The 144,179-nt window shown below is 26.9% G+C and overlaps 6 protein-coding genes and 2 long non-coding RNA genes across 20 annotated transcripts; 5 read left to right on the top strand and 3 right to left on the bottom strand.

The window, feature by feature from the left end:
* Positions 1-7,670: 7,670 nt before the first annotated feature.
* Positions 7,671-19,217, top strand: LOC135929172 (uncharacterized). 9 transcript variants are annotated; one of them, XR_010572501.1, is made up of 11 exons: positions 7,679-7,801; positions 7,939-8,033; positions 8,592-8,738; positions 8,888-8,982; positions 9,035-9,255; positions 9,369-10,376; positions 10,418-10,574; positions 10,639-10,830; positions 10,871-10,971; positions 14,807-14,890; positions 18,742-18,862. XR_010572501.1 is itself a non-coding variant. In XM_065465697.1 (11 exons), the coding sequence occupies exons 4-11, from the start codon at positions 8,916-8,918 to the stop codon at positions 19,056-19,058; spliced, it is 2,004 nt and encodes a 667-aa protein (XP_065321769.1). In that variant the 5' UTR covers positions 7,689-7,801; positions 7,939-8,033; positions 8,592-8,738; positions 8,888-8,915; the 3' UTR covers positions 19,059-19,217. The 9 variants fall into 9 exon arrangements, 8 of the variants coding, with proteins under 8 accessions (XP_065321771.1, XP_065321773.1, XP_065321769.1 ...); XM_065465697.1 differs by lacking the exon at positions 14,807-14,890 and adding an exon at positions 18,922-19,217 and having other exon boundaries at positions 7,689-7,801; XM_065465700.1 differs by lacking the exon at positions 14,807-14,890 and adding an exon at positions 18,922-19,217 and having other exon boundaries at positions 7,689-7,801; positions 8,592-8,708.
* An 18,205-nt stretch (positions 19,218-37,422) lies between these two features.
* Positions 37,423-63,580, bottom strand: LOC135928443 (homeobox protein 2-like). 3 transcript variants are annotated; one of them, XM_065464905.1, is made up of 16 exons: positions 63,504-63,580; positions 62,366-62,496; positions 62,030-62,133; positions 61,358-61,508; positions 60,665-60,765; positions 47,269-47,374; positions 47,025-47,155; positions 42,990-43,889; positions 42,297-42,506; positions 41,298-41,678; positions 40,684-40,783; positions 39,505-39,731; positions 38,721-39,217; positions 38,515-38,592; positions 38,268-38,413; positions 37,423-38,132 (listed from the first exon to the last, which is right to left on the bottom strand). In XM_065464905.1, exons 2-16 carry the CDS (start codon positions 62,457-62,459, stop codon positions 37,789-37,791), a joined length of 3,570 nt encoding a protein of 1,189 aa, XP_065320977.1. In that variant the 5' UTR covers positions 62,460-62,496; positions 63,504-63,580; the 3' UTR covers positions 37,423-37,788. The 3 variants fall into 3 exon arrangements, with proteins under 3 accessions (XP_065320977.1, XP_065320979.1, XP_065320978.1); XM_065464907.1 differs by lacking the exons at positions 60,665-60,765; positions 61,358-61,508; positions 62,030-62,133; positions 62,366-62,496; positions 63,504-63,580 and adding an exon at positions 48,196-48,309 and having other exon boundaries at positions 37,426-38,132; XM_065464906.1 differs by lacking the exons at positions 60,665-60,765; positions 61,358-61,508; positions 62,030-62,133; positions 62,366-62,496; positions 63,504-63,580 and adding an exon at positions 47,977-48,120 and having other exon boundaries at positions 37,426-38,132.
* LOC135928445 (uncharacterized) lies at positions 49,372-80,116 on the top strand. 3 transcript variants are annotated; one of them, XR_010572331.1, is made up of 3 exons: positions 49,372-49,620; positions 66,341-66,614; positions 71,515-72,002. It is a non-coding gene; the product is annotated as an uncharacterized LOC135928445 (long non-coding RNA). The 3 variants fall into 3 exon arrangements; XR_010572329.1 differs by lacking the exon at positions 71,515-72,002 and adding an exon at positions 77,313-77,670 and having other exon boundaries at positions 49,373-49,620; XR_010572330.1 differs by lacking the exon at positions 71,515-72,002 and adding an exon at positions 79,846-80,116 and having other exon boundaries at positions 49,374-49,620.
* Positions 80,117-86,820: 6,704 nt separating this feature from the next.
* On the top strand, positions 86,821-109,853 carry LOC135928444 (glycerate kinase-like). Its single transcript, XM_065464908.1, has 5 exons — positions 86,821-86,852; positions 87,262-87,530; positions 107,730-108,066; positions 108,375-108,534; positions 108,580-109,853. Exons 2-5 carry the CDS (start codon positions 87,466-87,468, stop codon positions 109,644-109,646), a joined length of 1,629 nt encoding a protein of 542 aa, XP_065320980.1. The 5' UTR covers positions 86,821-86,852; positions 87,262-87,465; the 3' UTR covers positions 109,647-109,853.
* Positions 91,772-93,086, top strand: LOC135928492 (uncharacterized). The gene is made up of 4 exons (XR_010572353.1): positions 91,772-91,912; positions 92,144-92,320; positions 92,436-92,953; positions 93,005-93,086. It is a non-coding gene; the product is annotated as an uncharacterized LOC135928492 (long non-coding RNA).
* Positions 109,854-110,130: 277 nt separating the features above from the next.
* LOC135928720 (uncharacterized) lies at positions 110,131-111,616 on the bottom strand. The gene is made up of 2 exons (XM_065465176.1): positions 110,573-111,616; positions 110,131-110,353 (listed from the first exon to the last, which is right to left on the bottom strand). Exons 1-2 carry the CDS (start codon positions 111,526-111,528, stop codon positions 110,131-110,133), a joined length of 1,179 nt encoding a protein of 392 aa, XP_065321248.1. The 5' UTR covers positions 111,529-111,616.
* Positions 111,617-112,756: 1,140 nt separating this feature from the next.
* LOC135928721 (uncharacterized) lies at positions 112,757-113,308 on the bottom strand. The gene has a single exon (XM_065465177.1). It carries the CDS (start codon positions 113,306-113,308, stop codon positions 112,757-112,759), a length of 552 nt encoding a protein of 183 aa, XP_065321249.1.
* Positions 113,309-120,893: 7,585 nt separating this feature from the next.
* LOC135928354 (probable serine/threonine-protein kinase ifkA) lies at positions 120,894-128,032 on the top strand. Its single transcript, XM_065464801.1, has 8 exons — positions 120,894-120,939; positions 120,984-121,080; positions 121,132-121,230; positions 121,319-121,559; positions 121,982-122,063; positions 122,267-122,349; positions 122,776-122,860; positions 127,759-128,032. Exons 1-8 carry the CDS (start codon positions 120,898-120,900, stop codon positions 127,870-127,872), a joined length of 843 nt encoding a protein of 280 aa, XP_065320873.1. The 5' UTR covers positions 120,894-120,897; the 3' UTR covers positions 127,873-128,032.
* Positions 128,033-144,179: the final 16,147 nt, after the last annotated feature.

Consider the following 144,179-nt stretch of genomic DNA (forward strand, 5'->3'; position numbering starts at 1 on the left):
TTTTGTGAGCCTTGGGGTTTTCTTCTAGAGTACTCAACTCTAATGGTTAATTTTTTAACCAAATATGTATAACTACATCTCGCATAAGCGGCTATAATTTTTTTAAATATCTGATCACATATAAAATTTTTATAAAAGTAATTTTTTTAAATGCTGCAATTTATCAAAAATAATAAAGGTTTTAATTATCAAATTAATCACTTATATTAACCTACTATATAAAATTATTCTTTTATTTGCTAAAAATATGTTTAAACTACTATAAAATTAAATATCAAAGATATTGAGGTTTGGCGCTACTTTTCAGAAGTTCTTATGAGCTTTCTGAGTGTTATTTTTAAAATTTATTTTTGCTTATTAAAATTTGAGTATTATGAAATTATATTAGAACAAGGGAACATCTAACAAATGATGAAATCATTAATATACTTGAAAATCCGTCCTTGCTAGCCGTTATGGAGAAAACAAACGTAGGTTATGCAGTAAAAGATATAAATCAAGATTAATGAAACAACAAGATTTTAAATTCTCTACATCAAGGCATTTATTCAAAAAGGAGCAAGAAACTATATCATAAATGTATCTAAAATGTTTTTTAGGATTTTGTCCCATGCAAATGCTATTTTTGGGCACATGGATCTTGTTGCTATTATAATTCTTCTTTATTTGTTTAAATTTTAAATAAATTTCACTAATTTATTATAATTATTTTCCATTATGGTTATCTATAAGGTAGTCACAATAATATATATAATTTTTATATCTAAAAATAATTAATATTTTGCAGCTCAAAAGCGCCCCATGGGAAAGTTCATGCTCCCCAGGCGTAGCAATCCTTTCCCAAAAATTTTTTCTGAAAAGTTTATACATTTTTATGTATAGCATAAAGTAAATAGGTGGAATTATTTATTCAATATTATGATGTAGTTTTAATTTTATTAGGGCTCGTATGCTCCCCGGTCTCCCCTATATATATTTGTCATTTTATCAATTATTCATTTACTAGGAAATTCAGGTATTTGAATAAATTCAGATAAACTTGAGATCGTAATTTCGCTGCATACTTGCTTTTCTTACCTGTAAAATAGAGTTCTTTTATCCGCAGCTGTTTTAAAAGAAACAATTTTCTAAAGAATATATATATATTTGTAATCTTATCTCTTTATTTGTAAATTTTCAAAAAATCTCAGTAATTTAAAATCGCTTTAAAAATTTGAGCAGTAATTTTGTTGTGTTGACACGCTTTCCCTTCTGTAAGATAGAATTTTTTTTATCCTCAGATGGTTTAAAAGAACCTATTTTCTTCAGAACACTTATATTTGATATTTTATTAAAGTAATTACAACTATTCAGAATAATCAATGATTAAAATCTACAAACTTGGACATTAATTTCGTGTTACTGCTTTACTTTACCAGGGCTGCCGTCGTTAGATTTTTTAAAAAGTAGGTTCTAAAAAGATGCTAATTTATTTTTTAAGAAATTTTTATCATTTTTTAACTCTATATATAATTTAGGAAAAGAAAAAAAAAATAAAAAAAAAATAATAATAATTTAGGGGGATTATGCCTACTTCCTTTAACGGGCATCCTGCTCGCTTTTGTCCTGCCTTCAGCCAGTTAACTAAAGATTTAAATAATATGGTATAGTTAATTATATCAGAGACCTGCACTTGAATACTTTATCTTCATAAATAAAAAATCCTTAAATAACCTCAGTCTAGCTGCATTTTAAATTTATACCAAATTCGTCCTTTAATTTTACAAGTTTGTCGGATTTTAAAATGGTACTGATTCAAAAGTGAACATTGAAAAATAAGCTAAACTTTTTGTACACTCCAAAATCAGAGCAAAAATGAATGTATATTAAATTTAAACAACTTTATATTCTGTTAATTAGGTTTGGTTTTGTTTTGGTGTAAGAATAAAATAAAAATTTTTGAAATAATAATAGATAGATTTTACATCATTTTTTTCATATAATATAATGTTTTTAGATTTTTCATTTTGTTTTTTCTTAAAACTAAGGAAGTAAATTATAATAAATGCTTTAACGCCACAAGGAAAATAATATTTATAATAAGCCATTCATAAGAAAGCTATTTAAAAAAAATATTAATGTGTTTGTTTAAATGGGGTGCTAATTTAAAAGAAATTGGGTGCTAATCCATTTTCAAAATTGATGCTAATTTTTAAAAAGGGGAAGGGGGCTATGACACTAAATGCACTTAGCCAAGCCAAAGAAGCCCCTGACTTTAACACGGAATCACGATAGGCCATGAATCATTTAAAACTCTGGGAATTAAGGGGGTGACATTATAGTAAACATACATTGTCAATGTCCATTTTATAATTGAAAATATTTTGTTACCAGGCAGTGGGGTAGCCATGATTCATCCATAGGGGGGGGGGTTCAAATTTTTTTGGGGGGCTTCGACCCCAAACCCTATTTTTAAATTTTGGCAATATTATGTATTTTATTAGTGTCGAACCATTATAGTAGCCAGCATAAATGAAAAAAATATTAGTAACAGAATTTTGGCTAAATTTATGATTAATAAGCGGCTAGAAGCATTATTCAAAAAAATTTAATAATGTTTAGTCAATTGTAAATTAATCTATCCAGTGTAGAAAGAAAGAAAAATTGCCCCCCAAACCTTCCATTTTTTATGATCACTCACTATATCTTATTGAGTGTTAAAAATAACTATTTTAATATTTTAGAAAATATGTAGATTTTATTTATTATTAAAATACTTTAGTATAAATAACATCCCTTTATTTAACTATGCATTTATTTTAATGATTGATAATATACAATAAAATAAATTTCAAAATGTGGAAATTTTATACAAATTATTATTATATTAAAAATTTATTGTAATTAACTATATTTAAAAAAATATAATTCAATTAAATATAAGTAATTCTTGTACTGTATTTAAAAAAATATAATTTAGCAATTATAATTAATACAAATGAATCAAAATATAAATAATTCTTATTGTAAATGAATGCAATACTTTTATTAAAAATAAGCAGGGAATCTAAAGAGCAATTACACATGGAAAGAGCCTGCAAATCATTTTTTGGTCTCAAAGAGTATTCTATTCTATCAAGATTTTTATACCATCGATATCACAAAATAACTTATCATACGATCCTGATAAATCATCAGAAAACTCTGAGATTTTCTTAATATCTTCTCGCGTTTCAAGTGTAATCAACAATTAAGACTCAACCGGCCGAAGAAAATAAAAGCTTTTTAAAATAAAATTGTGACTAATTTATCTTTCCTTTAATTGAAATAAAAGTGTATCAATAAGGGGAGTAAAAATATTTATTTTATAAAAATCCTCAATCGTAGATGCATCAATATTTAAGCGATTGGACTGTCTAGAAACTACTCTAGGTTTAAAAATTTCAATCACAAACATATTAGGGATCTCCTTTACTTTCTCGTATATTTCATGAAATTTTTATCCACATTATCTCTGATATTTGTTAATATTTCAACAATATCCTCTGCCTTATTCATAACCTCCCTTAAATCCAAATCAATTTTTTGTAGCATTTTGCTAAAATCATATGTATAATTAAATAAAAAAATGTACACATTGAATTGATATTAAAAATTGTGGCTTCGTAATAGCTAGCAAAAGATTTTCAGCATCTACGGAATTTTTTTCTTTGCTTAGCGCTACAAAAATAATTTCATATAATTTGATGAAATGTCTTACTGATTGTTGTCTTTCAATAATCTAGTTGGACAAAATCTTTTTAGTTTTTTTTTGATTATTTGAATCAATATCATCAAATGTTCGGATAAAAAGCTGCTTCTTAATAATACATAATAAAATCTAATAAATTCCAATTGAATTAAAATATTTTTACGTAAACTGTTCCGGATGTTTCGAATTTTGCATGCCTCATATATCATCAAATTTAGGCAATGTGAACAGTGAACATATAGAGCTGTGCTATAAAGCTCTCTAATTCTTGACTGCACCCCTTTAACGTGACCACTCATCGAGGAAGCTTCATCATATCCTTGGCCTCTCATTAGATTTAAATTTATATCTAGGTCTTGAAGGGATGCTAAACTTTCTTTGGCTATCGTCTTTGATTTAGTGTTATGTATGTTAGTTAATAAATTGAACAAAGAGTTCTTTCATTTTGAAATCACTTGATTCCATATCAATAAACCTTACTGCTATGGATAATTGCTCTATGTTACCAACATCCGAAGTCTCATCCGCCAAAACACAAAATATGGTGATGTTTTCACTGTAGAAATTTCTTTCAATATGAACCTATTGCATATGGCTATTATTTCATTTTGATTGGACTAAGGTAGGTGGCATTTTTAGAAGAGCTTTCAGTCTTATATTGTTATCATTATTATTGCATAAAAGTTTCAACAATTCCTTGAAATTCCCTTCATTATGAGAAGAGTATGTAAGTGTTAAGAAGCCAGCAGATATTCTATGAGCTCTTAATGATAAGCCCTGCCTCCCTAACCAAATGATTGCATCAATTATTATAATTTCTTGCTCTGTTGGTTGTAACAATATCAAAATTTTTTTTAATACATTAGATATTGATGTCTTTTGATTCATAGATGGCTTTTAAAGCATCCGATATCTCACAAAAATTGAGATGGTAAATATTTTAGTTCATATAATTTTTAATATATATTTTTAAATCATGTTATCATTTAAAATTAAAAATTCTTATTTGTCTTTTTAAAATATATTTCATTGATATCGTATATATTATTTTATTTCTAAATTAAAACCGTTTTTTAAATGAAATTATTCACAATACAAAAAAAAATTTAAAAAATAAAAATTAAAAAATAAAAATTTTAAATCAAAAAAAAAATTTTTTTCCCAGAGTTATGATTCCCCCCCCCCCCTTGTCTAGGCACTGTCACCAGGGAAGCGTCAACATCATTGGCATAAAGGTATAGGGGGATCTAGATAGTTATAAGCCTTTCACTTGAAAATTAAACGACTTCATTAAGTGTACTATTGGCATGATGATTAAAATCTAAATGTAAAAATAAATGCACATATACAATTGATTCAAACCCCCATCGTAATTCGTATCTTATTTTGGAAATAATTTTTAATTCTGTTTAATAAAATCTTTAAACCGACATATCTTGTTTTAAACAGGTTTTCATTTATCATTCTTGTTGTTATTTGCAACACCAATTTAATTAATTTGACTAATTTTATCAAATCTATTAAGAACTAAATAAAGTTAGGCAGATCCTCAAATAAAGATTTAGATATTGATTCTTTGTAAAAAAACGGATCTTAGTACAGATACTAGTATCTTATTGCAAATATAAAAACATACAAGATCTAAGATATTTGTATTTTTTGCTAAATAATAGTAGATACTTTTTATATAATGAAAAATCTATAAATAGGTTTTGTAAAAAAAAAGGGAAATTTTTTTTTTTGGGGGGGGGGGATCTTCGCTTCCAAATTTAGCCGGGTTTCTCTTGTAAAAAATATTATTATTATTTACTTTTCATGGTTATCTATATATCAACTCCGTTAAAATTGGCTGAACAATTAGAAATACTAATTCTAAAATATGCCAACGTTTTGTGCTTTATTAGTGTCTAACCAGTATAGTCCCCAGCATAAATGGAAAAATTTTTAGTAGCAAAGTTTTGGCTAACCTTACGATAAAAAAGCGGCTGAAAGCATTATTCTGGAAATTTGATCAATGTTTAGTTCTCAATTGTAAATTAATTTAATCCGTTTGGTAGACAGTAGAAAGAAAAAAAATGGCATTATGCTAGAATTGAAAATATTTCAAAAAAACTATATATCTGACCTGCGCTAATATTTAGTGTATGACTAGTATTTTTAATTACTCAATCAAATTGAAGAACCATAGAAAGAAACTGTTATAAACAAAATAAAAACTAGGGCTTCACTCTTTAAGAGTGAAGTTAGGCAAGTTTTTGGAAAAATCCTAAACTTATATAAACTATTAAGTAGAGCATTTTATTGTTTTATTCTTTTCGGTAGATGGTTCAAAAAGAAAAAGAATTATTGGTAAAATAGAAAAATTGACAAAATTAGTTTCATGCCAGAACGGATAATATAGAAGTTATAACTATCTGGTTTGTGTTAATATTTAATGTCGCACTTATTAATTCTTTAATCAATTTCCCCAGTCACAAAAAAAGTAACCGAATTACGAACTAAATACAAACTATGATATCATGCCTTAAGAGTAAAATCATCCAAAGATATGGAAGCATTATTGTCCGGCTGATTATACTTTTTACTATTCTCAGATCGGCATATTAAAATTTTAAAAAAATTAGGCGCGGCCCGAACCGTTTTTTCGGCTAACACTTTTAATATCTATATATCTATATAATTTTTCCCAATATCATTTGAAGCTTTTATTTCTCTATTCTATGGCTATATATTTCTAAAAGAACCATTTTATAAATCTTGTGTTTTGATATCTTTACATAATTAACTTGTTTAATTCTTTGTGAATTTACTATTTTATTTATAGATTAGTATTTTAGGTATCAGCTCTTAAGCTATATAGAAAAAATATAGTATTTAAAATAGTAATAATCAATTTATTAGCTCAAAATTCAAAAAAAATATTAAAATTAATGCCTGGTTGGCCCATTAAAATTTTATGAAAAATCAGAAGTTTGCATGGCCTGGCCCGATTTTGTATAAACTGTTTATCTTGGTCCATTTATATATTTATGTACGAATTGCCCGGCATGACCCGATCCGTCAAATTATTTGATTGGCTCAGCTCAGTCGGACTTTCAGACGATCTGACCTTTGAAGATCTCTAATGTCTCTAAACAAGCCTCGATCGAGAGTACATTTTCAGGATTGAAATGTAGTCGTCTATCACCCTAGAGAACAAGATTGAGATATATTGGATGATATTTTAACTATACGCTGTAATCATCATTTTATATACAAATAAAAAATGACAATAAAATTTTGAGTTAGCTTTAAACTGTGTTTTATTTTTATTCCTATATATTTATCTTAAAATAGGATATTATTTATAGAGATATATGTTTATTCCTTAACCTGAACCTTTATACTTTTTCCTCTTTAACATGAAGTATATCAAAAGGTTCGTAACTCTGATAAATATTTGAAATATGAATAATAAAATTTTATTTTTCTTATGTTAACCCTTTTGTTCGAATGCTACATCTCGAGGACATTAAGGAAACTAAGTACAATACAGGTGTTATTTATTTCTAATGGAACCCTAAGTAACATAGAAGAATAGAATATAATGGAGCCAATGTACAAATGGAAGAAAATAAATATAACAGTGATTAAATTTTATTTAAATCAATGAATTATGGCTATATCAGTCATTTATAAAATAATATTTAGCAAGGATTTATATTTCTTTCTGTAATTATTTTATAATAATTTTATGTTTACCTAGAATATTCATCAAAAATCATATCCTATAGTATATAATAAAAGAAACTAAAATAATTGGTAACATGATTAGATAAGCTTGTTTATTATAATCGCGAGTAAGCGCGAAATTAAATAAAGCATTCTATTGCCAATTTTATGTCAGGATAGAAAAAAGTTTTGTTAATTTTTATTTAATATTAAAAAACAATAGGACATTGTTTATGAGTCTTGACAAAGAATCCGTTTGTTAATTGTTTTTTTAAATTTCGAGATTCATAGTTGTTAGGACAAATTTTCGATAATGTGGAAGAAATAAATTTTGCAAAACGTAAATTCTGTTAAAAACATGTAAGTTCTTTATATTTTGATATCTCTTATTTTATATTAAAAACTATTTTATTGTTGTAAGCTTCTTGATGAATTGCCTTATTTTAGAACACTACTAGAATTTTCGCATTTTTTATTGTTTATAATGCTTGATAAAGAAGGTCACAGTTCGGTTTGGAGGCGATTTTCTAAGTTCTGACCCTCGATATAACTAAACAAAACTGCCTTTTTTTTATAGTTTTGGATATTACAGGTATAAAATTTGCAAATATAAAAATAGTTAAATATGATAACAATCACACAACATTAACTATAAATATATTCATATTATTGAATAATAAGATCAGTTTTCCTTTTAAGATTAGATTTAAAATCTTCTTTATTAGACATTCCATTTTTAAGCCATGACCCAATACAAATGAGATAGTTTATTTTTCTTTATTGTTATTAAGTCACCTGCTTTGGAAAATAGGAACTGAATTTGTTTGAATAACTATATAATCTTTACGTCAGTAGAGATAAACAATAGAATCTATTATACCTAAAGATAAACATAGATTTTATTTTTTTAAATGTTTAACATTGAGGTGGATTTCCTCTAGATTATAAACTTAGAATTTAAACATTTTCTCATAATATAAACTTACATTTGTAGATTTAATGTCATTGATAAGCATATTTTAAGAGTAAATATGTCAACAAAAAGTGAGATTGGAAAGTCTAAATGAAAGTGAGCATAGATTTGTGTATGAATAGAATTAGAATAGAAAACTTCTTAATTTTTTTTATTTAATTTAATAATTAATAAAAGAAAATCTATAATTTTCTACCGGCCTGGACTGAGCCAAGCCGATTACAATGAAAAAACTCCCAGAACTAATTCCAGAAGTTGAATGGCCACTCCAAACCCAGAAAACTTGACAGTTCGGTTTCTTTAATAGAAACATATTTAAATAATGTATATCTTTAATTTTTATGTTAGGGTCTGTTTCTAAATGATTTGTAGATATAATAAATTTCAAGATTCTAATTTACATTATTTATTATATAAATAAATAAATATTATATTGTATAATAAATAATTTAACTATTTTTTATGAAATATAGATACAAAGGGGGTCCTAAATAAATTTAAATGTTTTCGATTATAATTACATTGATCTTAACGATCCTGGGATCTGAATTCTTTACATCTTTATCAAGTAATATAAATTAAAATGATGGATTAATAAATTAAATTGGACAAATTATAAGGTGTTATTTCAAAACATTCATGTGATCGATTTTGCGATGGTAAGATAAAAGTGTGTGATTTTGAATTTCGAATAACTTTTTCAAGGACCATGGCAGAAAATGTGTGCGGAAAGTGTCCTTTTATCATCAAAGATTGTTATAAAGAGTTTTGCATAGTTGCCGATGGAACTGAAAGACCTATTTTTTTAGTCAATGAAAAATTTCCTGGTCCAGAAATTAAAGTAGTTATACCAATGTTTAAAACACTCTAATTTTTCTTTCTAAATTTAATTTTTAATTAAATTATTAAAAACAATATTTTACAATAAATAATCAAGTATTGTTTTTAAATTAGGTATGCGAAAATGATATAGTCAAGGTTAACGTTAAGAACATGTTGATCAACGGAGAAGCCATAACCATTCATTGGCATGGGGTATATCAAATAAAGACTCCTTATATGGATGGGACACCTATGGTAACCCAATGTCCTATAATAGGTGGATCGACATTCCAATATGTATGGAAAGCACAACCTGCTGGCACCAAATTTTGGCATGCCCACACAGCCCTACACAGAGTAGACGGGATTGTTGGAAGCTTGATTGTTAATCCTATTCCTACTCATGCTTATAAAACTTACAAGGGTTCTACAGGTTTTAATAATATAAACGAGATAATCGTAATAATTCAGGAATGGAAAAATTCACTCTCCCCTTTTCACTTTATAAAAGATGATGAGTCTGCTCCGTCGCTACTAATAAATGGAAGGCAGGGTGTATTTCCTCTTTCACCCCCAAGTTATTTCTTAGTTAAACAATACGATACAGACCCGAATGATTTGTTTTTTGATACCTTACCTTATGTCAGATTTATAAGTAACGGTTTCTTGTATTGTCCAATAGAAATAGTTATTCAAGATCATTTTATGATTATAGTTGACATAGATGGATACCCAATAGATAAACCATATCATGCCATCGATATTCTTACCATATTTCCTGGGGAGAGATACGATGTCAAAATTTTGCTTAAAGAAGATTATTTAAAATATGAAAAAGAACTAGACACCTTAATTCTCTTAAATAACACTTATAAAGAACCGTTGAGGTCAAATACTTTTTTTAGTTATAATAACTTTAGAAAAACATTCTACGAAATGAGGATTTGGAGTTCCGGAGATTGTGATCATGGAAATATGGTGGCAAACGCTTCAGCATATATAATTTATGCACCAAATAAACATTTTTCTGAATCTGATACACTAAAAGTTATAAAAAACGAAATATTTAAATCAGATCGGATGTTACAACAAATTCATAAAGAATTTAAAACTGGAGATTATCATTACCATAACAAAATAGTAAGCATGCTAAAATATATAGGATATTTTTATTTTATAAGATAGCGAATCCTGTCCATTTTAAAAATTTTGGACACTCAATTAATCAACTTCCAATAACAAATTTTAAGAGCATGAAGGAAGTATCTTTAAAACCAATTTATGGGACACCAGATGTCAAACTATACTTGTTTACCGACAGTTATTTATTAGGAGAAGGTAAATAAAATTTTAAATACGATCATCGATCATTATTGGATTATAAATCATTTGTCTGTAATAGATATTCCAATGTTCGACAATATATCTTTCAAGCCACCCTCTGCTCCTCTATTATCCCAACCGTTGGATGTACCGAAAAATGAAATTTGTAATATTGATTCTCGGCCAGAGTGTAACCATATAATGTGTTCTTGTACCCATTTATACAACATAAAATTAAATTCACTGGTGGAATTAATTATCGTTGACGAAGGTTTTTATGAAATAGATATAAATTTCCAATTATTATTTAGGCTTAAACGGGGATTACGATATCCATTCTATACATTTGCATGGTTATTCTTTTAGATTATTAGCCCAAGAAAAGTTGGCAACCAACATCTCGGTTCACGAGGTAAAATATATAAGACTTTATATTAAACTACCCTACCTCATTGATACCTGACCACCTATCATTTTTAACTTAGATTAATTTTCGAATTTGAAAATAATTATTAATCTATTAAAAATAAATTAAAAACGTAGATATATTATGATATTAAGCTAGTAATGTAAAAATTTATTTATAAATTAATTTTTATTCAAATTTTATTTTCTTTATATGGGTATAAGACCATAAATATCCACATTTTGAGCTGGCACGTGATAGGAAGTTTCAGTTGGGGAGATTTATGTTATTTTTTTATAATCCACTAAAAAAATAATTGGATGCTAAGTTTAGCCGAAACTGCCAAGGGACTGTCTGTGAGAACACTATTAACTCATATAACTGCCGAGGAAATTCTGAAAGACAGTTAGCACATCCATTAGCCATACTTCGATCTAGATGTACTACAGAAATGTAATATCAGGGGTTTTGAGCCTACTCAGAATAGAGGACTTTTAAAATAAATAATTCAAAAGATGAAAGGATTCTAGGGAAAAATTATTTTAAAAAATTTACATATCTTCTTTTTTAAACATATGATTTGATGAGATTTCTGCAATTGTGCCTTATATAAAGGTGGGTATATGAGGCAATATTTTATTAAGAGATTACATGAATCAATGGCATCATAAATTTGAAGCATCCCCTATCCCTTATTTTTTTAAATATACATTTATATACTACCCCCCCCCCCCCCACTGATTATATTATATTTATAATAAATGTTAAAGTCATTAAAAAACATTCAAGCAGGGTTGTCAGGCATCCCCTCATCAGCGAGAGACTCCTATATTTAGTCAACAAGCAGAGACCCCACCTTCAAAACTCTGGCAGAATCTCCCGCTATTTTAAAATTTCTTCCGCATTGAATTTTTTAGAATTTTAAATTTATGACTTATAAATAATAATTTTGAGAATCAGTTGGAAAATAATTGTTTTTGTTTAAAATTAATATATTTTTATAAAATTTTGGGAATAACTAGAAATTAAAATTTAAAATTAAGAATAAAATATTAACTATTGGGGAAAATATTATAAAATGATACCAACTTTGTTAAGTACGATAAAGTAAAAATTAAAGGAATAAATGGGGGAGCGAAAAGAGCATTTTTATATCAGGCCGCTGCTAAAAAAATTTCCAGAATTTTAAATTTCTCCTTCAAAAAAGATTTTGACCTGGTAAACCTGTATTCAATCCTAAATCTCGAAGATATTAAGTAAACATATGAAGTTATAGCTGTAAAAAATACAAAGTCGAGCCAAAATATTTTTGATTTATAAATTATTTCTATATATATCAGAGACCTGCAGGCTGAGCCGGCCAATATTTTAATTTACTCAGGATAAATTTTCTTCGGGCCGGGCCTAAAAATGTTTTTAAAAAAATACCCGTGCCGGGCCATTTATTTTAAGACCAAATATTTTTAATTCCCATTTATTAACTATAAAAATTAAAAATAAATATAATATTTTTAAAAAAATCTCGAGAGGGATTGAAATTTTTTTTTACAGGCCGGGCAAAACCCGGGTAGGGCCGAAAAAAATTCCTGAAAAAAAATTCCGGGCCGTGCAAATGGTACCTCTGTAGGTCACTTCTAAATATATTATAAAATATATTTTAAAAATGCCCATTTCGAGAATAAGCAGTTATAGTGAAAAATATGTAATATATTATTAAAAACAAAAAACATTTAAACAAATATATTTATTATCGATTAAAGGATATAATGAAAAGAAGAAGGGACAAGTAATATTTAAATTTTAAACAAAAATCTATTGTTTATTTATAAAATATATTTTCCCTAAAAAAATTAATTAAATTTTTTTTTAAATTTATTAACTTTTTTTAAAACTCTAAATACTCTTTGTAAACTCTTCTGGGATTTTTTATGAATAAAATATCTTTCATGAAATTTTAAATATTAATATTTTTTAGGATTTCTTTTCTATTTAAATCAATTTATTTCGATAAAAATATGATATATATTTCTATTTTATAATAATATATAGACAAAATAATAATAGGTATATAAAAAAATTATGTATAAAATCATTCCATATGTTTATCGACTTCGAAGATAATACCTTTTTAGAATATAAAACAGTATAAATTTAAATTATTAATATAAATTCATTATTAGAGATTACCTAATTAACCGGCTGTCCGTGATGACCCAACTCCAGATATTGTTGCATATGATAAAAGTTCGTAAAATCATATGGAATGAATCCACGAAAGAGTTCGATAATATTGGTAATAATTTCATCTTGTGAATTAGGTCGAGGAGTGATTGCCCGAAATTTATTTTTTAATATACCAAAAAAATTTATATGTGATTAAGCTAGGGTGAATATGGTGGTGGGTATTCAATTCTATTTTTGTAGGCATCGATTAAATGGGATTTATAAATTAGATGCAAAATCCATTAGAATGATTGCATCAGGTGGCAAAATATCAATAAATCTCGGAATAATACCATTATAAGCTTCCTCTATAATTTTGTAATGAATTACTCCTCCGATTCCAATTGTGCAAAGAATACTAACATTTTTTCCCTTCGTCTCCATTTATTTCTGGAAATGTATCTTGTCTACATTTATGAACTGACACAATAGACATTCTAATATAATTAGCGATGTCTTTAACTTTCATTTGTTGTTTTCCGGTAGAGACAACATTTTACTATGTCGATTTTTTCTTTATTCCTATTTTTGCACATTTTTGGATCTTTAAATAGTAGACGAGGATTGGGAGTTTGCATTCAAGTTAGGATTGATAGAATTTGATAATATATTATAATTTGTAAACGTTATATTAATTAAAAATATTTCTTTAAATTTTTTTAAAGAAATTTAAATTTATTTTACCTAAAATATATTTTATAAATAAACAATAGATTTTCATTTAAACATTACCTACCCCTTCTATTTTTCATTATATTCTTTAATCGATAATAAATATGCTTTGTTTAAATTTTTTTATTTTTAATTAATATATTAAATATTTTTCATTGTATTAGCTAGTTTTTACTAGAGTTTGTTAAAATATTCATAAAAAATTGGAAGTAACACACCCAGATTTGCCGTCCCCTCTATTTTATTAATTTTTTACTCCCTATCCCCAATCCCCTCTATTTTATTAATTTTTTACTCCCTATCCCCAAAAACATTAATACCTATCCCCTGAAAGATATATGGAGATAAATGGCGCCTACCCCTCCCTCCTCAAGGTAAACAATGTAATTTGTATAAGAATTAAGAAATGCAATAAGGATTATTGATAAAGGACATGTATATGATGTTAAGAAACTACAATACCAGAGAGAAATATTATTAAAATCTTAACGATTTCTGCGAAACATTTAGTACAATACGGTAATATTTATCATATTTTAAAGGTGAAAGTTTTTTTATGTTGCATTAGATTAGTGGCTATACAACTTGTAGAGTATTTAGCTTTATGACTCAAACAGATTCCTAATTTTACTTCAAAGGAAAGAAGTTATATGGAAAGACGTGTATAAAAAATGGCATTGCAAAGCTTTGTTCCTTTTATAAATCAAACTATTGTGCAAAAGAATTACAAGAACAATTTATAATATTACGAAGTCCAATAATGTCATTTGCTTGTAAATGTATTATAACGATATTTATCCATTATTTAGCATAGAGTGTTTGACGATGAAGGCGATACCGCAAATTGAATTAAATTTATTATACCTCACCATTTACTATATAAATTATCTGACTTTGAAATTTAATAATTTTATATATAGTTTAAATATTTGAAATTTTTATGAAGGGAAGGGTGACTGCGCTATAGGATATCTCACTATGGAGCCCCTACCATCAGTAGCTCATGGGGAATAGAGGGCATCACTGATAGGTAAACAAGTTTCCATAACTAATATTACATTCAATAGAATATTCTTTCTATAAGAGAAAAATATTATTTGAAATTTTGTTTACATAATACTATTTTCTATAGCCTAAGAAAAAACCATTTAACTATGTTAAGAAAGAAAAATATAGGGTTTTAAAATACGTAAACGATCAAAAGGGCAATGAGAAAACACAATATTCATGGACGAATCAAAATTTGTTATAAGTTTTGGGTCTGTACAAAATAGTGTTATAAAAACAAAGCAGAAAAATTTCACTCTGATTTCTGTAAAACTTAAGTACAGATAGTTAAATGGCATGAGGTCGCATGAAGACACAAGGCCAGGATATTTTTTTAGCAAATAATATATTAAATGTTGTTCGATATTAATATGCTCAAAGAAGTACTGATCCGATCAATTTAATCATTATCATTAGGACATGTAGCAACAATTCGCAGCAAAATGGAGCTCCCTGTCATACCGTTAAATCTATAAAAACCTTGCAAGGATCATAATATCAGTCTGTCATTTTAGATATTGAAAATATAGTGGGTTTACTCAAACCAGAGCTTAAAAAACAACGTTTATAACAAAAGAGTTTATATAGAAATTAATATCTCAAAATATGTGACAGTTTAATGCCACAGAGAATAGCTGCAGTTATGGCCAGGGTAGATATAATATTTAATATAGCTGGACAAATATAATAATATTTTAGCATAGTAGGGCGATAAATCTGAATAAAGTTACATATTTTAAATCATTTAATCATTAATATTAAATTTTGTTCATTTTATATTGGTATTTTATAATAATAAAGGTTGTGAAGAAAAAAAATAATTAAGTGTTCATGATTATTTTTTAATTTTAAAAATTTCAATAATCTATCAAAAAAAATAAGAGTGGACAGATATCAATATAGTAGGGTTGTATATATTATTCACATTACAACAATATAGCTAAAGGCCTTTCCTCAAATACATTACTGCGAATATAGATTTCTGCCAAATAATAATTTCGAAAATAAATTATCGCAAATGCATCTGCGAAAAGATTAAAATAGATAATCCCGACATTAAGTCGAATGACAATTTCGCCTTCTAAACTAAATATAGGCTTTCTTGGATCTAAATGAGAATCCTTAAGAAATGTAAATAAAAATAACTTTTATATATTTTATATTTATCGGCCTCCTTTTTCTTCTTTTTTTTGATCTGCCTCAAAAATTCTTGTGGCTTCGTTGGCAAAATGCCCACTTGGTCTTATAGCAAGTCCACCTCTGTGTGCAATAATATTTGGGAATGTACATTTTCAACGATCATTACAAGTTACAACTAATTTATAAATATAATTTAGATCTGAAATTTTTTTTTAAGAATGATACTCATTTAGATTTAAATTATTTAAAAATATATAGTAGAGATCTGCAAACCACTGGTCGGGCCGGGTCTATATTTTAAAATTTAATTTTGGTTCGGGTTGAGCCTAATATTTTTTTAAAAATCGGGCAAGGTCGGTCTTAAATTTTTAAATATGATATTATATTTTGTCAAATAAATTGATATAATTTAATATCCTAAACAAGGCGCTAATATTTTTTATGTTTAACGAATAATTTATTTCGGATCGGACTTTTCGGGACAAATAAAAAAATTTGTTCAAGATGCCGAGGGGAACAAATTTTTTAAACAAAATTTCAGGACGGGCCGGCCTTTAATAATTAGGCCTGCAGAGCACTAATATATAGTGTATTTTTATTTATAAATATGAATTAAAAAAATTGAGTTATTCGTTTTTGATCATTTTATAAAAGAAAAATTAGCTTAATAATATAAACATTATTTACTTATTAAAATAATTAATAATTCACTTTGTTGCCTCAATTCAAATTGTAATTAAACGTGCCCATCAAACTTGGTGGTGGAAAGATGATTGGATAAGTGATCCATAACCAACCCTCATTTAAAACTAGAACCCTTTTACATATTTATAAAGCTATGAATCTTTTAAAATAATGTATGTTTATTTTTAGTAAATCTAAATGAGTGCCAGTCTTAGAGTAAAAAAATATTTTCAGGCCAAAATTTTATTTTCTAAATTAAGTGTAACTTGTAACGATCGTGAGACATATGCATTTCCAAATTGCCACCTATTGGGTTGATTTAATGAATTTTCGTGGTAAAAAATCAGGATATTAAATTAAATTCTTTTATATTATTATTAAAATATATATATTAAATCTATTGTTAATATGAGAATACACAATAAGTAAATGAAACTTAAATTTAATAACCCGAATGGCCTGAGTCGAATTGATGCCACCCCTAGTTATCACAACGCTGAATTTATCGCACTTTGAAGTGATACCTTATAGTATGCTGCTTAAGTTGTAACAATAGTAGTAAGGAAGGTTGGGTAACAATGCACTAGGAATGATTGAATGATCCATTTTATGTGTTTCCTTATTGTAAAGATTTTAAAAAATATTTATAATTATTAGTATTAATTATGTAATAATTATAACCAGGGGGTATTTGCCCGTTAAATATTGCCCCTATCGAACTAACCTCTATTGAAAAATAGATTGAACTTGGAAGGGTTGATATGACATTTGTCTGCAAAGTGCACAAAGTCTCTTCCATCAACTTAATACTGATATCTGATTATTTAATTTATAGATTACACGGCATTTCACGTATTATTTATCAAAGATACTTTTACGATGAAAAAATTATTATACCAACTAAATGGCTTAATCATCACCTTGTGGATATCACAAATTTCGGCGATTTTTAGCTAGATGTAGAATTTGCCATTGGTGATATAAAAAATGGGTAACAATGGCTAATGTATTGTGATTTTTCTTATAAGCACTTTTTAATATTTTCTTCTGCTGCTATTGAAGATATGGGATCATTACTATTAAATATTATACTGTGATAAAGATGGTTATTTATTGCGAGGGTCAAAGTACATTTTTCCACGATTCATAACAATGACACAGTAACGATTGAAGTATATTTTTAAAAACTTTCGATTTTTCTTATCCAAAATTTATCATCCAATATATTATCTCCTATTTCTCTAAAGTATATGGCACACAAAAAGTCGATTGAACCATAACTTTCAAGGCTCTTTTGAAAATTTGTAGTTGCTGCAATATTTTATAAAAAGAAGTACGCCTTGAATAGTAATTAATGCAAATGATATAGTGTGCTGATTTTCATAGCGAATTCGCTTGGAATGTGTTTATCTTTAAAAAAAATAAGATTAATGAATTAAATATAGGACTACCTGTTCAAAATTTCTATAATATATCCAAAAGCTTTATCTCAGAGAGATCTTGCCAATTGTTTTTTATTGGGTAATTTATAAATAGGGTGCTTTCTTTTAAAAACTCTTTATTAATATAATGATTTTTATTGATGTGAAACGAAGTCTTTGCACAGGCCGCCTTTGCATGAATTGTATTTTAAGTTTTATTGGTACTAGCTTATTGGAAAAACATTATACTAGATTGTTTCCTTCCTAATTTTATATTTGCTAAAGTTTCCTGATAGAATAAAACCCGAAATGTTAGGTGTGGTATTAGGTAATGCTGTTCCCTAAGTTGAGTAGATGTAGAATTGTTAAAGTAGTACGCCAGCGGTAGCTACTAGCGTGATTTTAAAAAAATAGTCAACATGGTAGAGAGTTGTTTAAAAGTTTATATATGTTCCGTATCACAGATGGAAGTAATATTCTACAGGTATGTCTTCGCGGAAATGCATTTGCGATAATATTTTCACAGTAATATGTCCGAAAAAATTTTGAGGTATAATTACATTTAAAATGTAACCATAATTATTTAAAGGTAAAGAAATTGGATCAGCATGGAAAACTTAAAAGAGATCTAAAATCACCTGTTATAAAAGACACCGTGGCAGTTCCTAATGGAGGCTATGTCATAATTCGTTTTGTAGCTGATAATCCTGGTATAATTTCATTCATAAAATATGCAAAATATAAATTATACCTATTATACATAATGTAGGTTATTGGATGCTGCATTGTCATTTGGATTTTCATTTCATGAAAGGGATGGCTCTTTTATTCAAAGTCGGCGAGCAAAGAGATATGGGTCGGGTACCTTTAAAATTCCCAAAATGTGGTAATTGGGCACCTACCTAAGAAAAATCAATTTATTGAAATTTAAAAAATATTTATTCAAACTATAACTCAATTTACTATAAATAATTTATACTTTGCTTATTCTAGTTACATTTTGGTAATTAAATGCAATAGTTATTATTTCATTTCAATAATAAATTAAATGGCTAATTACATTAATCTTAGATATTTTATCATATTTGCATATTCTTTTTAAATAATGTAGGAGTTTAGCAAATTTGGTAATTTTTAGAAAATCTTTATACCGAATTTATATCTCACATTTATTAATTTTGCCGGAATCATATTCCAGTATTTAAAAACAAAAGCTGAGAACAGTGAAACATAACCCTAAATTTTTTAAACGTTATTACTCATATTCAATTATATGATGCTGTCATGTTGTAACTGAAAATATAAAAATAATATTGGTTAATTTATAATTTTTCTATTTGTTATGCCGATGACTTTTTATTCCTTTTCTACAATTTTGTAAAATTTTTCGATCAGTTCAGAATTTCGATAAACCTTATTTTAGATGTCAGATTACGAAAAATATCTTCTTGAGTGCATTGATGATGATAGTCATTGTTATTGTTCATCAGGCGCGTAACCAATGGGGGGGGTCCCCCCCATCACAAATTTGACTGTTTTCATAAATATCATTTTAAGCTAATAAAAATTTTACCCCCCCCCCCCCTTCATAATCTAAATTTTACAAATATTTGAATATCAATTTTCCAACATAAAACTTATTTTTTATAAATAAATTTTTTTTAAATTTCCTTTCCTTGTGAGTACATTAACATTATTCAAAAATATTAATAAAAAATGGAGAAATTTTTAGTCAAAGACAAAGATATTGAAATCGAACGGTATATAATTTATTAATAAATATATTTATTATATGAAATTCAAAATTATTAGTTAGTGAGTTAGAATTAATAAGTATTTTTTAATAATATTTTAATTATTAATAAATATCTAATTTTATATTTTTCATTTTTCTTTAGAACAGAAGATATACAAAATTTAAATATGATAATATTGTATTTGATAGTAGTTATAAAAACTTGCTTTTTAAATTATTTTCTAGTCAATATTTTATACACTGTGCAATTAGTATTTTCAATAAAAAAAATTTATTCTACTTATATTGTATGAGAATTTAAGCTGAGGCTAGTTTTTAAAGCAAATTTTAAAATAAAATAACATTAAACTTTATTTCAACTTTACATTTAAAAAAACTTTATTAAATATAACATACCTAACTTAAAATAATAAAAAATAGGCTTGTAATATCGGTATGCACAAATTAGTAAATAAAAGTTAAAAAAAGATATATAATTATTATTAAATTATTCATAATTTAATAGAAAAGCTAAAACATAAGACCCGGCCGAAGGCCGGCAAAAGCTGGCCAAAGGCCAGCTAAGGGGGTTTGGGGGCGAAACCCCCCCAAAAATTCCCCCCCCCCCCATAAGAAAATCCTGGATACGCCACTGTTGTTCATCTATTAAATGCGACCTTCAGCTTTTTGGAGAAGAGGTTTGCATTCCTACTATATCTTATAAATGGGGTAGGGTCCTAGTCAAACATTACTCCCTTTTATTAATGAACTTGTAGCATCAATGGCAAGTGCGAACTCGATCAATAAACTTTGAAGATAAAAATAATGAGGTTTTACATTCAAGAAGTATTAATAAGCAAAATTTGTAAGCTCTGAGTTATATAACTAAGGACTTAACTAATGTGCATTTTTGATAAAATTTTAACTGTAATTTAACGCAGAAACCCGGAGTGAACTGGAATATTCCCATAAACCCTTACATCTTTGTAAATATCTGAACTGTAGCTGCAGTAGCGTCATGAGAGGAGGGCAGGGGCTCGAGCCCCCTGAAAAATTTGAAGTGCCCTTTTTTTATACAACTAATAAAAAAAAAAGTATAGCTAATGTTTTCATATTTCCACTATGACATAAATTTATCCACAATCCTTTAAATGATTAAATAATCAATTTTATAGATATTTGATTTAGTTGCATTTATTTAATTAATCTAATTCAGAGACCTGCAGGACGAGCTCGGGCACACGGGACAGGCCGTATTTTATTTTTTTAAAATGTACCCAAAAATCTGGGACGGGCCTGAAAATATATTTTTTTTTAAATTATATTTTAGAACCAAAATTTTAAATCGTCATTATTAGCTATAAAAATTAAAAAAATATATAATATATTTTTTAAAAATCAGGGCCGGGCCTGAAAATTTCTTTTTTAAAAAAAAAGTCAGGCCGGGTTTCAAAATATAAAACCCTGGCCGGGCCGAAATTTTTTTTTAAATATCCGGCCCGGACCTGTGCCGTGCATGGTACCTCTGCAGGTCTCTGATTTAAGGATAATATCACCACCTGCCCAAGAGAGAAAGGCTATTAGTCCCATATAAATTTCAAAATGACCAAATTTATAAGATTTTATTTTTATATATTATTTATTGAATTTTGGAATTTGAGATATTTTAAAGCATTAGTATTGATAGCCTTAATAATGAAAAATAGTTTTTGTATTGTCTTAATATGCAAATTTTTGTGAAGTTGTTCAAATTAGAGGTCTGCATTGGCGGGTTTTGGACCAAAAGCCCGCCCATCCAATCTTTTAAAAAAATTTAACCCGCCCGCCTAGCCCACCCATAGTTTTCAAAAAAATATATACCCGCCCGCCCCGCCCATTTGTCTAAATTCCTTACCTGCCCGCCCGTCCGCCCATTAGTCTAAAATTTTTTACCCGCCCGCCCATTATTTATAAAAAAATTTTAACCCAAGCCCGCTTATAAAATTTAATTATGGTCATTCTTTCATTTTTTTAAACATCTAATAAAAATATTTCAGCATTACACCTCTATAAAAAGTTTATAATTTAGGAAATTAATATAAGTATAAAAATAATCAATGTAAATTATGGACAATTTATTTGATCATGAAAAAATATAAATGTAAAATTAATATTATATGTAATTATAATGCAAAAATAATAATGAATCAACATTTTCTGGATTCAAACACGTTCTTCTTTGTTTTAAAAATCTTCCAGCAATGCTAATCCCGTGTTCGGAAGAAGCACTGGAAAAGTTTTATTACATTCTCATAAAAGGAAATTTTTAATAGACAAAAATGTTTATTTATTCTAAGATTGTTGTGTTTATTACATAATATAGTTAAGTAAATGTTCTTCACTTAAAAAAAACGATTGGTATACAATAAAAAAAGAAATATTGTTATAGATCATTTAAACCCGCCCGCCCACCTGCCCATTCTCAAAAAATTCTTTACCCGCCCATACGCCCGCCCACTTAGATGGGCATGCGTGGGCGGGCGAGCCGAAACCCCGCCCAATGCAGACTTCTAGTTCAAATCTGTCTTTCATAATATTTCCCAGATGTGAGGAATTAAATCTTTAATCAAATAATATCCAAATTGTCTTTACTAATTGATGGTTAATGCTAATTAGTTTATAATATCAGAATCTCAGAAATTTGTTTGCTTTTAATGATAATATATATAAAAAAAAGTTTATTTTCCTTTAAAAAAATTTGAATGGTCGACACCAAAGTTAACCCAGTCCGTTCATTTTTAACTTATAATATTCCCTTAAATGAATCACTTTGTAATAAAGGTAAGTGCAAAATCCTATTTACAGGTGACCATGGAGCTCACGTGGAAAGGCATCATTCTAAAAGACATGAATCCCTATATAAAATAATTAAAGCTTCCCTAATTTATTTTGCCATGAATATCGAAATCTAGCCATAATATTTGAGCAGTCATTAAATTCTATGATCAGGGCTAAAATGGATAAAAGCAGATTAATAAATTCTTGTATAGAGTTATTAATATATTTTTTATATATTATTCATAGATACTAATAATAAAAATAAATTAATTTCATTTTTATAAATAAACAGTATATTAACTTAAGTTATAGAAAATAATATTCATAATTAAATTATTAATTAAAATCATATACGATGGTGTTGCTTCAATTTCAATAAAAATTATTTTAATTCTTTTTTTTAATTACAATGAACCTTTATAAAACCTTCAATTAGCAGAACCGGATCTTTATAAATTTTTCTTAAGAACCGAACCATTTTTTTTATTCCTTATCACTTTATTATTATATAGAATAGGATGTTACTTTAAATCGAAAATATGTTATGCTAAAACACTCATCTAGCACAAGTATATATTTTTTTAATATAAATTACAAATATAAATGAATAAAAATTTGTTGAAAAGATTTTTTATTGTGCACATAAATTAAAGTTACTAAATATAAACTTCATTAACCTATTTTATAAAAATAATGGACAGGATAACCCTTATCAATTAATTTCAGAATCACAAGGCATAAGATAAAAAATTTCTGATTCATCCATCAATAAAGGGGAAATTTCTGATTCATCCATTAACAGATAAATGAGAAAATTATGATTCTGCGTCATTCTTGACTGGCCATTAAGCTAGTAGATAATAATTAAATTAAATACACAACCTTTCTTGAGAGAGTAATTGTAGGCAATTAAATAATTAAACTATTTTCTTTGGGTAAAATTATAGATGCAAATAGAGATTTTATATTATTCAACTTGATTTTCTCAGTGTAAACATATATAAAATAAGGTTACCTCCTTTTTTGAAAGGATAGGATTCTTAGGTAAATGAGAATTTATATTTTTCATTATTATTTAATTGTTATATAGATAACATATAGTAAAATATTATGTCATAAAAAATAGGGTAAAGTTTTTATATAAAGATTAAAAATCTAAATGGTCAGATAAAAAGAAAATCTTTTGATTATATGCCTATAAATTCATTTAGTAAATTTATTACCCAAAAATGTAATGTGTTACTTTTTTTCACCTTAAAATCATTTTTTGAAGGGGTTTATTTAAACCTAAAAACCTAATTTTAGCGGAAATGAATTCCAGCATGTTTAGAATACCTATCTTATGAATTGTAGACAATTTTGCCATTAACCTTATTCATTTATAATTTATTTAAAAGATCTATGGAAAACTAATATATATTATATTAAGTACAAAAGTTCATAGCATGTGGCTGAAATTCATAGGGTAGGTATTCCAAACATGATGTATATTTCCGGTAAAAATAGATTTTCAAATTTAAAAAAACGCTTTCAAAAAAGGATTTAAAGTTGAAAAAAAAACACATGGAAATAATACATTGGCCCTAACATAAACACTATATCTCTATAAAATATAATTTGAAAGAAAAATATAAAAGTTAAAAAGATATATAAATAAAATTTATACATTTTTATAATAAAAAAGATGAAAAACCAAAATTCATTTTATAAAAATATAACAGCCAAAGGATTATAATAAATGAACATAAAAACCTCCAAAATTTATGGGAAAAAACGTGCTGTAAGTAAAGTAAGTAAGGTCAAAAAAGTAACGTCGTTACTAACTTCGTTGCCTTTTTGAAGAAAAGGAACACCATTTTTTACCTTCTTCTAGAGGTAACGAGTAAAGGTTACGTGTTTCTTTTTTTTAAGTAACGGTAACGAAAAACGTTACTCGTTACTTAAAATTTTTTCTTAAAAAATATTTCAAAAAGAATAACATATTTTATTGTACTATAATATTACTTTTATTTATTTTTTATTATAAATAATTTAAGCCTGGTTTTTATCATATCAACCACCATTTCTTCATTTTTATTTTAAATTCTCGTTGTTAAATTTTCAGTTGAACGTTAATCTAATTAATATTCAATCAAAATTCAAAGTAAATGATAATAATAATATTATTATTCTATTTATAATTTATTTTAAGAATATTATGTCCATAGTACTTACTTCTTCAGATGAAGATTATTTAACCCTTCCCTGGTCCCAATTTGAAACATATTTTACACCAATATTAAGGGTACAAAGTTTACACTTTGTAAATATAAATTATGTCCCAAGCAAATATTTCAATTAGAGGACTGCATTGGGCAGGTTTTTGAACCATAAGCCCGCCCACCTAATGTTTTAAAAAAATTTAACCCGCCCGAATAGCCCACCAATAGTTTTCAAAAAAATATACCGGCCCGTCCATTTGTCTAAATTACCCGCCCGTTCATTTGTCGAGAATTTTTTACCCATCCACCCATTATTTAAAAATTTTAACCCAAGCCCACTATTGTAAAATTTAATTATGGCCTCTAATAAAAAAAAAATTTCAGCATTATACACCTCTACAAAACGTTTTTAGGAAATTACCATATTAAGCATAAATATTCAATTTAAATTATGGATAATTTATTTAATCAAATAAAATATTTATGAAAATAATATAAATATAAAATTGATATTATATATATGTAATTATGTAATGCAAAAATAATAATGAATCGACATTTTCTGGATTCAAACACGTTCTTCTTTGTTCTAAAAATCTTCCAGCCATACTAAATCCTCGTTCAGAAGAAGCACTAGTTGCAGGAATTACCAATATTTTTCTTGCTAATCTTGATAGCTTTGGGAAATCTCTTTCTCGTTTCCACCAATGTAGTTTTAAATATGCAAAAAGTTTATTTATTTTAAGAAAAAAGTTTTTATGATACCAAAAAAGGACATTTTAATTTTTAATATCCAAAAAAGTTCATAGGAACAATTTTTTATTAATATTTACTTAAATGATTTTAAATTTTTTTAGCCTGCCCACCCATTGTTTAAATTTCTTAACCCGCTCACCCACCCGCACAGATTTTAAAATTATCTTTAACCAGCCCGCCTGCCTGCTCTTAAAAAAATTTTTGCCCGATCACTCGCCCGCCCAATTTAGACTTCTAATTTCAACCTCAATGTCCATCAGCTCAAACTTAAAAAAGCATATGAAGGCAAAAAGATAAATTAATATATTATTTTTTAAAAATTACTTTAATAATCGAATATTAAATCATGGGTATTATAAAATAACCCATGGCGTAGCCAGGATGGATCCATGGGAGGGGGGGTTAAATGGGAAGGGGGGGCTTCACCCCCAAACTGCATTTATAAAATTGCCAATATTAGTAACAAAATTTTGGCCACATTCATGATTAATACGCGACTGAAAGCATTATTCTGAAAATTTTATAAATGTTTGGTCAATTGTAAATTAATTCAATCCATTCGGTGTAGAAAGAAGAAAAAAGTCCTCCCAAACCTCCCATTTTTTATGATCACTCAATATATCTTATTCTATGTTAAAAATAATTATTTTAATTAAATTTTTGCATATAACAAAATTTTGCCTTTATTTAACTATGTATTTATTTTAATGGTAATATACAATAAAATAAATTTCAAAATGTAGAAATTTTATACAGATTATATTAAAAATTTATTCTAAATAACTAAATTTAAAAAATATATAATTACAATAAAACGGTATTTAAAAAAATTTAATTTAACAATTATAATTAATACAAATGAGTATATTAATAAAACATAAATAATTCTTATTATAGATCTGCAAAAGTATGAAAATCGGGTTCGGGCTGAGTCGGGCCTAATTGTTTTTTTAAAAAATTTTGGCCGGGTTGGGTCGGGCCTTGGAATTTTTTTTTATAAAAACTAAACGCCATATCTTTTATTTTGAGTAATTATAAAAATGAATTTCTTTATTTAAATGCCCTTTTGTAAAATAATTTCGGGCCGGGTAGGCTTGAAAAATTAGGCCCTATGCAGATCACTAATTCTTATTGCAAATGCAATATTTTCATTAAAAATAGTATAATATATAAATATTATGACTAAGAATTCAGGTAACAGATTAAATCATGGGGAAATTTTCATATATTATTATTTTTTTATTATTTTTTTTTAATATTTTTTTTTATTTATTTTTTTAAAAATTTTTTATTTATTTTTTTTAGATTGTCTGGATTTTGGTAGAAATTTTTGAATGTTACCTTTTTCTTTCAATTGGCGTATTTTTAGATTTTTTTTTAATAAATAAATATCGTGTGGAGTATTAAACGTTTATGGAGGGATCTTAAGGCAAGCATCCCAAGAAATGGAAAAAAATCTTCGAATATTCTTATTTCCGTAATATTAAAAATATGTCTAATATAAATAAATTAATTAAATTTTTAAATGATATAAATTCATATAGAACTATTTTTGTTTTTCCTTAAAAATATATATATCTATATTATCATTGTATATATGTTATGTTTATTCAAATAAATTGATTAATTATTTAGTATACCTATTTTTATTAAATTCTTAAATATACTCTGTTTTTCTAAATTCTTAAATATACTTTTTTTTTCTAAATTCTTAAATATACTCTTTTTTTCTAAATTCTTAAATATACTCTTTTTTCTAAATTCTTAAATATACTCTTTTTTTCTAAATTCTTAAATATACTCTTTTTTTCTAAATTCTTAAATATACTCTTTTTTTCTAAATCTAAATTCTTGAATATACTCTTTTTTTCTAAATTCTTAAATATACTTAAGATTTTTTTTAAATTTAAAAAAAATAATAAATAAAAAAATATATTTTAAAAAAAATAAATAAAAAAAATATATTAAAAAAAAATAAATAAAAAAAAATAATATATGAAAATTTCCCCAAAAATTTCCCCATGATTTAATCTGTTACCATAATTCATTATGATTACGTTTTGAATATAAAAATTTTATGACTAATAACATATTATAATAATATAGAAATTTTATGATTTGAATTTATAAAGAGAGGTCTACTTTTTTTTGAGATTCGACTAATTTATCTGGATTCAAATTTTTATCTAGAATAATCTTATAAATATTTAATATTGCGAATCCATTTAAACGGCTTGCTATTTCTTAAATAGGTTTTTAACCTTTTCAAACTTGAAAAAGACCTTTCATTAGTGCAGGTGCTAATCGGTAAGGTAGCTAAAATAAAAAGCAATGTTTTGATATTAGGCAGAGAATCTAAAGTGCAATTACACATGTAAAGGGCCTGCAAAGCATTTTTAGGTCTCAAAGAGTACTCTATTCTGTCAAAATTTTATACCAAAATTCGACTTCATAGAGTAACTTATCATACGATCCTGATAATTCATCAGAATAAAACTTTGAGATATTCTTAATATCCTCTCGCGTTTCAAGTGTATTCAGACTCAACCAGCAAAAGAAAATAAAAGCTGTTTAAAATAAAATTTTGACTAATAAATCTTTCCTTTAATTGAAATATAAATGTACCAATAAGGGGAGTAAAAATATTTAATTTATAAAAATCCTCAATCGTATGCATCAATATATAAGCGATTGGACTATCTAGAAACTACTCTAGGTTTTCAATAATAAATTACATCTAAGTGATATAAGAGATTTCTCCAATTTAAAATATTTTGAATCTTATGATTTTACGATCTTTACAGATATTTTTACATCTTTTCTTTAAAATATTAGTTCAAAATTTAATAGGAATCTGAATCTAATATTGAGACGCAGCCTTAAGCATGAAGTTTGCCAAACTTCTACATCAATTCTGTAGTTTAAGTCAATATGTAAGTGGTACAGCATATATAATATTTTTTCCCTTAATTACTCAGAATCAAAACTACTTAAAAGTAATTTTTACTGAATTCCCAATAGATGATTTTACTAAATAAAAGTTTTAATTTTCTCAGAATTGAATTTCTTATAAAATATAATATATTGCTCAAAAATATTTACTATTTATTTTATTTAAGTGCATAAGCATAATTTTTTGAGTTTTGAAATTAATCATTATTCTGTGTCTTAATAATTAGGAAAATTGAATAAAATAATTCTGAGGGGATTTTAAAAAAATAGCAAAATTTTCTATGATTTTTAATAGGGGTGTACCGATACCACTTTCTGGAGGCCGATCCGATCCGATATTTCAGATATTAAATTGATATCGGCCAATAACCGATCCGATATCATATCTAATTTTGTATTCTGCAAAGATACCGGTTTTAATTTTTAATATACTTTTTATTAGTACAACATCTATAATTTTACTATACCATAACATATGTCATTTAAATATATTATAATGGTCAGTTATAGTTTATATTCAATTCAATTGCTATTATTTATATAATAAGTAATAACATTAATCTATTTACATAATTAGTAATAAAAAAATATATTATGAAATTTGAAATTAATATTTAAAATTAATATATCGAAGATTTCTTTTTATATCAGAGATATGTCGGCGGTGATGGGGACTGTTAATATCACTAGCATCACTAAAAACAGATACTGAAGAGATTAATGAACACTTTTTTAAACAGAATGCGAAAAAAAATAACTATATTGCAGAATGTTTATTAACTAATTATTTCTATTAAAAAAATTAAACATAAAAATGTATTTCGATTTTATTAAAATAAATGGTTTTTTAGATATAACTTTTTTTAAATTTTGTTAAAAGCGCCATTTTATATCGGATCGGAAAATTTTATAATATTTGCCGATAACCGATATTTTAAAATGAGCGAAATATCGGCCCGATCCGATCCGATATAAAATATCGGTACATCCCTAATTTTTAATAATAATCTGAGGAATCTGCAAAAATTCTTAGATTTTAGTATTTTATCTTGATTGGAAAAATTTATAAGCATTTAAAGTTATTTAATCAAATTTACTCATAATGGCATAAAGCACATTTAAAAAATTTATTTTGGAAGTGGGAGGGGGGTGGGAAGGGTAAATTTATTGGGATAAAAACCTGAACCAAATATCCACTCCGTACTTACAAACATGCGTGAGAAGAGCCCAGAAAGATATTGGTTAATTTATTTTTTATCATATCAGATAAAGGTTACATTTTTACTTAATAGATAATGGGTAATAAAAGATCCATAAAACATTTCTCGTTTATGATTTAAGGAACTTTTGTGAGTAAATTAATATTCAATATGTTGTTTTCCTTTAAATAAATGCATTCGCAATATAATTATAGTTTCGCTGTAATCTGCTCTCGGTAATGACTTCGGGCAAACATATTCGCGGTAAAAAATTCGTTGTAAAGGGTTCGCGATAAAAGTTTCACTATAACAGGTTCGCGATAAAAGTTTCTATAACGGGTTCTCAATAAAAGTTTCGTTAAAATGTAATCACTCTAATGAATTCGCGGTTAAGGTTTCAAAGAAATAAATTCGCGATATTGATTTCGCTATAAAAGTTTCGTTGAATTGACCCGATATGCTAGGTTTGACCTTGGCCTTTGGGACAGAACTTTTTAAAATTTAGTTAGGAACAATTTTAGGGAGGAAAATTCTTTATAAATTTAGAAAAAAACCTATAAAATATGTACAATATCTTAAAAGCATATAAAATTAAAATGCATGCTACATTTTTTTCTTGCCCCTCTTTCCGAAAGCATGTGGCTAGTGTTGTTAAAAAGCCCTATTCGAGTCGATTTTAAAAAACGGCCCGATTAAGATAATAACCTAAATAGCATTATGCAAGCCTATAGATTTTGCTCGTAGCTGGCTAACTGCTTGGACATCTATTTGCCAAATTTCGATGCTTGCATAATATTATTTTAGTTAAATCTTAATGGGTTATTTTGAAAAATCGACATAGGGCTTTTTAACAACACTACATGTGGTTATGTCCTCCTTGCATAAAAAAATTAATTGTTCACATGTTTAAATTTCTAATTTTTGTTACGGAGCACCATGTCGATAAATAGCTCTATACTAAAATGATTTTTAAAATTGGTTATATGAAGGTAATCTACGTGTAAAATAGGGATTGGAATATATTAGATATAGGCGAAAGCCTAATTTTGGCTACTGTTTTTCTTAGGTATAATACTATATTTCATAATTTTTCAAATTCTTTTTGACATAATCTGCTTGATCTTTATAAATATATATATGGAATATGGTTAGCTTCAAAATAAAAAAAAATAGTGCTGCGCAATATGGAACTATTTACCCACACCTGCTTTCCGTAACATTAGCCTTTAAATCTATGTGGTGTGTATATTCAAATTAGAGGTCTGCAATGGGCGGGTTTTTAGCCCAGCCGTCCAATATTTTTGAAAAAATTTAACCTGCCCGCTCAACCCATCCATTTTTTCAAATAAATATACCTAACCAGCCTCTGGTCCATAACTCTTCACCGACAGCCTGCCCATTAGTCCAAAACTTTTAACCAGCCCACCCATTATTTATAAAAAAAAAATTTAACCCACACTGCCTATACAAAATTTAAATAAGCATTCTTTCAATTTTTTCAAGTATCTAATAAAAATAATGATTTAGTTACAGCGCTATATCCCTATAAAAAGTTTTATAATTTAGGAAATTACTGTATTAAGTATAAAAAAAATATTCAAGTTGAATTACGGATAAGAAATTTGACAATATAATATTTAAAAAAATGATAAAACACTAAAATATTAAAAGTATAAAAATATTTAAAATTACTAAATAAAAATAAATATATATATTATAAGTATCGGAGGCTCTAAAAAGAGCTTAATTTAATAATGAATATGTACCTAAAAAACAAGTATAATTGTGTTTAAAAATTTCTAGTTGAAGTTTTCATTTAAATGGATTCGCAATTTTCGTTTGTTATGTTAAAAATTTTTCGCGATAAAGTTTTTTAAAAAATATGTAGACTGTAAAAAATTGCCTTTAATTGATATGACTATTGGCTAAAATATAAAGTTATTTAATTTTGAATATTTATTAATTTTTTTATTTTCCCCGCAAGTAAGAGGGTTTGTAATTGATGAAGGAAAGGAGGAGACGTAGGTTGCGTCCCAAATAAGGGATTTTCCGTTGGACCAGGTGGTACAGGTTAAACCGTCGGGTCTGAGGCCGTCCTGTAATGAAAGGTTGGTTCAAGGATGTTTGGTATTTTAGTCTTATTAAAAGAATTATGGATGATTTTATTAATTGCTTTATGCCGGAAATGGCGACCTTGGCTGCTGGTGCAGTTTAGGCCGTGTCCGGCGTTAGGTTGAACGGGTAAGTTGCATTGGTAGCGGGTGTTTGGCTGTGTAAGCGAGTATCCAATAGTAACTCTCAGTTAGCCATTGGTTAAGAGTTTATCTAAGGTTTGGCTTGGAAGTGCTTCGAGCCATTCATGCCCGCCATATTTATCATTGGATTGTAATAGTTTTATATCGTTAATATCGGTAGGATTAAGGCTATTTTGTAATTTCTTTATTAGGGGTTCGATGATTGATTTGTTGGAAATTTAGGTTGGTAAGTAGATTACAACGTTCGATTGCTGCTGTTAGAAGATTATCATTGAGAGTTATGAATGATGAGATCGCAGAATTGATGGATAGGCGATTTGAGCTAAATAGAGATAGGTAAAGTAGTTCTAAGGGGCTCAAGTCGATACCACCTAGTTTGGCGGGTTATTGGTAGGTGTCAAATAAAGTCTGTGAATGTGGTTGAGGACCCTTTCTATAAATGTTTAAGTGAATATTGTGCTGAATGAAAAATTTTGAAGCGGTGAATGAGAGAATGAGTGGAAGAGATGCGAGATTTTAGGATATAAACACTTTTTAGTAAGTAAAAAAGATGATGCGATGGAATATGGTTGATGAACTTTTCTAAGTTTAGCATCTCAGAAAAAGTTTTACCGATAATTTTTTCGGAACATTATTATTAAGTAATGGGGAGCCCAAGAGTTAAATTTTTTCTTTTTCGAAAATAGTGTAATCTTTAAATAAATCAAAGGGAATATCGGGGTTGAGGGAGCATATTTCTGTTTTTGTTTTGTTTAATTCTAAACCTATTTTAGTGCATTCTGCTTCGAGGTGGCTAAGGGCTTTGCTTATTTGATGTGTACTACAGCAAAGGGTGCCATCATCTAGGTACCATAGGTTAAGGTCGAAGTTAAAATCAAATATAAAATTTCATCATATTGTGGATAGCTAAGCAGAAAAGAATAGGGCCGAGGAGGTCGCCCTGTTGTACTCCCTCTTCAGAATATATAACGCTACCATTAAAAATGAGGGGAGCGCTATTGTTATAGCATTTGTCTACGAAGCGCGAATATTGGGGGAAATTATCGTAAAAAGATTCGAGTGCCGAGGAACGTGAAATTGTAATGAAGGCATTCTTAAAATCGATTTTGCATAAAACGGAGTTTATTGGTGGATGTTTAAATAGGATTTATATTTTTTGCAATAATTTTAGCTATCAGGTGTCTGAAAAGTGAACCGATTGCGATTGGGCGGATGCCTCCATTAGGTTTTTCGAAAGCAATCAAGTTAGCACCAAATATAATTTGATGAGCTAATGTGGGAATATCTTTAGTAGTTATATTATTAAGGAAGGTGGTAAGTGAGTTAAAAAAATTATTGGAATTATGAGATTTTAGAAATGTTTGGAAGTAAGATGGTCTATAGCCATCTGGGACTGAAATTTATTAAATTCACTTATAGTTTCGCAAGTATCTTGGTTGTAATTATGAAAGGGGGGATATTGAGCGGTGGGTTTGGTAAGAGTGTAAGAGGCACGTGGATCAAGGGATTTTAGGTTGTCAAGGGTCTTGTCGTTAAATGGGGCGAGTTTTGTTTGTTAAGAGATTGATTTTTGTGCACCGCATATGTCGCCTTCATTTATTTTTTTGGATATTTTGTTGCAGGTATTACTGAAACTTTCATTAGAATTATTGGGATTTTTAATGTATTCTAATTGTATTAAATTTCCCAAATTTATGAGTCTGTTTTTATTAGGTTAGGTAGTGAGATAGATTTGATATCTTTAGGGATTGAGAGGCATTTGAAAGGGAATGTGAAGAGCTTATTCCAATGATTTAAATTTGACAAATCTTTGTTAATATTATCAAATAATTTAGTAAGGTGGTCAGTGATTTGGTAATTAACACTAGATGGGATGTTTTATTGTTGGTATTTTTTTTATAAAGTTAAATTCTTCTAGCATTATTTACATGTAAGTGTTTGGTATTAATTGGGGGTTCTATTGGTTTTGTGAAAAGTGTTAGAACCTGAGCAAGGGAGGGCTTGGGGGTTCATCTTTTTTTATATTGATAAGTTTGTGATAGGATGGGCAGATTCTTTCATGCTTATGATGAGAAGATGGTTTGATACCTGAAAAGTTTGTTAATTCGAGTCTAAGACAAAAACATTGTAGGGTTATTTGCTGGTATGTTGGAATATAAGGGTTTTGTTGTAGATGGGATCAGAATAATTATGTATAGTGCTTGTAAATGTTGTATCTTTTTTCCTAAGAAAATGTGTTGTTAGTAGTTTCATCAATTGAGAGTGAGCTTGTTATAAACTCTGAAGTTATAGGTGCAGTCCTTGGATATTGATGTTAAGATGTTAGTGTTAATTGTATAAATCACCTTTATATAAATATTGTCTAAATAGTCTGGATTATAGATTAATTTAGGATAGACTTTGTTCTGAATTGAGATTTAGCATATTTTGGTAATTGGTTGAACTCTATTTTTATTAAAATCTCTTATTGCTAAAGAATTATTATTTGATTAAAAAATGGGGAAATTAATAGGTTGAATTAAATTTATAAAGGTCATTATTGTGCGATAGGTAAAATATATATTGAACTTGAGGATTTTGGGTGTGAATTAACTTATATAAAATAAGAATAGTATGCTTTAATCGATTAGAATTAATTATATGAGGTGCGCCTTGAACTTAGAGAAGCAGCGTTCAGGTAATACAAATGTTAATTGGGATAGTTATTGGTATTATTACTAAAAATACTGAATAAAATTAAAATAGAAAAAACTTAAGTATTTTGATCTCAAATATTGGCTGAGCACAGCATCTCTGAGACAATTTTTAATAATGAGATTATTATCTTTAGTTTGTATTGATCGATTACAGAATCTTGAAATATTGTATCGTCCACATATTACGTGATAAAATCGTTTTCGCCCTTTGGTTGTGGGTACAACAGAGCTATGCTAGGTTTTCCTCAAATCCATCAAACTGAATAGTAAATTAGGGGGAGAAAAATGAGGAGCCCTTCACATGTTTGTGGGCAAGGCGCACGTACTTGTAGGCGCAAAATTTCGAAAAATGTTGCTTAAACCTCTATAGGTTTATTAAAAAGAAGTGGGGCAAAAAAAAGAGCCTATACCCGAGAACTACACAGCGTCTACATGAGCGGGAGGGGTAGGAACAGTTCGCATCCATTTTTTAAGGGGGGGGGAGGTAGGCTACTTTAATGGGGGTAAGGGGTAGGCTGCTTTAATGGTGGTAAAATAAATTTTTTTGGTTATCTATTAAATTTCCAAATAAAATTTTCTGCTATCATTTCATCAAGCTCATAATGCCATAATAATAAATTCATTGTAAATAATGGAGGTTTTAATTGAATTTATTAACTAAAATAAATTCTTTATAAAAATATCGATAGTTGGTAGTAGAGATAGATTAATTTAAATTATCCTTTATAGATTCTCTGAAAAGAGTATCAATAAATTTAAAAGGTAAAAATAATAATAAGGTGCCAAATTTTTTTAGGGGGTAGGCAAAGGTTTTCAAAGGGGGTTTGCACCCAGTGAAAATATTGTCATTTAGACGCTGGGACTACAGTATAATTTAATTACTTTAAAGGTGGGTGATGGCTGATTTTAAGTTTAAATTCTTTAGTGTAAGTTTTAATGATTATTAAAATCTTGAAATAACGAGTTTTTATATAATTTAGCAAGATTTTAGATTACTTAGTTTAGTTTACATTTTATAAACAATCAATTCTAATTACTTTTTTTAAATTTATTATTAATGGTGACACTTTTTATTTAAATATCTCACTTGAGTAGAGGTTATACTTCAAACGGATATCCTACTAACTTTGATGGAAATGACAAGAAAAAGATTTATCAAAGCTATCAAGATTAGCTATAAAATAATGCTAATTCCAGAAACCAGTGCTTTTTATGAACGAGGAATTAGCATTGCTAGAAGGGTTTTAGCAGAGTTGTTAAAAGATAATTTATAAATGGATAAAGATACAGATACATCGTCTAAAAACGTAATACAATTTATCATACTTATACACAGGGTACGTCGTTGTTCTCGAACAGAAATACTTATTAAGAGCACAAAATACATAAACAACATTTTAATATTTTGTTCACACTCAATTCGAACACCATAAAAATAATAAAATGTAAATACTCTAATTTTTATCGTTCTTTCAAACAAATTATCATTTTATAGAGCATTTATTTTAAAAATTTTTTTAGCTAACTTATAATGTATTCATTAAAAGTTAGCGGAAATTATTTTAAAAAATTCTAAATAAATTTATTTGCCAATAATTTTATGCATCAATGATATTGTTTTAAATAATTAATGGGCGTCATGGCTAAGCAATGATTTAATAATTCCTTTACGTGATAAAATATCCTTCACAATCTTGAACAGATATCTATATATTTAAATGGGAAAATAATAATATTTAATGAATATTTTTATATTTTTTATACATAAATAAGTTTTAATATTATATATATATTTTTATTATTTTCTTAATATTTTTTTATATAAATAAGTTTTAATAATATATATATATTTTTATTATTTTAGTCTTAATATTTTTTAATATATATTTATTTAAATTATATCATATGAGATAAAATAATCTCAATATTGATAGTATGCCATTAGGTAATTCACTCCTCTGTAACAGACATATCTTCCCATCTGTAGTTATTTTGACGTGGATGCTATCTATTTCGAACATTTTTATAATTTAATAATTATTAATTAAATTCTCTTTGGTTTTGGGAAAACGGATAAAATCAGATTTTCATCCATGTTGATGTTATATTCATACATGCATCAAATCCAACATATTTTCGATATATTTTTTACCTAATTAATTTCTTCAGACGAAAACATCCTCAGTTATCGGTACTTTGGTATTAAAAATGTTGAAATTTCAGGGGGCATATATTTTTTAATGTGTACTTAAATGATTTTAAATAACAAATAAAAGTTGTAAATTTTTTAACCCGGCCGCCCGCCCATAGTTTAAATATTTTTCTTAACCCGTCCACCCACCCGCTTAGATGGGCGTATGGGGGAGGACTAAAAACCAGTTCAATGAGACCTCAATTCAAATCATAGAAGAAAGCCAATCAAACTTTTTTACTCGTCATCTTTGTTTATTTGAAACAATTTTTTTTTAATATAAATATTTAAAAATTAACTCGTTATACAACTAAAATACCAAAAATTAGTAATAACTAAAAATATTTTAAATAACATTATAATTTTCATCATTTGTAAAGTCAATAATAATTTAATAATGATATATAAAAAAAATTTAAAAATCCAATTTAATTATATATCAAAAAATTTTCACACGATTTGTTGTTGTAACATAGACAAATAAAAATATGGATGGGATAAAATATAATTTTGGCAAAATTTAATCTTTGGTTTTAGAAATTAGAACTTTTCTTAAAAAATTTATTAATTTGGCAAATAAAAATGTCAAATGGAAGAGAATACCTTAAAAACTGGTAAAAAGAGAAAATAAATTTTATTTTTAAAATATCTTTAAAAAAAATAAATAAAATAATTATTTTGTGTCAAAATCAATGATCATGTACTTAAATATAATAATAAAAGAAGTATATGTACAAAATGTATGTTTAAATAATATGTTATATATAATTGGCACGAGCTTGAAGGTTAAATTTAAGGTATATAATAAAATGTGGGTAGTGGGGCGTTATTAAATTACAACGATTCTTTCATTATTTCATTTAAAGCCTGTTTTACAGCATTTATATTAGATGTTGGTCCTCCCCCACCTAAAACCTCGTGGAAAGTCAGGTTAGAATTTGATGAATTCGCTTTATTAGAAGTTAAATGCCCACTTATATTATTTATATTGTTGAGGTTATTAGAGGGCGATATATATTTAGTGGCTTCAAATATGGAATTTAGGGCTTGGTTAAGATTTGAAACGGCATTGCTTGTTTCGTGATGATAATTTTTATCCCTATGAAGAGTAGAAGAAGAACGTGAATGATCGTCATCTCTTCGTTTGAGGCAAGCCGTTTTAGGGTTCAGATTGCGTTCTAAAATAACCAAAACAAGTGAGAATATATGAATTGTTCAGTTATGTTTTATATTTTTCTTTCTCGTTGATAAGAAAAATATAAATTTTTCAAATTACACAATATAAATACAAATTAAAAAAAAGTGTTCTTGACCTCGAACTTGTTGTTCAAGTTGAGTGATAACGTTAACAGCCAAGTGCAGTATTCCCAATTTGGTTTGAGCTTTATCACTCTGAGTGTGAATCATACACATTCTACCAAGCTCTTTAAAAGCCTCATTTATATCCCGCACGCGAACTCTTAAAATGGTAGATGAAATTGTATAAAATATTATGGTTCGACATAGAAAATACTTTTATTTAATGTATTATGCAATATATATATGTACAAATAAACTCACCTTTCTCTGGCATTATTAGCATGCCGACGTTCTTTGTCTTTTTCAATTTTCACTACCGGATCTAAATCTTCCTGGGGGCTAAAATTTAATATAAATCATATTTTATTTAAAGATAAAAATGAGCAAGCAATTATATGGTTATATATATATCTATATATATTATTTATTTTTTTTAAAAAAAGAAGATAATTACTAGAAATCATTACTTATTTCGATTTCTGCGTTTCAAATTACCAGTCCCGTTAATGCTGTTTTGCAAACTCGAGTTAGAACCGGGTGAAATGAATGAGTCATTGAAAACGGAATTATCTTCGTTCGTATCGTGATTCGAGGTGTTTACATTCAAATCAAGATTGCTTTGGCTTGTTTCGTTATCTAATAAAAAATAATCAGGTCCATGACCAGGGCCGTTTTCCAACTTATTCATGTGATGGCTATTGGTATGTTGATAGCCAGGAAGGAAAGCGAATTCTTTAGGAGAAGAGTGATGATAATTGGAATGATTTGGCGATGATGGATTATCGGTGCTTATATAATTTTGATCTATATTTTGGGCGGAAGGAAGGCTTGTAATTACGGTAGATGGCAAGACATTCATGTGATGTTTTATGATTATTGAGGAGGAGGATGTGTCTATGGTATGTTTAGAGGAAGATTTTTTGGATGGAAGAGAGAGGGATGGTAAGTTAGGTGCACCTCCAGACTAAATAATTATTTTCAAGTGAAAAAAAAATTAATAAAATTAAGTTTGGTCACAATTGTTGATGAATTACAGAAACGAAATTAGTCAATACTAAAATAGGCCATTACATTATTTGTAAAAAAAGGTAAATTGTAAAAACTTTATCCAAAAAAAATTAACAATTAATTTTATGTTAATGGCGTCGTTAGGGAGAGGATAAAAGTGTGATTTTTTTATTTTTTTAGCAATCCTAAATAATGGGAACAAGCGGACGCCAATATTCTATGATGCACTATTATGTCATAAACCTGAACGTTATTATTATTGTTGATAGTTATGATTTTGTGTTGAGAATTTAATAAGTCTATATCGTAATGAGTGGCATTATTGTTATGGCTGCTATTGTTATCGTTAATGGAATTGAGATTCATTGCGTCAAGGACGTTTTGTTGTTGGGTCCGAGTATCTAAAGATAAGAGGTGTTCATTTGATTTGTTAAGAGGAGTATCGTTGTATGGGTACATGCTACCAGAAGCTATAATAGTACCAGTTGATAAAACATATTATAAAAATAACGTAAATTAATTACAAAATGCTTTTAATAATCTATATGTAAAATGCATGCAAGTTATATGTATATAACTTATCAAGCTGTTATAATATTTTATATTTATATTATGGCTTAAAAATTTTTTACTGATCCGATAATACAACCGATCCGATTTTTATATTAAATTTTTATTTACCATCTCAAAACCCTACCTATATCATCAAAAATCAATATTTTCTATTCAAAAAAAAAACCAACTAACATTCAAGAATGATTTAAGTGTGTTTTGTTTTCTTTATTCTCTAAAAGTTAATCATCTCATTTAAAATATGGGCAATGTATATGGGTGTAATATTGCTAAACGCCTCAATTTCGCTGATTTAAAAAAAATATTCCACCATCTGTGGAAAAGATCTCTAAATTGGGTTTAAAAAAATAAGCTAAAATCTTGAATTAGCCATTTTTAAAATTCGGTTAAATAGAACACTAGCTGCTGAATGCGACTCTTTAGATATTTTTAAATCCGTTTCTTGTTGCATATAATATAAATCACTATCGTTTATAACTTTTAAAATAATTCGATTTTTTTTAGCATTACAAAAAATTTTGGTTCCTTTTTTAATTTTATTATTAAATTATGTAAAATATAAAATATTACCTAAATATATATACAATCATAAAATAATAAAAATTATCGGATCAATTATTTAGAAAACATCGGTTTAATTCTATATTTATTTAAATATCGGCCTCTATCCGTTATTTAATATCGGCAAAGTCCTAATTTACATAAATATAAAATTAAATATAAATAACCTCTCAAATTAATAAAATTTAATTCTGAAACAGGCTAAAAAATATCAAATTCCACCTTATAACTATAATATCGCAATACTCATTTTTTAACAGCATAGAAAATAAACAATAAATTTTTTACTTCCGATTAAACCAGATATTGAAGGTAGCGACCCGTATTCATTTGGATACTGAATTTCAGTGTAGCCAGATGCCAAATTATTGTTGAGAGTTGGCATAGACTAAAAAAAATAAAAATCAAGATTGTATAATGACTCTGAATTCGTGCTAACTATGAATTCAGGGCGAGAAAAAAGTAGGATCTGTATTGGTCCAGGCCCGGAAAAAGAAAAATATTTATCATAAAATTATCTATGAATAAAATAACTGACGATTAGTTATAATATTTATTATACTTGTTGAAGATATACTAATATAATTTTTTTTATTATTGAATTAAGATTTTAGTTATAAGAAAGTTAATAAATGTTTTTTTTAGAAAGAGGTATCTCGGCTGGGTAATTAAAAAAAATTAGGATCCGATACCAAAATCGGAGAAAAAATGGATTCTATACAAAATTCAAGATTTTATTAAAATATATGATAGGGTTATATCACATATATTTATTTGATACTAAAGGCTTAGCCAAGACTTTCGCCTAAAGTATGACTTATTGGGACATTTTCAGGATAAAAGTTGGCCTAAGCCGTTTTCAAATTGGTAAAAGTAAGTTTAGTGATTAACAACACTAGTACCGTATTCAATGGCTTAGCAGATCCCTTAATGACGCTCCCTTCGGTGTTTTGGTCAATTCCTTTATTCAAAACTTCGTTAACGGTGCTTGTCTTATTCGTTTTCTTTTCTTTGATTTTAGCCCCAGGAGCATTTGAACCCAATACCTTTTTGGAAGAATTAGGTGGCCTGCCCTTTTTGGAAGGGACAGCTGCTGGCATAAGTTCCTTTTTGTTTCTTCTGTTTATCCCATGGTCACCACCATCTTGTATTAATGAGTCGCGTGATGGCAGGGGAGAATACCCTGAAGCCTGATGGTGATTAATAAACGCATGATGCCTTAGCACGTGAATCGCGTCGTCTAAGTTTTCTTCCATCCCGTTGCTGTTATTGGTGGTAGTCGTCTAGATAAAATAAAGGGTAAATAAAAGTAATTCAATAAATAAAATTCCCTTTTCAGCGTTATTTTAAAGGTTCTAATAGAAATGTCATATGACTTCCAGTAATATTATTTTTTAAGGTGGTTTTTTCAGATCCAAAAAAACAAGTGTAAAAAATATTGGTTAGAAGCAAATTAAGACAGCATATATAATATCGATAAAAAATAAATTCATACTATATAGTAGGCCCTATACGAAAACAAATCGAATATAAGAATCCAAACATGAAATTAAACAATAGAAAGAACAAATATAATTTTAAAAAAATCCTATCCTACAACTAACAGCAGCTAAGTCAAATTGGATGTTAAAACATAATTCGACAAGCTTCTAAGATATATTTGGTAACAACTGGTTATGCAAACAAAGGGTATAACTTATTAAGATATCACTAGAAGTTTATGGCTCAAATTAAGTCAAATTACCATATATTTATTTATAAAAAAATTTAAATAATAAAGAACGAGAAATTTATTTTATATAGTATTTAAACATTTGTTTTTTAAAAATTATACTTTTTTGTAATAATTTATAAATAATCAAATATTTTATAATTAATAATAAAATGTTGGTCGGTTTTACCCCCGGCATATTCATATGTGCGTATTTTCCCAATTGCATAAGTGTCGCTTGTGACGGGATTTGGAGTTCGTTGGTAGATTTATGATTCAATTTTAAGTTGCCATTGGGGTACCAATTGTTCCGCCCTCCTGATTTGAGTGGCGAGAGACTATCGTAATTGTTGGGAATGTGAGGTGGTAAATATGGAATTTGTTGATCAGAAGAATATATCTATGTAAAATCATTATTATTTATATTGTTTATTTTATTTTGATTTGCTTGCTTGAATTGTAATTTTGGATTAAATAACAATTGGGAGTTATATTATAAAATAGGGTTGACTTCAATATCTAATTATTTTGTATAGTTTTGGCCAGTTTCATACCATAAAAATTCTAAATGTGTAATTTAATACCCATCACTCATCCAATTGTGAATATCGGTTAACTGGGTAAACCTGAAAATCGCAATTAAACGGAGAAGAAGAAAAAATAGGAATAACAAAGTGATTTTATGAAAACATTCGCAATAAGTCTCTTGCGAAACCTTTTTTTTAAACTTTATTTCCACTCTTTTAAAAAATCCATTATTTTTTTCCCTTTGAAATTATTTAAGATTCTAAAAATTAGGATTGGAATACGAGAATAATGTAATTAATCGTTATTTTTATAGACTGAAAAATGAAAACTTTTTATTAAAAATATAATTAATTACCGATGCCAATGCGCTGCCCAGGGCATCCCCGGTCTCAGTGGTAGGCGGATTCATGAGTCTTAGTCTATTCTGGTAATGCATTAGTTGTCCTCTATCACCTTGATGATTATTAACATCGTTGTCAGCGTCTTGACATTCATTATTTTCACCATAATTTGTCATTCTTTCGTTGTTCCTGATACTTGCGTAAGCGCGATTTATATCATTCGAACCTTGTTCTATGATAGTAAAATTACGACGTCCGTTCATATTCAGATGATTCTTATTATTACTGCCACAGTTTCCTTCATCTTGCCGAAAAGACATGAGGCTGATTCTATTTCCCTCGTCGGTATTATTGCCACAATCTACATTATTATCGTCCTTTCCCTCTTCGCCATTGCTATTGATAGCTGTCGATTCTTCAAAAGAAGGGAGCAGCGGTAAATGGACGTAATTATTGTTATTATGAAGATTGGGCTCGTGGGAGTTTATATGTTGGTGATGGTATAACATTATTTCTTCGTAATTTTGTTGTTGATGCCTTAATAATCTATCTTCTTCTCTGAGGTTATTTAGACGGCTCAAGTGGCCATCTTGAATAATTTGGTTATTCAGATTGTTGTTTTGCAACGTATCATTAGATGGGTCACCCACTTCTTCTTGGTCATTATCAGAGGACATACCTCTGTTACTAAAACTAGACATGGACGGAAGACCGGAGAAAAGGTGATGTGGAGGCAACATTTGTCTTAAATTAGGTGACGGATGTAAGGCGGGAGGGGGAGATGTAGATAAATCAGTTTGTGATGGCGGAATTTCTCTGTTGAAATTGTTATGTGTTGCCTGGTGATTAATATTATACGCATCATTGGGATGCAGGAACAGGGCGCCTTGGGTTCTTTGATTAACCAAGTGTGACTGTCAAATAATATATTGTGTTTAATTTTAAATAAAATGGGGAAAAAGTCATTAATATACATGCACAAAAAACTGATATTGATTGACAATTTTTTTATATATGTATATAATGCTTTGTTTTATAAATGACTATATTTTCATAATTTTCATACATTACAATTATTATATATTAAATTTTTGAAAATTTTCTCAGCGCACTTAAATATTTAAGAAAAATGGAAACTAAATTATAAAGAAAATTTGGTGGGGCAAAAATCATGATTTTTTATAATAAATCACGGATTTGACTAAATCAAGTTTTATAATATAATAAAAATATTTTATAATTATGTTTCGCTAAAAAAAAATATAGAGAAAGCATACATTCATTTTATTATATTAAGTATCTGTTTTCCAGCGAAATTTATGAATATGTGAAAGCTATATTGGATTGATTAAAAATTACCCTTTCAATTATAATTTTCAATATTTGATATTTAACTTGCCCAATTTATTCTAACTTTAATATTTTATCATTTAAAACTATGACTGATGAATTTAACATCAGTAAGGGATAGAATGTCATGGGTAAATTCTCAGACAAATTGAGATCGAGTTAAGTAGGGATCATGATAAACATACAAATTTAGATTAATTTTTTTATTAATAAAATAAATTAGCGTCATTAATGTTAAGTTATAGCATAGTTGCCATACTTGAAATGTAACAAGTTACAGTTACTCAAATATAGCAACATAAGAATAACGCTATATTAATTCTTTCAAACGATTAAATTATATGAAAAAAAGCAACTAACTTTAAGCAAAAAAGAATTATATTATACTCCTTAAGAGTTTAGCAAATTCATGGTTAGGTTTTATAAACAAAGATTTTAATTGATTTTAAAAACTTAAATCATTTTATAACAAGTTTATTAATTTTGAAAGATCCTATTTGTCGGAATCCTATATCAGCCATGCATAGAGTACCTACTTGTATTTCAGACAATTTATCCATAATTTTTTGTTTATTACAAGAAAAATTAATATAAAGTCTAATTGAAAAATTCACTGCAAAAATATCTAACAATATACAGGGTAGGTAATGTAAGTTGTCATATAAATCCAGCATAATCAGTTTTAAAAAATTGAAAAACGCAGGTGGAAAAGGATTATAAACTAGATTTATGTTATTAGATAAATTGGGTTTCGTTTTTCCAGTGCGAATATTGCATCTTCAAAGTTGTGGGTATTTTTATTAATTAATTTAATCTTAGTATTTTGATGTTTTATACTAGTTTCTCACAAAATGCTAAATAAGAATAAAATTAACACACCCAACAAAATACTTTCACAATCAAAATTTTTGTTTAATCGAGCATGTGCTTTTTTTTAAAACATATTTTCTTATTTCCATGGGTGTTTAAGTGGACCCCTGCAGGCAGGGTTATTTGCTGCTTGCTCAAAAAACGTCGATGGTCTCTTAATTATTTCGTGCCATCTTTTTTATCCTAGTTTAATGGGCTTTTCAAAGAGAAATAAGCGTTGCTCTGTTGCATATATATAACTTTGTTATATAATGCATAGGGCTAGGCGCTTAATATCACGTATATGATTATAAAATCAACCAATATAAAAAAATGTACCTAGTAACATTGACAATGAAAAATTTCCTAATAATTATATGTATATATATATATCAGAAACCTGCAGAGCAAGGCCCTTAAAAAATATTTTACGTCCTGGTCCGGATTTAAATATTATGTTTATTTTTAATTTTTTTAGTAAATAATGAGGATTTAAAATATTTGGTTTTAAGATATGCGGCTCAGTCCGGGTATTTTTTAAAAAAAATTTTTTAGGCGCGTCTCAGGTATATTTAAAAAAAATAAAATACCGCTGTACCCGGGCCGGGCTTAAGGCCGGGCCTGCAGGTCTCTTATGTATATATATTACGATAAGTTGATATTATATAAATCTCTAAAAAAATTAGAAAGAATAAACATAAAAATTATGTACCTTCTGTAAAAAAATAAAATAAAAAGGCGCAAGCAAGTAATTAAATTAATGTGGCAGGTATTTTGCCCTTTTGTGACCTTAAACTGCAAAATTAAATACTGGGGCTTTCTACCTTTTTACATAGGGGTATCCAGGATTTTCCTATGGGGGGGGGCACTATTAGATGGGGTTTTCACCATAAATTTTATTGGAAATAATTATGGTGGCTTATTGTAGGCTTTTGGCTATATTATATTTTATAAAAATAATTTTGGTGGGTGTTCACTGTTCACTTACTTTTTTATAAAATGTTTTTTTTTCTGAAAATTAACTTTAAAATTAAGAGAACAGGCAAATTTGCGATGAAGGGGGGTTTTCCTCTGGCGACGCACCTGACCCTTAAAACTGTTGACGTTACTTAAGAACAAATAAAAGTAGTGGTTTTTACAATTTACCAACGACCCTGAGTAAGATGGCAAACCCTTCGGGGTAAGATAGTATTGGCAGATATCAATAAATATAGATATAAAATAGATAATTCCTGACATAAATAGGATACCAGCTCAATAGCACGGTCACCCTAGACTGGGTTTTTACTTAATTTTTCCAACAAAACCAACCATTATATATTTTTTAAATTACAAGAAAAAAAATTGATTATTTAAACCGTAATTTTAACTTTAAAAAATCATGATTTCAATCACCATTTAAATAAATTTGACTAAATCATGCCAAACCCTAATCTTAAAAGGTAAATATTGTAAAGGTTAATTGTGGAGATGGTTAATTTAAAATATGAGATTTCAAGTTTTTACAATATTATTATTATTTAAATGTTTTTATATGTGTTAAATATAAATAAAACAGTAAATTAAATTGTTTTATTTTTACTAGATATAATTTATAGGGTTTTAATTTAATCATGTGATTATCATTGAAAAAATGAAGAGAAAACAAAAGATAATGAAAGTTAATAAACAAGGCACAAAGCTCTATAAAAAATGATTGACATTTATTTTAAAAAAAATGTTATTTTAATAATTTAATATAACATGTCTTTTTCCGATAAATTAACATCTCTGGAGTCAGAAAATCTTAATAAACATAATAATTTTTAGTTAAATTTTTTTTAAAAAAATAAGAAGATAAATATACTTACGTGAGAATCATTATCAATACTATTAATTTGGAATGGAACGAACGATTGTGGCATGTAAGATGAATGACCGGAATTAAGCTGAGAGGACGGCCAAAAGTCGCCCCCGTTGGAATTCGGTTGTTGATTTAAATCTTTTTTAAAAAATTTAAATATGTATCAAATAGAAGATAATTAGTAAGAAGTAACTGATTATACGAATACTTTTTAAGAAAAATGATTAAATAACCATTAATTAATGTATTACCTTGGAGATTATAATAAGGATTATCGGCAACAAAACTAACATGCGGTTTAGAAGCCTGCATCATAGTCCTAGGATAAGAATCTTTCCTTTGCGATACAACGAATTTCTGGATTTAAAATAATTATAAGTTTTTGACTTAAATTTTCACAAAAATATTTTATTTACATCGAGTAATTTTTGATTGAAAAATAAAAGGATTTTTTTACAAGAAAGATGATATATAAATTTAAATACGAGATTATTATTATATTTACTATTTTTTGAATTTTTTATTACAGATAAAACAAAATATAGTATTGATATCAAAAAAAAAATTTAAATAGAATAAGATTGACATTTCGCAATTTTTTTTTTATCAAATCGAATTGATTTTAAATTAGTAAAATATTAGTCTATTTTTATAAAATATAATCTCTTCTTTTTATTAAAAATTAAATTATAAATAACGTGAAAGTAAAAAAATAAGAGGATGAAATGGAGTAAGGGAAAATAAACAATGTTACGTGGCAGAACAGCAACAGTTATTCTTTCATTTTTCATGCATAGTTTTATAAATATTTTGATAATTCTTGCAAAAATTTTAGACTGAATTTTTTTTTCCTGTTATATTCTTCATTTATATCAAAAATTATGAAATGTTAATTAAAACAAAAAGCTTTAAAAAATTTTATTTTACATATTTAGAAAAAAAAGAGAAGATAAGTATACTTATATTTATAGATTTCGTAATATAAGATTATAGAAGAGAAAGGTTGAGAACATGATGAGGAATAAGGTTTTAGCAATTAATTGAATAAATTGATAGTTAATAGCGAATCTTTATCGCATGTAAAGAATTTTCCTCTGAATTTATTATTTATAAATGACTTGTCAAAAAAATTTATATGATCCAACCAATGTTTCATATATTGATGTCCTGTATCATACATTATTTATGTCCTTTAGGAAGAATTATTAGTATTAATCATATCACATTAATGATATCCTGAAGCAGGAATTTTTCCCCTAAATACAGGTCTTATTTTTTCAATGTTTGATAGAATATACCAAATTGAGAATATGATTTGAAGAGAATATATCTCAGTCATCCATTATCTAGAATGAAATCCCATGTCTGAAGAAATATCAGTAAAGGCTTTTGGTAAATCACGCAACATAATATTTCATAAAATTTGGTTAAGAAATCCAGCATCAGATTTTTCGTTGATAAAGAAAGGATATTCTTTATAAAAGGCATGTTTGTTCAGATTTATTGCAGAACGACGCCGAATTAAAATTGTACAATGATTAATTTAATGAAAATTTCATCACACTTAATTTTTTTTAAGAGTCAAAAAAGAGGTTTGAAGGCAAATGAAACCAAAAAAATATATTTAAAAATTAACGATAAAATTTTATAATTTTCCTAAACAAAAAAAAATAAGAAAAGTTATCAGATGCTGGAAATGTTCAAAGTAAATGAGGCAAAGTTTTTTTTAAAAAAATATTATATATACACAAGCATAATATACTTTATATTTAAAATACATGTGTTTCAATAATTTTTTTAACGAAAATATATATATACAATTTTCGCATATCCCTTCTGACTTATACAACATATGATTTAGATCTTGGAGAAGAAATATCATCCAAGATAGCGCCTTATGTGCAAAACAGCACTTTTAAAATTAAAAAAAAACTTTACTAACGAGTTGTTTTTTGTATTTTTTAAATACAAAAATAATAAACAAAACTCAATCTTTTTTTTAATTCATGCCATCAGGCAGGCAAGAAGAAACATAATTTTTAATTTTAAAACACCACTGAAAAAGTTTGGCAATCAACAAAAATTAAAATAAAGCATAATAAGTATATTGCATAAAATTTTGAATTTCAACTTACCAGCAGTTGTTATATATACTTAGCAAAGTAAGTATACATTATGACTCAAAAATTAGAATGGAATACATTAGAAACATATTTTGTTATTTTTATTTGTTGAAATTAAATCAGCTGTATAGAGTCAACTGGGTAAAAAAATTAAATAAGTTTTTTTTAAACATCTTTTTAAATAATTATAATATGTTTTATCTAAAACCAAAACTTTTATAGGCTTAAAAAATGTATCTACAAACATGTGTTATATTATAACTATAATCTTTTTTAAAAAAAAAATTTTCTGGTTAAATTTTATTAATATTGTGTAATAATTCGAATGTTTAGTTTTCAAGAATCTTTCGTTAATTCTTAATTTTAATGATAAAAAATTAGCAATATAGTTATAGAAAACTTTATTATGCTGCGACAGAATAGATACCTATCATTTTCTTTATATTCACTTAGTTGTATTGTTGGGAAATTCTAAATCAAGTAAAATTATTTTATAATGACAAAATTCGGTTTACGATAAAAATCTTTTCGTGAGTCTGTCTAACTTTAATTAGAAATTGACAAATTTATTAACCTTGATTTCAAACTTAACGCTTTTAATAACCTTATAATTAATTCTCAATTATTAGGAATTTAATTAGTTCCATTTTATTCTCTTCAATATATTATATATTTTATATAAAATATTTATAAAAATCTTGAAAAGTAAAAGGTTAAATTCAAAGACATTAAAAATAATATAGAATGAATGTATCTTTAAAAAAATTGGTTAAAAAATATTTTTTTATTTTTCCATTTTTCCCATCTTATATGCTTTCTTCATAATAGTATTTTATCTTTTTTTTACCAAAATTTTTATTTTGCCTTTGATAATGAAGAAGAATTAAAAGGGAAGAAAAACTAACAAAAATATTAAAAAAATATATAAAAGTCGCTGAAAAAAGAAACATCTGGTTTTCCCATCAATAATTAATTCAAGAATCAGGAAGATAAATAATAAAATTATAATAAATAACCAAAAGAAAAAATAAGAATTGATGAAGTAAATATTATTTTATAAAAATTACAAGAAGGAATCATCCTTCTAAAATAAAAGAGTCAAGGTACTTTTTTAGCTTTCTTATCTAAAAGTGGGAAAAAATGATAGAAGAATAAGCTATAACAATCCATGATTTTATTTATAAATGAATATATCTAAATTAATGATATAATAGTTACTATCCCAAACATTCCCCCTCTGCCTATTCACGTTTAAATTTTAGAAGCATATTCAATGTTGTGTTTTTATTTGATAAATTCTAGGCAGGGCTGGGTAATGATGTATAGCGTTGAACATTATTGAGTATATTTATTAATATTAGATAGAATCGTAATTTATCCTGATATACAAAAAAAATTGTTTTGTGTTTTCATATATCACCTATTATATAAATCTGAGTTTGAATTCGGTAAGAATCTGCGTTTTTTCCTGAAGTTTACTAGTAGGTGGTATATCACGGGCTATGTTATATAAAACAAAGATCTGCGATATGGGGAGGGTCGAGTGACGTTTGGAAATTTTTTGGGTTAGGCCAGGCAAGTGTTAACATAATAGGTTTAAGCCTTGTATTTAAAATATTAGCCGGGCAACCCTAGCAAAAAAAATTGAAACAGGGGCCGGGCATTAACTAATTCTCAGCGGGTCTGGCTTAAAAATCATCTGCAGAACTATGATATAGAATATCCGAAGCGACTGCATGATTTCGTAAAAATGCGTCTTAATAAATTTGTTCATTGTTTAGCAAATTGCTATATATCATTACCCTGCTGCAGGATAAGTGGGTAAGTTGCTAAGTAATTGTTCACAGGGTAAAAAAATTTATGTTTGCATATAAATATATTATGTAAAATTAATGTTTAAATAAATCAAAATTTCTGGTCATAATATAATAACTGTGTATGCCTCATACGAACATATCAACAAAGCTATTCCCCGATTCATCTAAATTTAATTTTAGAGCAGTTTGTGTTTCGTTTAGTGTTGTTAAACGGCTCATTTTGAGCCGATTTTTTAAAACGGCTAACTCAATATTTTAAATAGTGCATAAGTCTAGAGATTTCTATAATATATGTCTAGACCTTTGTACCTCTATGAGCAAAATCATCAGGCGTGCGTAATAATTTTTAGATGAAATATCGAGTTAGCCGTTTTTAAAAATCGGCTCAAAACGAGCCATTTAACAACACTAGTTTCGTTACGCAAAACAGAAACAATTCATTTCAAAATGGTATCGTGCAAATTGATCAGCACTATAATATAAAAGCGCAAACTGGTTTCCTTTTTTTTCTAAAAAGCACAATTAGGTCTCACTATTATAATTTTATATAGAATACGGTGTAATTTTTTTTATAATAGGGCAGGTTATTTATTAGACAATTAAAAACCTCTGTTGTTTTAATTATATATTTTTCAAAAATTACGGCATTGCTTAAATCCATATAATTCTGACATAAAAATTTTATGCGATCCAAAAAATTTATAACCGCATTTGCAAGATAAAAATTAACCATTAGAGTATTACACTTAAAGAAAATCCTAGCGCTCACAAGAGAACCTGGCAAGATTTCCCTTTCTCCCTTATAAAAGTTCTTACTTTTTTGTTTTAGTATAATAGATATTATTTTTTCAAAATTTATTTACCGATCAATTTTTAATATAAAACAAAAATCAATCAATAATTATTAATTATTATATACCTATTTAATAAGAAATATATATTTTATTTACATAGGTGCTAATTTTTTCAAACAAAACTATATTAGTTAAGAAGTATTTTTTTTTTCAAATAAAAAAAAATTATGAGTTTAAATTTTTTAATATTTTTTAAAATTGGGAGTTTATTGATATTTAGGTCAGGAAAAAAAGTTTATTATATTTTTGCTTCTTGATTATTTTTTGGAAAATCGATTAATAATTTGTATAACAGTAACAAGCAGCCTTATGAATTATGATGTTCTTGTTTTTGAAGAATGTTATAGTTATTTCATGATTTTTTTTAATGAAATTTTCTATAAATTATTCCATAATCATAACTATTTTTTTTATGGGAGGTGCTTAAAAGCTTACTTTTAAAATGGGGTATTCATAAAAATAATTTTAAAAAAGGCTGAATGGCATTTTTTTCGTTTGTTTTATATAATAAGAGGGTTATTAAATATTTTGGCAACTTTAGTTTCATCTAAAAAAAATTCAATAACGTTAGAAAATGCAAAAATATATTAAATTAGGGACTCTAAGTAAAAACCTACAAAAGACCAATTTTCCCGACCTAACCCGAAAATCAAAATATTTTAAAAAATCGGAAAATTTATTAATTATATAGTAAAATAAACAAAGTTGTATAATATTATATGCAATCAAACCATGAATTGATATCAAATTTTTAAAAAAATATTTGCAAATTTGACCCAACCGAAAAAAAATATTTTCCGGTTACAATTTTCCGATTCGGGGTTGGGTAGGATTTTACAGACCTTTCATGCTAAGAAGCACTAGGCTCAAATCAATAATTTGATTTAAAAAAATTGAATAATTTTATTGTTAAATTATTTTCAATTTTTTCTGAAATAGTGGAATATTTGTTTATTTTTCTAATTTTCTACACCATTTTTATAACAAATTTTATTGGTAAATTAATGTTTCAAACCCTGATTATAATAAATATAAATGATTGCCTAAAAATCTAGCATAAATAACCATTAAATAATTGACCTTTATGCTAAGTTAAAATTTAAAAAAAGGTCCTCACAAAATATGAATTTAGTAAAGATAGTGAAAAGACTACTTACAGTAGCGACAGGGGGCCCAGGGGCCCAAGTCACCTGAAAAATTTGAATAGCCCCCTGAACATTTGAATTTTTTTTATTTTGAATTTTAAATTATTTTTTTTAGATTTAATTGATTTAATACTTTTTTAGAAATTTTATTTTATTATATCAATCCTAATTAGGAGGCGAGTCATTAACAAAAACACCAATAACGATAAATAACAATTCTATAAATGCTATTTGTGTTGCTCAAGCCTATGATGGTGATTTTTGAAAGCTCTTAACCTATATTATTTAATTTATGGACACTTCTATTTTATATCTGAATATAATTTAAGTTAAATGTTTTTACTTTAATTATCAGAATATACTATTTAATCAACCAACTTAATTCTTCATATATATCAGAGACCTGCAGGCCCGGCCCTAATTTTTTTAAATATGCCCGGGTCGTGAATTTTAAATCACCATTATTAATTATCAAAATTTAAAAAATGTAATATATTTTTAAAAAATCCGGGCCTTGACTGCAAGTCTGATATATATACATATATCACTTAATGATAACTATATCAATAATATTACAATAATTGTCCATTCAATTTAAAAAATATGTAAAAAAATCCCTGAAGTTAATAATAATGGCGATTAAAAATATTAAGATATATATATCCCGTGTTGCCACAATATTTATTTTTCATAAAGTAAATAAATATATGGCCAACGTCAAGTTTATTTATTTTCTTATGATTATGTGTTTTTTAAAACACCAACCCAGCCTCCTATTCTAGTATTCCTCGAATTTGTCCAACCTGTAGAACAATTTGTCCTCCTTTTCCTCCCTCGTCATGGACAACAATTCGGCCTCCTTCCTACTGTTGATTCGGGTAGGTAGAGATATATTCTTTACTTCTGAATATTGGCCTTGTTTTTACATTTTGACTGTTTTTAATTGTATAAATTTCTTATAATGGATAAATTTTAAAAGAAAGCATGAATGCCAAAACCTTTAATAGATTCAGGTACTGATTTGCAGAAGGAAACTAAGATAATTGAGTGTATCATAGCAGTGTTTAATATTCTGCCCTACATCATGCCTTCTAAAAGGAAGTTTAAACAAACACATAGTATTATAATTTAGATTAGTGGTTTCATATGTTCCCTTCTTTATGAATTTTTGATTTGGTTAAGACTACAGATTTTTCCTTATTAGTTTCTTCTTTCAAATATTGTTTAAAATGGTTCCAGAGGGTTATATTTATTGTCTTATCCATGTGTGTTGTTAATTCTCTTGCGAAATTTTTAGAAACCATTATCAGTTACGGCTGTGTAGGGAAAAAGTAACATATTTTATTACTTTTTAATGCTCTTCAAATATTTTTTTAAACCAGTATTACAAATATCTAACACTCTTTGCTATTATAATTATATTCTGTAATTCAGACTCTATTCCAGGCCTATTTGGACGTATTTTCAAAATGCCCCCCTCCAAAAAAAATATTTATATTTTTTTTAAAAAATTTTTGGTTCATAGAAAGTATTTTTTATATTTTTTTAAAATAAGAATGTAATCGGAGAGAAATAATTAGTGTTCAAACCACTATTGGTTTTAAAAAAAACTATTCATTCATGTCTGCTGAAATAGCTAATAGCGCCAAACCGCACCCTATATTGTAATGAGGAACAATGAGAAAATGTAAATGTAGTTAATTTGGTCGATGAAGGTGAAAATGTTCATGGTGCTAGGATTCAGAATAAGGAAAATGAGCCTGAGTTTCCAAAAACAAAATGAAGAGGACTTAGTTATTCTTATTGCAAATATTTTACTAAACATCTTGTATACAAAGCCCGATTCTTGTCGATTTTAAAAAACGGTATTAAAATGATAACCAAAATAATATTATGCAAGGCTGGAGATTTTGCTGATAGATGGCAGAAAGGCGCGACGAAGCCATTATTATTTTGGTTAAAATCTTAATGGGGTCGTTTTTAAAAATCTACACAGCTCTTTAACAATACTACACATCACTAAAAAAGATTGTTACTAATATGTAAGAAGATTTTTTTTTAAGTTTTATAAATACGAATAGGTTGAATAATTAATTGAAGCTGATGCAGTTTTTTGCCTTCCTTGTAATATCTATAACTTAAACAATGGTGAATCAAACTATACCAAAACGGGTTTTGCCAACTGGACGAAAGTTTTTGAATAAAAGAGCCTTGAAAACATCATAATTGCAGAATACATAGAAGAAGAGGATCCTAAGACTAAAAGATTTTTCCAATTTTTAATATAAATTAATAACAAATTTTAAAAAAATTTAAATCAAGATGACCTTTTTATTTTCTAGACATAAAAAAATTAAAACCTTTATTGGAAAACAATATTACTGAAAAGGGATTAGTAAATGAAATTGAAATTGTTAAAAAATTATTTGCTAAAAATTTGAGAAATTATAAAGATTGAGTTGCATCAAATTTATATACCCATACAAAAATACATTTCTAAATGTTTTTCATATTCTACCATTTAAATGGTAGTTAAATAAAATAAAATGATATTTTAAAAAACCCTATTCCGTTAACGCCAAAAAATTTTCGATTTAAATTGGCTCAATTCTCCTTATTTCAATTGGATCCCCTATTTCCTGGTGTGGATAAGAGCCTACATTAGTTTTTTAAATAATTTGGTAGTAAAATATAACATTTTTTTCGTGCGTGCTTGACAAACAACCTGATAAAAGTTAGCGACACCACTGGTTTAAGGCCGCGTCAGTGAACGAGTTAAAATTTCCAAATATTTGATTACTTGATTATATGAAATTATTAATTTCTGAGTGTAAAGAATTACCGATGTATGTATGAACCAGAAGTTAGGGTATAATTTTTTTGAAATTTTAGGGACCGCCAAATTTTGCATCAGTTAAGGTCGCAAAACAATTCTTTTTTTTCCAAATAAACTCATCCCAAACAATTTATATTATTGTTATAATTTAGTAATTATATTAATAATAAATGCAAATAACAGTTTAATTTTAAATATTTTAAAAACATTTTTGCATCCTCTTCAATATATAATACCTTGTTAAACGCATTTGAAGCGTTTTATTAATTTATTGCGATGTTTTACTTGCCTACCAAGATCAATATAAAGTACCTAATAAATTGATTTAAAAATTGAACTAAATACCCTAACAAATATAATCTACACCACACAAACACTTACATGCTAAAAGGTTAGCTGAAGCCCTTATAAATAGTCCTAAGCAATTCCGATCAGATCACCACGGCAGTAGATGAACCTAGAGCTAAACAAACTTATATTAATTGAGGCCCACATGTTATTCTGTATGATTACGGTTTTAAGATACTTATTTATATATTTTTGAGTGGAAATTTGAGTCTACCTGAACAAAGAGCGGGATTCCAGTGAAGATGGATTCTTCCCAGATTCCCCCCCCCCAATAAGGTCTGGAAGAGATCACCAAAGCACCGACAAGCCAAGGACTATGAACATCAGGACCTGGGGTGCACCCCCAAATTCGATAACCTATTTAAAAATTAAGTGCGATGACCGCCTTCCTTCTACCTGAGTAGCTTGGTAGCGGTGGAGATATTGTATTTGTAGTTTATTTCATTTTTTTTATACGCTTTAACAATATGGTAGCGATGAGATGCTTTAAATTAATGTAGGTATCTAGTTAAAACATACACATTCAACTTTGGGACAAGAACGTTTAAGCATCTTATTGAAGACGCAAAAATTTATATATATGCGTGATTTAATAACATTCATTTTTAACTATATGTCGTAGCTATAGAAAACCTTAATTTATATTATAACCTAGACATGTACATGCTTGAATACGATTCTGACAAAATCAGTTCAAAATTAAAAAACGCACGCTATTAAGTAATTTAAGTTTTAAGATACGCGATTACCTTGATAAAGTCCTGCGACATATAAGTTTTTATACCAATTTTTAAAATATAAATTTTCTCCTGTCAGCCCTACATTATCTTTTTTATATTTACCCTGTAAGTAAGCAATACAATTTTTAATATTTTTATTTCTACATTATAATGCATAACACAAAATTTTGAAAATAATGTTTATATTAATTAATAATTATATTTAACTTCATGATAATATTAAAAAAAAATTATGCTGAGATATTGTTACTTAAGTAAAAAATTATGCTGAGATATTGTTACATATGTAAAAAAAAATTTAGAGATTATTTTTTTAAGCACGCCCTTTTTAAAAGTTAAATGACGCGTCTGAACCAAAGTTATTCCTACAAATTTTAAACGAAGGACTTAACATAAAATAATCTAGATCAACAGAATTAAGATTTTTAGGAAAAGAAAAGTGGTACGTGAGGTTTTAAATAAAGGATTTACTGAAAGGCCATATAAACTGAAATTTAACAGGTCTCAAGGCGTAGATTTATGATAAATTAACAGGCTCATGAACGTTGGGTATTCATTATGTTGCTAAAGGAAACTTTTCAAATGAATTTATATATCTATTCTATACCTATATACATAGCAAAAAAGATATCTACCGAGACAGATACACTTTTAAAAATGTATATATAAATACTAGCGGTGTACCGATACCACTTTTTGGAGGCCGATCCTATCCGATATTCCCAATATTAAATTGATATAGGTTGATTACCGATCCGATATCATATCTAATTTTATATTCTACAAAGATACCATTGGTTTTAATTTTTAATATACTTTTTATTAGGATAACATCTATAATTTAACTATACCATAACATATGTCATTTAAATATATTATAATGATCAGTTATAGTTTATATTCAATTCGGTTGCAATCCTAAAAGTATATAAAATATTTTTATTGATAAATCACTTATTTATATAATCACCGTAATCAAGAAATGAATGTTTTCGTATATCCAATGTTAATTTTTATTTTTCTTATCAACTTTCCTATCTTCTTAATGTTAAATAAATCGATGGAGACTATAACTCTCTAATGTTAAATTTTAAGAAAATTTTTTGTACATAACGGGATTCGAACCCATGACTTAACGTTTTAAAGGCAAACGTTCTTCCCACTCAGCCACCTTCTATATTAAATTTTGTAATATAATCTTTCTTATATATGTTATTGTTATGCAATTTTATTTTTATTGGCTTATTAATCTTTATTTTTATTGGCTTATTAACTCTTATTTTATTGGTTTATAGTTATTTGTATTATTTAATTTTAAAAGAAACCATTTTTTATTTTAATTAAAAAAATCGTAACGAAATGATTACAACAGGACATAATAGTACATCTGCCAAGGCCCCAAAATATAGGAGACAGTAATTAAAAAGATGTTTAATTTTTATAGATATTATTACAGAATAACACCACCAGGTTGGCACAAGATTTAAATCATGTTTGAGCTTACCTCTGGTTATCAGAAAATAATTTTAAAGTCTCAACTGACCCATACTCAATCTGCATTTCACATGTTGATATTAATAACGAAATGATTACAACAGGACATAATAGTATATCTGCCAAAGGCCCCAGCATATAAGAGACAGTAATTAAACAGATGTTTAATTATTTTCTTTATTAACTAAGCAAACTTTATTTATTTATTTGAGATTCTTAAGATACAGAATATTTAAAAATGTAGGTAGATATTGATAAATTGGTATTGTATGTCATTTCCAGAGTTCAAATATTGTTTGAGAATACTGGCATATTTTGGGGTGGTAATATGAGATAAATGTTTATTTTTCAATTGGCTAAATATAATTTAAATTTATTTGTTAAATCTAATTTATAATAAGTACTTAGGATTAGTGAGGAAGGTTAATTTTCTGGCATGGGAAGATATTGATAAATAGGTATTTTAAACTATTTGCAAAGTTCCCTTATTGTGGTTGAGATAAAATAAAATTTTTACTACCATATTTTGCAATGGTGAACGTATATTTTTCATAAAATCTTTATGTAAGGAGTTAATGTTTTACAGCGACATGCTTTTGATCAGGTTATCCTGGCTATTGCCGATACCTCAATTACTACCAGATTTTTCTATGATGCTCCTGGTGGATCAGGTAAGACGACATATCTTTATAATACTCTACTACACTATCTTAGAGGACAACAAAAAAATGTCTTACCCTTTGCTACCACAGGAATATCCTCCATACTTCTAACCTGTGTAGATTGTCCTGGGTTCAATTGCAACGATTTTAATCTTCCATCTCCTGAATCTATCACTCAATCTAATTTATATGACCCAATAATAGAAGCAGATGTCGCAATGGTAATGTTAGCCAATCTAAATGTTTTACAGCGACATGCGTTTGATCAGGTTATCCAGGCTATTACCGATACCTTAATTACTACCAGCTATTTTTATATAGATAATGGAAAAAAGAAATACTTTCAATCTCCTTATTTAATATAATTTACTTCCAAATTTTAGAAAATTCACTGAATGTTCTCAAAAAAAATTTTCCTGTAATAGTTCATGATTTTTTTATTCCCGTCATTCTTGATGATCAACTAGTAAGTAATAATATTAATCTATTTACATAATAAGTCAAACATATTAAATTTGAAATAAATATTTAAATTAATATTTGAAATAAATATTTAAATTAATATTTGAAATAAATATTTAAATTAATATTTAAAATTAAATATCGGAGATTTCTTTTTAGAAATATCAAAATTTCCAATTTATCAGAGGAGCCTGTGTATTTATTTATATTATACATAAATATATTCCATTCCAATCAATATTAAATAAAGCAAAGGATTATTTTAAAATGAATTATCGCACACTTTTATAAACAGAATGCGCAAAAAAATAACAATATGGCAGAATGTTTATTAATTATTAGTATTAAAAAAATAAACATAAAAATGGATTTCGATTTTATTTATAAAAATAAATTGTTTTTAGATATAACTTTAAAAAAAAAATTTATAATTTCATTTTGTCAAAAACGCCATTTTTTTCTGATAGGAAAATTTTATAATATTGGCCGATGACCGATATTTTAAAATGGGTGAAATATCGACCCGATCCGATCCAATAAAAAATATCAGTTACATCCCTAATAGATATAACTATTTTCACGATACATTTTCTACAAATTTTATTATATAACTTTTATGTCATTTTGGAAAATTCTACCAAGCAAATGTTTGTCGAATTATAATTACATTGGTATTTTTAATCATCTCGGTAAAATAGGGATTATCAACTAATTGAAAATGGTTTAACCCATTAATGGTCAATGTTACATATATGTCAGTGATTTTTTACATATTATTTTGTTGAGTTGAAATAGCTTAAAATATTTTTTTATAGTTTAGAGATTCTACTATATAACGTCACAAAATTTTTCCTTTATTAAATTTCGTCAATTTTAGAAATGTTCTAAACTCAATCATTGTCTGAGAATTAATTTATTTTTTGTGCAATTAATATAAATTTATACCTTAGATTGCCCTAACCTATTCTATTTAATTTGGCCCATCACAATTAAATAATTTTTTTGGTAACGATTCAGATTTCCTAGTTGGGATTTTTTTAGGAATGTGATATCTGTCAAAATTTATATATTGTCGCTACAAAACGCATTCTGAAATAGTTTTACAGAGTTTAAATGAAGCGAGCGAGCAGAGAAATATGACGAAGAAAATAATATATTTATTATACTTGATCATGCTTATCCTTTTGATTATCCTCTCTATTTAAATCGTTAACGTTAGTTAAACTTGAAAATACCTTAGTTTCTTGCGTACGATTTATTGATTTCGCTTTTATTCATAATAAAATAAATATTATATTTTTGAAAATTAAAAAAAAAGATGAAAACGTTCCCGTTCGATATCCTGAAGAGGGACACTTGATTTTTAATAATTTAAATGCATTTTTTTTTAAAAAAAGTCCTACTTTCACATCCATAAATTAATATCTTTTAAAATATAATTTACTAAATAACTTTACAATGGCTTAATAAGTGGTATATTTTTTTTAAATTAGACATTTTTAGGATAGGCTAAGAGAAGAAGCTAGGAAAGAAGGGAAAGTAGCAAGTAAGAATGTAGAGCTCTTATAAGGTATTTATTTTTCAGGTCTTGCTCAATTGAAATCTTTGTCAAAGATCCGAATTTGATCCTAAAAAAATTAAAGAGGATTATTGGACTGTTGGAAGTGAAAGATATTTCAAGGAAAACGAAAAATTTTGAGCGCTTAATAAAAATGAGAAATTTTCGCTATTGAAAAAAATATTATAAGATAATAAAATAATTTTGTCAATGTCCTAATTCGGCCCAAATCAAGTTGGGCTTTAATAAAAAAACGGAAGAGATATGAAAAGTAAGGAGGGAGAAAAAAATTTCGTCTTACTATTGTTTTGAGCATTATCAACAAAACGTTCACGGTTAATATTACATTGTTGGTTGTTATTACGATTGATAGAATCATTTTCGGTGTGATTAGAATTTATGTCATTGAGCAATGGTTTATCTTTGGCCTTTATAATAGGTTTTGGTTGAATCTATTTTGATAGAGTATACATATAAAAATTACACATCATTAATTATTAAATAAAATCTTCTACTGTGTTGGGGGGGGGGGGGGTCATGTCGCAAGATGATTGAAATTTGGAATGGGGTGGACGAGGAATAAGAGAAAACAGAGGTGAGAGGGAGGTAGAGAAGATATGGATTCGAATTAGAATTTCCTTCTTTTTTTGCTATTTATGTTGATTTGGATTTCCTTTTGTTTTTTTTTGAGAGGTAGGAGGTGGATTATGATAATTTTAAGAAAGTAATGCCGTCATTCGCTAAGGGGGAGTGTAGAAGTTCCTAGATGAAGTCATCTAAACCATGCCCCCCCCTCCCCGCACCAGATAATTTTAACTAATCAAAAAAGAGTTTCTAAATGTGCTGTTATATTTCCCCAAATTACTTTTGTTTAAATTGTACTTCCTCCCCATTCAAGGAAGATATAGGGATGGTCGCTAGTCCAAAATGTATTGTTTATGAATTTAAATGTGTCCAATAATTAATAATATACTTGATTAGTTATATTAGCAATGCCCTTGCTTAAATGATTAAGATTGTGATCAGAACAAAAATTTTCGTACGTTATTGAGCTGGATATCATTCTCGTGTCCAAACCTTCGAAATAAATTTTTTTTAAATATTAATTCGATCATTTAATTCATTCATAGTGTGATAATCATAAATATTTTTAATTTTTTTTAAAGTTTTTATATCTATAATTTGAAATTTTATTTTAAAAAAATAATTAAAAACAAAATTAAAAAGGGAAGATTCGAAATAAATTAACATATTTTAATATGCTTATAGAACATGTTAGAACCAAGAGATAATCATTTTTAATTAAAACTTTCATTTTCATAATTTCGTTGGTTTAGATAACGATCTTCAGTCCTGCCGTTCCGATTCATGTGTTCGATTTTACGGTCATTTGAGATCATCATAGTTCTGGCGGGTATTTTGATGAGATTAATTCCGATGCTATTTGTAAAAATAATTATACAATTACTCATTGAAAGATCATCTAGATTTACTTCTACCATATTCTCATCGTCTTTAAAGGTTGATATTATTAACTACTAATTAATTATGAATTTAACGCAAAAATAAAGTAATCTATTTCTAATTCTTATATTTAATAGCATCGCTAATCTAGGGAGCAGCGACTTCTAAAAAGCGTAGCTGAGTCATGCGCCAAAAATAATAGGCTTAAATTGGTCAAACGGTTTTGGAGTAGACTTAAGATAGTCATTTAAAAACAAAAATTACGGGAAATTAATTATATTATGCAAGCCTAATATTATTTATATAATATCCATGTGAAGTAGAAATGTTTCTTAGCTTATGTCAAAAGTTAATTTACAATTTTAAAAAAACTACTTTTAAAATATTTAAAAAATCAAAATAATCTTGAGATTACGCTGAAAAAACATTAGACAGCCGATTTTCTAACACTCTCATCGTGCCTATTTAACAAAAAAAATTTATAGGCTCGCCAATATGTTACATACCTAAATAGTAAAATCTGGCGGCACTATTTATTTTTATATACCCCATTTTAAACATGTAGGAATGACAATATATTTTTTGGGAACCATTTATGATGACCAATGATTGCCCAGGACTTAGTGAAATAAGTTTATCACCTCTGGCTTAGATAAATTTCATGTAAATCAAAAAATGTTTCCTTAAGACTTTGAGGATTCTCATTTGAATATATAAAAAAATTTTATATACTATCCATTTAAATTAAAGGTATACGCACAACTTTGGCTAAAGTTCGCAAATTTTTTAAAGCTTAGAAATAAGCAAATTTTTTGTCTTATTCCTTAATAAAAAAATTATTACGTGCCGACAGGCTGGAAATTTGTACAAAATTATTTCAAGGGTCGAGCTGAACAAAAAAATTTTGGGCTGGAAATTCTTTTCAAAAATATACACGTGCCGGCCATGCCGGCCTCTAATTTGCATACATATATTAAAATAACTTGAGTAAAAAGATTCTCCTTCATTTATCATAAATTCATCCTTCCATGGCATGTAAACATTGAGATTCTAGGATTACCTATTTTAGTATATATAAAAAAATTTCTAATATACTTGAAGGAAAAAATATTATTACGTTTGAGAAACGATCCACTAAATTTTACTGTAATTAACTCAATGAAGGAGGGCGGGAGAGATGGAGGAAATAGGAAAGGCAAGAAGGACAGGAGAGAATAAATTGTATTGAAATATTCTTTAAAAAAAACTACAATGTATAAGAGGTCATTTATAACTCACTTTTTAATCGTAGCTTTTTCCAAAATACTAACGCTTTAGGGAAACGCCATTTTTTATATCAACTGATTCAAAAAAAAGATGAAATGTGTTCAAGATTTTTCAAGGATTTTCTTATATCTAATATTTTTATTTCTCTTCACTACTTTTAATTTTACCCCTTTTTTGCTAATTTTGATTTCTATTACGTAACATTAGGGGTTTATTACGAAGGAGTCTATGAGTGGCTAAGCCCCGTCGCTAAGAAACTTTTCGAAATTTATGGTCATGAATAAAAATTCATTTTTAAACGACTTTTATATTAAATTAATTCTCATTTTATTTTTAAAAGATATTGATTCATCATTTTTATCTTTTAAAATTAATCTCGCGTATTTTTATAATTAATAATTGATACAATTTTTCAAAATTATTTTAATATTTTTTAAAAGATTTTTTCTTCTTCATAATGATAAGGAATTTTATGTGGTAGTAATAAAAGATACAATTTTTATTTATTAAAATTCTTTTTAATTAATTCTTTTAGATGATATATGTATATTATGAAAGAAATGGAGAAATAAATGAACATACATAAGAATCTCCTATCTAATTTGAAAAAAATATAAATATTTATAATCGGAACATTTTATATAATTAGAAACCCTAAAAACTCTAAAAAAAGAATGGCTGCTTATAATAATCCTCGAGGGCTAAAACGAAATCAAGAAAGTTAAATTATTAGATTTCTGGGACTGAATACAAATACGAATTTTATGAGAGGGTTATACTTTACCATACCAATATAAAACAGGTCTATAGTTACGAAATTGATTATATCTTTTAATTAATCTTGTTTTCTAATTAATTTTTTTTTAAATAAAATATCTTGCATACCGATAGAGCCTCTAAGCCAACTGAGCCCGCCTACCTTATGATTATATTATAAGATTATCCAAATATACATTTTTAATCAATATTCCTGTTGTTGAGATCTTCAATCTATTTCTGTTTTAGTAAGAATATTAATCCAAATTGACCAATTTCTTATTGAAGAAGTAGAACTATGAATTGATACCTTCTAATAATAGGCATGGTTAGCAAAGTCCATTCACCTTGCTGGAATTTAAATGTTTCCTATGGAAGTTACTGCTTCCCACATAATTTGCTATTAAGCATACCACTTTTACTTCTAAAATTTATAATACTTGAAATATTTTCATCATAGAAAATGGCCTAATTCTATTTATATCAATTTTTCTTTTTCCAAACATATCAGGTTTTAAGAGTTACTTATCCGGTCAATTGACCATTATATTGACTAAACTACTTGACCAGATAACTGAACGACTTGCCAACCCTGGTTATTTTACTACCAGACCTCACTTAAATTTAGAAATATCATTTTGTCAGCGGTTTCATAGTGAAGTCGATATCGATATTATCAAACATGTCTTTTTTAACTGATTGATACAATTTTAATTAATAACTCAAAATCTAGATTATTTGTAATTGGTAATCAATTACTTATTTTTTAAAAAATAATTTACGTATTCAATAATCAATTCTTGCTTAAATTAATTATGCCCAACCGTTTACTGTGTAGGATTCTTATTATTTTAATTGTATGATAAAAATTAGGATAATATAATAATATTATATAGATAAATTTAATAATTTTAGTAATTACACTGTTTTTTATCAAAAAAAATAAATTCTTTAATAAAATAGTATTTAATTTGGCTATATGATAATTAAAACAAAAAAATATATATTTGTTCTCGTTAAATTACGATAAAATAATGCAAATTGTTGAGAAATTAAGATAAATCGATATTTGAAAGAAAACCTAAATATTATCTATACTATAAATAAAATAAATAATGTAATATTCTGTAAATTCTTTACCGTTACGATTAGAAAAGATTTAATAGAGAAAAAATGAAGGATCTGTTCTGGAAATCTTGTAATAAAATAATAGGAACGGCCGACAATTAATTCATTATTTTAAGTGTTAAGAGATCATTTTTTAAAAAAAATTTAATATTTTACATGGGTAAGATGTTTTCTAAAAAAACTATAATTATATATCTTTATGTTAGCAAGCATGAAATGTTTCATAAATTTAGAAATTATGTGTATATGTCTCGGAGGTTTAGCAAAACGATAAAACTAAAATCATTTATAACACGGGTTTGACCGGAATCATATTTCAACATGGAGTAACCTACCTATGAATTTAGATATTTTGCCGTAAATTTTTGACTTACATCAATTTTTATATTAGATTATTCATATAAATTTTAAAAATAAAAAAATCTTCCTAAGAAATAGTCTGAAATTAAAGATAAGTACTCTACGCATGAATACGATTCCGGTAAAATCGGATCTTTCAAAATAAAAAAACGTGCATTATAGATGATTTCAGTTTTTAAAATTTGATAAAAAAAAACTGGGTTTCTCAAGTATAGTCCTGAATTACTAAACTCCTACATCATATTACAATTATATCCATATATTTATATAAAACTTAAACATATATTTTTAATTATTTCACTCTATAAAGGTTTAGATATAAATTAAAACCCTTTTTGGACCTCTAAACTAGAATAAAATCATTCGAAGCAACTCCTCCCGAAGACTTTCCTGGACCGTTTTACGAATTAGATTTAAATTTTATATCGAGTCAAATGGATTCATTCACTTATTCAATCAACTTAATTTGTAATAGTTCAAAATCAAATCAAAATTCTCAACATTAATGATCTGGCATGGCGAAAACAAATGAGGGGTGCATGGTGAATTAAAAATAATAACTATCAATAAATGTGGATTAAATAGTAAAATATTTCCATAAGTGATTTAATTATGTATAATTTAAATAAATTTAATTCTTTTGTTGTACGGTCGCGTAACGGATCGATCCCGATCTTAAAGATCTAAATTAAATATCTTGGAAGAGATAAATCTTGATAAGATTATTTTAAAAAAAAAAGAAAAATAAATTGGATGAGAGAAATATAAAAATTTAGTTTTCGATATTATAGTTGTGATGATAAATAAATTAACATGTGCAACTTCTAGATGAGTTTACTAAGGCCAATACACTGGATATCAGGTGTTAACAGAACTATAAACTAGATTTTAAATTATTACTAATTGTCATTAAGAGATTTTTTTAATTATTCCTATTCAATTTACGAATATAGAGAAGCAGCACATCTGGTCAAGGGGCATTTGCAACTCAACTCGTTTTGAAATTAATTAAGCTTAAAATCTGAAATTTAATTGATAAATAATTATAATATACAGAGATTTACCAGATCCGATTTGTTCACGATCAGGATTCTTAAAATTTTTGAGCGCCCGGGCCCGCTATCGGATCTTATAAAAAAATATATAGAATTCCCTTATACGCAGAATGTAATACTTACACTTATTAATACATCTTTAGTAGTAGTAAATAAAAATAATTGACAGTATTCAATATTTTATTTATTTAGAGATCATTTTATGTGATATAAATAACTTGAGTAATTTGTTTAGTAATTTTACGTATTTTAAACAAAAGAATGTTAAAATAATATATTTTTGATTTATAAATCTTCCTTATTTTTAAAAAAAAATGCGTTAATAAAATATTTTTAAAAAAGAGGTGAGCGGAAGATAATTCATCGGAAATTTTATAAAAAATTATGGGAAGGATTCATAAAAATAGCCGGTTTTGAACCGGTATTTTAAGATAACCGACCCAATCCAGTAAAAGGAGAACTGGTATCTTATCTGGTACATCTTTAATATACACTTATCGATAAAAAAATTACTTCCCTTACCTCAACTCATAATTTTGTACTAAAAAAAATATTTTTATACCTTAAAGGTAACTATATATTTTATATATCAAATCCTTCTTTTAAGAGCAACATAAATAAATATATTAAATCAAACGCAAACCATATTCCATAAGATTGAGTTTTATATCCCAAAATTAACTATCAATAATTTTTGTCATATGGACTTGGACACGTCAGATATAACTTTTTATACAATATTTTATCATAAAAGTTTCCCTAAATCCTTATTAGTAAAAGGATATTTTATTATTAAAATACAATTATTTTTATATGATTTTATGTGTAATCTTACGAGCCCTGTTTTTATGTCATGCACACCCTGTTTTAAGAAGTTTTTATAGATATTGATGTGGAAGTCCCTACATGGCGGGACCAGAAACTATATATTATATTAAATATCTAATCGAAAATGTGCAAAAAAAATTAACATTCATAATACGGTGTTCCAATATTTGTTGCCCAAAAATCTATGGATATTGAACGTTTTGACAAAAAACACGAAAATGTAAAAAAAAATATAAAGAAAATACTTGGCCAAAATCACGAAAATGAAAAAAAAATAATATTGTGATAAAAACTTCCAATTTCTGAGCAATGATTGCAAAGATATTTGGCATCTTTAATTAATTAATAAATGTATATATATTTACATATTTAGAATCCTAATTAAAATATACCGATTACTATAAATTTTTCTAAAATTAATTTAAAATATTTTTGTAAAATTTTTTGAAAAAATATATCAATTTATATATATTCTGAATCATCATCAAATTTGCAGTTTAATGATGTATAATACCGATATATAATATTTAGTTTTTGAAAAAAAAATTTTTATTAAAATTAATTTGTACAATCTAATTTGCAGTTTTTTTAAATCATGAATTACGGCTTTGGCGAAAACATTTCCAAAACATATTTTGAAAATCGAAATTATAAACGAATGCATTACTTTAATTAACCATATAAATATTCAGCTAGAATTAATTTAGACCTAATATAAATAAAGTATTCACCCCCCCCCCCCATGATATATATTCATAATTCTAATTCCCTTAATAATCGACTATAAATGTATCATCAATCTACTATATGTAACCAAAAATTTTAATGGATTTCAGTTGCAATATTATATTTTTTATCCTTTTGTCGAAATTCGTTGGTGTATTCGATATATATGTCAATAAAATTTAGATTAATAAATAAACATGAGAATTACACTATTAGATTTGATTCTTTAAGAAATTACATGATTTACACTTGCGTTTTTATTACAATAATCTTATTTAAACAGTTAAATATTCTTATTGTTAATTAATCATCCATCACCACATAAGAACATGATGGAATGATATAATATTTAATTTTTTAAGAGCCCTCTAAAATATAAATAATTATATTTCAGTATATTTAGCTAAAATAGACGCCTTAATTATCTTTAAATATAAATAAGAATACTGTTTAATAATAGATTTTAGTAATATAATATTATACGATTTTTAAAAAAAATCTATTGATATTATAATATGTTTTTAAACATTTAAATTACCTAATTTAACGAATTGACCTCTCAACGGGGTGAATTTAAAAAAGTTAACGTATGAATTTACATTTCTTTATTAATTATATTTGTGATTTTGGTGTACATATTTATTAAAAATATTTTATTTTAGCTAATTTAATCGAAAATAATTCTTTCATTCATTCTATCGGCTTTACAACACTACAAAGTTGTAATTATTGTAAGATTAAAATATATCAATACCGATTTTAAATTTCCCTTGTTTTAATTAACATTTTATCTATATTAGAAGTGAATTATTTCCTCTATTGCTAAAAATATCTGAAATATTTATAAAGAAAATTTTTTTAAGTGCTAATTTTATTATACAAATATATATATCGATATATCATTAGATTGCAAATGAAAATATAGAATTATCAAACTGCTAATTTTATTGTACAAATATATATATCGATATGCATATCATTAGATTGCAAATTTTACGGATATTCTAAATATATATATATTTTCTATTTTATTATTTTTTTATAAAAAAATTTTTTTTTAACTAAATGTTCAATTATCTAATTGCAATCTATGCTCAAAAACTAGAAATTTTTATCAAAAATTTAATTTTTTTCATTTTCGTGATTTTGGCCAAATATTTTTGGTAATATTATGGTTTGTGAGCCATATTTACCATTGGCTTCTTTTATTTATTTATCTGTCATTTGGTTGTTTGCATTTTATTTATATATTTATTTTTAAATATTTTTATGTTGAATGATATTTTTATTATCGATAACCATTAGTTGTTCATTTTTACACATAATTTTAAATATATTTTTGTTGAATGATATTTTTATTATAGAAAATTATTTAGCTATTTTTTTGTAAAAAGATAAATAAAAATGAGATGGGCAGGATAAAATTTAAATAAAAGGAAGGGCCAATTGGGTAAAAATATCTTATGGATATAAAGATGCCTTGCAGATTTAGATTCCTTTGATTCGTTCACAATGGACTTAAGATTATGGTTTGTGAATCATAACTACCATTGGCTATCTTTTATTTATTTATTACATATGATTGGTTTATTTTCTTATTTATTTTTTTTAATAGATTTTTTTGTTGAATGAATGATATTTTTATTATCGAAAACCATTGGTTTTTCATTTTTACACATATATTTTTTAAAAAATAATTTTTTTAATAGTGAAAATAAATGTTTAAAATATTTACTTGAAAATAATATTTTTTTGTAAACCCGGTTAATAGAAACATAAATATCCAGCCCATAGAGCGTCTTTGGCGCGACCTCAAAACAAAATATATTAAATCTGAGAAGTTCCAGTTTATAAAAGATTACATAGCAACAAATATTTATTTAAAGAAGAGAGAAAATATAATCTAATCTATTGAATATCTTCAAAGAGTTTTAGAAGATATTATTCAAGCATTTCCTATTATAAATATATAGAATATATATTTTGTTATACATTTTTATATTTAATTTGAAAAAGAATATCAAGTATTTAATTATATGCATATGTATTTTTATGAAAGAAATTTTTTTTTTTAATTTTCCTATTTTTTTTTACATTTTCGTGATTTTGGCCGAAGATAGAAAACGTTTTCTATATTTCTCGATTTTGGGGTATAACCGTTCCGATAATACTCAAATATTGTGCAAAAAAAATAAACTTGTGATAGGGGAAAAATGAGAAAATTATGCGATAAAATGGTTTGTATAATTATTTAAAAGATCAGGAGTACATCACATTTCGGATCATATGAATATGACTCCAGACAAAACTCTTTTTACCAGGGCTGAGAACCCGGTCTCTAAACCTTTCAACTCTAGATTTTGACCCAAATCAGGGCCGTAACCACGGGGAGGCCCCCCAAAATTTAAAGTCCCAATTAAAAAAATAAATTTTATTCACCATTAACGATTAAATCTAAATGAAAATGGAGCAAAATTTTTAGAAAATATTATTTATAATTAATACAAATTAATAAACAAGTTGTGAAAATCTGAACATAATTTTATTCGTTATATTTTTTGTGAATAAATCCAAGAAAATTTAATAGAAATCATTCATTTCCAAATGTCTTTCTGCTGAAAGCATTACTAATTGTATTTTAAAGCAACTTAATGAATTAAATATCAATTCATCAAATATAATAAGCCAGGCCTATATGGTGTGCAAACATCATATCTGACTCAAATGGAGAAGTATAAATCCTGCTTTAAAAATAAAATAATAAAAGTTCCTTGTATACATTGCTACAACCAGAAGTTGCATCTTGTGGTTCAAAATTGGTATAATAATATTGTTATTATTTTTAATTATCTAATACATTGTATAATTTTTTTAGGCGTTTTAACGTAATAGACCATGCTCTTAAGAGACTTTTAGACCAGAGGTGGACTGTCATTTATACGCATCTCGTATCATTGATAAGAATCTTGAAACTATTGATCAGGGTTGTCAGGTTTCCCCACCCCATCATCGGAAGACTCCCGCAATTTTTTAGTTTACACGCTGACATCTCATTCCACAAAACTACCGCAATAAGAAATATACGGCAATTTTTAAATTTCTCCCGCACAATTTTTTTTTTAGAATTTTAACGTTTTTAATATATAAATAATAATTTTGAGAAACAATAATTGATTATTTTGCCAAATCACAATCCCGGACGAAGGCCGGCACTTATTTTTTTTAGCAATTTTTATATTTCTACCACAATTTTCATTTTTCACCCGACCAAATTTCTCCCGCAATTTGAAAATTTGTTGGCGAAGCATTATTTTATTTTTCTAATAGAACTCTTAACTCAGAAGTTTCCACTCATAATTCAATCGAGGATTTTAGTCTTTTATCTTAATGCATTAATATAAATAACATTATATTGTCCATTTTACCCTCAAAAATCATCAAGGGTACTAAAACCCCTACAAATCTTCAAGATTTTTTAGTCGATACCAATTTGTAGTTTGTGTGAAAAGAACTTCAATTGGAGATTTTTAAAAAAGAATTATATAAAATTATTGATTACTTTGTAGATCATTTTTTAGATATATTTACACATGATGATTATAATCTTCTATCATATTTTAATTCATTGTCCTTTCTTGACTCTGATTATTTTATATCAGATAAAATGAACCTATTAGAATCATTACCAAACTTAAATATGGAAACATTACATCATGAAATAAAAATAGTAAAAGGATTATTAGCTGCATTAGTTAAAGAAAAATAATAAATATCGTAAATATTATGTATAAAAAATAACATCTCGCATTTAAAGAATTTTATAAATGCTACTCAGCATCCATCATCATGTTCGTTCTCTATACTGAAGAGTATTTATTTATGTTGAAATATAAAAATAAAAATGTCGTTTACAAATTTTTAACATAAATAGAAAAAAAATTTTATGGGTTCTACTATTAGTTTTATTTCCTAAAAATATCCACCCCCCCCCCAAGTAAATAGTGGACCCTCCCAGCTGGAAATTCCTGGCTACTGCCCTGACCTGAATCCTTTTTCAAGATTTATGGTTAAATATTATTTTTAATTAAAAAACATTTTTTTCGTGAAAATTTTTTTCCCCTGAGAAATCACTTTTATATTGTGCAGCATATATTTTAGAGTTGGCTATTAATGATCTTTAAAAACAAATTACACGAGCACGATTATTGACAGAAGCGAGAGAAGTTTAAAATTTGAAGTTCGACAATTGTTAGCGAATAAAATCATTGAAAATGTCTATGGCAATAATAAATTGCACAAGATCGTCATCGGTTGATGATATGCTGAATCTATTGTTAGTTGAAGGATGCCTCTAGATTTTTTAGGTATTTTGATAAAATGTCGCTTAGTATTGGAAAATTTTTTTTAGAGCATATGAGACTTAGGGGAAAATCTTAGATAATAGCAATCTTTAAGCTTAACTATTTAGAACCCTAACATCAAGTTCTGTTAAATATTGGCCAGAAACAGGGTTCTAAAGCTATTTTAATGGAATTACGAGGAAAAACAAAAGTTATTACATTGTAAATAAATACATCAACATTAACTTCATCTCTTTGATACTTCTGCTGATTTATGATAAAATAGCTTCTAGATAAATATAATAAAATTTAGAGAACATGAAAGTGAACAGGCCCAAATCAATTCAAAATCAGAAATGTTCTCACCCACAGGATTAATAAGGATATAAATGTTCTTGACTTATGGCAAGATAATAGTTCAATTTATCCCGAATTATATACATTGATAAAAATTGTTCTAGTTGTTCCAGCAACACAAGTACATTTTATATATTATATTAAATTTAATGAATTATTAGGGTTAGTGTTGAACGAACATTTTTATCACATCATTAAAAAATATGATCAGACTTACGTGGATGTCTTAAGAGATGATATTTTGGGGCATGATAATTCGCATAAATAATAAAATTTTAAATGCAAATATAATATTCTTTTTTAAATATCATTACAATACAATTTAATATATATAATTTCTATAATCAAAACATGATCGTTTTCGTATCTTCCTAATGTATTTAAAATTTAAGGAGACTATATAGTGTAATGTTATTTTTTTGATCTCTACGAGAGTCGAACCACAAACCTCCCGCTTCAAAGTCGTATGTTTTAAGCATGCACCAACTTGAATATAATTAAATTTAAAATATTAATTATATATATATTAATTAATAGCCGATATTTTTAAAATTCTGCCATTTATTACCATACCAGCTGACGGGGTTTAAGGGTAATTATTTAATTTGCGTGTATGGTACTAAATATACTTTATTAATAAATTTTATATAAATATTAAAATTTAGGAGAAAAAGAGGTAAAATTGTTGCAATGTATACCGTAAGCATGTATTAGAAATATCAAAATTTAAATTTGTGATGGAAATCATATTGGATAAAATTTAAAATAGAGATGCTTTAAGATTTTTGAATTTTAAATATGGGTTATACATTGGCCTGAAAATATTTTCTTGCAGACATAGCCAGGCCTGATCAAAAAACCAAGTCCCATGCAACTTTCATCTTCTGATTTTATTTTTAAATGAATTATGACTTTTATATATTTTATTTCAGTTCTCAACTAACAAAATTATTTTGGCCTTTGGCGGGCTTGAGAAAATTTTCCCAACAATATGGTTTTTAGAGATTTACTTATCTCCAGGCTTGGGGAAAAATTACAAAATTATTTAAAATTTTAAAATTTTCAAGCATATCTATTTTAAATTTTACCCATGATTTCTATCGCAAATAAAAAATTAAATTTAAGATATTGTTATTAAATTACAATAGAAATAAATGGAATATAAAATTAAATTTAAGACATTGTTATTAAATTTCAATAGAAATAAATGGCAAAATTTTATGAAAGTTGCATGGGACTTGGTTTTTTGATCAGGCCTGGCTATATCTGCAAAAAAACTTTCAGGCCAATGTCTACCCCATATTTAAAATTAAAAAATTTCCAAGCATCTCTATTTTAAATTATATTGAATATGATTTCTACCACAAATTTAAATTTTATTCTAAATATAAAATTAAATTAAAGACATTATTATTAAATTACAATAGAAATAAATGGCAAAATTTTGGGAAAGTTGCATGGGACGTGGTTTTTTGATCAGGCCTAGCGGGGTCTGCAAAACAAAATTTGAGGCCAATGTCTAGCCCATATTTAAAATTCAAAAATTTTGAAGAATCTCTATTTTTAATTTTACCCAATATTATTCCTATCACAAATTTAAATTTTGATATTTCTAATACCCTTAATACTCACGGGTTACATTGCAACAATTTACCTCTTTTTCTCCTAAATTTTAATATAAAGCATATTTAGTATCATATACACAAACTAACTAATTACCCCTAAACCCCGTCATTCTTGACGGGTTATTAGCTAGTTATAATATAATTATGATAAAAAATTATTTTTTGTGGTGAATAATGGATAAAATAAAATAAATTATATAAAAAAACTGTTTCTGTTATTTAAAATTAAAACAAATTTTGTAAGTCTCATCCTTGTTTTTAAGATCTTTGAACCATAAAATTTTATTAATAAAAGTTACAGGGAAACTTGTACTGAATTACAGTGCCAATAAGGTTTTACTTTTCCAAAAAAAAATCTGGAAAACCTTTATTTACAAAATCCTAGAACGGGAGCTAGCTCTATTTAATAGATAAATGAAAATAGGGATTAAAAAAATTTCAGTGAGCAATTCGACCCAAAAAAAATCTTCAGTAAATTAGAGAATGGGGGGGGGGGGTTAATGTTCATGTTCAGGAGTCAGGAAGATACTTATTAAACTTCAAAATCGGATATGTTAAAAAAAAAATTAATTCACAACTAAAAAAATTAACACATGAACGGAATTTTTAAGATTTATTAATTATAGGCCAAAATCAGAAACAAATTAATTTATATTTGATTCTTAATCTGCGATTATTCCAAAATATTACTATCTTCACTACATTATATAACTTTACAATTGATTGTAACTACCTATTGTACTACACTAAAAAACTTGAAATAAGGTATTTAAAAAATATTAGAATGACATTCTGAAATCTCAGAAATCAAACTTTGGACAAAAAGATACTTAACATAAATTAAACCTTGTTTTAAATATCAATAAATTGAGGATTTTTTTATCTTAAATGAGATGGTTAACTTGATATAACTTTAATAATCGAAATAAGGATATTTTTAAAAAAAATTAGATAATTCCTATACTTTTTAATGAGCTATAACCATTATGGCTATAAGAATTTAAAATGATAATATACTCCTTATAAATTTATATTTTAACAATAAAAAAAAATTCTATTCTAAATAAATAATCTCTTTATTGTTACATTTATTATCAACAAAATCGTAGAAGTAAAAAATAATTAGCCATTATAAAAGATTGTATATCCTATACCTAACCTATACAATCGATCTGAAAACTATCTGATACCTTTCATTAAGAATTATAAATATTAAAAGTTTTTTTTACAGAAAATTTACAAAAAATTATAAACTTTAAAAAATAAAATATATAGAAAGTAAGTATGATGGAGAAGGTAAGGGATGTTGAAGATGGGCTTTTATAAGAGGGAAATAATAAAAATGCTTTTTTGTATAACAAAATTAGTGGACCATTACCAAATTAATAATAAAAATAATTTTTAATTGATAAGAAATATAAATTTATTACCATTTTTTATTTATTTATTGTATATTGTGGCTATAGTTTTTAAAGAGGTTTATTTTAGAAATTAAGTTTTTCTTGTGTTTATTATTTTTTATGTATTTACAATAAAAATAATTTCAGCATGTGGTCAAAAAAAGGGACAAACAATATAATATGATATAAAATAAAATAAAAGTGAATGTAATATGAAAGAAAAACTATTATATTCATCATTCTTGTGGGAATAATTTTAAAAAAAGCCATTTTTTAAGCATTTTAAAAATTTTGTCCGATTGTAGACTTAAAATGCTTTTTCTAAAGGTGAGCTTGAATTTAAAATTATCATCTGATTGTTGATTAAAATTTCATAAAATATCTATATCTAAATGCAATTATGCCAACTAAGAAATATATATAAAGTCTAAACCTTGCCGCTAAGACTATTACAAATCTTTTTGAATTAGCACACCCATTATCTTTGAACTTAATCCTAAATTTCGGTCTCCATCGCCAAACAAGTATGCTTTCAGAGGTTGCCAGACCTCTCGATTTTTTTAAAAATATATGTATCGCGAGTTTTTTTTACAGAACATAAAATTAATCTAATCAGAAACTTAAGCCCATTTTTTATTTTTTTTTAAAATCATACATTTAAAAGGCAATATTCTACATTTCATTTTTAGAAAAGAAGGAATATTAAAAAATATTATGATAAATCTCTAATTTATGAAAATTATGTGATGTGAAATAAATATTTTATATTTAAAATCCAATCTTACATTGATATAAGAAGTTTAAAACAATTCTGCATATTTTAATATTATTTATTATATTAAAAATCAGTTTTATACAAATAATAATTTCTGATTAGTTAGATGAAATTTCCTCATGGTTTTATTTCTATTCTTTTCTATTCCATTAATTTAAATTATATATAAATTTTAGAGATTTAAAGAGAAGCACAACATCGAGTAACTTAAAACGCAATACATAAATGCCTAGAAATCCACTATTCATGGATTAGAGAAGATAAACAAAATAGTTGAAATACATTTGTTTAATGTAAATACAAAATTTAATATCAGACATAGCAATCCATGATGTGAAAAACATTAAACTATGCAAAAATATATCCAATTTAAAAAATAAGGAATCAAAATAATATCAAACCATACTTTAAAAATAATAATTTATTTGGTGATAATACTAAATACCCACGATAAAATCACTTAGCTATTAATCTACAGATTGCATTGCAAACTTATTGCCTCTACTTTTTCTTGATTCAAAAATAGTCAAAAAACCTAAATTGTAGAAGAACAAAAGCTTCAAAAATAGTTTTGAATATCATAGACCCTGCAACTAATAGATATATTTTAGAGGATTTAAGGAAAATCATCGATTTTCTTTATTAATGAATTTCTCAAGTAATGGATATCCCAAAATATTCCCAATAATTTTGCGCTATTCTAATAAAGAAACAGTAGTTTCAAGTTAACTTCTAAGAAAAATCATCGAATTGAAGGATATTAAATTCATGATTGGCAGAACCTTGATTTTAAAACAAAAATTACAATTTAATATATAATCTTCTAAAAAAAATATGAATGATTTATTTTATGTATTGATTTTTACGAACCCTCAGGTCTCTTTACGGATGGGAGACGACCCGATGGAATTACACAAATTCCCTGGAAGAATGGCCGATTTCTAGCGTGGGATTTCTCCTGCGTTGACCCCCTCTCACCCTCCAACATCAATAAAAACATTTTAAAATACACCGAAGATTTTAAAACAAATAAATATGTGGATATTCCAGATGAGTATAAATTCGTACCAGTTGTCACGACAACCTTAACATCTCTTGGAAGTCAGGCTCTTAGCCTAATTAAAAAGATTGGCAGAACCTTAAGAACAAAATCAGGAGACCCAAAAGAAGGCATCTACATACGTCAACGCATAGGAATTCAGATCATAAAATCTAATTTCACATGCTTCATAGGTTCATTCCCCGAGGAGCCCGATTAATCTAGATTTTCTTCTTCTTCCCTAAATCATTTAAAATTACCCCCCCCCTCTTCCTCGTATTATCATTTGCACTAATTATATTCCCACTTTTATACTTTGTATTATGAAGTCGTTGGTTGTTAAATTTCTTAAAATTTCTAGAATTGTTAAATTATATATTTTTCTTAAATTCCGTTATATTTAAAAATAATATATATATATATATTCATTTATATATATTATATTCTCAAAATATTTTCCATTTTTATAAATTAAATATTAGTTTTATTTTTTTTAAATGCAATATAAAATAATATTATATTATTTTTATTTAATGGAAAATAAAATTACAATATTTTGTATGCATTTTTTTTATGTAAAAATTAAATAAAATAATTTTAAAAATTATGAAAAAATTCTCCCGCTTTTTGTTTGAAAAAATCTGGCAACCCTGATGTTTACTAAAGCAAAAATTCAGCAGATTAATTTGTTATAACTGATAGTTCCTGTTTAATTAATAAATTATATTTTTAAGAAGGCACCGATATACTTTATAATGTGATATTTAAAAAAAAAGATTTCAGGTTAATTAATAATTTAATAGTATAAATAGTCGTAGAAAATAACGTTATATTTCAGTAATTAGATTATGTATTATAGCTCTATAAGTTAACCCGAGTCAGACCTAAAAAAATTAAAATGTTCCGGGTGGGGTTCTTGTGAAAATTCTAAAATATAATTGAAAATGATGTTTCCTTTTCTTTTTTTTATTAACCTTTCCGTACTCTAGTGATAAAAAAAATGACCTAAATAGTGGGGTCTGTCAGACCAAGATTTTAAATTGATATATCTCCATTTCTATTTATTATTTATTTTAACATATAAATTAACCGTAATCTTTATAAAACTCTAATTTATTTAATGCTGAGGTAAAAAAAAATGTTTAGGATATTTATAACCTATGTTAAAATTAATTTAATTCTAAATATTAAATACAATAAAAAATTATTGGTTATTAAAATCAAGACTTCCGTATAAATAAAAAATTTCCCTATTAACTAAAGTTTAAAAAAATTTTATAGGGTTCGAAAGACCCAAGTCAGTCACACAAGCTGCTAAATTTTAAAAGCGACTGAACCAAAAATGATGAAACTTTGGATACGAGATAATAAATTACCAATTTTAAGTACTACCAATTCAAACATTCTTGGGTTCTATACACCCCACAAGAGTACTTTTGGGATAAAATAAAATGATAATTTATCTGTGACAAGGACATGAAGCAATTGTTGACTTTTACGTCATTTAATTATATAAAAATACGTTTAATTTGTATTATAAAATTTTTCGGGCTCAAGCCTAAGATAAATTTTAGGCTGCTGGAATGAAGCTGGTAGGCTCTGTTGTGGACTACGTGTTTATGATACTCTGTTATTCGCATATATTCCTTTATTTTTTTCATATTTGACAGCTGAAAATCAAAAATGATTGATGCAAGACATAATAAAAAAGAGGATATTCAGATGATGAGATGATGGACTATTCTAGATATGGGTGTAAATAGCTTAGCAAAATAGTTAAAATCGAACAAATTTATGGAACGGCCTAAGAAAACCCATCGACCTTTTAACTCAATGAAGACAAATAATTTTTATTAATATTCCTTGTCACTGAATTTTTTAAAATATATTATTTATTTCTGATTTGAATACTTGTAGGTCGACGATAAAAACTAATCCCTATGTGCCTTATTCTTATTTAAAAATGAACGAATATTACATAAAATAAATTATTTTACAATCATATTATAATAGGCTCAATAGTTGTTATTTGTCTAGAGAGCAGGGGTTAACAAAAATCTTAAAACATTTGAAGATTTTTTCGCCCAAAATTTTGAGCAAAAAATCTTTGAAGATCAAAAAAATGGAGGATCTTTTCGTAGGAAAAGATTTTGAGCACGCTCAAAATAAGATTTTTGAGCAAAATGAAAAATATTTTTAAAAAATTTTTTTTGAATATGCTCAAATTTTTTTTTTAAAAAAAACATCTGGAAATTTGTTTTTTATTTTTTTAAAAGAAAAATATCAAAGGGAAAATCAAACAAGATTTTTTACAAAATTTTTTTTATTTTACTCAAAAAAGCATGGTCAAAATTTATTTTTACAAAAAAATCTTCACATTTTTTGATCTTCAAAAGAGCAAGGTTGAATGCTGTGCAAATTTTAAACCCTTCTAAAGAGTTACAGAAGGCAGAATTGGGAATATCCTCCGGAAAAAGAATCTAGATACCGATACAGATTCTTTATAAAAAAATGGATCTTAGATATAGATACGAGTATCTTTTTCAGAATATAAAAAGGATACAAGATAAAATATAGTTATATCTTTTGTTAAATTAGAGTATCTTAAATACAAGATACTTTAAAATTATCATTACCAATTAAATAAAATAGTTTATAAAATACAGTTTTTATTATTTATTTGTGAAGAACATAACATACGCATATAATAAGAATGAATATTTACAATAATTAATAAAATAATTAATGATGAATTAATTATAATCAGGCGTTATAATATTAGTATTAGCCCATTCTTAGCATAGATAGGGAAGGGAGACTAGCATTTTTAATTGGAGTTGAAATATTAACTTGCAAAAGAGTATTTAAAATAGATTCATTATTTTATAAGATAATCAAATTTTTCAAATAATTTATCATTAGACCTTTGCCGTTTCGGCCTACTTAACATTGTACCAAAACTAAATAACCTTTCAATTGGAGCTGATAAAGGTATTGCAGTATTATATTTTTAAATGTCCTTAATGGAATAATATTAAGCATTTATAATGTATTTCGACTTTCTTGTCTAAAACCTCCAGTTCAATTTTATTTGCAAACTCAGCAACATTTGCTCCACCAAAATAAAAATAATTATCATTTTCTTTATTAGATATTAAATCTATTGGTGTCATAGTTTAAGTTTGATTATATTCTCTGGTACTATATTTAGGGTTTCTTTTGATAATATATCTTATAGGTATTTTTTTTATCATCCGACTCGATCATAAGTTCTTAAAATAGATGTAATATTGATACCAAAAAAGCCTCGTTTTATTCATATCAAAGGAAAATTCTTAAAATCTTTTGCCCATACCATCTTGGGCATCATTTAATGAAGGTAGACAATGTAAACTTGAATTTTCAAGATAACCTATGTCGAAAGAAAGAAAATCGCATTTAAATTTAATCAAAATTTACTACCCCCTTCTTTCTTTCTTTCTTTCTTTCTCTCTAAATAATATACTTTAATATGTTTAACAAAATTTGTGTTTAACTCTCATTTTTTTTGTTTATACAGGTTTTACATTTGCCTTTATATACATTGTCTTTTTTAACTTATTTGGAAAAAAATTTCCATCTAAAATTTTAAGATTGAAATTTGATTCAAGGGAACCTATTTCTATAATTTAAATTTCACTACCTTCTTCTTCACTACCATGAGTGTTAATCATCACACAATTTAAAAAATATTACATAAAATTGGTAATGGTATTATTCTATCTAGTTAGATTTATATATAAAATATAATCTTTACTTATGTCAAGAAAATCAAAAAGATACAAGATTCTTTTCAGAACAAAGAATCTTAGATACAGATACTAGTATCTTATTAAAAATGTCAAAAAGATACTGAGTATAAGATACAAAAGAATCTTGTATCTTAGATACAAGTCGTTGTCCCAACTCTATGAGAGGGTAACACATTTAGCTTAAATATTCTAACCTAATGTACAACTTCTTTTCACTGTATCCTCCTCAAGTGAAAATTCTGATTATAGAGCTGATTCATTCTATTCAAAAATGCATCTTTCAATGTTATAAACTATCCCATAATTATAAATAAGTAAGAATCTATATAAAATTAACGTTAACACATGTATGATAAGTTATATACAATTATTTTTCTATATTTTATTTTCACACAGAGTTGCAAATATGATTTTTCGCAACTCATTAAATATAAATTAATGTCAAAAAAATTCTTTGAAATAGTCAACGTCACCTTTTAAATTAATAGATCTGAAATAACGTAGCTTTATCGGGAAAAAATGTTGGTCAAAAAAATCTGCAGTTTTCCAAATTTAACTAATAGTGTCATGTAAAAATATATATGTTTTAACCAGTCAACTACTTTGTTGGAAGGGGAGGGGGGGGGGGGGTTAAATAAAAATTATATTAAAATCAAATTAGTTTTAAGCAATGAGTGGATAGGTACAACATTCATAAACAAATGGATGGAAGGACCAGACTTTTCCAGAACATGGGCTCGCGAGTTAAATATATTTTAAACAAATGGTACTTTCTAGCTTGTGGGTTAAGACTAGACCTCCCATTTTCCGATTTAGGTTGCGCAATGCCGCTAAATCAATAACTGTCTCGATTAGAATAACGAGACCAAATGTCCAGCGAAATTAAAAAATATCTTGCTAAATAGTCATAAATCTTAAAATTTCATAAAATCTCTAGCTTATTTATAAAATTGAATATTAAATAAATTAATATTTAAAAAAAGCTGTAATTTCATTCATATTTTATTAAATCTGTTATTTTCCTGCTAAATTTTGGGCTCAATATTAGCATGGGTTGTACGATACAATTGTAAAATCTTCACTAAGCAAGTGACAGGTATAGACAAAGTCGAAGCATATAATGAAATAGAAGAGAATTATTTAAAAACCATTATCCAATATATTTAAAAAAAATATGATTTTAATATAAATATCTTAAAAAAAGAATTGCAGATAGTTTTAAACTTAAAAATATGTAATATCAATGATATGCAGAATCTGTTATACTCTGTATATTCGTCATAAATGATGATTTACTTTTCAAAAAAAGATAAAATTTCTAAACTCTAATCAGGTATTAAACTTAGAAAAAAATATGTAATTTTTGAGAAAAAATCGTTCTTCAGTCTCATTCGATTTATTAGACGCCGAATTGATAAATTTTTAATTTAATGTATAAATAGGCGAAAAAATCATTCTTCGCTCTCATTCGATTTAATAGAAGCCGAATTTTGACATAAATTGCCAAGAGTTCGTGAAAATTTATTTCCAAACATAATAAATTTTTAAATAAAATAGATTCTTCCTATAGATATATAAAGATTTATATTTACTTTGACTTTTTAGACATGCAAAATATTCTAATAAAAATTGAAAATTTGTAATTTAACAAATAAAATCGACAATATTTATATAAAATGTGATTGCGTTAGTCCCGCTTTTTAATCATCGAAAATCCCGCAATCTCATTTTTAGAATATGAGAGGTATAGTAATAAGCCACTCATAGATCTCTAATTTATGTGTTCTTAAAAAATCTAACTTTTAAAAATTCTGCGAGCACTATAAAGAATTGAAGGGGGGGGGGGAGCTCATCTAGAATGAGTCCAAATAATTTTAATTTAACTTGATTAATAATTATTCTTAAGATTAATAAAAGTTTAATTTATAAAAATGATTAAATTATAAAGAAAAGTCCAGACGAATTAAACTTTCTTTCGAGTTTACGGATAACGTTTAATATATAATCAGTTAATTAAGTTATAATACCTTACATATTTATTTATCGAATAAAGTGTGCTATTCCTGGAGTGCAATTTATCAATAACAAATCCTGGTAAATAATTAAAGCTCGAAAGCATAGTAATAAATTTAGCAAAATCCACATAAAAAGCGTCTAGCAAACCTTATAGTTTAAAATGTATTTAACTTTAAAATGTGTAGAAATAATCCGAATTCGTTTGTAAATAATCCATCCATAATTAAAATTATTATAAAAAAAATAGCTAATATATTTATAAAAAAAATTAATATATACTTATTTGAAAGATATTTAGCTCAAGTCAAGAATATTAATAAAATTATTATATACTATAATATATTTGCATTTTGTCAATGATAATGTACGATAGGTATAATTATAAACAAAAAGGACAGGTGATATGTGAGTTTGAGTTGAGAGTGTGTACAAAGGCGTAAATATTCAATAAAAATAATTTATAAATTTATGGCAATAATATAAAAAAATTTCTTAGACCAAAAATTTCATATATTTTTTTAAAAAATTATTTATAAAATATTAAGAAGAGAATAGAATAAGTAGAATAATAGAGCGTATTTGAATGTGAGGGATGAGGGGGGTTATTGATATTGATGTATTTATAGCGAATTTTAAAGGGAAGACATTAAGGGAGTTCGTTCGTACAATGATATAAATATAGATTTGGGTTATAAGATTGTCTTTCATAATAAAACCCATGCAAATATTTATGCAACTTTTATCTCGAAAAATTATCATTTGTATTATATTTTATAATTATTATAAATTTCATAAGAATAGATAAACAAAAATTTTGTAAAATTCAAAATAGTTATACAAATATATACATTATCTAAAAAAAAATTTAAAAAATAACTAATAAATTATATGCAAGGAAAAGGAATTATAAACAAATTAATGGAATCGAACTGTCCGTGAACGTTCGCGAAAAACATCTTTAATATAAACGCAATTTAAATTCTCATTTTATTTGCAAGATATGATTTTATTTGATAAAATGTTATATAAATATTATATATTAAGTTAAGATCTAAAGTACAAACGTGAATGAATTATTATATTAATACAACTATTAAACATGCATTGATTAATAAAATATCAATAAAATGTGGAGGCTTAAATTAGTGTTTTATACATTTTAAGAAATGTTTCAGAACCAAACCAAATCTGAAAAGAAAAACTTATATCAGGTTAAAGCAAGACAAAAATATGTACGTTCAAAGTCATAAGAGAGATTTTAAAAAATAGTATTCCCCAATGCCTTAGTTTTTATTATGGGCATAGGAGAGGGAAAGGGGAACCAGTGAAATCTCTCCAACAAATTTTTTCATAATATCAATTTCAGCTAATAAGAATTACCTCTCTACAGTCCCCTACATACTCTCCCCAAAAATGAATATAATTTGTATTGTAATAATAAATAAACAAGAATTTATAAAAAATAAGTAAAGTTAATTTTTTTTAAATATAACTAACTATAATTTATTTTTTTTTAGAAAAGGCATTAAAGTCTAAAACAAATATTTTCTTTAAAAATTGTAACTCAGTTAAAGACCTGTAAAAAGTGGGTTCAAAACTCTCTCCATAACATTTATATGGTAATTACCCGTCAACAGTTTCCTACATACTCTACCCAAAAATGAATATAATTTGTATTGTAATAATAAACCACAATTTATAAAAAATAAGTAAAGTTAATTTTTTTTTAAGTATGACTATAACTATAATTTATTTTTTTAGAAAAGGCATTAAAGTCTAAAACAAATATTTTTTTAAAAAATTGTAACTCAGTCAGCCTATAATAAGTGGGCTCAAAACTCTCTCCATAACATTTATATGGGGAAGCACTTCCACTCATAAAATTCCATTTGCATATTTGGTATTTATAATGAGATTTTTATGGGTTTCCTAATGTGATTATGAAGGATATATATAAAAATAATTTGTATCTACCAAACATTGTGATTACATATTTGCACCACCTCCAAAAAAAAATATATATATAAAATTTAAGTCTTGAAAACACAACATGGTACAAAAAATGGGGAAGGAAAGAACTTGTTTGGCATGCGGGAGGTAACTCTTATAATGTTAAATGAGTAATAGGGTTAATATTTAATGTTACAATAATGATTTCATTATTAAAATAATACCTAATACTTACATTAAGATTAACAAGGAATTATATAAACAAAAATATATAAAAATTTAAGTCTTGAAAACTATTCTAAGATTTTATTCATTTATTAAATTGTATAAAATTAATAAAAAATAGATATTTTAAAATCTAAATTTATTACCTATAGTTATTTTAAAAATTAATTTTATCGTCATAGAATATATGTGAGAAAAATTACTGATAATTGTGAATTAATGATTAAAATAAAAACGACATATTCTAAATTTCTGTTTATGCCAAATTAAAATTATGGTGAATAATTTGTAAGTATGGCATTTATTTTAATGATAAGACATTAATTTACCAAAATATCAAATACTTTATATAATTTAAAAAAATATTATTTTAGACAGAGATCATATACCAATTTTTAATCATATTAAGTTGCACAATGCAATACTGTTCAAAATTCACATAATTATATTTTTTGATAAAAATATGTTTAAAAATATAATTTATCAATGGTTAAAATAAATCTAAATTAAATAATTCTTCACCATACTCAAAATATTCTAATTATTCTTTTCATAATTATAAGTATTTGTAATTATAAGATAAATAGTTTAAGATTTTGAATTAAATATTGTATTTTTTAACATATTAATTTAAATTTTTCATTACAAATCGATATAAAAATTTATATTACCTTTCAAAAGGTGCGAATTACCAGGTAAAATTTAATGAATAAATGAAATGAGTAAAATATTATTTTTTAAATGATAGATAGTTTATAGAAACTTTTTAATATAAAACTAAGTTTTAATCTAATAATTTATTGAAAGAAAATTATTGTACATATATATATATATATAAATAACAGTATTATTACAAAATGTTATATATATTATGAAGATAAGTAAAATTTTCTTAAGATTAATAATCATCATTTTTACGTTGTATTTACAAAAAGTAAAATTTGTATTATAAATATATTTATATTGTTTTTCAATCTCATACAATATTTAAGTTAATATATATCGAAAGAATTTAATTACAAGAAATCTTTTTAAGCTAACTTTGAAGGGGGAGGGCTCCATTATAAGCTAATATAATTTAATTTAATGGTAAAACCTATAAAGAAACTTTCGACGAGTCATCCTTCAAGCCAACCAGGTAAAGGCTTGCTCGCTGCTACCAATGTGCTCACTTCAGACAACTCTGGAATAACGGGAGAGCTACCTTTACTGGGATCAATCATAGGGCCAGGAGCACCGAGCACTTCAAACCCACAGGCAAGCACGGATTACAACATCAAGCAAGCCATCACTTCCCTTACAATACGAATGGATGAAGCGTCTAATGTTAACAGAATCCAGATCTCTAGGCCCAACTCTATCGCTATATTTATGTAATTATTGTTAAAATAACCATTTTGATCCAAGTTCAATTCAGGTTTAGTACAGTACAAATTTTTGGGTAAAAATAGATGTTGGCTCAGTTTAACTCTAGTTGTATGGATTTTTTTTTATTAATTATTAAAATAAGCTTGCAAATTTAACCTGAGTTTATCCTAGCTTGATGTGTTTTTTTGATAAAATAAGTATGGATTATAATAGCAGTTACGATTGATAAAAGATTGCTATATTTTAATAGACACTAAACCAGCTACATTTGGTAAGAGCTAATATTAGGCTTACCAAGCTCATAGACCGAATTAATGGTTAGTTTAAGGCTATGCTACATAGATAAGGATTAAGAAAAATAGTTTGTTAGCAAAATATTTAGAGAAATATAATTAAAATTTAAAAGAAGTATTCTGAAAAACAAAAGAAGAAAATGTATCGTTTAAAATTCAATTTATTCGGATAAGAAAGATATTTAGAGTTATTTGAATCAAAATTTAAAAATGTAGGTGAAAAAGAAAGAAATTTTTTTACGGTAGCTCATTTAAATTTCGGACTATTGTAAATATTGTTAAGATTAAGATACCAAATTGTGCAGGAATATAACTATCTTAAATGAAAAACAAAGAATTAAAAAGGTAGCATTTATAATAGATAAGATATAAAGTTTTTATTATAGTTATTTAAACGTGATAATTTATGAAATTAACAGAGAATTTACTGTATCTAATTTGGACTATAAGATATTTTAGATTTTATATTTTTTATAAGTTATTAAATAATTGATCACTAGATATAACTATGAATGACAAATAAAAAGGAACATAAATTGTGTAGATTAAAATTTATATGTGAAAATATATTATAATTGAAAATATGCGAAGATTAAAATTAAAGACTCAAATACAAATAGCTTGCTTAAAATATATGATAATTTAAAAAATTCGAAGAATAAGATTAGAAACTAAGACGAATATGCATTTATTGTTAGATATTTTAATGTTATAATAATTCTTATTAAAGATTTACCTTTAACTCTTATTTTAAGGGCTGCCAAAGAAAAAACAGCCTCAATGATCTGATATGGTAATAAGATACGCATAAGTTGATAATATTTAGTAAAATATTAAGTTGTTGATTAACCAAAAATCTTCATAAAGAGAAACGGTTTTCATCATTAGAAAATTTATGCCGCAATCGTGCTCAATTAGATATCGGAATTTTATGGATCAATAATAAGATTTAAGAATAATTATGCATCTTTTTTATAATTATAGCGGGAAAAAAACAAGCGAATATATGGAAATACTAAAGAGGTAAGGATAAAGGCTATTTAAATTGTTTTAATGAGTTTTAGATATAAGAAAATACCGAGCTTTTAGATAAAAGATCCATGAAGAATCAAGAAATATTTTTTTTTTGAATAATGATGATATGGATAAGAAAGTTTTTTTTGTTATTTAATTAAAATAAGACTAGTTAAAAGAGTGTAAAATGAAAAATAAGTATGAAAATTAAAAGTTTAAAAAAAGAAGATGATTGTAAAATAGTGATATATAATTGTGAAATTAAAAGTGCGTTAGAAATGTAGACAAGTACTGCTAGAATTATGAGAATCATAATTTTATGTGTTTTAAAATTGATGATAAACATGATGGATTGTTATGTTAACAAGTGATAATTATGAAAATCATAATGTAAATGTTGATGATAGACATAATTGATTGTTTTTTAACAAGTCTGAAAGAATTATGAGAATCATAGATTTGGTGTGTTAGAAATTGATGATAGACATAACTGATTTGTTTTTTAAAAGTCTGAGAGAGTTATGAGATACATAATTTTGGTATGTTGGAAATTGATGATAGACATAATTGAATGTTTTTTTTAACAAGTCTGAGAAAGTTATGTTTTGATAAGTTAAAAATTGATGATAGACATAATTGAATTGTTTTTTAAACAAGTCTGAGAGAGTTATGAGAATTGTAATTTTGTTGTGTTTAAAATTGATGATGTTTTTAACAAGTGTGATAGAGTTATGAGAATCATAATTTTCTGTTAGAATTGATAATAAATATAATTAAGTGTTTTTCAACAACGAGAGTAAACGAAAAAGAAGAAGATGATTTATTCCAGTAATTTGTGAGCAATGGGTGTTAACCCCATAAAAAAAAGAAATAGATATTTTATGTTGCTTAAAAGAACATGCGGGTACAAGGATTCATTAGTAAAATAAAATAAATGGGTAAGGGCAGAAGAATATTAAAAAAATATATATATTTGGGGTAAAAATTTAGAACTAAGATTTTTAGAATCAATATATTCAAGATAATTTTAGATTTAAATTCAGCTTTAGACATGTTTGACAAAAGATGTGAATTGATAGATAAAGGACGACTGCCTTTAAATGGCTCAATGAATATATGGGTCTAGGTTTCATTGAAGGTAAAAGGGTGATAGAATTTTACATAATGGTATAATTTATTTAGCATATTTGGACTATGTATTATAATTTTAAGATTTAATTTAGAGGAAAAAGTCAGCAAATATATAGAAGTTAAGCTATTTAATAGATTATGTAAGGAAGAATTAGGTTAGTGGAGATAACTGAAAACATTAGGATGAATTTGGTATATTTATATAGTTTATTGGTGTTTTTTGACTATGTATTTTAAATTTGAGAATAAATGTAAGAAAAAGTATATAAAGGGTAAAATAGATTATTTTAGGTATAAGTAGATTTGATGATATTACCTGAGACCTTAAAGAAAGATCGTGAGAAGAGACCTTAAGATAAAAACGATATCTCGGAAAGTGCAAACTGTTGTAGAAGATCGATAATTACAAGAATTTGATGAAAAAAATTAATCAATTACAAGAGAACTTTGGAAACAAGTTACGACTAGATAAAACAAATGGTCAAGACGTTCCTACTTCAATCGTTAATCGCTGACCAATATCGTCAATTGTTTACTGAAACTTTAGTCTAAGATATGGACGTTGACGATCATAGGGACAAGAATTCGTGGAAACAATCTTAATCGCAGACAAATTATCGTCAATCGTTTGCCGAGATTAACTAATCATTAGTTACAAGAGAACGTTAAAAACAAGCAAAGACTAGGATAATTTATCAAACGAATTTAAAACGGGTTTTGGAAAAAACAAAGATTGTAAATGAATCTTTGAAAAGTACTCGTTAATCTGGTTCGTCAATCGCTTACAGAGATAAAGAACTAATCGTTTACTATGGGTTTTACAAGCAACAGAAGATAGAATTCAAGATTTCAAGTTGTAATCGGATACAAACAGTCGTTAGAAACTAAGATTACTATACAAGGGGCAGCCGTCGTTAGAACTTAGAAGACATTAAAGATTAAGAAAAATAGATTTGGTAGAAATGCAAGATCAGATAAGTCGAAATAAAAAGAAAGTAGGCCATTCGCAGAATGGTGGGTCTAACTTAAGTGGAAGGGTGTTTTAATATTCAGTTAAACAAGAAATGTCTTATTCAAATTGTTTCAGATGTACTAAACAAAATAGAAATGGCTTATTTAAATTATTTCGATATTATTTAATTTAACACTATTTAAATGATTAATTTTGAAGAGATATATTTGAGTTTTTGTGAATATTAGACGACTTTCTAATTTTTGGGAAAGTATTTTATTTCTTTTTAAACCCTTTTTATAAATTTTTCTTTTTCTTTTTTTTTAATTATTTTTATTTAATTTTTTAATGTTTTACTGTATAATTTAATATGGTATAATTAATAGTTATGAATAAAGGAAACTTTAAATTAATTTAGTTTCAAAATTGATATTTTTATTATTTAATCTTATTTCTTTTTTTTAATTTAGAAAGACAAAACCTCGCAATTTAATACTCAAAATGCATATTCCTCACACCTCTAAAATAAAAACTCATATAACCAACAATTATAATTTGCAACCTCTGTAATATAGTAAACAAATGAGTTAGCTAAAATAAAATCAACCCCTTCCTAAACTCCTTTGATAACCCCCCCCCCCTCCCCCTCCCCAAAAAGAAGGTTATCCTAATTTCAATTATTTATCTCTCCCTTCTTACCATCAAATGTCTAATAAACTATAACCTCCTCCACCCCATCTCTATTTTTATTTCCACCATTCCCACCTTAATATTCTTTGTTATAATCCCTTTTACCTATTTGTATGGTCCCCCTCTTATTATTATTTTAATCTCAACAGTCAAATTCCATCTCACTGCAATAATTGTCAGCATGATCCAACAAAAATGCTTGGGCAATCAATTTGACAGCTACCTTGAAAATAAAGAAATATTCAGTATCGCCAGTGACCCCTACAACGGTGGGGGGTCCGAAGCAACTGCTTCTATAAATTTCTATGTGGGTACTTTTTTTTTTTTTAATTTTTTATTTTAAAATTTTTTAAAAAAATTTTTTTATTTTTTTTTTAAAAATTTTTATGGTCGATGTTTAGCAAATTAGTTTGTTATCCGATATTTCTTATCATAAAATTATTTTTTTTCAAGATTTGACGCAAAATTAAAATTTTATCAAAGAGAATAGTAAAAATTTAAATATTAAATCTTATATATAATCATTTATAATTTTTAGATCATTATCAAAATATGCCCAAAAATATTAACCAAAAAAAATATAAATGCTTATCTCGCAATCAAGCCTTCTGGGGGAACAGGCAACAAGATGGCAATATGATGAGCCTTATTAAACTTATTGCAGATTCTGAGCCTGTTCTTAAAATGTATATACAAGATAATGAAGAAAGAAGAAGTGAGAAAAAAATTAAGGGATTAAAATCTAAATTATATTCAAATCTGTTATCATATAATAACATAAATATTCTTATTGAAACCATGAAAAATATGGTTATAAAAAAATTCAAAAGGAGATTGTATTCAACAGGTGCCCATTCAATTATAGTTGATGGCACATATGATGTATCGAAATCAGAAGCAATAGCTTTGATAGTGAGATATGTTGAAAATAGCGAGACACCTAAGCCCGTTGAAAGGCTGATAGACATTTATTGTACGGGAAATACAACGGGCCTCGATATTAAAAAGAATATAATATCCAAGCTTGGCTCCATGAATCTACCCCTCGAATTCCTATTGGGGCAAAGCTATGATGGCGCCTCAAACATGAGTGGAAGAATTAATGGAATGCAGGCTTTGATTAGAGCGGAGGCGCCAAAGGCAGCTTTTATTTGGTGCTATTGTCATCGATTAAATTTAATAGTTGTTCAATTATGCCAATCAGTAAAAGAGCTGCGAAATGTCTTAGGAATATTAGACGAAATTTACGTATATTTTAATGATGTTAAAGATATGAAGTGCTCAAAACATGTCAGAGTGATTTACTGACAAAATCACATAGATTTTTACGCATCAAGAATACCACTCGGTAATATTATCTTAATTGTTTCGATATATAATGTTTATTATATATTTATAGAAGCTGGCTAACATCATATAAGGCGATTGTAAATTTTTTCCTACTTTATGATGCTTTGAGGGCAGCTTTGGCAAATTTAAAGGATTCTGAAGATCCTGCCACTTCCACTATGTCTAGTACTATAGTCTATAGAATAGAAAAATTTGATTTTATTTTATCACTATGTGTTTTGGATAAAATATTGTTGATAACAAGCTTGGCTTGTACAAAATTGCAAACCATTTCGAAGGATATAGGGTTTGCAATAAATCAAATTCAATTGGCAAAAGATTGCCTGATTAATATGAGAAGTATAATTTAAATTATTATCTTTTATTATTTTATAATCCTAAAATAGATAATAACACTGAATTTTTGGATGTCTTTTCAAAGGCCCAAGATTTTATGAAGAAGAGAAATTTACCTTTTGATTTTGAAAGTTCAAGACTTCAAACATTACAATCCAAAAAGGAGAGGTATATATATACTTTCATCATTAAATATAATATTTTATTTTAGCTATAAAATCAGTGTGTTTTATGCTGCACTTGATTTAATTATTATGCAGTTTAGTGAAAGATTTAACGATGAATCGATAAAATTTTTGAGTCAAACATCATTTTTTACCCCAAAGGGAATGGCGGCAAAGGCAATTGTTAAAGATGATATCAAGGATATCTGTGAATTTTATCAATTAAATACAAGTCAAGTTTTGTGGATGTTTAGAAATATTTATAAAATGGCTAAAACGGGGGACGTAATTATTATTCGTGACCTAGAGGTTAAAGAAGATTTGTCAGATTCTGAGAATTGTAAATTTATTTAATTAAAATATTTTTACTAATACATTATTTAGCTTCTTCTGATGATGATAATAATTCTGAGATGAATGATTCAGACTGGAGAAACTATTCATTTATTTTACCTTATCGTCTGCTTATAAATTTTTCTGCTTTCCCAAATTTAACAATTTTATATAAATATTTATTAACTATTCCTACTACATCATGTAATGCCGAAAGGGTCATGAGTAAAATTAAACTAATTAAAACAAGACTTCGTAGTGTCATGAAAGATCCATTTCTTAATAATTTAACCATTTTATCAATGGAAAATAATTTATTTAAACAATTAAATATTGATGAAATTATAAATTCTTTTGCTTTCTCTTCCCCTAATTTATTTAAATTATTAATTTAAAAATAATATTTTTAAAGCATATATTTTTTACATTATATTTATATTATAATAAATATTGAAAATTATTTTTGAAATTTATTGGTGTCAAAAAATAATTTACAATGGGGGAGGAGGGGGGGTACTTTAGGGGGGTATTCTGCTTCTATCCCTCAAAAAGTGTAGGGGTCACTGAGTATCGCTAACGTATTATATCTCATTTGTCACCAATACTCTTGTGAAATTCCATAATGAAAAACTAAGCCAAATAAGTAAGGCATTATAATAGCTATTCACCAAAGTAATTGCATTGCTATTCATGGTTACATGTATCAATGCATGTAAGCATATCTCTTAATAGTTTTTTTTTAATTTAAACTTTTTCATTCAGTTTTTTTAATATTTATATATTTATACGCACTATATTTTAATATTGCTAATTGTTTTTTTATTCTACCATTATTTTAAATTTGTTTTTAATAATAAATTAAATGAACAAAAAATTATTAACAACTGAAATGAAAATTTGGATTACTTTCATTTTAACAAAGTTTATTTAGATAATTTTTTCAAGACAATATATTTAAAAAAAATACAATTCTTTTTTAAAAATATTTTATAATAAATATTAAAAAGAAAATGAATACTAATAAAACAGTACTGGTTGGCGAAGAAAATACAATAACAATCGACAGTGATGAGAGGTATTTTTAATATTATTTTATTTCCGCGGCACTCACTCCGAGGGGCGATCCCGGTTCATTGAAATGTCCTATAAAATAGATATAACCAAAACCGTTTAATTGCCAAAGATTGTGACCAAAATATTTAAACATTTCATAATTAAGCGATTTTTCACAATTACACGATTAAAAATAAATTATTTATTTATTAAAAATCAGTCTGTGATTTTATAAAAATATATATCATCTATATATATTTTAAGGAAATAAACCATCAAACTTAGTAATAAATACAATTTTTAATTAATATAGCAACTATATATTTAAATTTAAATAAGTTTCAAAGCAAAAAAAAATCATAAATTTTATAAATTTGTCTAGTGTTTCAACATATGAATTTGATTTTTCCCTCTGAATATCAAGAATTTATATAATTCGATATTCAAACAATAATTTTTATAAATATCATATTTCAATAAATTATTTTATACATTTATGTATACTGTTTACATGTAAGAACTTCATCATTAATTCTAATCCGGTTGATATAGCCGAGAAAAAAAAACAATGAAATATTCCAAATTCACAAATTATATTTTTATACCGATCGTTATCTCTTCCCTTGAATATATTCCAAGCGGAACTTTAAAATTCTTAGAAAATATAGATGATAAGATAAGAGCCCTTACATCAGAACCAAAAGAATACTATTTTTTAGAACAAAATCTACAAATAACTATTTTTATTCATGTTTTTTGGGAACTTGTAGTCCCACCTCCGTTTTTATAAAATAATGTTTTATTTTTGATATGTTAATTTTAATATAATTATATTTGATAGTAATAATAAAAAGAATATTTGATAATTATATGTGTATTTTTTTTTATCTTTGATTAAATTTCATATATTTTGATAAAATAAAGTATTCAATTTATTTCCTTTAATCTTTGCTGATTTTAAAATATCTAGAGGCTAATACAGAAAAATAAATATTAAAAAGCAAGCCAGTCCTGAAAATTTACGTTTTAAAAGTATTTTGTTAAATTACCATAATTTTTGATTTGAAATTATTTTACTATACACATATTATGATTATAAATCTAATTTTTTTGATAAAAATTTTTTTGTGATGAGAGTTATAAAAGACTTGATGGTTAATTATTTTTATTACATTCTCTAGCTCTCTTAGTGAACCCTGTTCCCTTAGATTATTCCGTGCCCATTCAAAAAAGCTTTATTCATAAATGGCTTGTTTTTTTAAATTAAATTAGATATCTTTAGATTCCCTTCTCTATTTCAGAGCTTTCATTACCTTCTACAAAATAAACTAATCTTTTAAAAAAATTAAACATATGAATTCTAATATTATAAATGTAAATAACAGGCCTGCCTAAATGAAAGTTTATTAATGCTTTGTGTTTTAACAGAATATTTTATTTGAACCTATTTTATTATACATGCCTAACAATTATTATAAAATAATGTAAGATTTAATAAAAATATTTTGTGATTAGAGTTTGGCTAATCTGGAGTAAATAATTATTTTTCTTTTATATTCCCTAGCTTTCTTAGTGAATCTTGGTCTATTAGATGATCATGAGCATATAAGAAAAGTATAATAACCATTAAAAGTAATTTTTTGTAAATTACAGAATCTCTAATTCCCATCATCATTCTCAGAGCTTTCATAACCTTCTATAAAAAGTAAGATTAATCAAAATTTTTGCGGTTATTAAATCTTCCAATTTTAATCTATCTGATTATAAATGTCCTGATCATCCATTATACAATGATAACTAGCATCATAGACGTGTAAAGCATATTCTACAAATATGGGATCAAATTCATCTTCTTCTTTTTCAGTTAGTGCCATGTCATCCTGCATTTCTCAATCAAATGCCAAAAGCTTATTAAAATTAACTTCAATAAAGCATTTTATGATTGTGGTATTTGTCACCTCATCCCATGCAAATTTTATAAGATAGAGGCTATCATAAATTGTAAATCTATTTTTAAAAGAGGGGGTGTCATTTTCTTCCAATGGTATCATCTTTCTCATGCCCTTTCTATAATAACATTTGAAGGGCCTCATTGCACCAATTTCCAAAGGTTGAATTAGGGTTGAGGTATTTTCTGATAAAAAAATTAATTTTTTGTTATTATTTGTTTTACGACAAGATGCATTGTTCGGGACAATAAGATTATCTTCATTAATGAGGAATTCCATTCTCTTAAGATACCTTCAAAAGTTGCAGAATAACATTTTATCAGATACATCCCAATTTATGATAAATACCAGAGTTGTACATTTGCTCAAAATAAAAAGATCTTCAAAGATCGTAAAATTTGAAGATCTTTTATTTTTTGAAAATCTTTGAAGATCGCTGCGATCAACGATCTTCAAAGATCTTCATGATATTTATTTTTTTACCCCTTTATTAAAAGCCCAGATGTTTTTCAATTTTATTAATATAATATTTCTTTTATGTTTTATACCTCTCCTCCTGCCTTGATGAAAATTAAAAAACATCTGGGCTTTTAATAAAGGGGTAAAAAAATAAATATCATGAAGATTTTTGAAGATCGTTGATCGCAGCGATCTTCAAAGATCTAGATCTTTAAAGATCGTTACACAAAATTTTTAAAAAATAAAAGATCTTCAAATTTTACGATCTTCAAAGATCTTGCTCAAATTTTTGAGCTAGATCTCGCTCAAAAATCTTCAAAGAAGATCTTTTGTACAACTCTGATAAATACAACTGAGACCTTTTTCTTGTCTGGTTTAAAGTTCAGTGGTTGAGTTACACTAAATTTCGTTGTGCCCTTTGGTAAAGCTCGTTGTATAGTCCTGTCTCACCACAATTGTAAATATTAATACTTTGATAAGCTTTAATCAGAGATGGGAGTGTATTTTTGCTCAATTCATTTGTATTAATAATATTTGCACTCCCTTTTTCATTGCTATCATTTTGAAAATTTATATCCTATCCTTTCATAAATCTCTGCAACCAACTGTTAGTAGAAATGCCTATAAAATATTATAAAAACTTAAATTTACCTTCGTTGAAGGTTTGGCTAAAAACATAGACTTTTCTCACATCTCTGGCCCACTTAGACTGCTTTAATTAATATTTGATAAGCCAAACCAATAAAGCTGCTTCTGTTTTTGGTAACAACACATTCTAACTCTTTTAGATGCAGGGAATTTATTCCTTAAAAATTGTGAGCATATGCTTGCTTTATTAGCTTTCAATCTGTAAATTATGGAAACATGATATTTATAACTTAACGCTAATTGTATTTTTGAAGTAATCATTTTGTCAATGATTTCCTTCTTGTGCTTGAGAGTTATTGTTTGGATGTTTTATTTAAAAAATAATTTTGTATGATAAAATTACTTTTATATTAAAAGTGCAGTTCATATAAAAAAAATGAGGAATAATTTCTTTTCGATAAATTTTTTTATTTTTTCACTTATCAGATCAGATTAAATTAACGTTATTTTTATATAAATAGTATCTGAAAATTTTTGAGATTGTCTAATATTTTGCAATTAACCGATTCGTAATTATAAATGTGATTTAACATTATGTCTTAATAATTTTTATCAAAATCGCGGGGTTTTTTTGCATTTAAAGGTGTTTGCACTTAATCGATATGGAATTAAACGCGTTTGACTATATAATTAACCTATTCATATATAAAACATAAAATTTTCTTAAAAAAAATTTTACAACCTCATTTAAATATAGAGTTATGATTTACCAGCAAGTAAGTGTGATAAATGGCATCATTTTTTGGAGAGTTTGAATCAACCCTACAAAGGTTGAACCGAGTATTTATGCGAAAACTATTTTATTAGCCTTAATCTATGTTTAATATTAAATCTTGAAGGCTTGGTGAAATTTTTTGACTGTTAGGGTCAAGACTTTAATCTAGATAACATCTTTTTAAAATCAATGAAATCGTTATTAGTTTTCTTATCAGTTATTACTATCTATATAAAAATATATATTTATGAATAAACAAAGAGATGTAAGATGCAAACCAAATTAAGAAACAACATTTAAAATAAGAAATGATGACATAGGCGTAGCTAGGAGGAGGGGGGGGGAATCCCCCTCTTCAGAAATTTATCACTTTTTGTGAATATCATTTTAAGCTAATAAAAAATATCCCTCTTAGTCCTCCCTTAAGTCCCTGACCCCCAAAAATGTAGGCATATAACTTAAACAATAATTTATAAAAATATTCATCATAATTTATTCATTTTTGGAAAAAAGCATTTATATATTAAAAAATTGACCCAAAAATCTTTTTAAGAAATGGAATATAAGATAAGTCTTAAGACAAAAGTGAAATGTATTATAATTATTAATAACATTGTGTGACAAATTTCGACTTGATTTTTTGGGAGAAAATAAAATAAACATATTTAAGACAGTTTTATGCATATTCTAAATCCGCTGTCAGTTTATTTCTAGCACGTCAGGTTTTTATTTATTTTAGGTTAAAGTGCCAAAAAGGTCATTTTTAGCACTTTTTGAAGGTTTATAACTTCGGTTCTAATGATCCCTACAATTAAATAAATATCTTAATTTTTGCAGCAAACCTTCCTTATTATTATTATACATTTTTTTTTATAAATGCCTTACTCAATTTTTAAACAACCTATATTTTTTAAATTTACCTTTATTTATAAAATCTTTTTTAATATAGCTTACATTTAATATATTTATTTATTGTGGCTTTCGTTCTCTTTGCTACACTGCACACTGTACGATTTCCTCCCATTCAGATACTGTATAATGTTTTAGAGTTTCTCTGGAATTCCAGAGACAAAGAAAACACTAATGCTTGGTGGTGTAGCCTAACTGAAGGCCCGTCAGGATTGCTATCATTTTGAGATCGCAGCATATCTTAAATTCGTAAATGGAATAATTTATTTTTGACAATAAATATTTCATATTTTCATATGATTCATTTAACTGGTTGGAATAGGCGATGGGAATTGATGGTTTAGAATTTCCGTTATGAAGCAAAACTGCTTTCAAGCTGTTTTTGATTGAATTGATGAACAAGCGCCATTCATCGGGCACCAATTTATTATTAAGTTGTAAAAAAAGTTGGCCTAGATTGTTGGAATAGTATAAAAAATTTTCGTAAGAGAATAAATTTTTAAACGATCACGGAATGGGTATGAAGTTCGAACTCCATTTTTTTTAAATTTTAAAATCATTAAGTCTTGAGGCTAAAAATTCGGACTTTCTTTTTGAAAGTTGTTAATTTCTGGTTATGTCATTTATTGCTCTTGTGACATAAATGGCTAATTCTCTTCGTGATGATACTCAAGATCAATATTGTCATTGTCCTGGCAACGTAATTTTTCCAGCTGCGAACTATTTAAAAAAGGAACTGTTGTATGCATATTATATTTTACCGGATAAACAACCGACGAAATTTCCGGATAATGAATTTTCTCTAATCGAGCAAAAATAACAATCCCACGAATGATTTCTTGCTACATGCCAAAATGCAGGTTTTGAATAATCGTTTTCCATTTATCCATGAATTAAAAGAATTATAACATGTTTTACATATGTAATTAGGGGCAAATGGTTTATCCAAATCGCAGAGTGGCATATTGTAATAAATTTCATAAATCCTTTGAATGATTAGAGAAATTGGACATTTTTGTGCGGGCAATATATAGCCCGCACAGATGTAACAAAATTTAGAGACACACTTTAAACAAGGGGACTTCGGCATTAATTTTTTGTAGAATGTTATATAAGGAGGGAATTTGAATAATATTTAAACTCCAATTAAAAAAAAAATTAATGAAAGAAATTAAATGTTTATAAAAAATTAAGCGCGAAAAAAAATAATTCTTCTCCTATCTTCCTACTCGTTATTTGGCATTATTATTTATTGCCCATACTACGGGTTCAAGGTACTCCATTGGAAAATCATATATTTTGATATAAATTGATTAAAAAAACAAATATTCTTAAATACATCTAAAAAAGATAAATATTAATAAAAAAACATGAAAAAATTAGCAATTATTGCATTTTAAATGAATTTTGCTTCAAAAATGCTCTCAATTCAAAAAGAGTACAAATTAAAGAAGTGGGTACAGATATCTGATTTTAGTATAAATTGATCATAAATGCATAAAATATTACTAAATACAACTAAAAAAGATAAATATTACCTTAATTTTGCTTTAAAAATGTATGCAGAGAAAATTCAATAAAAGTGTACAAATTAAAAAGTTCGAAAATATCTGTACCGACTTTTTTAATTTATAGATTTTGATTGAATTTTCATGGCATAGAGTACTTTTGAAACATAATTAGAATTAATATATAATCTTGAGCATATTTGAAGCAAAATTATATAAAATTTATTTTCTAAAGTTAATAATTTTGATAGTAATTTAAATTGAAAACTTAAAACCCCCAAAACAAAATTCTTTACCATTTTTCTCAAAAACCAATAGCTAAAAAATTATAAAAATTTGTAAATTTATAAAGAAATATAAGTTTAACACTATCATTAATTTTTAGGGATTTTTATTCGATACTTTTTAAAATATATCCGTATAAAAAAGACCTAAATTTTACCATTTTTTAGATTTCGAAAAGTTGTCTTTATACGGTAATATTTTTAAAACTTGACTTGTAGGGAAAATTTAAAAAACGGATTCGAACTCAGCGTCAAATTCTGCACCAAAATTTGTTTTTATTTTCTTCTTCCATTTTTTTTGTCAATAGATTCATATAATTACTAAATAATATAATATATCATATATAATTTTTATAAAGTGAGTAATTTTAATTTATTTATCTTAATAAAAGTAAAATATAATTATAAAACTATTGATAAAATTAAATCATAAATTAAATAAAAATATTAAAGCATAAATACAAACAGTGAAATATTATATGTCTTAGATTTACAGTATATCTAATTTTATCAATTATCATATGACAATCAATATTTTTACCAATATACCAAATTATATATTTTACAGAAAATTATAAAATATTGAGGACATCAGAAAATATCTTTTAAAGACATTGTGGGATGAATAATATAAAGATTAAATTTTTATATCATTTATTACTTAAAATAAATATATGGCGTTAAATAATTGAATGCAAATTGTTGCTATATTTATTATCAAGAGCATTGATTAGTAAAATTTGTTAAAATATTAACTGCAATATATTCTCTAACTTTCAAATATGTCTGGAAAAGTGGAATTTTACCTAGTATTTTGTAACTAATTCTATATAATAGAGGAATATCGATTATATGCCTACTTACTTTTTTTAAATAAATTTCTTATACTTGTTTGGAATAAATTATTACCATCGTTTTAATGCATATACAAGTAATTCATTATATTTTATATAAACTAATAAAAATATATTTCATATTTGTTCCAAGTAATTTATTATATTTTTTATAAACTAATAAAAATATATTTCATATTTGTCCCAGGCTTATTTTTTTTAATTAAAATTAACCTCCTATTAATTCCCCCCCCAACCTTAGGAAAATCCTGGCTACGCCTATGAATGATGATATATTTGGTCATACATCACAGGCTGAAATTGTATTAAAACGGCACATCGTTATCTCATTAATATCAGGTCTCACAATATTTGACAAGTCTTTTCCTTTTAAATCCAAATTTATAAAATAAAACACCTTGAGGTCTTTCTCGTAAGTATGATGCTATTTAGTTTAGCGCATTGGAAGAAAGAAGTTCTCTCCCATGTAAAAACTTTGAGTGAGATCTTTTTAATGGGTTGGTATAGACACAATACTCATTCATTAATATCCAATAATAGCAATAATATATATATAAAGAATTATCTATATAAATAACGTAACAATAAGTCTACCATGCTTATTACACGTGCAATCCTTCTACAACATTATCATGCGATATTTAGATTTGATATCCTCTACTCGTGAGTGTTCGGTAGGAAATATAATCTCCAATTGTAAAGGCTAATATAAAATTCATTAATAATTAATTATATATCATTTTATATTATATTTTTTTGGAGAAACCTTCATATTTTTATAAAATTTTATTTAAGATCAAAAAATATATAAATCGGAGTGCAATATTATTTATTAGCTCTTGAAAATTTATATATATAATTTTAAATTGGTTACTTTGGCAACGAGCTACTTTTAAAAAACAATAGCTATTGCGCGTTATTTTTTTCAAGAAAGTAGATATGAAGCTCCCTTTTAGGAGAAATAAGTTGTAACTATAGTGCATACGTTTTAATTGTAGTGTTATGTTAACAGCATTAGTATTAATCAATGTTTTTGATGGGAAATCTATAAATATTAAAGACATCTGTCAAAATATAATTTTATATTTTTTAATCACTATTTATTCGCCTGAATAAAAAAATAAAAATCTACCGCAAAACATTTTATTTACAAAATTAGGGTAAACTTATTGGTGAATAATGAGTGAGGGCTGTATTCTGTCCATATCCCAAAATTTACTTTCTATGAAAACTTCTTATAGTCACTTAGTTTTAAATAAATTTATTCACATAGCAAGGATTGAAATTCGTTTAAATATGTAATATACATAAGTACTTTTGAAATTTGAAGAATTTGGTGGTGATTCACAAAACTACAATTTTTTTAAAAAATACGTTTTATTATGGATTTTCTTAAGGAATGTAGAGCAATATACAACACAGCAATTAACAGAGTTAACTCATACAGTTTAATTAAATCAATTATCAATGTTAAACATGATGTTTGTGAAATTAATAAAAAGTAAAATGTAATATATATTTACATATTTATTTTGGGAAGGAGCTATATACTAAACAATAATGTATATGTTATTGGTTTTGGAAAAGCTACTTATGGAATGGCATTAGGGACAGAAGAACTATTAACTAAGCATATTCAACAGGGTATTATTAGTGTACCAAAAGGAATTATTTCTCTTTATAAAAAGTTAATTTTATTTTATTGAATCATTCATACCTAGTTTTTATTGAATAAAAGCTATATAATGTTAGGTTATAGTAAGTTAGATGGGTTAAAATTTTAAAGGGTGAAGATCTAAGTAAAAAAGATCAAAATTTATAAGAAATGGGAAATATCATAATAAAATGACTAGTGAAGGTAAACTGGACCACTTCAAGCTTATGCACAATCCCAAAAAAATTTCATTAAAGGAGTTTAACTTCATTTAGATTGAGGTTATAAGCAAAATAGAATTTAGATTTTGTTGGCTAATTTCCAACCTTTTCACTTTGGATTAAGGCTGTGCCAATCTACAAATTTTTTTATCAATCCTATCCAATTTTTCTGGTATTACTAAAAAATATTTACCATATATCTTTGAACTAATCTAATATTTAGTCAAAAAACCTACTATTTTTTATGAATGTTTAGGTCTATTTTTTAAAGATTCTCTAATAATCCCATAAACTAGTTAAATAACCTGATTCTGGTCGATTTTAAAAAATGACCCAAGCTGATTATTTTGGCTAAATTTTAATCAGATCATTTTTAAAAATCAACCTGAGTCGAACTTTTTAATAACCCTTGTAATGTATATGCAAGGTGAATGCCATATCAAGATCATAGCTAAAATATATTACCTAGGCCTTGAAATTTTGCCAATATAAATCTAAACCTTTCTGCCATCTGTGGGCAAATTAAATAGGTGGCTCGAGCAATCTACTTATAGCCAAAATTTTGAGTTAACCATTTTTAAAAATTGGCTGAATCAAGCCTTTTAACAACAGATCTGAATGTGACTTATTAGATATTTTAAAATCCATTTCTTGTTACAGATAATATTTAAAAAAATTATACTTTGAAAAACATTACAAAATATATCTTAGTTCCTTTCATTAATTTATTATTTATAAAATAAAGATATACAATTTTATAAAATAACCAAAAACAATTTAAAAAAAGATTGGATTTTTCAAAAAATTGGCCCAACCTATATTTTTTTGAAAACACTAAATATTCTGCTGATCCATTCTGATATTTAATATTAGCCAAAGTTTGGACCAATTTTAGCAGTTAAAATAACTAGATTTTATTTGGTTTCTCTGAATAAAGCTGACTACTTTATTTTAGATGGTGGAACAGTCAATTGGGAATGGACCTTTTCTCTTCTACTCCAGACTTAGATACAGGAAATATTATTTATTGTAATATTTTTGATTTAAAGTTTTAAATATCATGTCCATATACGCAGATGTAGAATAATAACTAGTCATGTTTCTGATGAAAGAGATTGTAAAAACCCCAGTTGGCATGTTGGTAAATTGACAGGAGGAGTATTTGAACGATTAAATATGGTCAAATACCTAAAATATTATAGGCGAATAAATATTTTCATATAATCAACTAGTATGCATTAAAAGCACGTTTATCAATCTTTTTAGGTTACAATTTATTTTAAAATATATTTATATCATGAAGGAAACGTTTTAATTATAATTTTATATTAAAATTTAAAAATTTTATAGTAAATATTAGACATTTTATTTATAATATAAAAACAAAAGAATTATTTTTATTATTAAAATTAATAAATATGATAATTTAGCTGTCATGTTTTCTTTTTTAATAAATTTAAATTTTATTTAATATTTAGCGAGTATAAATAATATTAATTCTCATTACATTTTGAATTTATAAATTAATTTTCTTTTAAGTTCTGGCCAAATTTACAGAATAATTTATTCAATTCTGGTAAAAAGTTATATATTATATTCTATATACCATTTTATATAATGTTATACCAAATTATTAAAATAATTGATCGATAATTATAAAATAATTAAGATTGATTAAGTTTATAATCAAAATTTTTTATAGTTAAATTATATAAGAGATTATGGTCAAACAAAAGCATTTGGAAACATTTTCAAGGAGTACACAATGGTAAATCAGTTAAAGCATTATGAAGGTATATTAACCACGTTGATGAAATGGTCAAGCATTTATTAAGCAGCTGTACTAAGTGCCTTGCCATAAATAAGGAAAATTTTATTCAAATTACATAATATCAACCTCACCAAAAAATTACACAAATTTAATTTGTAATGCTTCTAACTCTGATGAAAAATTGGGTGAAATTAGTAAGAATAATTCACAAATTGACAATATTTTGCCTAATGACTCAGGAGAGTTCGATTCCATTATCTCATCTGATCAATCAAAAAGCAAGGCGATTAAATGTAAATCTCAATCTTGTATAACCGGTTTCATAGATAGAATGAATTCTAAAGAAAAAAATAAGCTCAATCAATTGTTTGCAAAGGCGTCAGGAGATATGGAGCAAGAGTTGCATATATAATAGATAAACTCCTCACTTATCAGTTGTGTCAGATGGATGGAACAACATCAGAAACGAGTGTCGCATTAATTTTATGGTGACGCCTGTTCCAGTATTCTACGAATTTTTAAACACTGAGGAAATCGCCATATGGCAGATTATATTGCTCAGGAATTTAAAAATGTGATTCATGAATTGAAGCTGGTAAAGTATATTCTTTAGTTATCATAATGCCGCTAACATGAAAGCAGCCTGGAGAATTTTAAATTCTGATTCGATTTATAATCATATACAATGTTATGGTTGTGCAGCACATACATTGCAGTTATTTTAACTATTAAACGATTGAACGCCTTCAGTTACCATATATCAATAATTAAAAAAATTGTTAAATTTTTCAAGAATAAACACATACCAGTTGCAGTATTTTCCCGTAATAAGAATCTTAAATTCTGATTCTATTTTTAATCATATACAATGTTATGGTTGTGCAGCACATACATTGCAGTTATTTTTCCACGATAAACGATTGAACGCCTTCAGTTACCATATATCAATAATTAAAAAAATTGCTAAATTTTTCAAGAATAAACACATACCAGCTGCAGTATTTTCCCGTAATAAGATTCTACATGGTATACCATCTACATTAAATACAACTAGCCAAACAAGATGGATTTTGTTAATAAAATGTATGGAGCAAATACAAATATGTAAGAAAACTCTGAAAGCATCAGTTGTTAAAGAAGCTACATGTGATATTTGTCCCATAGAAATTATTACCAAGAAGAAATAAAAATTAAAATTATGTTTGAAAGAGAAAAAATGATCTAAATAAATCACAATGCTGCTTATTTATTGGACCCCAAATATCAAGGGAAGCATCTTACTACTACTGAATTTGATGAAGCATATAATATAATACAAGAATTAGGCATTTTACAAGGTGATGATAATCAAAATATTTTAAGTGTTATATTAAATTTCAGAAGTAAAAGCGGCATATTTAATAGCTAAAATATATGGAAAATGGTAACTTCCATAAGAAACAATCAGATTTCGACCTCAAGTTGGTGGAAAGCACTTTGCCCATCTTGCCCATAGAAAAGTAACTATTTACTAACATTTCCTAGTTCGACTTCTTGGGAAAGAAATTGGTCTTTGGGGCAATATTCATGCGAAAAACAGAAATCGATTGACTTCTACAACAGGAAATTTGGTGAGTATATCATAACCTAAGATTGTTTAAAAATATTAATGAAAATAATAATATTGAATATGAATCGGAACAAGACTCTGCCAGGGGGGCGAAACATTAACTATGGAATGAATTAAAATAATATTATGAAATTAATATTACATAGATTTATTATAATGTTATATATAAATAATAAAATTAATATTGGCGTAAATAGGATTTATTTGATTGACCTTATTTGACCATGGTCAAATATCTGTCAATTGACGAATCGTATTTGACCGGTCAAATGCACCACCCTGGATATTATTATTTGATATCATCTAGAAAGTTTCCTGACTTACACCTTGACAAAATCCAAGCCTTCGAAGGCGCTCGACACAATTTACCAGATGAAGACGCATTCAAAACGACCCAACTAATTTTGCAAATGCTAAAGTCCATACCGAATCAAAACGATTCCTTATTATTTATTCTTGTGTCAGGAGGTGGAAGCGCTTTACTCTGTTGCCCTATCAAGCCCTTGACAGTTTCAAAACAATTGTCATTGATCAAATTATTAGCCTCTAAGGGAGCCGATATAACGCAGCTCAACACCGTTAGATCTAGTTTGTCCGAGGTTAAAGGAGGCAAATTACTCGATTACGTTCCTTCCAATGTTCGGGTATGATTTTTTAAAAATTGTATATGTCAGAGACCTGCATGCATTAGATCTGGCTCGGATTTGTAAAAATAGGATTTTCATACCCGGATTTTAAAAAAAAATTTTAAAACAGCTTTTAGGTCTTAAAAAAATGATTATGATTTATTTGTCAAATTTTATTGAAGATTATATTTATTTATTTTGAGATAATCTAAAATCATTTAGCAATTTTTAAAAAATTTAATATAAACTAATATGATTCTGTTAGTTAGTACCATATTTTATTTAAAAATTATATACATTTTTTTACTATTTCATAATGAAAAAAGGTTATATCGTTAATTATATCAGATATAGTTGGGGATCCTTTGCAATACGTGGCCAGTGGACCCACTATAACCCCTACATTTTTTCCTAAAGACGCTCTAAAAACTATCGATGATTTTGGCATCAAACATATGATTCCGAATGAAATATTAGAAAAAATAGGTTTCTTTAAAAAATGACAACAAAAATTATAAATTATTTTTTTAGAAAAAAACGAAAAACCACGGGCGCCAAAATCGGAAGAGATTTTACAAAATTTACTTATAGGAAATAATATGTTGATGCTTCAAGAAGCTAAGAATTTTATAACCGATTATCATAAGCATTACAACGATTCTCTCTGCAAGTTCAAAGCGATCATAGTATCAAACCGAATAAAAGGGGAAGCCAAACTATTCGGTGAGTATATAGCCAACATCGGAATATCTATTTCAGAAAATTTGAGATTAGCGTCGTCTAAATCAGGTTTTAAAGATAGTAATTCTAGATTATTTGAGCTTGAACCATATTTAATCGAGGAAAGTAAAATATTTATCGATTCAAACGAGTTCGAGCGGATCGAAACTATAAAGTTCCTTGAAAATCAAATCGACGAATTATTTAAAGAAATAATTTTACTTCCAAAAGTGCAAGACTTAAACCCGAATTATATACTCTGCCTGATATTTGGCGGAGAGTGCACTGTTGAATTTGACGTTAAAACATTACCCAGCGAGGAGAAATTAAATGATTCTAAGCAAATTCAAATGGACCAAAATATTATTAGAAATTTTAATTTTCCATCGAATTCGAATTATATAAAATCAGACACTTTTATTAATCACAAAAAAATTAATGACAACAAAGAGGACTTATATACCTTTAAAGGTGGCCGTAACCAAGAATTGGTGCTGTCTTTCCTAATCAGTTATCTAAAACGAGAAGTTTGTAACCCCCATAAAGTTTGGCCAAAATTAAATTTACTAAGTGTTGGCAGCGATGGCCAAGATGGCCCAACAGATTCTGCTGGTGCTTTTATGGAATTCACGAGTTTCATGAATAATCCTATGAACCATCTTAATCATGACAGTAATCTTCAAAATGAAGAAAATCATCTCATAACCACGGAGGAGAATAAAACTTTAGAGCGATTTTTATGCGCTTCCCAAAACTATCTAACCAGGCACGACAGTTATCATTTTTTTGAGTCCTTTTTAGATGGCAAATATCACTTTAAACCAGGATTAAGTGGGACCAACGTAATGGATATGCAAATTCTTTACGTTTATCTTTGACTAAATCTCAGAAAAATTTAATTTTATTGGAACAAGTTTAAATTATTTATTTACAGTATAACAAATTTTAAATTCAAACAACAAACCAATTTTAAAAAACATTATAATATTTATTTTATTTAAATTAAAAATTAAAGGTATTTATCAATTTTAATGTAATTATTAAATTATCTTTATCTTTTACAATAAAATATCTTTCTTTTCTAATATTTACTTGTTTATTCATTACAATACCAGAAATAAATTGCGCTATATTGTGTATTACAAATTTTTCACCCCTCCTATCCGATATTTATTCAAAAATGATCCGATAACCGATTTTTACTTACGATCTCTCAGATTATGTCATAAAAAAATCACTAACCGTGAACTATGGGCAAAACAAAACACTTTGAATATTTCCGTTGTGCATTATCACGAATAATTTTTAATTTCTCCATAATTAATCTTCTTCTTCTTCTCCGTTTTATGGCGATTTCCAGGTTTACCCGGGTAGGCCAGTTTTCACTCTGATTTTTCTTTTCCATTTTTGACGGTCCTGAGCATCAATACTTGTAAGATTCAAGCTTCTCATATCCGCCGCTATCACATTTGTCCACGTCATCTTGGGTCTTCCTCTAGGTCTTGATCCTCCTACTTCCATCATTGTGCATCTCTTTACCCAGTCATCTCTTGTCGTACGTTCCACATGCCCAAACCATCTTAGTCTATTTCGTCGCATTACCATACCAATCATTTCTATACCTAATCTTGCTCGCAATTCCTTGCTAGTTTTTCTCTCTCTCAGAGATACCCCACACATCCATCTAACCATCCTCATCTCTGTTCTTTCTAATTTGGCTTCGTGAATTGCTTTCATTGCCCATGTTTCACCGCCATAAACTAAACAACTCCTCACGCAGCTTACGTAAACTTTCCCCTTTAACTTCAGAGAAACTTTTTTATTTGTAAGAATAGATGACATCTCTCTGAACTTCTTCCAAGCTTGTCTGATCCTTGCAACAACAGCAGAATCTACACCACCATCTGCGTTTAGCATATCACCTAAATAACAAAACTTATCCACTTTTTCTAGGGTTAACCCATTGCCAATATCCAGACCACCATTTTTTAGGTTATCATTATTATGTATCCCTTTCATGCATGTTTTACAAATTAAGGTCATTCTTTCTAACATCAAACTGCCTTTTTTCCCACTACATCTTTTATGTACCCATTTCTGGCATCTGGTGCATTGGATAGAATTTCTAGCAACTCCTTTCCCACATACACCACAAGGCCACTTACCTGATTCTTCTATCTTTAGATTTTCCCCACCAATCATCACCTTTGTTTTTGATGCATTCATTTTCAGGCCCTTTGCTTCCATAGTCATCTTCCATTTACTAACTTTATCCCTCAATTCTCCCTCACTGTTTGCCATTAATACAAGGTCATCTGCATATAATATCTCCCAGGGAAGTCCTTCACGCATTTCTCTAGCCACCACATCCATTACTAAGATAAATAATAATGGACTCAGCACGGATCCTTGATGAAGTCCTACCTTCACCTCAAAGCTGTCACTATCACCATAATCCGTCCGTACTGCTGTTTGTGCTCCAACATACATTGCCATCACTGCGGTAACTAACCATTCCTCCACACCGGATTTTCTCAAGGCCCATCTTGTAATCTCACGCGGCACCCTATCAAATGCTTTCTCCAAATCAACAAACGCATAATAGAGTTTCTTTTCCTTCGCAAGATACTTCTCCTGAATTTGTCTCACCACAAAAATTGCATCTGTCGTGCCTTTTCCCGATGTAAAACCAAACTGCATTTCATCAATTTTGATTTGTTCCCTTATCCGCTTTTCTAACACTCTCTCAAATACTTTCATTGCATGTTCCAAGAGTTTAATAGCTCTGTAAGACCCACAATCTAAAGGATCACCTTTCCCCTTGTATACTGGGATAATTATACTTCTTCGCCAGTCCTTGGGAATAGTACCTTCTGTGACAATCTGATTTGCTAAATTCATTAACCATTCAATCCCTAAATCATCAGAACCTTTAAACATCTCTGATACCACCATCGTTAAACCCGATGCCTTCCCTTTCTTCATCTTTTTCACTGCTCTCCTTATCTCGTCCTTGCCAAATTTACACCCTGGACCTTCTACCTTTGCACAACTAATATTTTTATTTCATTCATTTTCTTCATTCAAAAGTCCTTTCATGTAAATCTTCCAGGTGTTCTTAATACCACTACTATCAATCGTCATTTTTCCTTCCATATTTTTCAAACATTTTACACCTATCACATCCTGCGTCTTTTTTGACATCTGTTTTGCCATTCTAACCATATTTCCAATTCCATCAGCGCATTTCATTTCTTTAGCAAACTCGTGTCTTTTTTCTTCTTGAGCCTTCGCTATTAATTTCTTAGCATTTCTTTTAGCCATCTTGTAAATATCATTATCACTATTTTCTTTGCTATTATACCATACTTTGAAACACCTCCGTTTCTCATCCACGGCTTTCGCTACCTCTGGGCTCCACCACCAAGTCTCCTTATGTCTAGGCGGCCCTTTTGTCCATCCACATACCTCCTCAGTTGTCATTACCCAAGCTTTCTTCATGGCTTCCCACTTGTCATTCACCCCAGATGCTTGTGCCACCTCCGCCTCCCTAAACGCCAATGCCATATTGAATTGACGTCTAGCATTCTCCTCCTTCAATTTCCAAACCTTCAGCCTTGGGACAAACTTTCTTTTAGTGACCCTGGCACCTTTAAGAGTGAGATCTCCTACAACTAGTCGATGCTGATTTATACATTCCTCTCCCGGTATCACTTTCACATTTTTTATTATACATCGATCACATCTCCTTAATAATAAGTAATCCACAACACTTTTGGTACTACCCGACTTATAAGTCACCAGCTTCTCTGATTCTTTCTTAAACATTGTATTACAAACAATCATATCCATAGCATCACTAAATTCTAAAATCCTCTCTCCTTCCAAATTTCTCATGCCGTAACTGAACCCTCCATGTACTCCTTCATAACCCTCACTACTCGCTCCCACATGTCCATTCAGATCGCCAGCCAGGATAATCCCCTCTTCATTTGCCAGTCTCGATGTCACCCCCCAATAGACTGTCCCAAAATACATCTTTCTCTTCTTCACTTCTTCCAACCTGAGGAACATATGCCGAGATCATATTATATAGCTTTCTACCAATAATCATCTTGATAATCATTATCTGGTTGTCTAGCCTTCTCACTTCGACTACTTTGTCTACCAATTTCTCCGCAACCAATACCCCAACTCCAGCCTTACCATCATTACCTCCTTGCCAAAAGAATTTATACTTTTCGCTAGTCTTGCCAATCATTCTGGTCCCATTTCCTTTCCATCTAGTCTCCTGTATGCAGCACACATCTATATGTCTTCTGTGCAATACATCGACAACTTCTCCCGCTCTTCCCGTCATACTCCCAACATTCCATGTCGCGACCCTAACTCGATCACCCGTAAACTGGTTTCTCCACTTTTTATTAGGTCGTTTATGGCCGTCATAGGTTTCATTTTCATGAATAGTGGTTCCACCAGGTTTCCCATCCTTCTTTTTGTCGTAGGCGGATGAGGAGGCCCACGGGGTACTTTTCTCCATAATTAATCATCTCATTTAAAATATAGACAAGGTTTTTGACTGACTGTAACTTGTTAACTATTTAAAATCTTTTTCATGTTGCAAGTAATATAACAAAATCTCTTTCTTTTTCATGCAGAATCATTTCATGTCAAATTAGCAAGAAAATGAGATCTTCGGTCGATCCTCTTTGGTTTATTAAAAATTTGGAAAGTAAAGAAAGCTTAATATAAATAACTAGAAATAGCCAAAATCTTAGATTCCAGATAAGTTTATAATTTTTTCCGGGCGTTTTTGCATAAAATTACATATTATTCCGTTTTTAATGGTTTTTTTTGCTTAATTTATTTGAAATTTAAAAGTTTATTCATTTTACAATCAGTGTGTGTTTCAATCAGAGGTCTGCAATTGACCCGCTTGAAAGCTTGGCCTTTTTTTAAAGTTATAACTGGCTGAGCAATTTATTAAAAATTTTCGAGTAGGCTGGACAATTTATACATGAAAAATCAGGCTTGGCTTCGCAAATCTCTGATTTTTTGTAAAACTTTAATAGGCAGCTTGGGCATTAAAATTTTTATTATTTTTTAGAGAATAAAAGGAACGGAAAATGAGGAAAAAGATGTTTAAATTAGTATAGAAAAATGGAGAAGAATAGATAGATGCAACAATACAAATAATTATTAATAGATCGAGAAACAGAAAACTACGCTGATTAGATATAATTTACTTAATTTAACCTATGTTAAATGGCTCGATTTTGAGCCAAAACGGCTAGTATTTTAGCTAGAAAAATTTGCTTGAATCTCGAGATTTCGCTGATAGATGTCCAACAATTTTTCCCATCTATGACACAGATCTTCAGGATTGCACAATATTTTTCTGGATAAAATATTTGGTTAGCCGTTTTTAAAAATTCGTTCAAATCGAGCCGTTTAACAATACTAATATTCACTATTATTTTATTCTATTCTGTTTAATTATATTATATATAAGAATTTTAGGTTATAATAAATTATCATATTTTATAAAATAACACAAACAAGACATCGGCGCATGATATGTTTAGGCATATGTAAGGATAAGAGATTGACAAGATAAGCTATACAGGAAAGAATCAAGGACAATTAGAAATAATAGATTTGGAAGGAGGAGATAGATAATGTAAAAACAAGAGAAGAGAATATACAAAAGAACATGAATTAAAGAAAGAAAAACAATAAACGTGGTACACATGAAAATTAGAGAAGGTGAAAAGACAATAGGACAGATAAACAAGAACAGATATAGGAAATGATGGATGAAAAATCAAGTAAGAGTAAGACATAGATTCTAGTGTGAAAAAAATTGGAATAATAGCAATGGAAATAATATAAAAGGACGGACAAGACAAATAGTAAAACGGGGAAATAATAAAGAAAAGGGGAGGTAGAATATGATAAACATAGACGTATTCAGGATTTTGCTAAGGGGATATGTGTACTATTATGTACGGTTTTCACCAATTTTATTCAGGGTATTTAGGTCCACTTACGTATGCCTTTGGCTATGTTAGATTTTTGGGAAAATGATTTTTGTTTTCATTTATTTTTATATAAATGCTTTTTTCTAAAAATTATTATTTTATAAAATTATTCATTTTTGCTAATTTTTTTCTAAAATTTTTGTTTATAGTGATATATTGTATATATTGGGGGGGGGGGGTAAGGGTGATGTATGTATGGGGGAAATTTTTATTAGCTTATAATGATATTTATGAAACAAGCTTATTTTTGAAGGGGGGGGGATTTTTCTTGCCTTAGCACTTCCGGCTACGCACTTTAGGATAGGTGAATTGCAAACCAAAATATAATAAACACAAATGAGAGGCATTAAAGAGAGAGTGAAATAATAAATTTAAAGGAAAGATGGATTAAAAAGAGACAGAGAAAGAGAATAAGAGAGTTAAATTATATGAATTGTTATGGATGGAATTGAATAGAATTAGGGGAATAAAGGTTAAAGGATTCCCGAACATAGAAAAGATAAAGAGAACAAAAAGCTAGAGAGGAAATACAAACTATAAGGAGATAGAATGAAAGGATCATAGAAACAATTATTAGAACCGTGCCGAACGCATTTGGAGAAAGATAGAAGAATAAAGTGAGTATTGGGAAGGAAAAGGAGGAGAGAAAAGATAAAGAGAACAAAAAGCTAGAGAGGAAATACAAACTATAAGGAGATAGAATGAAAGGAGAAAAGAGAATGAAAGGATCATAGAAACAATTATTAGAACCGTGCCGAGCGCATTTGGATAAAGGTGGTAGAAGAATAAAGTGAGTATTGGGAAGGAAAAGGAGGAGATACCTTATATTGGTAATATAATATATGAAGGTCGCTGGCTAGAAAAAGGAAAAACATCAATGTCTTTATTATTATCACTTGGAGAATACTTTAAATAACTTAATTTTCAACGGATTATTTTCGTAATTTCCCATTTTATAAAACAAGTATTTTCTCAATTTCAAAGTCCACTTTATTGTATTACAAGATTAAATAAAAATATAATTATATCTTTCAAAATCAATAAAATACACGGCGAAATAAACACCGGTTCATTTCCTCACATAATATAATATCTTTTGAAATCCTACTATTTGATTGATATATGACAATGTAATTTTCGACTATTCCACCCTCTTCCTTCTCCCCCAGAAAAATCCTTAGCTACGTTTATGGTGCAGTTTTAGATTATTTGTCAGAACGACGTATAAATGTAAACAAACAATAAAATTATTGATAAAACCAGAGTTGTTAAACACTACTTTTAAAAGTAGCGCGCTACCACTATCGCTACCCATCATAATGAGGTAGCGCGCTATTAGCTACAAGCTACATTTATAAGCAACTTTTTATAAAAAAAATTTAGAAACAAATTTGTTTTATTTTTTGCTTATAATGTAATTGTATAATAAATAATGTATAAAAATAAATATTTAAATATAGTTAGTTTTAATTGTAAAATATGTTATAAATAAATATTTATGGAAATGTTCATTTTTTATTTATTTTATTGCATTTTAGTAATAAAATCATTTCATTATTATCAACCCCAAGTCTAGAGCGACGATCAAAAAAGTATAAGTTTCGCCTTACTAAATAATTTATCAACACTAGCACTGAGGCAAGGCAATATAATTTTATATACATATTTTTAATATAAGAAAGATTATCAAAAATACTATTTAGATTTAAAAAACGCATCAAGGGGATTTTCTATTATATTATCTTTTATTTCAAAAAAATTATCAGTGGAAGTCATTTTTGTGGTTGTGATTAAGCCATCTTTGTTTGGTATGAGACTATTCAACTTTACCTTGAGCCTATTATGTTGATCTTTGGCATCATCGGAATTGATATATGGTCAGTTTAGTTTAAAATTGGGATGATTCATTACAACTAATACATTATCATCTTTGTATAGGTCGGGGAATCTAAAAGTTACAAAAATAGTGTATTTAAAATAAATCTTAATCATAAAATTTTATAAATTTTTAGCTTTTACTTTAAGTTGGAATAAATTAATTTTATTTACCTTCTCACAATGTCTTTTAACAGAGAGTCTACTAGGGGCTTGCATAAGATTAGATTATTCAATCTCTAATTTTGTGATTAGGAGATTTAAAGTGGGAACATAATACCCTATCTCAATATTATCCTCACCTTCCAAAATTTCAATGAAAAGAGCCACATATTGCATAACATTAAAAAATTAAAATGATATGAAGTTGAATAATTATTCTTCATCGTTAATATATTGAATTCCAACATGATCATAGAGAAAATTCATCTCTAATCTTAAAATGCTATTAATTTGATTGCGTGGTATACTAAATTTCATCTAGTGGGGCTAGGAGTTACTAAATACCTTCCTAATTTTTTTAAAAAATATGTCTGAGCCTTTAGAAGATTTGTTCTGCATTTTCCATAGAGTTTGACATTTGTAAAAAGTGGATCTTGATCAATGATATACATATCATTGATCTTGATGCCCTTTTAAAATCTTCATTTCTTAGGGCTCCTTCAGCATCCACTGTTGCTATCAAATTTAGATTATGAAATGATCATCTCTGATGACTAGGCATTATATCATTTTTCATCACTTTAAAGTTATCTGCTATCTTATTCATTAGTGTCTGGCGACATAAAATTGTTGTAACAGGGGATAGAGTTTTAATCATCATGGTAAATGATGATTTATCAATCAAGACATTGGTTGAACTGTATCAATTATAAAATTAACAATAACTTTATCAGCCAGTTTCTGAGAGATATTGGCATGCATTATTAATATTTGGTTTGAATTGAATTGGTCTTTGGATGTAGGTTTTTCTATTTTCTTAAAATTGTTAGTGTGAACATTTTTATAAAATAAACAGAGTTGGGCAGTACCGCGAATACTTGTATCTAAGAAACAAGATCCTTTTGTATCTTGTAATCAGTATCTTATTGACATTTTTAATAAGATACTAGTATCTGTATCTAAGATCCTTAATTTTGAAAAGAATCTTTTATCTTTTTCATTTTCTTTAAACAGATACAGATTTTTTTTAATATTCATGTTTAGAACATTTACATATCACACAATGTAACTTTATTTTCTGGAAATCTTGTATTATTTTTTTTATTTTTTGCTACATTTTAAATATATTGATAACCAAAATTAGTTGGAAATTTTACAGATCCCAAAGATAGATATATTAAATATAACAACACCAAAAATATAAAAAGGATATATTTTATATGAAATATTTTTTAATTTGTAGAATGTTTAACATATATAGTAGTGAAGATGAAATTATAGAGATAGGTACTCCTGAATCAAATCCGAATCTTAAAATTCTAGATGGAAAATTTTATAAAGTAATTCATGTGAAAAAGGACAAGGTACAAGCCGAATGTCAAAATTGCACAAGTAAAAAAGTTATTAAAGGTTGAACAAACTCCTCTACAAACTTTGTTAAACATATTAAAGTATAGTATACATTTTTATTTTATAATTATTAACATAATAATACCTATACATAAGTCCCTCTTAGATAATTGTTATTAAACATTTTTATAGAAGATAGATGGTTGATTTTCAAATTAAAATCATTTTTGGATATATACCGATACCATTTTCTAGAGGTCGATTTGATCCGATATTCCTGATATTAAATTTATATCGGCCGATTACCGATCCGATATCATATATATAATTTTGTATTCTGTAAAGATACCAATGGTTTTAATTTTTAATATACTTTTTATTAGTATAACAACTATAATTTAACTATACCATAACTTATGTCATATAAATATATTATAATGATCAGTTATAGTTTATAATCAATTCAATTGCAATTCTAAAAGTATATAAAATATTTTTATTGTCAAATCACTTTTATATAACAAGTAATAACATTTATCTATATACATATTAATTAATAAACAATTATATTATGAAATTTGAAATATTTAAAATAATATTTAACATTAATATAGCGAAGATTTCTTTTTAGAAATACCAATATTTCCAATTTATCAGAGATCAGCTTGCGGCGATAGTAACTGTCAATATCACCAGCTTCACTAAAAACAGATTCTGAAGAGATTATTGCACACTTTTATAAATAGAATGCGCAAAAAAATAACAATATGAATGTTTATTAATTGTTATTATTAAAACAATATACATAAAAATGGATTTCGATTTTATTTATAAAAATAAATGATTTCAGATATATCTATTTTTTTAAATTTTATAACATTTTAATTTTGTTCGGATCAAATTTTATAATATTGACCGATAACCGATATTTTATGGGTAAAATATCGGCCCGATGCGATCCGATAAAAAATATCGACCAGAGTTATACATTTGCTCAAAATAAAAAGATAGATCTTTGAAGATCGTAAAATTTTAAGATCTTTTATTTTTAAAAATTTTGTGTAACGATCTTCAAAGATCTTCATGATATTTATTTTTTTACCCCTTTATTAAAAGCCCAGATGTTTTTCAATTTTATTAATATAATATTTCTTATATGTTTTATACCTCTCCTCCTGCCTTGATGAAAATTGAAAAATATCTGGGCTTTTAATAAAGGGGTAAAAAAATAAATATCATGAAGATCTTTGAAGATCGTTACACAAAATTTTTAAAAAATAAAAGATCTTCAAATATCTTGCTCAAATTTTTGAGCTAGATCTCTCTCAAAAATCTTCAAAGAAGATCTTTTGTACAACTCTGATATCGACACATCCCTAATATATTTTATATTTAATTATTTTAGAAAGTTCTAATTAAAGGAAATAATATACAATTGATATATAATATTAGATAATTTTAAAAGACTCTTAATAAAATAATTATAATAAGGTAGAATTTAACTTTATTAGTTACTTTTATTTATTTATGATATAAGTAAAATTACATTACAGTATTTATTTACAAAATTTAATCAATTTAAAATGCATTAAAGAAAATTGCTATGTAATTAACAATTAAATATAATGATGTACATTATTTTCATATTTTTTATATATAATTAATGATTTTGCAAGAAATATATAAAAAAAATTTGAAAAGAGATTTAAATGATATTTATATATATATGATATTACAAATGCAAGAATTAATAAGTCAAATTAGGAAATATATCTAATTTAAAAAAATACATAAATATCACAAACAAGTAATGATAAATACTTATCAAAGATAATGAATAAAATAAAACTAGTATATTTTTTATATTTTTTTAGAGATGCCATTTAGTCATATACTCCGAATATAATCTATATTTAAAACAACAGAAAATAACCTGCAAATTCTAATTAACTATTTGATTTAATTTTTTTTCTTATTTGCACATTTTCAACTACCATTAAATATACTACTCTCCCTTCCCTGTTTATACTATTAATGCGCAAAAATTAATATTAAAATCTCTGGTTATTATAATTTTTTTTTGTGAATACGAATGATTTTATTAAATTTCTTTTCACATAAAACCTAGTCATCAATAAATATTTTATTAATTATTGCAAATATTCATTCTTATCTTATATGTGTATGCTATGTTCTTCACAAATAAATAATAAAAACTGTATTTTATAAACTATTCTAATTTAATTGGTAGTGATAATTTAAAAGTAACTTGTATTTAAGATACTCTAATTTAGTAAAAAATACAAGTATCTTTTATCTTGTATCTTTTTGATATTTTGAAAAAGATACTAGTATCTGTATCTAAGATTCATTTTTTTATAAAGAATCTGTATCTGTTTCTAGATTCTTTTTCCAGAGGACCTGCCCAGCTCTGAAAATTAATATTATTAGAATTTAAAAATGACAATTACCTTAGTCTTAAAATGAAAGTCCAAAAAAAATTATGGTGAAAAATAACCACTTAAATTACCCCCCCCCCTCTCCCATACCCTGAGCAAATCCTGGATAAGCCTAAAAAAAATTAATAATATTGCAAGCATGATGGCTGAATTCGTGCGATATGCGCTATAGAATTCGGTAACATCAGACTTATCAAATAATTTTTATAAAATATTTTACTAGTGTAATAAAGTATTATACAATGTCTGTTACTTTAAGTATTTCAACTGTGCCTCATTTGAAAGTAAATAATTATCTACTGTTATATTTAAACTAACTTATTTTTAGTTAGCAGATCTTAAAAAAGAATGCAAAATTTTGGGATTACCTGTCACTGGAAATAAATATGAACTTGTTGACAGATTAATTAAATTTATTGAAAAAGGTATTGCATATTTTTAATATATTTTTTTTGTGATATAACATAAATATTTAGCATCTGTAGCAAATCAGGTAGAATCTATGTCTATTCCACAACCTACTACTCAACTATATCAACAGATTACTCCCTCTATATTATACTCCTCTTCAAACAGTAAAAAAATTGAATTTATAATTAATTAATAATCAATTAATACTTAAGTAAATTATTGAAATTACTTTTTTTATTTTAATTATTAAAGGCTTTACAAACTCTTCTCTTCACAATATAAACAATTATTCTAACATTAGCTACTCAGAAGTTTCTTCTTCTTTTTCGAATACTTTTGATAACAAACAAATTCCAGATTCAATATATTTAGACAACCAAACTAATGTTTTAGAGGAGGATATTAATGAAGAAAAACTGTTGGATAGTAGTAATGAGGATATAAGTCCTGAAAATTTGGAGTTGTCTAGTATTAAATCAAAAATTAAAAAAAGGTTTAAGATTAAAACATTATTTTGTAATAACTTTAATGATTTTTGGATTATTATTCAATACTAAATAGATTATAGAGTGTTGTGATGATTTAATGAAACATATTGATGAGTAAATTAAAACCCATCCATATAAAAATTTACAAAAATAATAAAATATAGACAAAGAATTATAAAATTCTTTTAAATTATTTATTCCTCCTTATTTCTTTTATAAAATATAGACAAGGAATTATTGAAAATTCTTTTATTCCTCCATTTGTTATTGATTAAATTAAAACCCATCCATATAAAAATATTTCAATGTTTCATTAAATCATCACAACATTGTAATATCAAATTATTTTGACTTTTTAAAATTAACTCATATAGTGAGATTATTTTAAATTAAATGTCTATCTTTTTTACTTTTATACCTTTTTAAGTCAAAATGACTTAGAAAAAATATTGGATGTTAACAATCATGTTATCAAACTAAATGGGATCAATAATGTACCATCTAGCAAAGTAAATGTTAATTATTATAAGTATAATTTAAGATTATAAATTTATTATATTACCAGTTTTAAATATTATAAATTATTGGGTTTCTTTTAATGGAGTTTTTTTAAATACAGAAATGATATGGTCTATTTAGATCAATTATCTGATTGCAATATTTAATATATTATTTAACAATTAAATTTTTATATAAAAATTTATTTTATAAGAGGGTTGCTTTGCGGAATGAAAAATTTAGCCATAATACACATAGCAATTTAACAGATGAAAAATTGCTTTGTCGTGCTAAACGGTATTTTTTATAAATATTATTTATTTAAAATAATTCTAAAATTCAAAATTTTGTTGGGTCATTAGTATAATGTTCTATATCCACTTTTTACAGATGTTCAGGAGAGCATTTTTAAAAATCTATATTTTTAAACAAATGAAATCATATAATTTTTTTTTCTGATAGATGATAAAATTTTTAGAAAGATATCTATACAACTTATCATATTTTAACTTAAAATAGTATTCTTAGAAAACTTATTTTTATACATTTGAAAAATGGATATGGAAAAAATTAATTAACTTCAATAATTTAAGTAAAATGTTCCATATCCAAAAATAACAAAATGTGTTTATTATTAGATAAAAATTATTTTAAGTTTTAATCTATGTTTAAAATCAATTTTATTATAGCATATTTTAGTCTCTTTACATTGTACTTAATTAGATTTGGACTTCCCATTAAACCTGACCACATCATCACCGATATATCCAGTACAACTAAAGGCACAACAAATAATTCTACCAATAAGGTTATATTCATACATGATAGAATAAAATATTAATATCTTTATGATAATTTTTTCATCACTTATTTTTTAGTATCACCTTTTTAAAAGCTTATACTTGATTTTTTGTAGCTTTAACCAAGGAAGAAGTGCATCTATAGCACTTTTTTGGCTATACCAAGTACTGCTACAATATTTTGTATGCCTGATTTAATAAAAAGCTATAGCCTTAAACGTTTATAATTTATTATTATAATTATTTATAAATTTAGTAGAATGAATAACAAATCAATTAATTTTTTTTTTAAATTAGCACTAAAGGAGAAATCATGATATATATTTATATAAATTTTTATATCAGAGATTAGGAATAACTTTAAGTTTTTTGAAATATTCTAATTATATCTTTGCTTTGTTTGTTTATCTTTTGCAACTTAATGAGCCCTTTTGCGCCCTACATTTTTCTTATGAACAAAATTTTTTTTTCCAAAAATAAGACACAAATAACACATTTTCAAAGTTTTTTATTAAAAAAAGTGTATATATAATTATGAAATGTTGCCATTTGTCATCATTGGGATATTCATATGTAAGAAAAATATACAATTTATTTTGAATGATAAGAAATAAAACAATAGTTGAATATGGAATAACCATTTGTAGAGTTCTTGCATCTTTGCTTAGTAGCAGCCGATGGCTAATGCCCTGTTTTATATCTCAAACTGGATGAAAATTATTAAATTTCCTTATTTTTTTAATCTTCAAAGTAGATCTACCTACTTTTCTATCATTTTCTTTTCCAACTATCATCAATCCTCTCGCTATCTGAGTTGAAATACTAAAGTGATATATGTTTCTGTATGTGTAGAGCAAACATGAATTCACTTACACAGATATCTAAAAAATGAAAGAAGCATATAAAAACGCTTCCAATTTATGTCAGTTCTGTACAGTTCACTTAACACATTTTGAAGATACTCTACCCATACCATCGTTATATTCTTGATATATGGCCAGAATTTCGATATTGGGAAAATCTTTATCAGATACAGACCATTTTCTCTTTCATGATTTGGGATTTATACTCATAAATGATGATATGGTGATAACTGATTTGCAAATTATAATATTATTATTAAAATCCACACAATGCCCATGTAAAGGTGAATTACAATAAATTTTCCAGTTTCATTAAGTATTTATTGATTTTTCAGATAATTATAAAGAATAAATATTAGTTTGTTCTGCTAAATTGTTAATAATATAATCGTCTATAAATTTTTTAAAATATTTGAAAGGGCAAATTTCTTTATTGGGGGAGGGAAAAACTCCCGTTTAAATTATATATTATATTTATATAAATCCTTATTTCTCCAAACGCTAGAACAACTATTACGTCATTTTCATAGTTCTCATCCTTTTCAATATCTAAATCAGATATATTAACCTCTGGTATAATACATGTTGTCATTTAAAAAAAATATGCATAAAATGAAAAAAAATTCTACATTCTTAATTTTTTGCAAATATTATAGTGGTTTGCTAAATGGAAAATAACCAGAGTTGGGCAGGTCATCCGGAAAAGAAATCTACATACAGATTCTTTATAAAAAAATGAATCTCAGATACAGATTCTTTATAAAAAAATGATTCTTAGATACAGATACTAGTATTTTTTTCTAAATATAAAAAAGATATTTGTATCTTTTGCTAAATTAGAGTATTTTAATACAAGATACTTTTAAATTATCATTACTTATAAATTAGAATAGTTTATAAAATACAGATTTTATTATTTATTTGTGAAGAAGATAACATACACAAATAATAGGAATGTACAATAGTTAATAAAATATTTAATGATGAATTAATTATAATAATCAGGTATTTTAATATTAGTATTAGCCCATTTGCATAGATAGGAAAGAGAGACTAGTATTTTTAATAGGAGTTGAAATATTAATTTGCAAAAGAGTATTTAAAATAGATTCATTATTTAAGATAATCAAATTTTTCAAATAATTTATAATTAGACCTTTGCCATTTCAGTGTACTTAACATTGTGTCAATAAATAATGTTTTATTGGAGCTAAAAGGTATTGCAGTAATATATTTTAAAAACATTACCTTAATGGAATGATAATAATTAGGCTATAATGTATTTTAACTTTTTTTTATATAATTTAAAACCTCCAGTTCAATGTTATTTGTAGAGGTGTATCGATACCTCTTTTTGGAGGCGATCCGAGCCGATATTTCCAATATTAAATTGATATCAGAAGATACCAATGGTTTTAATTTTTAATATCATTTTTATTAATATAACATCTATAATTTAACTATACCATAACTTATATCATTTAAATATATTATAATGATCAGTTATAGTTTATATTCAATTCTATTGCAATTCTAAAAGTATATAAAATATTTTATTGTTAAATCACTTTTATATAATAAGTAATACATATACATAGTAAGCAATAAACAGATATATATGAAATTTGAAATAAATATTTAAAATAATATTTAACATTAATATATCGAAGATTTCTTTGTAGAAATACCAAAATTTGCTTGCGGCGATGGTAACTGTCAATATTACCTTCACTAAAAACTGATTCTGAAAAGATTATAGCACACTTTTATAAACAGAATGCGCAAAAAAATAACAATATGGCAGAATATTTATTAATTAATTATTATTATTAAAAAAATTATTTATAAAAATAAATTATTTTAGTTATAACTTTTTTTAAAAATTTTTATAACATTTTATTTTTGTTAAAGGTGCCATTTTATATCGGATCGAAAAATTTTATAATATTGGCCAATAAACGATATTTTAAAATGGGTGAAATATCGGCCCGATCCGATAATAAATATCGGTGCATCCCTAGTTATTTGTATTATTAAACTCAGCAACATTTGTTTCACCAAGAGAAAAATAATCATCATTTTCTTTATTAGATGTTAAATCTATTGGTGTTATAGTTTGAGCTTTATATACTCTGGTACTACATTTAGGACTTTTTTAATAATATATTTTGAAAGAATTTTTTTTATCATCCAACTCAATCCATAAGTTCTTAAATGCCAAAAAAGCCTCATTATATTCATATCATATGAAAAAATTTTCTCAAAATCTTTGCCCATCAATCTTGAGCAGCTCGTAAACAATATTGTAAACTTAAATTAGATAACCTATGTCCCTTTTAAAAATAATATACTTTAATATGTTTGTGTTCCCTCATTTTTTTGTATACAGGTTTTACATTCAGCCTGTACATTATCTTTTTTAACTTTATTTTATAAAAATTTCCATCTAAAATTTTAATATTTGATTCAGGGGAACTTATTTTAAATAATTTATATTTCACCTTCTTCTTCACGCCATGAGTGTTAATCATTCAATTAAATATATTACATAAAATTGGTAATGATATTCTTTAAGTTATATTTATATATAAAATATATTCTTAATATTATTCCCTTGTGTTGTTATTTTTTATCTATTATGAGTTGGAAATTTTCCAGCTAATTTTGGTTGTCAATATATTTAAAATAAGGAGCAAAAAATAAGAACATTAATACAAGATTCCCGAAGAAAATAAGATGTATACTCTGATATGTAAAATTTAAACATTAATATTAAAAAGAATTTATATCTTTCAAAAAGATACAAGATTCTTTTCAGAATAAAGGATCTTAGATTCAGATTAGTATCTTATTAAAAATGCCAAAAATATACTGAGGATAATATACAAGAGGATCTTGTAGCATAGATACAAGTATTTGCGGTACTGCCCAACTCTGAAAATAACCTATAGTCAATTCTTTCTAAATCATATTTTCAATATTTAATTTTAAAAAAATTCTGGAAAAAGTTGCATTAGAAAATCCCAATGTTACCAATTTGCATTTTCTAAAAATCATATAAATAATATGTTAATTTTTTTTACTAAACATGAAATAATAGTAATAATATATTATAAAAACATATACCTTTGATTTATATAAAATGGTTATCGATTTAAATGTGTAAAAAATTTGGCGCGTAAAATACCTAATTTTGAACTTGTATTTACGTGATATATAGCGCTTTTGCCCTCTAGCGTTGAAGATTCAACAGAGCTACGCTAGGTTTTCCTCATTTCCATCTAATTGGAACAATTTAATTTGGGTATAAAAGTAAAAATATGAGGAGCCCTCCACACGTTTGTGGACAAGCCGCACGTACTTGTAGGCACAACATTTTGAAAAATGTTGCTTAAACCTCTATAAGCTTTAATTTAAAAGGAGTGGGACAAAGAAAAAGCCTATACCCGAGAACTACAGTATAATTTAATTACTTTAAAGGTGGGTGATGGCTGATTTTAAGCTTAATTTCTTTAGTGTAAGTTATAATTACTATCAATATTGAGATATAATGTTCATAGAATTTGTAAATAAATATGATTAAAATAAAATAATATTTATTGTTCTATCACTTCAAATTTTCCACTGGATAAAACCTCACCTTTATCTCTACAAATTATTAGATATCTGAACTTGTATTTTGATATAATAAAATAATGATTTTGACAGGTTAATAATAAAATACGAAATAAATATTGTTTTGTAAATTAAAGTGTCTAAGTAGCAACCATTAGCTTTTTAAATATAAAAATAAATTGATTAAAAATTTTGATGACAAATGATCTCATCGATTTATGTTAAGTCAATGATTAAATTAATTTGTAATTTCAAAAATTGCAGTATATAATTAGTACTATTCATAATTATACATTGATTTTATATAATTAAGCCTTATTTAATTTGATTTCATATTACAAAATTTTTTACCTTATAAAAAAATTTTCTAATTTTTTCTATTCATAAAAATATTTTATATACTCAAATTTTCTACCACACATGTTTAGGTTAACCTGATCAAAAAACAAAGGGCCATACGTTTTGGTAATAGCACTGATGAAACTTTATTCAACGAAGTAAACAAAAAATCTATCAGAGCCCTTAGGTTTGGTTTGATTTGAAATAATCAAAGGACAAAATAAAATATTTATAATTATTGAAGATAATTAATTACTAACGAAATCTAAATGTATCTTTTTTATTGATATTTATAAATAATTATTAATTTTTAAAAATCGAGTATTGCTGTCCTATATTTTTTTAAACAAAATGTTGAAGATTTAAATTATTAAATGTGATTATACAATATATAATTACCATCTTCGATAAATAAAGATATTAAGATATATTATTATTATGGCTGTTTATTAGAGCCATGCATTGGCTTTGGACCCGTTTTCTTAGGTTCAGCTTAGTCCTTTAACATTTTGATATATTTTCAAGGTCTGATGAATATTTGCCCAGTCTGGCCCGAAAATCAAAATTTCAATATTAGGTCCAGTCCAGATCCATTCAGATTTTTAAAAAAATGTAAAATGATTTTATTTTATACGAAAACCAGAGTTGTTAAAAGTTATTTTTTACATGGTTCTAGATAAATGTACATCGTCTAAAACGTACTTAGATATAGATACACAGTATAAAAATATAATATGGGCCGGACCTGTAGGTCTCTGATATATAAGTTAAGTTTTAATATATATTTATTTAAATTAAATGCTCATGAAATAAAATGAATTTTACATTCAAATATTTTTATTTTTAATATAAATAAGCGTTAAATAAAAGTGTATCTTGCTATAGATACCTAGTGTTGCGTAATTGGCTAAAAACTAAGCCTAATTATGCTTAGCCTAAATATCGGAGAAACCTGATGTAGCCTAAAAATCTGTTAAACCTAATTAGGCTTAGCTCAAAAATCGGCTAAACTTAATTAGGCTTAACCAAAAAATCGGTTAAAACTAAATTATCAAAAATTCTGCATCGGATTATCGTCGGTTAGCGTTCCATATATTATTATATACAAATAAACATATTATATGATTTAATATTTTTTATTTAAATTATTATATTTTGAAATAAAAATAAATTTATTTATTTAATATTTTTATAATAAAAAATATGATTTGGCTACTATTGTAATATTATAATTGTTAATTTATTAGTGATTTTCACACCCAAAATTTTAAGCAAAATATATTTAATGAAGTTCAAAAAGATTTTTGCATATTTTGATTTGATAAGAATTTTAAATCTTCTTTGTTAATAAACATTTTTGAAGAATTATTTTGTGAATTTTATTTTAAATAAACAATCTTTTAGATGAAATCTTTTATTTATTTTTTATCATTTTTGTAAAATAATCTATTTTTTAAGTATATTAAAAGAGGTGGTTTTTTCTAAATAATTTTTTTTAAATATTTATATTGAACTTTTTTATGTTATTTTATATGATCTTTTAAAGGGTATATTTTAATGTGACAATTGCCATATACGTTATTTTTCACCATTTTTGAAATTTTCTGACACAAAAGGGTATAAATAATATTTAGATTATAAAGATGTTAAATTATAAATTCAATGAATATGTTCCTTGGAAAAATGACAATTATAATAATCGGTATTTTTAAACATATTATTTTTTATTGATGCTAATGGACAAAAAAAAATGTATTTATAACATGTTAAATAAAAATTTTAATTAAGATGTACAATATAAAAATGACAATTGTCATAATCGTTATTTTTAAAGTTTTTTAAATTTTTTTGACGTAATAGGGCTAAAATGAGTATTTCTAACATGTTTAAATTAAACTTCAGTGAAGATGTATCCTATATAAAAGTCAATTGTCATAATCTATATTTTTTAAATTTTTTTGACGCAAATGGGTAAAAATATAGATTGTAAACAGTTAAATTAAAATTTCACGAAGATGTACATAGAAAGTGACAATTGTCATAATCGTATTTTAAAAGTTTTTAATTCTTTTGACGAAAATGGGTTAAAATAAGTATTGCTAACATGTTTAAAAAAAACTTTAGTGAAAATGTATCCTAGATACGTGACAATTGTCAATCGTTTATTTTTAAAGTTTGAATTTTTTTGAAGCAAATGGGTAAAAATATAAATTGTAACCATGTTTTCATGAAGATATACCATAGAAAAGTGAATTGTCATAATCGTTATTTTTAATTTTTTTTTACTTACATGGGCAAAAATATAGAATGTTAACATGTTCAATTAAAGATTTAGTGAAGATGTACCATATATAAGTGACAAATATAATATGAAAAATAAAAATTATACGAAACTTAAAAAGTGTAATTAAATTAATTAATAGTTATAAGAAATTAGTAAGAAATCGGAATATAAGAAATTATAGATGTTAAGATGAGAGACTAAGAAAAATCCCAAAAAAAGAAGTAATCAATTTTATTTTTACAAATAAAAATTATTAAGAAAAAATATATAATACCAAAAATATGATAACTTTTATAAACTAGACAAAAACTAGGACACCCGCCAATAAAAAATATATTTTGTACAAGTTTCCTGGCACATCTTAATTTTTTAAGAATGAAAACGATATACCTCAGATTTATTTAAAAATTCAAACCAGCCCTTAAAAATATTTTGAACAATTTATATAACTCGCCCGGCTTATTTATGGCCTGGATTTCGAACTAGACTGGACCAATCTTACTCAAATATAAAAGTATTATTAATAAAAGCAAATACACTTTGATAGAGAAAACATTTTATTCATAAAATAAAAAAGATTTGTAAGTGAAATGTATTTGTCAAAAACAATATTGCCTCATTGTTAAATAGAAGCATAGCTAAATAATATAAATGTAGTTATATTCAGGTTTGGGTATATTTTTAAAAAATGTATTCGAATATAAATACAAATTCCTTTTTTTTATAAAAAGTATTTAAAATACCTATAAAAAAAATTTAATAAAGTATTTAAATAAAAATACTTTGAGGTCCGTGAAGTTGTAGGAACGATGTAAGGATCAATTACCAAAACCTATGCCATTATTTAGAGTCTTAATTGATCTTCAAACCAGACATCAGCGGAATCAAAGGTTATTGAGTTATAAGCAAAATAATGAAAGTGCGAAGATTTGCAGCTGTAGGAATGATTTGAGGATCAATTACCGAAATTTATACCATTATATAGCCCGTTAATTGATCCTAATTGATCTTCTATCCGGAAAGCAGCGGAATGAACCGTTACTGAGTTATGAGCAAAATAAGAAAGTGTTGGCACTTTGCCAAAACCGAAAATATAAAAAATCACGATCTGAAACTTGGCAATTATTTAGGCTTTAATTTGTGCGTTAATAATTTCCAAACCGGATAACGATATCACTAACCGCAACCGAGTTATGACCTGTTTTTAAAGCGTGAAGTTGTAGGAATTTTTTTAAAAAGTGAGGATCAATTACCAAAAACTATACCAAATTGTGGTGCATTAATTGATCCTCCAGAATCTTTAAACCGCATATCAACGGAATAAACCGTTCGTGAGTTATAAGCAAAATAGAAAGGTTTTGGCATCTTGCCAAAATTAAAAATTTGAGCAATCATTTTTTTAGTTATAGCCAATTAAAAATTTGAGCAATCATTTTTTTAGTTATAGCCAATATTTAGTACCTTAATTGATCCTCCGTATTCTTCAAACGGAATGTCAAAAAAATTAAAGGCTGTTATAAGCAAAATAATGAAAGTGTGAAGATTTGCAGCTGTAGGAACGATTTGAGGATCAATTACCGAAACATATACCATTGTATAGCCCGTTAATTGATCCTAATTGATCTTCTATCCGGAAAGCAGCTTAATGAACCGTTACTGAGTTATGAGCAAAATAAGAAAGTGTTGGCACTGCCAAACCAAATAATAAAAGATCACGATCTGAAATTTGGTAATTATTTAGGCTTTAATTTGTGCGTTAATAATTTCCAAACCGGATATCAATATCACTAACCGCAACTGAGTTATGACCTGTTTTTATAGCGTGAAGTTGTAGGAATTTTTTTTAAAAGTGAGGATCAATTACCAAAAATTATGCCAAAGTGTGGTGCGTTAATTGATCCTCCAGAATCTTTAAACCGCATATCAACCGAATGAACCGTTCGTGAGTTATAAGCAAAACAAAAAAGTATTGGCACTTTGCCAAAACCGAAAATAAAAAAGATCATGTTTTGAAACTTGGCAATTATGTAGTATTCAATACGTACATTAACAATCACCAAACCGGATATCGATATCACTAACCAATACCGAGTTATAACCGTTTTAAAAACGTTAAGTTGGCGGAAATATTTAAGCTGTAGGAACGATTTGAGGATCAATTACCGAAACTTATACCATTGTATAGCCCGTTAATTGATCCTAATTGATCTTCTATCCGGAAAGCAGCGGAATGAACCGTTACTGAGTTATGAGCAAAATAAGAAAGTGTTGGCACTTTGCCAAAACCGAAAATATAAAAGATCACGATCTGAAACTTCGCAATTATTTAGGCTTTAATTTGTGCGTTAATAATTTCCAAATCGGATATCGATATCACTAACCGCAACAGAGTTATGACCTGTTTTTATAGCGTGAAGTTGTAGGAATTTTTTTAAAAAGTGAGGATCAATTACTGAAATTTATGCCAAAGTGTAGAGCGTTAATTGGTCCTCCAGAATCTTTAAACCGCATACCAACGGAAAACCGTTCTTGAGTTATGGGCAAAATAAAAAAGTGTTGGCACTTTGCCAAAACCTAAAATAAATAAGATCATAATCTGAAACTTGGCAATTATGTAGTATTCAATATGTACATTAATAATCTGCAAACCGCATATCCGTATCACCAACCGTGACCGAGTTATAACGGTTTTAAAAACGTGAAGTTGGCGGTATTTTTTTTTAAAGTGAGGATCAATTACCGAAATTTATGCCAAAGTGTAGAGCGTTAATTGATCCTACAGAATCTTTAAACTGCATACCAAGGGAATAAACCGTTCGTGAGTTATGGGCCAAATTGAAAGGTTTTCGCATTTTGCCAAAATTTAAAATTCGAGCAATCATTTTTAGTTAAGCCAATATTTAGTGTTTTAATTGATCCTCCGAATCCTTCAAACGGAATTTCAAAAAAATTAAAGGAAAGTGAGTTATCAACAATAAATATTTCAAGGTCAAATTTTGACCCGACAAATTATGGATATTATTAAATTTTATCGATTTAAAAGGCCAATGATAAAGCTCGAAAGCCTATTATATTTATAAAAGTATATTCCTTTTTTATTGATAGATCTTAACACTTGAATTACAAGTAGCTATCTAGAAAAATTATGTATAATTTAATTTAGCCAAGTATATCGGCCTTTATGGCTTTTGTACTTGTCGTTATATTATAATCTGTCGAAGATTTTTTAAGTAATATAATAGTGAAGGAATGGTGAATAATATTATGTACGAATAGTAATATATAAATCAGAAAAAGCAACAACAGTATAATTTGTTTTAATCACGATATATATTTATTATAAGCGTGGGGGCGTTGTGTTCTAATTAATAACATAGATAATTACGTCATACATGATTAGCTAAAAAAGTTTTGAAAAATATTTAGTATTTTAATTTTTACAGAAGAAGTTTTTGCATACCAAAATTAATATAAAATATTTGCCTTTATCGTTTCAAAAATCATAATAAATAGATTTTAGGAAAGTTTAAACCTATTTCCCAATCTGGCAAACTTTTGGAATCAATAAACATGAATTAATATGATTTTGGTTGATATTTATAAAGTTAGTGGTCTCGGTCACAGTTGGTCATAGTATAGTTGGGATACGCCATTTTAGCTCATTTTATAATTTTATTTGAAATTTTTTTTTTACAATTTTTTTTTTCTCAAAATAAATTTCCTAAATTTTGCTAAAAATTTTTTTATATAGTTATTGATTATGAATTACACTATCAATAAAATCATATGTGTCATATCTAGTCTTACTGGATTATTGATTTTAAATTTTTAAATTTATTAAGACCTCTATTTCACGAGTGTCCCAACTATCACATATGTGTGTCCCAACGTACACAGAGTCTGTCATGGTTGGGGCAAAAAAAAATTTTTTTTTAAATTAAATTTTCTAAAAAAATATAATCTTTATAAAATATATATTAATTATTTCAAATAGCCAATACTTCTGGGATTCAGAAGATGTTTTAATTATTCAGATTAGTCTATTAAAATTATTAAGGTTTGAACGAAAAGTGTCCCAACCATCCCCGCTCTATTATCATTCAATAAGCAGGCATATTAGCTAATCTTGTTAAACGGCTCGTTTTGAGAACATTATATTTATAATAACTATATATAATCATTATAACCATATCTATTGACGAATATAATAATTCATTTTAGGCCCGACTTGTTTTTTAAAAAATATTTATCAGGCCCGGCACGGGTATTTTAAAAAAAAATTCAGGCCCGGCCCGGGTATACTTTAAAAATTTAAAATACAGCCTGGCCCTAGCTTAGGGCCGGGCCTGCAGTCTCTGATTGATATATATTTCTAAATTAAATTATTTTTGTATAAGAATAGAAATATATGCCCAATTATTTAAGATAAGTAATGATATTGGTAAGTCTAGAAATACTTTATTTTGTTCCGGATTCATAAATTCATACCATTTTGCACTAATTTAGTTATATCAAATATTAATTATGTCATGTCATTTTAGCGCGGAAAATTTGGCGCTGCGTCAATTCGGCGCAGCGACTATTCACAGTTGCAATTTATTATAAATTTATTAGTATAAAAAAATATGAATAAATAGAAGTCATTATGAATGTTATTTTTAATAATATCTTTTGGGAGTCCTAGGCCCAATTTTTGATACAAAGTGCTGTCATAATAACAATATATTATTCTATATATTTAACAATATATCATAAAGGTTATGGGGACGCCAGGGAGACAGCCATCGGTGCCCCTTCCAATTTTGAAATCTCTTTTTTCTAAGAATAAATTAGAAATAGAAAAAAATATTAATAGATCATCCGCCCAAATATGGAAAGATTTAAGTAAAGAATTATCAGCTATGATGAGCCCAAAACTACTCTACAATTGTGCGTCTCAAAACAGAAATAATTGTTTGGATATTTTGGAAATACATAAAGAAGTAAATATATCATTATTTATATTTAATATAATTTCTGGTGAAAGTTAAATAAAGTGAATTTTGTGTCACTTATTTTAAAACAAAGGTAATTATTTTAACTGCTCACACTGTATTTAATGAATACGCCCTAATTTTAAACATTAAATTAATGAAACTTTTCATTTTGGCTTATAAATCAAAATATATTAAATAATTTATTGTCTTATGTAAATTTGAGTAATTTCTTGTTACGTAAAGAATAACACCCCCCCCCCCCCCCACACACAGATAATGTAAATCTTAGTAACAAAAATAGTAAATAAATAATTGCTAAAGTAGACCGGGTAACTAGCCTGAACCAAGGGTGGGCTCATTTTTTAAAAATATATATTGTCGGGACTAATAAATTTTTGCCGCAACGATATTTTGACATAAAAGTAAGGGATATAGAGCGCACACTTATTTTAAAACAAAGGTAATTATTTTAACTGCTCACACTGTATTTAATGAATACGCCCTAATTTTAAACATTAAATTAATGAAACTTTTCATTTTGGCTTATAAATCAAAATATATTAAATAATTTATTGTCTTATGTAAATTTGAGTAATTTCTTGTTACGTAAAGAATAACACCCCCCCCCCCCCCCACACACAGATAATGTAAATCTTAGTAACAAAAATAGTAAATAAATAATTGCTAAAGTAGACCGGGTAACTAGCCTGAACCAAGGGCGGGCTCATTTTTTAAAAATAAATATTGTCGGGACTAATAAATTTTTGCCGCAACGATATTTTGACATAAAAGTAAGGGATATAGAGCGCAATTTTTTCAAAATCATCATTAATGTAATTCTATTGCATTATTATATAGAATTGATATACATATATGGTAATAAATACTTTTTTATTTTAATAAATAGAATAAAATAAATCATGTTTGTAAGGTTAATCTAATTGATCCGACTATCCCTAATTCTACTAATCCCTAGTTATTAATATAATTAATACCTTTTAAAATATAGTAAAATAGACTTCACTAACAAAAAATATATTTATATTATATTTTGACAATAAGAGGTACGACGTTTCTTGCTTTTGTAACCGCAGAAATATTTGTATTTGGACCCAAGTCTGGTGCTTAAAAAATTTAAACCTGGGGCTCGGCCCGTTATAAAGTGTAGTTACCATACATATTTTACAATATTTATTTCTTATGTAATATACTACGACTTTATTTTAATATAGGAAGTTATGAGTGGTGCCCTTCAGCATCCCATCAAGCTAAAATCGCACTACGTAAACCCTGTCTACGTTGACTCCCAATGACTTCATTGTACTACTGGGGTTAAGATAATATATCGTTACAGATGCAGCGCTGCACTTAATAATCCCTATGCACTCTACTGCGCATATAAATTAGTGATCAAGCCAACTAAGAGATATCCCTATTCGGATTCAAAGCCAGTGAAAATAATAACAACCTAACGATTGGATGAAATCTCAATCAATTCCACATATCTCCTATGGCCGAAAAATTTTAACAACATTAATTAATTAGAACACAACGCTCCCACGCTTATAATAAATATATATCGTGATTAAAACAAATTATACTGTTGTTGTTTTTTCTGATTTATATATTACTATTCGTACATAATATTATTCACCATTCCTTCACTATTATATTACATAAAAAATCTTCGACAGATTAAAATATAACGACAAGTACAAAAGCCATAAAGGCCGATATACTTGGCTAAATTAAATAATACATAATTTTTCTAGATAGCTACTTGTAATTCAAGTTTACTTACATTCTTCTAATATTTTTTAAAATAGTTAAGATCTATCAATAAAAAAGGAATATACTTTTATAAATATAATAGGCTTTCGAGCTTTATCATTGGCCTTTTAAATCGATGAAATTTAATAATATCCATAATTTGTCGGGTCAAAATTTGACCTTGAAATATTTATTGTTGATAACTCACTTTCCTTTAATTTTTTTGAAATTCCGTTTGAAAGATTCGGAGGATCAATTAAAACACTAAATATTGGCTTAACTAAAAATGATTGCTCGAATTTTAAATTTTGGCAAAATGCGAAAACCTTTCAATTTGGCCCATAACTCACGAACGGTTTATTCCCTTGGTATGCAGTTTAAAGATTCTGTAGGATCAATTAACGCTCTACACTTTGGCATAAATTTCGGTAATTGATCCTCACTTTAAAAAAAAATACCGCCAACTTCACGTTTTTAAAACCGTTATAACTCGGTCACGGTTGGTGATACGGATATGCGGTTTGCAGATTATTAATGTACATATTGAATACTACATAATTGCCAAGTTTCAGATTATGATCTTATTTATTTTAGGTGTTGGCAAAGTGCCAACACTTTTTTATTTTGCCCATAACTCAAGAACGGTTTTCCGTTGGTATGCGGTTTAAAGATTCTGGAGGACCAATTAACGCTCTACACTTTGGCATAAATTTCAGTAATTGATCCTCACTTTTTAAAAAAATTCCTACAACTTCACGCTATAAAAACAGGTCATAACTCTGTTGCGGTTAGTGATATCGATATCCGATTTGGAAATTATTAACGCACAAATTAAAGCCTAAATAATTGCGAAGTTTCAGATCGTGATCTTTTATATTTTCGGTTTTGGCAAAGTGCCAATACTTTCTTATTTTGCTCATAACTCAGTAACGATTCATTCCGCTGCTTTCCGGATAGAAGATCAATTAGGATCAATTAACGGGCTATACAATGGTATAAGTTTCGGTAATTGATCCTCAAATCGTTCCTACAGCTGCAAATCTTCGTACTTTCATTATTTTGCTTATAACTCAATAACATTTGATTCCGCTGATGTCTGGTTTGAAGATCAATTAGGATCAATTAAGACTCTAAATAATGGCATAGGTTTTGTTAATTGATCCTTACATCGTTCCTACATCCTACAACTTCACGGACCTAATACATTTGACAAATACTTTTTGCATAAATAAACACGGACCAATAATTTTTGCAAGTTGATTTATATAGTACTACAATAAAAAAAATTTGCTTAATTTTTAATAATGACCAATTTTTTTTAACATTCTAATAATTATGATAAATATCATATTCTAATTAGAGGTCTGCAATGGGCGAGTTTTAGCCAACAAACCCGCCCACTAGTTTGAAATTTTTTAACCCGCCCGCCTACCCACTTATAATTTTTTTAAATTTAGCCGCCAGCCCGTTTCTGTAAATTTTGTTTAACCCGCCCGCCTAAAAATTATTTAAAAGGACTTTGAGTGAAATTTCTATAAAAAGTATAGTAAGATTGGGAAATAGAAGAGCTAACGTTTTTGCAATATCTCATAATCATTTGATAATCTGCTTAAGAAAAGATACTAATATATTTATAGATATTGATAACATATCTAATAGATTATAAGATAGATACCTTAATGTGGAAGAAATATTAAATTTTAGGGATCTCATATCTGGGTGCAATTATAAGTGCAGATACATTTGATATGCATCTGTGATTTGATACATGCCTTCGCTTATATAAATTTTTACATTGCATATGAATACATAGCCTTGCATCTTCACCTCTTTTTTCAGATCCGACCATATCCGGGAAATTATCAAACAAATGTAATCCGAGAATTATTTTTACAAAGATCAAGTCTGATCCATTTTACGAATAGGTCCGATTCGACACAAAATTTCTTTTATTAGACTTATAGAAGAAATTTCAACTAAATTTGAAAAATTATATGCTCTTAAGGGTAATGAACAATTTTGTCGTTATTCTTGAAAATACACACATTAGGAAAAAAATAATTTAAAATGTATATTATCGAGATCCCCTCTGAAATAAATTTTAAAAGTAAGGTCTAAATCCGACCAAGTCTAAAGAAATCCTTGACCGATACTAGTTCCGGGCTTTTGATTAAATACTCACTATCATTTATCCAGCATCTGCGAAAAAGTATTCACTAAATTTAAAATAGGTTGGAATTTTTAATAATGCCATTTAAACGTGATTTACTGAGAAATTCAATTTGATGATATTCTTTATTAACTGAGCAACCTCGTAAAATATTATTTCTTAAACTTATTTTGCATTAATGTATTGATATTTGCAAAATTTGAAAGAAAATCCTTTAAGTTTGAAATGATATTCTTTATGCCTAAAATGATATTTTCAAAATTTGGAGCCATAACCTGGAACCCACTTTCAAAATTAATTTATAGGGACTAGAACCAATTTCATTATCTAACCTGTTTCAACATAAGTCCAAGTAATATGTATTTGTTACTTGCAAATGTCCTGTCTGATTTATAGTTTTATAGTATAAGTATTTGACACATGCTAGAATACATTTTTGGCAAAATCGAATTTTTTAGACTTAAAAGAAGTTTGATAAACGCGTTTCCAAATGTGTACATAATCTAATGTTGACCAAAATATATTCCATTATGTCTAATTAAAATAATTAACCTATAAATTTTAGACAAATTAGCAAAAAGCTTTTAACGAATACATTATTTTTCTCTAGGTTTTGCAATAGCAACATCTTTCTATAAGTTACATTGCAAAAATCATGACAGGATTTTGACTGGATGCAAACCCTCCTCAAAAACCTATGTCTACCCCCTAAAAAATTTCGCCGCCTTCGGCACCGTTTTTTTTCAATATTAAATAAACCTTTTTAATTATGCTGGTACTTCTTTCATAAATTATAAAAAGAATAACTTAAATTATTTTAGCTCTACTACTAACTATCAAAATATTATTAATATTAAAAAGTCCGGGAAGTTGGCGGAACGACTTGAGGATCAATTAACTAGGCCCGATGTAGATCACTATTGTATATCGTTAAACGTTGTTGATTTTTATGTGTTTAGCCTTAAAAACCGCATTAAAATTATAGGTACCCTGACTTTGTGTAAAAGTTTTTGTGATATAATTTACTTCAAATCTGCGCACTACAATTAAAATTTCATATGGCCCATTAGAATTGAATTTACTTGAATGCTGTTCAGTTGAATTTAAAATATAATGATTTGAAAAAAATATTTATTTTTGATATTTAAAATACATATATAATTTGTTTCAATATAATATAATTTACTTCAAATCTGCACACTATATTTGAAATTTCATATGACCCATTAGAATTGAATTTACTTGAATACTATTGAGTTAAATTTAGAATAGAATGATTTGTATTTTTTCATTATTTTTTTCTGAAATTGATAAATAAATAATAAAAATAAATAAATACGTAACGATGACATGACATCACGAATGACGTAGCTAGGACATCGAATAATTATAATAGAGATATTTTAAAAATATTTATAATTTTTTTAAAATTATGTGAATAAATAGAAGCTCTTAGCTATATATACAGTGTCTACATTGGCGGAGGGGATATGGTAAGAGCATTTTGCCTATAAATTTTTTGAAGGGGGTAGGCATCATAGGGGGAGGATAAATGTAAGGTAAATTTTTCAAGGTTATCAATTCAATTTTTAAATGAAATTGGTTATATAGAAAATTGAAATTAACGCAGTACTCATTAATCGAAATATATTATTAAAATTTATACTATCATAAATAAAATATTAAAACGATTTAATAATCGATATTTTCGAAGTATCTATATTCGTGAATATTATCCCGATCCCCATGTCTTTTATATTGCTTAGAAATTCAGCCACTGTTTTTCGACTTTTTGGGTATGGATGGGTTTATTGGGATTAACTAAATTTAGTGAGTGATTTGTATAAATAAATATATCTTACACTTGAAAGTGATAATATTTTTATTTAATAATTACCGGGTCAATCAAAAATTACCTTTTATAACTTTTTAAAAATAATAATTTAAAAATATATATATTTAATAACCCCCCCCCCCCCCGACTCGGCCCTTTTTAAAAAAATATTAACCCAGCTCAGCTCGAACCCGATTTCTTTTTAAAAGAATAGGCCCGAACGGCCAAGTACCGGCTGGGCCTACTTTTGCAGATCTCTATTCGATACTTCAACGTCAAGTCACTCCTTACAAACAACACACCTCTGTAACCTCGGAGACATCATCAACTCTTTGTTATCCTTCTTAAACAAATGTATCAACGGCTTGTGATCCGTATACACAACAAACGCCACCCATTTAAATATTCTCTGCATTTGGTCAACCCAAAAACACCAAGACCTCCTGTTCGATCACCAAATACCTCATTTCAGCATTCTAGAATACTCTCGAGAAAAACAACACTCTCTCTATTCTATCTATCTTATGCAACAATGCCCCTCCTACTCCTTTACTTGACTCATCTACTACCAAGACTCTTTGTTAAACATACCAAAATCAGTTTTTCCCTAATTTTCCTCTCAGACACTCAAACGCTGCATCTTGTTCATCTCCTCATTCAAATCTCACTCCCGTTTTCAACAATTTGTACAACGGCGCTGCTACTTCGGCAAAATTCCCAACAAAGTGATTACACTTGAAACGCGTAAGTATATTAAGAAAATCTCAGAGTATTCTGATGATTTCTCAGGATCGTATGATAGTTAATTTGTGATGTATAATTTTGGTATAAAACTTTTGACAGATTATAGTCCTCTTTGAGGCCAAAAAATGCTTTTCAGGCCTTTTCCATCTGTAATTGCACTAGATTTATTGCCTAATATCAAAACATTGTTTTTTTTATTTTAAACTACCTTACCGATTAGTACCTACACTAATCAGGTCTTTTTCAACTTTAAAAGGATAAAAACCTATTATAGGACCGGTGAAAACAGTTTAAATTGATTATCCCTATTAAATATTTATAAGAAAAATGTTATGTGCAACAAGAATTATTTATATTTTATCGTAATTATATTTATAAAATACAGTTATCTACAATAAATTTTTAATATAATTTATATAAATTTAACCATTCTGAAAGATATATTATTGTATATTATCATTAAAATAAATACATAGTTAAATAAAGGGATGTTATTTATACAAAGTATTTTAAAAATAAATAAAATCTATATTGATTCTAACTTTTTATAGGCAAAACTTTAATTAAAATAATTATTTAGAACATAGAATAAGATATAATGAGTGATCATAAAAAATGGGAGGTTTAGGGGAGGGGGGGGGGATTATTTATCTACACCGAATGGATTGAATTAATCAACAATAACAATTGAACACTAAACATTGATATAATTTTCAGAATAATGCTTTCAATAGCCTATTAATCATAAATTTGGCCAAAATTTTGTTATTGATATTTTTTCATTTATGCTGCCTACTTAAGAGGTTACACACTAATAAAGCACAAAATATTGGCAAATTTTGGAATTAATATTTTTATTGTTCAGCCAACTTTAACATAAATGATATAAAGATAAAAATTAATATTATATAATATTTTTTCGAGATCCGACCAAAGGCTGAAGGAAAGGGCCAAAAAAAATTCCAAAACTCTCCTATGGATAAATCTTGACTAGATCACTGGACCCAGTCATGCCAATATTTTGTTAAATTGCCTGCATTAATTACATAAAACTATAATTTTTTTTTTTTTTTTTTTTTAAATTGAAAAAAAATTATTTATGTTTTAATAAGCTATGAAAATATTTCTTTTATAATAATATAATATACATAACAACTTTATAAAAAAAATATTATATTTTCTATTATAAAATAAATTATATAATTTACAGAGGATTAAAAAATATATATTAAAATGATACTATAAAAAAAATATATATATATTTAAAAAAAAAGGTGGATATATATCATCCAAGAGAAGAGTGAATGCTTAAAAAATTAGACCAGCAAATTTCCAGGGAAATCTGCTGGCGAAGGTAAAATCCTTCATTGGGGTCCCCTGAGATCTGTCACATTTTTTTTCCTATGATTTTGATGAAATTGAGGGCCTCGTTTCCAAACATGCCTAGGGTATTGGTAACGATAGGAATGAACAAAGTGTTGGCGAGGCCAGCGTATTTATTTTTTTTAAGGATTTCTGCCTTTTCGATAGCAGAAAATGAGAGGTTAGACTTGGCTGCAAAATCAACGCAAGTGTAATCCCATGTTAGCGGAAGACCATTAGACCAGGGTATGAGAGAAATACCATCCGAGCGTATGGCGTATTCGTTTGAAAGTCCCACTGGTTCAAGGGTAGATGGGATATTAACTTTTTTGAGGGCGGCTAGTAAAATGTTATTGATAGATTTATGACGAGGTTGTCCTCCACGAGGAGAACTTGCAGTGCAAGGGATGGTAAGCCTTCGATTCAATGAGCTGACCACAGTCGATGCAGATTGAGGGAACTACGACATTACAGCCGAGGCGGAGGGCTATAGATATACGTAGCTGTTCGCCAGTCATGAGGAGGCCGAGATTGGCGCTGGGGATGGCTTCCAACCATTCGTAGCCAGAGTTTGCATTTAGTACCAAATTATTGGGATTTTCCTCAAAGGGCCTGTTCGAAATAAGATATTCAACGGAACGGGCGATCAGAGGAGCATCCCAGTCTTTTTGGGTACTGGAAACGGGACGGCTAAGGGTGGGAGAGCAGTTGTTGTCCCAAAAGGTGAGGGCCTGTGAGAGGTCAGTATCTGAAGGAGTAGATCCATTGTCGATAATAGATTGAGCAGCAAGACGAGATGAGATAAAGGCTGAAAGGGAAAGTTGTAAGGGGGATCGGATACCAATACCACCAGACTTGCATGGAAGGGTGGCCTGGAGCCAAGATGAATTGGAGAATTTAAGGTTTAATATGTTTTCTAGGAGATCCTTAATTTGGGTTTCGTGGGAAACTAGCAAATGGCTGCATTTGAAGATCGGTGAGGATCTCAGGGCATAGAGGATTTTGGGTATATTAAAATAGTTTTTGATTCAAAAAAAGGATTGATGAGCGGGTAGGTAATTAAAAAGTGAGTTTAAATTAGATAAATTGTCGAGGGATTTGTTTTAAAAAGTTTCGATTGCTTTTTCACCCCCTATCGGTGATCCAAGATGTGTCATCTCTTCTCTGTTGATGGCGAAGAATGTGGTTTCTGAAGGGATGGATGTTGTAGGGTTTAAGAAGCAAATCTCACATTTGGGGAGGTTGAGAGATAGTCCTGTTATATAAGAGAGATTTTCGATGATGGGGGGAATAGACATGACTGTGGAGAGGTTGCCTGAGACTATACCGTCATCAAGGTACCAGGAATTTAAAGTGAGGTTAGATATAGA

Source organism: Gordionus sp. m RMFG-2023, chromosome 4 (assembly GCF_954871325.1).
Source record: "Gordionus sp. m RMFG-2023 chromosome 4, tfGorSpeb1-WG-v2, whole genome shotgun sequence".
NCBI classification, from domain to species: domain Eukaryota; kingdom Metazoa; phylum Nematomorpha; class Gordioida; order Chordodea; family Parachordodidae; genus Gordionus; species Gordionus sp. m RMFG-2023.

Bases quoted from the DNA above. Each gene is read 5' to 3' on its own strand.
- LOC135928443 (XM_065464905.1), bottom strand. From the start codon at position 62,459: ATGATGATCTCAAATGACCGTAAAATCGAACACATGAATCGGAACGGC. The intron at 47,156-47,268 runs GTAATACATTAA...TTTTTAAAAAAG, and splicing joins TCCTTATTATAATCTCCAAG to ATTTAAATCAACAACCGAAT. The intron at 41,679-42,296 runs GTAAAACCGACC...TATTTTATCTAG, and splicing joins CACATATGAATATGCCGGGG to ACGACTACCACCAATAACAG.
- LOC135928720 (XM_065465176.1), bottom strand. From the start codon at position 111,528: ATGAAAGTATTTGAGAGAGTGTTAGAAAAGCGGATAAGGGAACAAATC. The intron at 110,354-110,572 runs GTTAAAGGGGAA...GCGACGAAATAG, and splicing joins AATAAAAAAGTTTCTCTGAA to ACTAAGATGGTTTGGGCATG.
- LOC135928721 (XM_065465177.1), bottom strand. From the start codon at position 113,308: ATGGAGAAAAGTACCCCGTGGGCCTCCTCATCCGCCTACGACAAAAAG.
- LOC135928354 (XM_065464801.1), top strand. From the start codon at position 120,898: ATGTCTGTTACTTTAAGTATTTCAACTGTGCCTCATTTGAAA. The intron at 120,940-120,983 runs GTAAATAATTAT...ACTTATTTTTAG, and splicing joins CAACTGTGCCTCATTTGAAA to TTAGCAGATCTTAAAAAAGA. The intron at 121,081-121,131 runs GTATTGCATATT...ATAAATATTTAG, and splicing joins AATTAAATTTATTGAAAAAG to CATCTGTAGCAAATCAGGTA.
- LOC135928444 (XM_065464908.1), top strand. From the start codon at position 87,466: ATGGATGAAGCGTCTAATGTTAACAGAATCCAGATCTCTAGGCCCAAC. The intron at 108,067-108,374 runs GTATGATTTTTT...TAATGAAAAAAG, and splicing joins ACGTTCCTTCCAATGTTCGG to GTTATATCGTTAATTATATC. The intron at 108,535-108,579 runs GTTTCTTTAAAA...TTATTTTTTTAG, and splicing joins TGAAATATTAGAAAAAATAG to AAAAAAACGAAAAACCACGG.
- LOC135929172 (XM_065465699.1), top strand. From the start codon at position 8,916: ATGTTTTCGATTATAATTACATTGATCTTAACGATCCTGGGATCTGAA. The intron at 8,983-9,034 runs GTAATATAAATT...ACAAATTATAAG, and splicing joins ATTCTTTACATCTTTATCAA to GTGTTATTTCAAAACATTCA. The intron at 10,831-10,870 runs GTTTTTATGAAA...ATTATTATTTAG, and splicing joins ATTAATTATCGTTGACGAAG to GCTTAAACGGGGATTACGAT.